The sequence below is a fragment of the Neopsephotus bourkii genome, unplaced genomic scaffold (genome assembly GCF_033783945.1).
Source record: "Neopsephotus bourkii isolate Nb327-2 ecotype Australia unplaced genomic scaffold, CSIRO-AGI_Nbou_v1 NB_33, whole genome shotgun sequence".
Lineage (NCBI taxonomy): Eukaryota > Metazoa > Chordata > Aves > Psittaciformes > Psittacidae > Neopsephotus > Neopsephotus bourkii.
In genome coordinates, this window is record NW_026900550.1 from 684,728 (window position 1) to 828,906 (window position 144,179).

General features: G+C 39.5%; 1 long non-coding RNA gene across 2 annotated transcripts; it reads left to right on the forward strand.

Annotated features, from left to right (window-relative positions):
- Positions 1-18,278: 18,278 nt before the first annotated feature.
- On the forward strand, positions 18,279-63,356 carry LOC133207714 (uncharacterized). Of its 2 annotated transcripts, none has more exons than XR_009724136.1 (3): positions 18,279-18,388; positions 56,813-57,106; positions 60,746-62,014. It is a non-coding gene; the product is annotated as an uncharacterized LOC133207714 (long non-coding RNA). The 2 variants fall into 2 exon arrangements; XR_009724135.1 differs by lacking the exon at positions 18,279-18,388 and adding an exon at positions 63,291-63,356 and having other exon boundaries at positions 56,261-57,106; positions 60,746-61,062.
- Positions 63,357-144,179: the final 80,823 nt, after the last annotated feature.

Genomic DNA, 144,179 nt, shown 5'->3' on the forward strand with positions numbered 1-144,179 from the left:
ATCTCAGTTTGACAGTGTAATTTTAATTACTCCATTCATCCTTGGAACAGTTTCAGTAGGAGGGATCAGAAGAACCTGATGACTACTTGTTTGGGAGAGTGCTACCTGGGCTAAAAAGTGCGTGAGAAAACATTCTCGGAAAGTATTTTGCATACAATCACAACATTCTGTAAAGCCTGATACAAAATTTGCTACAAGCACTGGTGACTTGTTAGTTTAGCAACTGATGATTACATCATTTATGAACTACAACAGACTGAGAAGAGTAAATTAGAGAATTCACAGTGGATTGATGAAAGGTCAGAAAGTTTTTACATCTTCCATTATGAGTGCTTTGGTCAGCACAGTTTATTACATGTTGAAACTTCAGCAGAACTGGTCTTTAAAAGAGTAAATTTGACTAGTTCTTGGTTTTGCACAGTACTGTTGAAAGACTTTGTGCTTTAATAGAGATTATATGTTATGAAGCCTGATTCATGCAGTAAGTTTTAGATACAGGTTTGAATGTATAGAATGGTGGATGACCACTCTGTTTACAGATTTTAGGGCTAGACTTACATGAAATCCAGCTCTGTGTTTATATTTCATTTCATGCATCCTCATATCTTTTATATATTCTCAGGTGTGAGCCAGGAATACACATATGCTTCTAAAAATAGTCCATGAAAATGGTGGCATTCATATCAAGCAAAGGACTCAGGAGATGTAATACCACCTTTGAGGAGTGCAAAGGAATGTGATAAATTTTAAATATCAGTGTCTTTTCCAATTTTCAATTAGAAAAAAAATAACATTGTCTGAGGTAAATTAAACCTTTAATGGTCCTGCAAATGGGGCTACAGAAATTCTCAGGACCTCTTAGGCAAGATTCTTCCTTAGCTTCTTCCAGCTGTATAAAATAAATGCCAAATGTAGCTTGCTTTCTGATTTCCCCAAATCTGTTTTGGTTTTGGTTTGTTTTATGTTTTGTTTTGTTTTGTTTTGTTTTTTTAAGACTCCATAGCATTTTTCATTTTCTCTTCTAACCCTGGAGTCCTTTAATTGCCCCAGCAGTGCAAAAATTCTCTCCCAGTTTGGCACCAATATACCATGAAATCAACAACTGCTCTTCTTTTCAACAAAGCCTGCTGCTCATTTCTAATTTTTGGTCACAAGCCACTCAATTTTTCTACTTTGCATTCCAAAAGCAATTTTGGCAATAAAAATCTAAAGAACAAGGAAAGTAAAGTTTAAGTATTTTTGGTAAGCTACTTAATAAAAAACAAATTAGATGAATACAAGTACAAAGAGTAAATATGTTTCACATGCAATGAACCATGTTACCCAGGGGTAACAGACTTACTTACTACAATAAGAAAACTACTTTGGTAGTTATTTGAAATATTTCTGTTGAGCACACTATTATATCATACTATAAAACTACATAGATAGAAAAAAAAAAAAGAAAAAAGAAAAAATACATTTGGGGATAATATTCTCCAGAAACAATTGTGGGACAATATATGATTTTTCACTTGAGTCTACAGTCTACGGAGAATATGACAAGCTGGTATTTTCATATTGGCTGTTGTAAGAATTTTTCATCTGAAAATCTTTTAGATAAGAAATATCTATAGAGGGCTCTGTGTCTGCACATCCAGATGGGACAACTGAATACTTTATTAAGTTGTGCCAGCTTCTGCTCATCTCCCGTGCTCCTATGTTCTCCATGTTTTTCTACTAAAGATGGTGTTACATCTCCTGAGTCATATTTTTTCTAGTTTTTGAAAGTCTGGCCATATACCTGGGGAATCTTTGACCTGCTTATCAGACAAGGTAGACCAATGAGAAGGCGTCAGAACCATTTTTAAGTAAGTGCTCACTCTCTTGGAAAGGGTGAGGAGTCACTGAGGGCTAGAAGCAGGGCTGACAGGATTTTCCCTATCCCACTTTTTTTTTTTTTTTTTTTTTTTTTTAGGGTTTTGTTTTCCACAGTGTCTCTGAAAGCTTCAAGTCTCAAGTCCTTTGCAAGAATAATGGTGCTCTTGGAGTGCAGGAAGATAAAAAAGATACAAAAGTCCATGATGGCTTTACCTTCCTTGTAGGAAAGGAGGTTAAAAAAATCTCTCTTAACTTGAATAAAAAAGGTGGGCATATTTTTACAAAATATCTGAAAGTGTTCAGTTACATATCTGGGGTAGGGTTCCCTGGAATATTCCAAAATCTATACACAAATAATCTAAGGACTGATATGGATGGCTGCTATATTTCTATTTGCAAGTGTGACAGATTTGTGTATTCCTAAAATACTTTTTCTTGTAAATAAAATGCTATTTGTAGAGTATCTGCAAGAAAAAAATATCAATTTCATCTATTTCAGATGAAAAAGAGAAAATAATTCAAACTGAGTTGAAAATTGCAGTTGATTTGCAGAAAGCATATCAGCTCCTATACTGATTTGAAATTTGAAATTTCAAAATGAAAGTTTTGAAATGAAGAAGAGATGAACGAAAGAATTGTCTCATTACCATAAGTAATGAAGGCTGACTGAGCTTGATAGGAAAAGTCTCATTGCCTAAGTACAGCAGCAAGCTGTACTTAGGCAGTAAGTAGCAACAGTTAGTGCCACAAACCCTGTAAGAAAAAGCACATTTCCTTCTAATGAGAATTGCTTATGTGCACTTGCATTTTATTTCCTAACATGAGGTGTAGTGTTGTGCAAGTTGCTTTGTCTTTGGCTTGTGAAAGTATTTAAGGCTAGACATTTCTACATCATGTGGCAGACTGTAGATTTTACTGTATTTGACTCCTATCATTGTATTTTGCTGTTGGCTTGAGACACTTCCTGAAATTTTATTTCTGTGCCTTTGAGACATGTTCCTGATGCACACTGATCCTTTTCTTTCTTTCTTTGCTAGAAGCCTTCCAATATGTAAAGGGGCCAAAAAGAAATCTTTAGAGCAACTTTTTATAAGGGCCTGTAGTGACAAGAAAATGGCTTTAAACTGACAGAGGGGATATTTAGATTAGATATTAGGAAAAGGTCTTTACTGTGAGGGTGAAGTGCTGGCACAGGTTGCCCAGCAAGCTGTGTCTGGCCCATCCCTGGCAGTGTTCAAGGCCAAGTTGGACAGGGCTTTGTAGCAACCTGTTCTAGTGGAAGGTGGTGTCTTTAAGGTCCCTTCCAACCCAAACCATCCTATGTTTCTATGAGATGCAGATACATAAATCTGGTGTTGATATCAAGGTTTCACAGTTTAACTGCTGCTGGAGATCTACATCCATTTACAACGGTCTTTTCTGTTCTTCAGTGGTTATTTTTACTGTGGTTTGTTTATGCTGGCTGCAGTTTGAAGGGGCTATAAATAGTGTCAAGTGTCAGTACAGTATCACTTCCCTGCTCTGTTCTTCTTGCTTGGGACTTCGCCGGAACACTCTAGACAGTTAAATATTTTTTATTGCAATAAACAGAGCAACTCATAGGGCAGCAGATATTCACATTCGCTTCCTAAAACATTCACTTTGGAAAATTATCTTTGGGGCTTTTCGCTTTTCTACTCATAGAAGTTCTTGTTGAGTAACTGCTTCGTAAGGAACCTGGCCCAAGTGTCTAGAATATTGATGTGAACTTGAGTTTAGAAGTACGCACTTAGAAAACTGCCTGCATGTGACAGTGGTGAGGGTTTTTTCTGATGACAAAAATAAGTATATTTACTAGCTTTATGAAATTTCATTGATGAGCTACATTGCTGCCAGCATGTATAAATCTCTACTATATGGTGCAAAATAACATTTATCAAGAAGACAAGCCCATGTCCTGTTTCCTTGAGTGAATGATTTGGACCTAATCGAACAAGCAGCAAAGTTTTTACCCATAAATAACATTTACTCCTAAAATGGTATATTTCATCTGTGACATTTCAGTCCTGTAAATACCTTTGTAGCAGAAGATTGTGAGAAAGGTTCCTTCAGCTGTTATTCTGATTCACTGCGGTGCTAACACTTCATGTATTTGCAATGTCAGGACTCACACTTCTTATCTGTAGTTTGCTACTACTTCAACACAGCATTTTGATCATGGCTTGCAGCAGTTTCTAAAATAGCTTTCCTATACTCCTGAAGCAGTTTTATCAGAACATCTCAGTCCTGATTTTCTACGTTCCCTGAATCTGGGTCTCTTGCACAGAAATACCCAGACATCGGTAAACTTCTATGGTGCTTTTGAAATGTTCAAAGTATGAAATAAAATTTGACCATTCTAAGGAATTTTAACAAACTTTAGTCCTGAGCTGAGATTTAAAAAGTCACTGCTTTTGCATTCTTATTGTTGTTGTCTAGTGCTACATCAACTCATTTCTTTCTCTTTGAAATATCTATCTCAATGTTGTATGGCTTTGGATGAAGAGTTAACATTTTGTTGGAGTCAGGGTAGTCAAGCTGGTATGTCAGTCTGATTGCTTTAAAGTTTTGAAATAAAATAGATGATGCTAAGTAATGTAAAAAGAAAAGCCCATGTACTCTGAATCTAGAATGTTCTCTCACACTCTGCTCTCTCCCTCCTCTCCCCCCAAGAAGATTAAATTAGTTCAGTACAGCTCTGGTTATAATGATCTGATTCCTGATGCTATTGTTATTAAACTGGGTGCATTAAAGTAAGCAAAGATAAATTAAAAGCATGGTAGATATCTTAGTGGGTGCGAACAGAACTTGGTGTGTGCTGCAGTGCCACATTAGAGAGAAGTTTAGTAAAAGTGTATGGAGTAAAGCCTTTCCTTAGATTATTAAGAATATACACAAGGTTTCAGGATGCCTCAGTAGCATTTTTTTTCATGTACAACCAGTAACCTTTCTGTTGAACATTCAGATTTTCATAATTATTTCAGAAAATACCCTGTAAGTACTTTTCTTTAATGTGGTGACACAATATATTCCCATTTACTTTACTTGCTAGTATTATCAGAATAAATAATGCAATCAGCACTGTTTGGAAATCCATACAAAATGGCAGAAATCTGAAGCTGCAAAGTAATTACTTAAAGGCCAAAGAATCTAAGAAAAATATGTGTCTTTCTGTTTAATGGTTCCACATGGTCAACATGTATGACCAGATTCTCTATACAAAGCATATGGATACAACTGGCTTTTGTGAGAACTTGTTTTTTTATTTAGAATAAGCACTTGCTATTATCTTTCTTTACTAGTGGATTGTCTCATGAAATTTCCATTGCTTCTCAGTAGGAACAGAAGAATGGGTTGTGCGGCTTGGCTTGCCTATTGATACAAAACCATATTTGAACCTATTGAGTCAAAACTTTCTGATTGCTACCAAATTTCAAGAGCCAGTTGTGAAAAACAGGTGTTTTAAGGCTCTCCTTTTTGTGATTGCTGTGTGTGAAGCTGTATAGATCCTACACTCAGAAAAGAGATCTCTTTGCAGAACCCAAGTATTTCAGGGCATCAGAGCTCTAGGAGATAGTCTAAAGTGTAATTTGCACTTCCACCACATACGATATTTTATACCTGAAATGAAGTGATAGTCTGAAAACAACCAAAATACTTCTGCCATTAATGTTCTGAACAAAAATGGGATTAGTTCCAGTGCTCATCCCTCTAACTTAAAGCTCTAAATTTAAACAAATGAGAGAATTTTGCTTTTGAAAGTAAGGTGTGTTGCATATAACCGAATGATCAGTGAAAGTAGTGATCATGTAAGTTCCACTATAATTAGACTGCAATATACCAATGAACCAACCTAGATAATTAACTGAACAAAGAATAACTGTGTCAGCTCAGAGTGCTGACAGCTGGTGCTCTGTGTTTATCAACATTCCCCGTTGTGTTAAATTTAGTTATACTGAAATAGCCTGCATGTATTACATTTGTATTAAAAGATTTTGTTTTGCCTTATAGGAGCACTGCTCTTCATGTAGTTCAGCAATATTCAGACTGAAGGTTACAGGGACAGAGAACTCACCAATCTGGAGAATATGATCCAATAACTTTGTTCTACTTTACACCTCTGACCCTCATTTTAAAAATTATTCACATGTGGTCGACTGCTATACTCTTGCTCTCTGCTTTATACAACATCTTCACTGATCCTATACTGCACAGAATCTGAGGCAGCCACCTTAAGAGCTCATATATCACATTTATAAGCATCTCTATAGACTGCTAATGCAGAGATACAGAAAAAGCAGAAAGCTGGACTGTGAATTTTGGAGGTCTTTAGTCTTGAACTGCAAGTGGAAACCAAGGTGTGTTCTTGGCTCTTGCTCATGTTTTCCTTATGCCAGACCAATTTCACTGAAGCATAATTTATTTGCTTCTTTCCTACATAGCAACAGAATAAATCTATCAATCAATCCTAATAAAGTATGTGGAAATTAGAAAGTATACTGCTTTAGAGTTACTAACACTGGAATTAGCTTTTCCAGCTGGTCCAAGGAAGCCCTCAATTCAATACATAGTATATAATATGTATATCATATCATGTATATATATCATTTCCATCTTCATGTATCAGAGGTAACATAAGGAGCAGACAAGGCTTGGGGTGGTCTTAATGCTAAGTTTGTCTTTCAGTTACATAAGTTATAGCACTGTGACCAGTATGTGCCTTTATCAATCTAAAATAACTACATATCTACTACTCTCCAAGATCAGACTAATCTACTCTTTAATATTAGATTAACATTGATTTAAACCTCAAAGTGTATTATTCTTTTCCCCTGTTGTATCTACAGATTTTGCACCTTGTTTACAAAAGAATTATACTGCTTGCATAATAAATTAATTTGCATGAGTGAATTCCTACACAATCAAATTCAAAGCTAACCATATTCAATACAGATTCAATGCATGTGCAATACTTTGGGCTAGATTTTCAGCAAAGAGGCACTCAGGTGTATTCTCTCCTAAGGAGTTTTTGGAATCCAAGGATAGATCCACTATCAGTATAATACATAAAGAGAATTAAGTGCCTTTGTATATACTGATATTAAACCTCAACTTTGAGCAAGATGCCTCATAATCCTTTGAATCTATTTAAAGGGGATGTGTCTAGGATCCTACCCACCTTTTCCTTGTTCGACAGACCTGAGAAATTTGCAATTGCAGGGAAATTGTATTCTACTTCTGATGTAGAGATAAGAACTATTTATGGACAGAAAGAAGTTAATCTTTCCAATTTCAGACGGTGGTGATATTCTCTTACCTTAGTTATTTAACTGTCATTGCAATAATTGCCAAACAAAAGGGGTCAAAATCCAGTTACTCTTTTAGTCTAAAGGCACTAAAATTTGTCTCCTAGAAGAAAATGTCATCAGATTTTGAGACTCCTGTTGAACTTCTTCTAGAAAGTGTTTCCTGGCCCTGAGTCAAGTGGCATAGTTCATCTTGTCTACATTCTTAAACTTTCTTGTTGCTCCCAAAATGATGTTTCTGAATACAAAGTACTAACTGGGAACAGGCCTTAACACATTCTCTGGGGGGTTCTTGACCTGTGCTAGCCAGGTCAAATGTTTCTCAGGCATGATCAGGGAAGAGCATTTGCTGACAGTTAAGAAGATGTGACCTTTGTAGACTTAGGTGTGAGCTCCTTAGCTTGAAGCTTTTTTCTGCATGCTCAGAAGTTGAACTTCAAGGACTGTGGACCTCTGAAACTGAGCAGAGGCAGAGGCTGCTGATCCACCCTAGGTTAAGAATGATTTTCACTGATATCGGCCTAGCAGTTTATGAAATGTCCAACCAATATAACATTTCCCTATAAGTTTACAACTTATAATGATAACAGCCAAGTCTTCTAATCTTTCATAATATTTACTAGTAGATGTGTGCTTGTGTTTCTTTGGTGCTGTGCTCTTAATAATAAGTTGACAAGGATAATATGGTATAGCAGAGATTTAACTCTGAGCATTCAGGTTTTGATTAATTCCCAGAAATATTTTTTAACATATAGCTGAGGAACTTATTCTTTATTAGATTTTTTACTTCGCTTTCTTTTTTTAATCTGTGCTGTCTTTAGTGAACATCTTCAGTCCAGTAACTTGGTATGTGGCCATCAGGCTTCCTCACTAGATTTGTCAAAGAGAACAACACAAATGAAGACAGTTCAGACGGACTGCTTTGGGGTTATAGAGCTTAAACAAATTCACATTGACCCTTTATTGACAGTAATTCTCCTTATACACCTTGCATTGCACTCTTTCGTCATGCTCACCTCAGAGCTAATTACCAACCTTTAACCCGCAGTGGCTTTAATATCAGATCTCTGATCTGCAATGAAGTGAATAGTTCACACAATCTGGGACTGCAGTTGCACTGGAATAACATAAATATTGTTATGTTTTAATGGCTTACACTGCCACCCTGTGAATTCATGACCTTACTCCTAAGTAGACACACAAATATCCATTTGGGAATGACATCCTCTGTGGTTTTGTCTCTTGGCACTGAAAATAATGAGTTGAAACTTTAGTGAGCCTTTTATTTCACATACACTGCTTTATTTCAGTTTGTGTTTCCTAGCATGAAAAAAGTAAATGTATGAAATACAGACTATTTAGCATCAGATTTTGCGTATGAAAATGATGACCCAACAAATGGCTCAGTAATTATAGCCTTCCAAGAAGGCTGACTAACATGTCTTGAAATAGATTTGATTTGATCAGCTATTGAAAATTGCATTCTTTTTGAGGAGCTAAGTTTAGAAGATTGCTCTCATATCAATATAATGTATTCGGACCACTGAATATTTTTTTCATCTCAGTATTAAAGTTTCATCAGTATTAAGGAATTATATTTATTACACATAAGGAACTTAATTTTTAAAGTAAGCCATCTAACTCCATAAGATTATTATCTATAGCTCACACTAGAAGTTTGTAGTCGCCCGTTAACATGGTCAAAGCTCTAAGATGCCCTTGGCACGTTACAGGTTTTTCATAAACACTGGAATAAGATCCATTATCATATCTGTCCAAACACAGTGTGAGTGAGAAATGTAAGCTGTTCCTCCTCCTAACTTACTGAAATAGGAGAGTTCTTAAACGGCATCTTTTGTCTGTCAATGCAGTGTGAATGTACATTTCGGCTAGTTAGATTCTTTTTATGACTCTCCAGAATTTTATGTGACATTGCTGCAGGAAAGACTGAGTCTGTATTTGTTTGGATGTTTTCTCAGTTTCTAGTGGACATTACCTCTAGTCAGAGGTAATCAGTAGCTTTGTGTACTAAGGGAGACTAATTTTGTGAAGATGTAAAAAAAGCTACTAGAAGCATATGTTTGGGTTTTGTTGGTTTTTTTTTTAATATATTCCAAAGATTGCAGATCAAATGTCTTCAATATATAAGTAGAAGAATATTTGGGGAAGAAGGGGTTGATGTTCTTCTAGTTTAGTTTTTCAGTAATTATAATTGTTTTTTTTTTTTCATGACTCTTAAGGCTATAGATGCAATTTGTTATTTGATGAATGTTGCCATACTGAAAGTTTTATCTTTCATACTCATTGGTCATGAAGATCTTGTGGCCAAATTGTGTTTCAATAATGTCTGTGCAAGTCTATTTATTACCCTGGAAGTGGAAAGAAGACACCAATGTTGTCCTGTATAGGCTACAGTAGTACTGAAAAGGAGTATTAAGAATGGCGTGTTTCAGTTACTAATGTGGTTCTTCTTGTCGATTGGAAAAAAAGTTTGTTATCTCCGAAGAGTCAAACAAATACTTTTTTCAATAATTGAATTCACATGAAAATAGGGGGGAAATAATATTCCTTTAGTAGAATGACTATCTCATACATTTGAAGTACTAATTGTAGAACCTTTAATAGTAATCTTGGATAAATCAGGCAATGTAATACTGAATGAATAGCTGGAAACCTCATTAAATTATCTTTTTCTTAATAAAATCAAAATTCACATTGAAATTTTTCTCTTCTGAGGTGCTGAAATCATTAAAAATTTCAGTGAGTTTCCACATCTATTAAACCATTTAAACGATCTAGCAATCTATTAAATGAAGACTGTAAACAGGGCCTCACATAAAAGTTTACACTAGTGTGCAGAGAACACTGTGGACCCACTTACCCAGTGTCAGTTAAGATAAAGAGGCAAACTGACCAAAAGAAAAATTCCACATTTCTGCAGTCTCCTGAAAGTAAATCTAAATCTTGTCTTAGTCATTTTGGCTTCATTTAACCTGTAACACAATGTGATACATACAGTGTTGTCCTGGGTTTAGCAGCAGCAGTCATTTTTTTCTCCTTCTTGGTAGCTGGTGCAGTGCTGTGTTTTGACTTTCGGGCTGGGAACAAAGCTGATAAAAATGATGTTTTGGTTTGGCCAAGGACTTTGTGAGTCTCATGCTCTGCCAGGGAGGAGGGGAGGCCGGGAGGAAGCAGAGACAGGACACCTGACCCAAACTGACCAAAGAGGTATTCCATACCACAGCACGTCATGCCCAGGGGGGAACTGGGAGGTACCCGGAAGGAGAGGGGGTCGGCCGGGTCGGACTGGTGGTTCGGCGCGTGGTATTGTACTCCTTTCCTTTGCTATTTTCTCTTATCATTGTTGTCGTTGGTGGTAGCGGTGGTGATTCGTATTGTACATTAGTTGCTAGACTGTTCTTATCTCAGCCCGTGGGAGTTGCATTCCTTCGATTCTCCTCCCCACCCCTCTGGGAGCGGGGAAAGGGGGCGGCAACCCCTGGGGAAGGGGGGGGGGGCGGACTAACGTGGGCCTCGATTGCTTCCAGCCTGGCACCACTCACTGGGAGTAAGTGAACAAGCTGTTTGGTTGGGTTAAACCACGACAGTTCTTTTTGGCGCCCAACGTGGGGCACGAAGGGGTTGAGATAACAACAGATCTGACCGGATTAATAGTCACTCATCACAATGCTGATTTATTGGCTCTCAAAGTTGTTCCTCTTGATCTCGCAGCTTCAGAATGTTGTAATTTACTTAGATCTGGTATTTGCTGTATTAGTGTTTTTCAAGTGTGGGGCTTGGGCTAAAGTTCTTATCTCAGTGTACTTTATGATGATGACTTGTAACACAATAGAATTATTGATCATGAAACTTATCTGGTTTATGTTCCCAGCCAAAAACCGGACCTTGGCTCTTTCTCTAGCCCCACTGGACACATATTTGATGACATGTCGTTTCAATTAAACTAAGCGTGCGGGAGTGTCTTGCTCCTCGTGTGTACCAACACACATTTCAGCTATTAGCAAAAGGCGTCCCACTGTTCGAGAAAGGAGATACAAGAGGTATACGCCACGGTCTACCCTATGGTTTTACCTGCGGGATCACGGAGAAGACATGGCAAAGTGGGATGGAAGACCTACTTCAGTTTTGGAGGAACGGGTGAGTGAATTGAAAAGAGGAGCAAAGGCCAAGACTGAGCGTCCCATGAGAGCTACGGCTTCAGTCTCTGGTGAGCAGATTCCCAGGTGGAGTGGAAGAGCTGATCTTATTCCAGCTCCTGTGATAAAGAAGAATAATCCCTTTCAACATGACTTAAGCGTCCAATCCTGTGATGACTATTAGAGGGGCCCTGCCTCCAGCCAGGTGGAGGTAGGGGACAATCGGATTTACTGGACTGTGTGGATCAGATGGCCTGGCACATCAGTCCCGCAGAAGTATAAGGCTCTAGTAGATACCGGTGCACAGTGTACCCTGATGCCATCGAGCTGTCAAGGGGTGGAACCCATCTATATTTCCGGAGTGACAGGAGGATCCCAAGAGTTGACTGTACTGGATGCTGAAATCAGCCTGACTGGGAGAGAATGGCAAAAGCACCGTATTGTCACTGGCCCAGAGGCTCCATGCATCCTTGGCATAGACTACCTCAAGAGAGGGTACTTCAAAGACCCAAAAGGGTACCGATGGGCTTTTGGTATTGCTGCTTTGGAGACTGAAGAAGTTGAGCAGCTGTCCACCTTGCCTGGTCTCTCAAGAGGATCCTTCTGTTGTGGGGCTGCTGAAAGTCGAAGAACAACAAGTGCCAATTGCAACCACAACAGTGCACCGGCGGCAATATCGCACCAACCGAGACTCCCTGATTCCTATCCATCAGCTGATCCGTAGACTGGAGAGTCAGGGAGTGATCAGCAGGACCCGCTCGGCCTTTAATAGCCCCATATGGCCAGTGCAAAAATCTAACGGAGAGTGGAGACTAACAATAGACTATCGTGGCCTGAATGAAGTCACACCACCCTTGAGTGCTGCCGTACTAGACATGCTAGAACTTCAGTATGAACTGGAGTCAAAGGCAGCCAAGTGGTATGCCACGATTGATATTGCCAATGCGTCTTTCTCAATTCCTTTGGCAACAGAGTGCAGGCCACAGTTTGCTTTTACTTGGAGGGGTGTCCAGTTCACTTGGAATCGACTGCCCCAGGGCTGGAAACATAGCTCTACCATTTGCCATGGACTGATTCAGACTGTACTGGAACAGGGGCAAGCGCCAGAACACCTGCAATACATTGATGACATTATAGTGTGGGGCGATACAGCAGAAGAAGTCTTTGAGAAAGGGAGGAACATAATCCAAATCCTGCTGAAAGCCGGTTTTGCCATAAAACGAAGTAAGGTCAAGGGACCTGCACAGGAGATTCAATTTCTGGGAATAAAATGGCAAGAGAACTGTCGTGGTTTAACCCAACCAAACAGCTTGTTCACTTACTCCCAGTGAGTGGTACCAGGCTGGAAGCAATCGAGGCCCACGTTAGTCCGCCCCCCCCCCCTTCCCCAGGGGTTGCCGCCCCCTTTTCCCGCTCCCAGAGGGGTGGGGAGGAGAATCGAAGGAATGCAACTCCCACGGGCTGAGATAAGAACAGTCTAGCAACTAATGTACAATACGAATCACCACCGCTACCACCAACGACAACAATGATAAGAGAAAATAGCAAAGGAAAGGAGTACAATACCACGCGCCGAACCACCAGTCCGACCCGGCCGACCCCCTCTCCTTCCGGGTACCTCCCAGTTCCCCCCTGGGCATGACGTGCTGTGGTATGGAATACCTCTTTGGTCAGTTTGGGTCAGGTGTCCTGTCTCTGCTTCCTCCCGGCCTCCCCTCCTCCCTGGCAGAGCATGAGACTCACAAAGTCCTTGGCCAAACCAAAACATCATTTTTATCAGCTTTGTTCCCAGCCCGAAAGTCAAAACACAGCACTGCACCAGCTACCAAGAAGGAATAAAAATGACTGCTGCTGCTAAGCCCAGGACAAGTGTACAGCCATACATTATTTACATACATACATTAGGGTACGTACAGAGTATAGCCTTTCAGATTTCTTTATTTCAAATACAGCCTAGAGTAGATGAAATAAATTAGCTAAAAAAAAATAATAAATCTAAGTATTACTGGAATATCGGGGTCAAGGCTTTTAGAGGCTTGGATGTAACAGAATTAATTCAGTACTGAAGAAGCTTGTTTTGCCTACACCATTGTTTTCTAAGTTACATTTTTAGAAAATATCAGTATTACTATATTATATTGCCTACATGATTGCAGGTGTATAGATGATAGAATATATGAAGATGTTAATTATTAAAATGTACAGAGATTTTTGATGTTTTCAGAGTACTCTCTGAATAAAGTTTCTCCAGAAGTTGTTTTGGATTCAACGAGGAGCTAAAATATTACAGGGATTTTACTGAGTCTGCCTTCTCAAAAGAAGAGTGTCCTCAGAACATGCCTATGGGGATGAAAAAGTTGATTGCCACCTTTTCATGCAATATCCATCCAAGTGGTTAGAGCAGTCATGTGGGTTATGAACAAACAAATTCCAGCTCTGTCTTTCTGTACTGAGAGAAATCTGCTTATAACATCACACTTCCCAGCAAACCATGCCAACAATTGGGTGATGATGGTTTTTTTTTCAGTGTTTTGCCTGTTGAAGATGAGCCATTTTTAGTTAATATGCATTCCCTGGTAAAAGGTTTCTAACTTAATTCAGAATATTTAGTAGTTAGAGCCACCTTGAAGGATACATTGATTTGCATATGCTTCAGAAACACAGAAAAAGTATCAATATATGCTTTGATAATAAAGTGTATATATGATATGCACACATATGCTACCTATATATTGCTATATAATACCACGATTTTCCTCATCCTTGATGACTCTGTTAAATATTAAACAAAGGAGGAATATTTGTTTCTGCCTCTCTAATCAAAGTCAGAAAGGCTAATTTTGTTTCAGCTCTTCTGAATCCCAAATAAAAATAACATCTTCTTTGAGTCCCAGATGAAGATTTTCAGTACCTTTAACAGGACAGATCTGGGCATCTCCCAGACCTAAATACTTCCTATAAAGCTGCTCAGTTTGCTAATTTAGAGGAATGAATTTTTTATCTCTTCTATTCCTAACTGCTGCTTCTTGTTGTGTTGTAATAAAGTTCAGTTTTCATACTGAGTGTCTGTTAGAATGCCTTCATTGAAATCTAAATATTTAAATAGTTACACGGATATACATTCTCAAAAGATATTTAATGTGAAAACTGACCTGTTCTCAATACGTACTGAACCATGATAAGGGTCCATTGTAATAAAAGCAAAAAGCTCTGGTTTTATATAGATAGTAGATTTGATTTTTTTTTTCAGGTGTTTGGGTAGATAGGAATAAAACTGCTTTTAATCTCCAGCTGATGTTAGAAATTATAAAAATGCATACAAAAATTTTTTAAATAGTGATAAAGTTGTAGTCACTGGATCGGTTATTGTGTGCCAACTTCTTACAATGTGAAATATGTAAATATATCAAAAGACATGACCCTACCTTTGAGGTCTGAAAGTTTAATGATGCTGTACTTTTTTGGACACAAAAGATGTAAATAGGTTGAGAGACCTGAATAAACCTTTGATGAATTTCAGTAATGGAGAACTGACTCAGAATGAATGGAGATACTTAACAAATTATAGTTCTGCAAGCAACAAGTAATTGGATTATTGTCAGATAATTTGTTTCAACAGACATTTTTAGTATCTGGCTATATGCAATATTTCATTCTTATCTTTTTTACTTAACAGAAAATTGTCTGCAAACCTTGGATTATCCCCAGTATGTTCTTGCCTATTAAGTTACTAAAAGAGAAAGATCAAAAAATATTACTTTTAATTATTGCCTGTATCTCTCATTTTAATTGTAAATAGCAGTTGTTCTTATTTCTTTACGATGGTTGTACCAGCAGGACCCTGTAAGGGCTGATATAAGGATAACCTCTATTTTTCTGACACTAAACATAATAGTAGTGATGCTTTTAAATAAAGAACTATGGTAAACTCATAAGCAAGGTCAATGAGGAAATTGTATGGAGCTTCATGGGATCAAACTGGTAGGCAAATGATAAATTTGAAATCTGAAATGATTTATTGAACCTCTGTTTGTTTGTGTTGCTGGGCTTTTGTATAAAGATAATCAGGAGAATACAATCTATACCGTCTGATACAGACCTCTATTTCCTTCCATTATAGAATCATAGAATGCTTTGGTCTGGAAAGGACCTTAAGGTCATCTAGTTCCAACTTCTTGCCATGGGCAGGGACAATTAACCCTAGACCATGTCGCCCAAGGCTCTGTCTAATGTGCCCTTGAGCAGTGCCAGTGATGAGGCATTCACCACTTCTTTGGCAACCTGCGCCAGCACCTCACCAACCTCAAGGTAAAGGACTTTTTCCTTATATCTAACCTGAACTTCCCCTGCTTAAGGTTAAACCCATTACCCCTTGCCTTATTGCTACAGTATATGATGAAGAGTCCCTCTCTGGCATACATGTAAGTCCCCTTCAGATGCTGGAGGGGCTCGTACAAGGTTTCTATGCAGCTTCTCTTCTCCAGGCTTAACAGCCCCAACTTTCTTACCCTGTCTTAATACAGGAGGTCCAGCCCCATTATCATCTTCATGGCTCTCCTCTGGACTTACTCCAACAGCTCTATGTTCTTCTTAGGTTGAGGACACCAGAACTGCAAACAGTCCTCTAAGTGACATCTCACAAGAGCAGAGTAGAGGGGCAGGATCACCTCCGTCGACCTGTTGGTCATGCTCCTTTTGATGCAGCCCAGTACATGGTTGGCTTTCTGGGCTGTGAGCACACACTGAAGCCAGCTCATGTTCAGTTTCTCGTTGACCAACATCCCCAAGTCCTTCTCTGCAAGGCTGCTCTGAATCTCTTCTCCACCTAACCTGTAGCTGTGCCTGGGATTGCCCTGATACAGGTGTAGGACCTTGCACTTCTCATTGTTGAACTTCATAGGATTGGCATTGTCCCATCTCTCAAGCATGTCAAACTCCCTCTGGATGGCATTCCTTCCCTCCAGAGAAGCACACAGCTTAGTGTCATTGGCAAACTTGCTGAGGGCACCTCAATCCCACTGTCCATGTCAACAACAAAGATGTTAAACAGAATCAGTCCCACCATTGACCCCTGAGGGACACCACTCATTACTAGTCTCCAATTGGACACTGAGCCATTGATCACAGCTCTCTGCTGTGGCCATCCAGCCAATTCTTTATCCACCTAGTGGTCCATCCATCAGATTTATGTCTCTCCAGTTTAGAGACAAGGAGCCTTGGGCAACATGGTCTAAGGTAAGGCTTCCCTGCCCATGGCAGTGGGATTGGAACTAAATGATCTTAAAGTCCTTTCTAACCCTAACTATTGTATGATTCTCTGTGGTGTGGGACGGTGTTGAAAGCTCTGCACAAGTCCAGGTAGATAATGTCAGCTACTTTGCCGTTATCCACTAGTTCTGTAGTCCCATCATAGAAGGCCACCAATTTGGTCAGGTATGATTTGCTCTTAGTGAAGCCATGCTGGCTGTCACCAACCACCTTGTGGTTTTTTATGTGCCTTAGCAAGCTTCCCAGGAGAATCTGCTCCAAGATTCTGCCAGGCACAGTCTCACAGAGATGAGATTGACTAGTCTGTAATTCCCTGGGTAATCGATTTCCCCCATTTTGAAAATGGGTGTTATATTTCCCTTTTTCCAGTTGTCAGGAACTTCACCGGACTGCCATGATTTTTCAAATGTGATGGACAGTGTCTTAGCAACATCATTCCAGCTCCTTCATATGTAGTAAAATTGTTTTCCTCTTGAGTCTTATAAATTATCTTTAACTTTTATCCCCCAGAAGTGTTGAAATTGCTGATCTTTCCTTTTTCTTTATATGCCCCACCATATGGGTAGGATTACTGTTCTATATTAGATCACTCTTTAACAGATAAAGCATGTGTTCTGCATTCCATTGTTTACACATACATTTTCTTCTCTTGTCTTCTACCTAGCTGACTTTTAAATAGGCCAAGAAGTAGCCCTAATGATTTTCAAAAATATATGTAGTCACTGCATCTGGTGATATTAATTAAATGCAGTTTTTTCCCAAGAGTAATGTTAGTGTCAATTGTATTTTTTCTCCTTAGGAATTGTTTTAATGTGGCTTGGTAATCCACGATCCTTGAAAGTAAACCAAAATACATTGCTTCTCTATGAACTAACTGAACAATCCACTCAGCTGGAACAGACAAAAAGGGGCACACAGCCTAATAACATTTACATTGATTGGATGTGAATTTCAGTTATTAGAGTCCAGCTGTCTAGAAGAACTGGGTATTTGGTACTTAGCTATGTGTGGTTTTGTTTAAGACAAAGAGCAAATGAAATGAAGAACAGTTTTTTATTGGCAATGGGTACTTATAATAAGTGCCTCTGATTTCTTCTCTAAGGGTGCTTTAAAATTCCCCTACCTTGGCAGAATAAGTACAATTCCATCTGGAATGGGACAGTATAAATTTTCTACTAATTCGATGAAGACGGACAATTCTCTATTTTCATATTATGAGCTGTAAGATATCCTGTCATCTCTGACAAGCTGTCTCATAACCTGGCTGCCATTTACTGATGGGAAGAGCTTGTTCTATTTCACTTTCTATCCTCTTCAGATAAGAGCAATTGACAGGCCTGTAAGTAAACTTTCTTCCACCATCATATGAAATGTCTTTTTACTTCCAGAAATTAAATTAAGCTCACACAGTCATGTCCTCCAACATTAAAAAAAATAGTGTAGTCAGAGATGTCACTAACTAAACTACAGACATGTTTAAACTAACCAAAATTTGAAAGAATCTTTTTGGATCAAGGCCTGATTTGTTGAAGTTTGACCACTGGTGTTATGCCTGACAGAAAGAAGAGCAGAGATTTCTGTTTGTATATTTTATGGTTCACTTATTATGGTTATTACAAATCCATGTTTCTTTTGCAGGTATAATGAGATGTACATATCTTCTCTGGCAATGACGGCTAGTAGTGTTTTTTGCTCCTGGACACCATTTTCTATTCTGATCCACGTTACTGCATTGTTAGGCTCTAATGTACATGTTGTGTAGGTCTTAATACCTATTTGGTAAGTATTTTTTCTTTACAGCTTTGGAGGCTTTTTCTATTTCTCCACAAACTCTTTCCATTTGGTAAAGAATGTTTAAGAAGCAGTGTTTTTTTTTATTTAGAGCTGACATTGATTGGAAAATTCTGATAAAGGAAAAGTTTCTGACTTAGTAATCTAGACCCCCCTTTTCCCAGCAGGTCATGATGTCAAGTCATCCCTTTTCCAGCTTACTGCTCCTGCAGTGGACAGACTATTAGAAGTGTATCACCAAAGACATTTGCAGCTGACATTTTAAATGGTGACATTTCATCAACAGTTATTCTCCATGCCTTAAGCATGACGAGATCCCTTGTATTATTAATTAGCTAAAAGGGATGATAGAATTCCAAATTGAGCAAGTACGCAGTCAGTAAAGGCTCCAGCATTATCCTGTAGAAATACTAAACATAATAGGGTGTCGAATTTGCTTTTGGCTTAATTGTAGTACAAATAACACACCGATAATTATAATATATGTAAGTGGATTGATAAAAAGGAATGGACATACTGTATCATTATTTGAGACATTATGATTAAGTTCATAAGATAGTCTACCAACGTACATAAAAAATTATTGTTGTGCCCACTTATTGTCACAGTCACCAATTTATCAAACAAATATCTGTGTTCGGGATTATTGATTTGGTCCATTGAATTCTCATTTGCTCTTGCTGAAAACTGGCATTCTGGTTTCATAAACCTTACAGCAAGTGTATATTTGGCTGGATCAACACAGAGAGATAAAAATGGGCTGCAAACAGACTGACTTGCCCTGTGGAAATGAATATATAGGCTACAGCGCAAAAAGGTCAAACTTTAAGCCTCAAAAACAAATATGAAAGCAAAGAAAGACACTTTAGGACAAAATGGACTGAAGAAAATGTGGTTTTAAGAGTCTACTTAGATACTCTTATGACAGTTTCAAATGCTTTTTAGACTTATATTATTGGGAGATTCAGGCAGCATAGGAAAAAAAAATAATTACTGCCAGTCTTGAAATGACATGTAGCTTCAATGCAACAAAGAGAAAGGGGGAGTCCTGGGCTCACAGGAAGCCCAGTGAGAAGTCTGTTATCAAGAGAAGACTGCAAAACATTGTTTAAACTGTATCAGAAAGGAATGGCATAATATTACTACCCAAGGCTGCCTTTTTAACCAACTCTAGTTTCGTATTGAAATGCTTTGTTGAGATAGAAGACATCAAAACAAAATGCAAAAAGGTTTAGTTCAAGATTTTGACAAAAAGATTATGTAACTGCAGCCATAACTCATCAGTGGAATTTTTGGGGTGACTGTAATCCAAAGCCTGAGAAGTTGCTCATTTATGAGTACATATTTGACAAATCTGACATTTATGAAGCTCCATGGTATGATTCTTGTGACTAGAATTGTAGAATGGTTAGCGTTCAGCAGGATTGGTCTATGTAAGTGGATGAAAACAAAATCAGGTGACATTTTATGAAAAAGGCCCTCTTCTGAGTGAAGCTGAAAGATGATTAGCTCCCTAAGGATATAATTGTTATGTTTAGAAAAAAAAAACAAAACAACACCAAAAACACAAAAAAAACCCCACACAACACAAAAAAAAACACTGAAAAAAAAAACCTCTAACCCGTAAAACCCCCAAAACCTCACCCACCTGATATCATAGAGGACTTCAATTTGAGAGCCTTCTTAGGAAGTTTAACAATAGTTTAATGTCACTAGAATTTCTAAAAATTTTAGATTTCATCTTCATCAGTCAAAAGAGGCTACTGAAGTCACAGCAAAATTTTAGAGTAGGTATGATTTCATTATGAAAAAAAGCACTATATGCTAAATAATACAGAGAAAAAGTACTGAAGAGGAAAATGTAAATGATTTTTGGGAATCATATTAAGACCATTTTATTATATAGAAGGAAAAATTTGACAGCAGTCATATTTTTTAAACTATGTATTGGTTAAGAGTAGAAATAGAAGGAAATTCATAACAAGCAAACAGAAAAAATGAAAATCATAGTGCCGAATGTAATGGGCAAGAACTAGATAATAAAAAATGGAGAAAGGAAGGAAAAAATAAAAAAGAGGTCTTTGTGAAACTGTTTAAAAGTAAAGAATTTTCACAGTCATACTAGTATAGTATAATACTACAGTAATACAGCACTGAGTGGAAAAAAAAGTTGGTAATAACATACAGCAAACTAAAATATTCAATAGCTGCTCTTATTTTATATTTGGGAAGGACATATGTCAGAGTCAACCCTAGCAGAAACTAGATGCCTGCTTCTGTACATAGTAACTAAAAAGTTAAAGGAGGGCAGTATATAGAATTCGCAAGGATTAACAGAAAAGAGTTTGAAAAACTTGGTTGCTATACATGATAACCCACTATGAAATGAGAAAACTAGATATCCTGTTTTATAAAATTACAGATTTTCTTAAAAAAAACAGCAGGTTTAATGTTACATTTCCATAAGATGCTATCTTTTGCCTCACAACATTTTAATTTAGAGAGAGGAATAACACACAATCGTGTACACATTAAATAGCAAGGTAATAGATCTGAAAAAAATATCACAAACTGACCTGCTGTATTTCTTGAATGGACACAAAAGTAATTACACCCTGGCCTAAGTGATATTTAATAAATGCTTGGAAGAGGCATAGCTTATCATAGCTGAGTTTTGAAAATGATACTGAAGTTTAATAAGAAAGAGAGGTCCCTGATAGGAAATCATCTGTATTCTTGGTTAGCTGGCATAACTAAATGAAATATATTATTATCAACGAATAGAAAGGAATTAATAGAGAACAAGAATGTTGTCCTGGGTTTAGCAGTAGCAGTCATTTTTCTCTTTCTTGGTAGCTGGTGCAGTGCTGTGTTTTGACTTTCAGCTGGGAACAGAGCTGAAAAACAATGATGTTTTGGTTTGGCCAAGGACTTTGTGAGCCTCATGCTCTGCCAGGGAGGAGGGGAAGCCGGGAGGAAGCAGAGACAGGACACCTGACCCAAACTGACCAAAGAAGTATTCCATACCAACACGTCATGCCCAGGAGGTAACTGGGAGTTACCCAGAAGGGCTAGGTGGACTGCAGGGTTGGAGGAGGTATCGGTCGGTGCTTGGTCGGGCTGGGGGGCGAGTTATCGGTCACCTGGTGATGGGGTGTTGTATTCTCTTCCCTTGTTATTTCCTTTATCATTACTATTACTGGTGGTAGCAGTAGTGATTTGTGTTATACCTTAGTTACTAAACTGTTCTTATCTCAACCCGTGGGAGTTGCATTCTTTTTGAGTCTCCTCTCCGTCCCTCCGAGAATAGGGGAGGGCAAGAAGGGGGGGGGGGTGAGTGGACAAGCTGTCTGGCATTGGTTAAACCACGACAAATGTGAACAGTGTTCTCCAGGCAGGAGGCACTAAACTGAGACTCCCAGGTCTTCCTCCAAAACAGTACTTGGAATAATGTAATATCAGTATGCATATATAAAGTAGGTAGTTTAAATTGGTATTTGTGTGTGTTTCTGTCATGACTGCTATTGGAATACTTTATCCAGTTCTTGTGTTCACAGCTGAGAAAAATGAAAAATATAGAAAGTTTAAATAAAACCTACATGTAACTGCTGGTTAGGAAGTAAATGTTCCTTTATGGATTTGAGGTCTTGAATTGTACTAATCCTAGTTTAGGATCTGCTATTTCTTTCTTACATAACTTAGTCTGTTTTCTCAGTCACTCCATTTCATCACCAGAGACCAAAGATGACTGCAAACAGGCATGGAAACATAGATCAAATTGTTAAAATGTGGCAGTGGAAATTGAGTTCCCAGACCAGAGCACAGTTTATCATGATAGAGAAAAACACATCTCAAGACATTGCAGCCCCCATTTATTGATTCAATACTTTTTAAAAAACCCTTTGGGCATGTGCTAATATGATCCCACTTCTGTGATTCCATCATCCACTGCCGTATCTGTGACTAAAATGTAGCATCAGTTTAGGTGTGCACATGGTAAGCAGTTATAGAAAGTTTTAAATTCTTAAAGAAGCTCTTTTCTATTTATCAGAAATAAAAGTCAAAGTGATCAGAAAGAATTGTCTCATAAATCATGGCTCTCTAACATACCAAGTAATGGTACCCTTAGCAGATGAATTCTAAAGAATATGTTAGACACTAGATGAGATCTGTATTTTCTAACTGTTGCAGTATAGAAACTTACGTTATTTGTTCAAGGCCTGATATTTCATGCTTCATGCAGGAATTGTTGAGTGAGCATCATTGGCTTTATGGTATGTGATATGTCAGAACATCTAAGACTTCTGATCGTAGAAGCAGTGAAACTAGTAACAACCACCAAACCTCACTGTCATTTAGACTACTCCTGTGTGTAAAGTTTTCGTGGTTTAAGCCCAGCCAGTAACTTGGAACCACTCAGAACTCATGCAGTTGCTCACTCACTCCCCAACTTATTCCTCCTCCTGCTCCCAGAGGGCTGGGGAGGAGAACTGAAAGAATGTAACTCCTATGGGTTGAGATAAGAACAGTTCAGTAACTAAGGTATAACACAAAACTGCCACTGTTACCACCAATAATAATGATGATAAGGGAAATAAAAGAAAAGAGAATACAACCTCTCACCACCTGCCTGCCTATACCCAGCCTGACCTGACCAGCAAGCTGGGCCTTCTGGGTAACTGCCCCCAGTTTATATAGTGGGCATGACCTGCTGTGTGATGGAATACATCTTTGGTTAGTTTGGGTCAGGTGTCTTGTCTATGCTTCCTCCTGGCTTCCGCTCCTCATTGGCAGAACATGAGACTCAGAAAGTCCTTGGTCAGAGTAAACACTACTGAGCAGCAGCTAAAAACTTCAGTGTTACCAGTGCAGTTCCCAGGCTGAAAGTCAAAAACACAGCATTGCACCAGCTACTAAGAAGGAGAAAAATTGCTGCTACTGCTTAACCCAAGACTCAAGTGTTCTGTAATTTCAAGACAGCACTGAAGAGCAGGAAGCACACTTTTCCTGAGCTGGCTACAGGGCTTGCTCAGTTTTGTGCTGGAAAACCATTGTAACAGAGAAGTGGTGAGCCAAGAGAACATGATATTGTTTCTAACTGGGGGAATAGTGTTCATACAGTGGGACAAAAAAAAAAGAAAAAAAAAAGGAAAAGAAACACACAAGTTGCAGAAAACACTTATCAAATGGCAGTAAAAAGGAAAATCTTATTTGTTTGTCAAAGCTTGCTTGTGCTTCTAGGCTGCTTCTTTTCAGATGAAGATAATCTCTCTTCAAAGATATTTTAAGACAGGAATAAACTTTCCAACATCTAAGCAATGAAAAAACTGATGAACAATGATGAAATATTTGTGTTGCTCCTCAAATCAAAGGGAAATCTGAAAGCATTAATAAAAAGGCTCCCTGAGTACCTAAACCTGTATTAATACCACAGAGATGACAGGATGCATTAAGACATGGTTCCAATTCATTTGAAAGTGTTGAAAATTATAATCTCTATAACTGGAGGTGATCCTTACTAAACTTTTACATCCATATTATTTACCTTTCCTAGGTCATAAGTATGTGATTTTCTCTCTCAAATTCCAATTGAATGAAAATACAGTACTTCTTATACAGAGGGTAAACCTAAAAGACTTGCCTACAGAGAATGTGTTGTTCATAACAATACATACATGCTTAATTACCATGAAGAAGCTGAAACAGTTGGACCATGGGGTCAGTGTAAAGTATTGAAACTGATCATTTCTTCAGCTGGACTTTATGATCCAGCATGTATTTTACTTATGTCATATATGCTGTTACATTAACTGCAGTGGAATGTACTTACTTGCTGTACTTAAACACTACTGTGAACTTAATACTGTTACTGAATAATGTGCATTTCAAGGTCACTAGTACTGAATACCTCTTCTTCAGACCTTTTGAAAACATTATTGATGATCCTCATATAGGCTTTAACCCTCTATGTGTCAGCGGATGAATTTTCATGTATTCACAATGGCTACAAATGCAGGATGGAGGTCACAAATCCTGATAAACAGACCTAAACCTCACACATACATTAAGCAACAAGAAAGTTAGCATGAATTTGCCTTCTTTTTGTGATCTCAGAAAACATCTGAAAGATCTAATCACAAGGCTTGTTTTTCTGAAATAAAAAATAAATTTGGGAAAGAGAAGACGACAGTATTCTCATTTTTATACTGGATTTGTCAGTCACAGCGAAGAAATTCAGCCTATTGGATTCCAATTAAATAATGCTAACTTCACTGCAAACAAAACCAAAACAGATAACAATATCTGTTCTCCAAAAATTACATTGGAATGATTTTCAAACTAAATTTACAAAGAGAAAATTGTTCCTGCATGCTAGCATTTACCTCATGATCCTTCTCTACAGGCCCGTGCAACTTCAAGGTCAGCTATAAACCTGTTACTAATTTTCAGTCTTAGAGCAAATACAACCACAAGTATTTTAATTTCTTCTTAGTCTTCAACTTCATTATTGAGGACTTGATTATGATAACAAGAAAATAAACTAGTTAAAGAGTAATTTTGGAACTACCTTCTATACGAAGCAATTATCTGCACTAATTCTTTAGCTTTCATGGTTTTCAGAATGGCTTGTTCTCAGTTTATATTTATGTTTGTTTGTTTCTTTTTCTTTAAGATCCTTAGAATATAAATTTTTATGCTGTTTGCCAACTTCATCTCCATCTTCTTAAAATACATTTCCATTTTGACCTAAACCACAGTCACTTGGAAGTAATAAACTTTCATTTGTAAGTGCAGCAGTACCACACAATTACTCTTCATATTTCAAAAAGCCAAAAATTTTCTTTCAGTCTTGATTCCTCGGAGGAACTCTTAACAGCTTGTAACTTTTTTCTTTGTCTGCTGAGATGATTTCTTTTAAATGTTTGCTCTTCCCAGAATATTAAATTTATGTGCATTCATAACTATAATTCCTTGTGGTTGCTAACATCATTCAACAACAGAAGATCAGAATAATTACCGTATCTTCACTGATCTGCTGATTCTTAGGAAAAAAACAAAAAAAAAAAAGGTAAAGCAGAGCTATCAGATTGGCCTTTTTGTGTAAAAAGAAAAAAAAGCTAAAAAATAAAGGAAGCCCCACTCCCCAACCTCAGAGTGGTTTCCCCCAGTCTCAAAGTGGTCATTCAGCTACGTTTTCCAGACTGTGTGTGTTTTCCATCCAGTCCCCTCCCTCTTTCCCATTCTTTTTATTGTGTATCATGATACAAAGCAATGTATTCAGAAATGCCATGTTTCAGATTTGAATATTAATGAATATCTAAAAATGCAGTTATGGGTACATATATATACTTCAAAGTTTAAATGTCAGCTGTTTACTGCTCACAAGTATGAATAGTTTAACAGGAACTTCAAGTCCATTTTTTTTCTGTCTAATCGTGTGAATCTTTCCTAACTATGAATCTTTGCACATCTTATCTACAATTGTAGAAACAGATGAAACTACACTGTATACCAACTCAAATTATTAATTGTGAGTAGAGCTGATAAGAAATAAAAAAAAATAAAAAAAAAGAAAGAATGGAAATTATTTCTTCCTAGTTGCTTTTGCTTTTCTTGGTGTTTCAGAGGTGGCAATGAAGATTCATCTTGTTAATTCATCCATGCTTAAAGTGGCCTTATGCTGTAGATTGCTCATGCATTGTAGACGATGCCAAAACATCATTTGTTTTCAATGGTATTTACTTTCCATGTTTTGTAAGGGTTTTCATAGATTTAATGTCTATCTGTATAAAACATATATAATGCTAAACCTGGAGCTTGGATTTAAGTGGATTAACCCCCTAAATTCTGTATATTATATTCTTTTGAAAATCAATGTCTCACTCTCTCGCCCTCCTCCCTTTTCTTCTAAGTTTTACTACTGACTATATAAAACTCTAATATTTCCTTGCCGCTTGAATTTTGGCCTTCATGATATCTTCTGAGAGTGACTGCTGCAAGTGGACTAGATCTTTTTATGTATTTTGTATTTACTGCTTAACGAAAGCAAATTCTTGATAGCTGCCACTATTTTACATCATATTTATTCTTCAGAAACAGAGAAACAGTTTAATTCATGACCAAGCAGCCTTTTTCAAGGACAGCACTGCTTGCTCCATATGGAGAGAGGCCTAGAAAAGGTGGCCTAACCAAAGCTCATCTCCCCCTCCACCTGGTTGGCTAGCCGCGGCCAACGGGCATCTTCTATTGCGGTCAATTAAAAACAAAGAGACAAAGGCATACACCTGCCTCCAAAGGTGTGTCCAGATTGACACTCGCATGTTGGAACATCAGAACCATGCTTGATACAGTGAACAGTGGGCGTCCTGAGCACCGTTCTGCGCTAATTGCCCATGAATTGTCACGTCTTAACATCGATATCGCTGCACTCAGTGAAGTTCGCCTTCATGAGGAAGGTAGCCTCAAAGAACATGGTGCTGGCTATACACTCTACTGGTCAGGCAAACCCAAAACTGAAAGTCATCTTTCTGGAGTCGGCTTCATGATTAAAAACTCCATAGCATCTAAACTTGAAAATTTGCCGATAGGTCATTCCGACCGTATTATCTCCTTACGTCTTCCACTACACAATAAGCAACATGTTGTTCTTTTCAGCATATATGCTCCAACTCTGCAAGCTGACCCTGCAGAAAAAGAAAAATTCTACTCCGACCTGTGTCACCTCACTCAGAAAGTTCCTATAGAAGATAAGATCATAATCCTTGGTGACTTCAACGCCCGAGTAGGAAAGAACTTTGAAGCCTGGAAAGGAGTACTAGGCAAGCACGGTGTTGGCAACTGCAATGATAACGGTCGTCTCTTACTAGAGTTCTGTGCAGAGCAACAGCTTACCATCACCAACACTATCTTCCAGCAGAAAGACAGCTGGAAGACAACCTGGATGCATCCTCGATATAAACACTGGCACCTTACTGATTATGTTTTAGTACGCCAGAGAAATATTCGTGATGTCTGCCAGACCAGAGTGATGCCTAGTGCAGAATGCCAAACAGACCACCGCCTTGTGCGTTGCAAACTTAATTTCCACTTCAAGACCAAATCTAAGAGGGGCGGCATTCCAAGGAGGAGGCTCAATGTTGATAATCTTCAAATAGCTGCAGTGAGGGACAGCTTTCAGGCTAACCTTCAAACTAGGCTTGAAGACCAACTTATAGATTCTTCTCCTGAAGCGCTTTAGCAACATATCAAAAACAGCATCCTGCAGTCCTCCGTAGAATCCATTGGGTTCTCCTCAAAGAAAAACAAAGACTGGTTTGACGATAGCAACCAGGAGGTCCAGGAACTGCTGACAAAAAAAAGAGATCTGCTCATCAAGCACACCTCGCTCAGCCACTCTGCCATGTAAGAAAAGCAGCCTTTCGTCTTGCATGTAGCAAACTCCAACAGAAACTTAGAGACATCCAGAACAAGTGGTGGGTCAACCTAGCAGAAAAGACTCAACTATGTGCAGATTTGGGTGACCACAGAGGATTCTATGAGGCTCTGAAGGCAGTGTATGGACCCATATTCCAGGTTCAAAGCCCCTTACTTGGTGCAGATGGCCAAACGCTTCTTACAGATAAAAACTCCATCCTGAATCGTTGGTCTGAACATTTTCAAACCCTCTTTAGTGCTAATCGTGTAGTCCAAGGCGAAGGAATCCAGCACATTCTGCAACATCCGGTGAAAAACGAATTGGATTTAGCCCCTACCATGGGAGAGACTCTTAAGGCCATACAGCAGGTGAAAACTGGCAAGGCAGCTGGGGTTGACGGAGTCCCACCTGAAATATAGCAGCATGGAGGCCAAGCACTTCACGCTAAATTTCATGAGCTAGTTGTGTGCTGTTGGGAACAAGGCAAAATACCGTCAGACTTTTGTGACGCAATCATCGTCACTCTGCATAAGAAAAAAGGTGCCAAGTCAGACTGCTCAAACTACCGTGGTATAACTCTGCTCTCCATTGCTGGTAAAATTCTTGCAAGAATACTATTGAACAGACTAGTACCTGCTATCGCAGAAGAACTTCTACCTGAAAGTCAGTGTGGTTTCAGGGCTAATAGAAGTACCACAGACATGGTATTTGTTCTCAGACAATTGCAAGAAAAGTGTAGAGAACAGAATAAGGGGTTATACGTAACTTTCGTTGACCTCACCAAAGCTTTTGACACTGTGATCAGGAAAGGCTTGTGGCTGATCTTAGAGCGATTAGGTTGTCCCCCCAAGTTCCTCAAAATGATTATTCTGTTACAGTAGGATCAGCAAGGCCAAGTCAGGTATGGCGATGCACTCTCTGAGCCTTTCCCAATAACCAGTGGTGTGAAACAAGGTTGCGTTCTCGCACCAACCTTATTCACAATCTTCTTCAGCATGATGCTCCAAAGGGCTACAGCAGACCTCGACGAACAAGACGGCATTTATATTCGATACCGTACCGATGGTAGCCTATTCAATCCAAGGCGACTGAAGGCCCACACTAAGACCCTAAACCATCTTGTCCGTGAACTGCTCTTTGCTGATGATGCCGCCCTTGTTGCCCACACAGAAGCAGCTCTGCAGCGTTTAACATCTTGGTTTGCGGAGGCAGCTGAGGTTTTTTGGGCTGGAAGTCTGATTGAAGAAGACAGTAGTCCTCTACCAACCTGCACCGCAAGAAGATTATCGCCATCCCCATATTACCATCGGCGAGTCAGAGCTTAAGACAGTTCAGCAATTCAGCTATCTGGGAAGCATCATTTCCTCGGATGCCTCGATCGACAAAGAGATAGACAACAGAATAGCAAAGGCATATAGAGCCTTTGGAAAACTCCATAAAAGAGTCTGGTGTAATAAACACCTGAAGAAAAGTACAAAGGTCAGTGTCTACAGAGCCATTGTATTGTCTACTCTTTTATATGGGTCTGAATCACGGGTCATCTACCGTCATCACCTGCGACTCCTGGAACGCTTTCATCAGCGCTGCCTCCGTACAATTCTAAACATCCATTGGACTGACTATGTGTCTAATGTCACTGTCCTCGAACAGGCAGGGGTCACCAGCATCGAGGCCACATTGCTGAAATTGCAGCTGCGCTGGGCAGGGCACGTCTCTAGAATGAAGGATCACCGCCTCCCCAAGATCGTGTTTTATGGTGAACTTGCCACCGGTAGCCGCAAGAGAGGTGCCCCAAAGAAGAGATATAAGGACTCCCTGAAACAATACCTTAGCCTTGGCCATATTGACTGCCATCAGTGGTCCGCCTTGGCCTCCAATCGGGAGACTTGGAGGCACACCATACATAATGCCGCTGACTCCTTGTCCTGGGTTTAGCAGCAGCAGTCATTTTTTTCTCCTTCTTGGTAGCTGGTGCAGTGCTGTGTTTTGACTTTCGGGCTGGGAACAAAGCTGATAAAAATGATGTTTTGGTTTGGCCAAGGACTTTGTGAGTCTCATGCTCTGCCAGGGAGGAGGGGAGGCCGGGAGGAAGCAGAGACAGGACACCTGACCCAAACTGACCAAAGAGGTATTCCATACCACAGCACGTCATGCCCAGGGGGGAACTGGGAGATACCCGGAAGGAGAGGGGGTCGGCCAGGTCGGACTGGTGGTTCGGCGCGTGGTATTGTACTCCTTTCCTTTGCTATTTTCTCTTATCATTGTTGTCGTTGGTGGTAGCGGTGGTGATTCGTATTGTACATTAGTTGCTAGACTGTTCTTATCTCAGCCCGTGGGAGTTGCATTCCTTCGATTCCCCTCCCCACCCTTCTGGGAGCGGGGAAAGGGGGCGGCAACCCCTGGGGAAGGGGGGGGGAGCGGACTAACGTGGGCCTCGATTGCTTCCAGCCTGGCACCACTCACTGGGAGTAAGTGAACAAGCTGTTTGGTTGGGTTAAACCACGACAGTTCTTTTCCTTTGTCTATAGTTGTCCACTTGGCCGAACGACTCATAACATCGTCCTTGTATGGAGACCTTTCTTTGACAGCTGCCAAGAGCCACCTCCAAAGACTGAGGGACTTTTTCTCTCTTGCAATTGCTTTGTCAATTCCCCCTTCTTTAGCAAGTGATCCCAACTGCTTGGCTTCTCTACCTTCTAGTTCGTGACCATCGGCCCCATTGTCCCAGCATCGGAGCAACCAGGTGATGATGTGCTCCCCTGGTTGACGGGTAAAATCTTTTCGCATATTCCGTAGCTCGGTTGAGGTCCGAAGTCGAGAAGTCACCTCTCCTTCTTCTTCTTCATCATGTGATGATGACTCCTGATCATGTTCTGGATCGAGTAGTGAACACATTGTTTCTTCATCTTGCTTTAACCTTCCTGCCTCCTTTTTGCTTTTTCTCTTGCGTACAGGGGCAACCGATATTGGTACGAATTGGTCCTCTGGTTTAGTTGCAGTGGTTATCACTGTGGTTTGAGTAGCGACTGTACTTGTTGCTGGGGGTGGTGTAGCTGCTGTACTTGGAGCTGGAGTATCTGTACTGGCTGTTGCTTTGCCCTCAGATCCAGTGACATTTTTTTCCTTTTGAAGGTGCTGGAAAGCATTGAACATGGCCCTGTAAGCGTAGGCCAAGCCCCAGCACGTTGCCATGATTTGTCCGTCTCTGGTATGGCCAGACTGACCACACACCTCATTTAAGTGTTTTACTAATTCTTCTGGATTTTGCAGTTGTTCGGTGGTGAAATTCCAAAGTACTGGAGGGGCCCACTGACCTAGATACCTGCCCATACTGTCCCACACACCCTGCCACTCATGGCTGTCCAGCCTCAGAGAAAATCTCTTGGTCCTCCTACTTCGTCGTTTAACCCCAGACAAGACCCAAACCTGACTCTGCTTAACTTTTGAAAACAGATGAAATAGTTGTGGCCAAAATACACTCTGTATACGTGCCAACATGGTGATCCCCATCACAATCAGCAAACAAGTCTCAATAGCATTAAAAGGCCATTCAAAACTCTCAAATGATGCTGTAAATGCTCTGGGGGGAGGAATGGGAGGGTAAAAGAATGCCTCCTTCACAGGTTGACCACCTGAGAAGGAGAAAGAATATGTGTAATTGCTAAGCACTTCTATTATATACCTCCCAAAGTATAAAGGTGGTGACCATACTGGGAACATAAACCAGATAGGTTTCATGATCAATAATTCTATTGTGTTACAAGTCATCATCATAAAGTACACTGAGACAAGAACTTTAGCCCAAGCCCCACACTTGAAAAACACTAATACAGCAAATACCAGATCTAAGTAAATTACAACATTCTGAAGCTGTGAGATCAAGAGGAACAACTTTGAGAGCCAATAAATCAGCATTGTGATGAGTGACTATTAATCCGGTCAGATCTGTTGTTATCTCAACCCCTTCGTGCCCCACGTTGGGCGCCAAAAAGAACTGTCGTGGTTTAACCCAACCAAACAGCTTGTTCACTTACTCCCAGTGAGTGGTGCCAGGCTGGAAGCAATCGAGGCCCACGTTAGTCCGCTCCCCCCCCCTTCCCCAGGGGTTGCCGCCCCCTTTCCCCGCTCCCAGAAGGGTGGGGAGGGGAATCGAAGGAATGCAACTCCCACGGGCTGAGATAAGAACAGTCTAGCAACTAATGTACAATACGAATCACCACCGCTACCACCAACGACAACAATGATAAGAGAAAATAGCAAAGGAAAGGAGTACAATACCACGCGCCGAACCACCAGTCCGACCCGGCCGACCCCCTCTCCTTCCGGGTATCTCCCAGTTCCCCCCTGGGCATGACGTGCTGTGGTATGGAATACCTCTTTGGTCAGTTTGGGTCAGGTGTCCTGTCTCTGCTTCCTCCCGGCCTCCCCTCCTCCCTGGCAGAGCATGAGACTCACAAAGTCCTTGGCCAAACCAAAACATCATTTTTATCAGCTTTGTTCCCAGCCCGAAAGTCAAAACACAGCACTGCACCAGCTACCAAGAAGGAGAAAAAAATGACTGCTGCTGCTAAACCCAGGACACTCCTTTGAGAGTTCATGAAGAACTAGTCTCGAGAAGAAAAGACAACACAGGAAGAATTGCTCCCCACCTGTTTCACCCAAGGAGACCTTCTGCTGTGCTTTTTGTAGCCGGATTTGCCTATCCCACATTGGCCTTCTTAGTCATCAGCGCGCTTGTAGTAAGCGTGGGTAAATGCCCTTCCCAAATCTTCGTTCGCGAAGTCAAGCCATGACCAGAAATTCATGTTTCAGAAACTATGCGTCTATTAAGAAATAACATCTGTCATAAACACACCACTGAATTAAATACATATTTTTATCAGGGCTATTTTATATTTTCTCATCAGGAATACTATTTTATATTTCTGTCATTAAATTTTTGTCCCTGTAAAACCATTATTCTTGAATGACTTCCATGTCAGAAAAAATATCAGTGACCCGAATACCTTAAATTTAATGATTCAGGAGTAATTCATTTCAGTGCCTTCAGAATACTAGTATTTGAAACCTTAAGATGTTTGTCAGGTCATGTTGGGTAAGTCTTTTGTAGAGAGCATCTCTATCTTTATCTCAGCCAGCAATAATCCCCTTTGGAACATCTTGCAGACAACATCTTCAAGCCTTATAGAATCCTAGAATTAATTATAGGATAGTTTGTCTTCGAAGGGAACTTAAAAGGTTATCTAGTCCAACTTCCCTGCAATGAGCAAGAACATCTTCAACTAGATCAGGTTGCCCAGAACCACATCCAGCCTGGCCTTGAATGTCTCCAGGGACTGTGCATCCACCACCCCTCTGAGCAGTATTTTACCATCCTCATTGTAAAGAATTTCTTTCTCACATTCAGCCTGAATCTTTCCTCTTTTAGTTTTCAACCACCACCCCTCATCCTATCTCAATAGACCCTGTTAAAAAGTCTTTCCCCATCTTTCTTATAGGCCCTGACCTTCACATGGTTTCCTTCAATTAGCTCGAGTGAAGGTGGAAAAAGACCCAAATGATAACTTTACATTTATACTGGTCTTGTGAATTAAAGGCCACTTGATGGCAGGTGCAAACACCTTCCAATACAGAGTAATTTAGGAGTTAGGATAATATGTGCATGTTGATTAACGTAGAATCAACTAGGTTGGAAAAGACCTTTAAGATTATTAAGTCCAACCTTTACCCCAGGACTGCCAAGTCCACCACTAAACCATGTCACTAAGGGCATCTACATATTTTTCTCATCATGGACAACAAAATCTTCTTCGGTCTGGATCCCAGATTGCGGCAGGCTGTCCCCAGAACCTCTCACAGGAAATCAAACAATCATAAGTTTCTTCACACAGGACAAAGAGTAGATTTTGAGGGCACTGAATTTCCAGGACTTTTTTCACTTTTATGATAAATATTGTCGTGGTTTAAACCCAGCCAGAGAGATCGTGCACTCACTCCCAGTGAGTGGTGCCCGGCTGGAAGCAGTCAAGGCCCACGTCCCACCCACCCGGGGATTCCCCCCCTTCCCCACTCCCAGAGGGATGAGGAGGAGAATCGAAAGAATTCAACTCCCATGGGCTGAGATAAGAACAGTCTAGCAACCAATGTGCAACACAAATCACCACCACTACCACCACCACCAATGATAAGGGATAATAACAAGGGAAAAGAGTACAATACCACCTGCCGAACAACACGTCTGACCCAGCAGACCCCCTGTCCTTCTGAGTAACTCCCAGTTACCTCCTGGGCATGACATGCTGTGGTATGGAATAACTCTGTGGTCAGTTTGGGTCAGGTGTCCTGTCTCTGCTTCCTCCCGGCTTCCCCTCCTCCCTGGCATAGCATGAGGCTCACAAAGTCCTTGGTTAAACCAAAACATCATTATTATCAGCTCTGTTCCCAGCCCGAAAGCCAAATCACAGCACTGCACCAGCTACCAAGAAAGAGAAAAAAATGACTGCTACTGCTAAACCCAGGACACTATCTACTCCTAATTCCATACCATTCACGTCATGCTGAGATCGCACATTTTCAATATGCCATCACTCTGACCTCAGTGCACTTCTATCTTAGTGCATGGACCTTTAAAGCTGCTGAGTCCATCTGGTCCATGATGTCAGGCTCCATCTCTTGTAACAGTCTTTCAGAACAGGAGAGGATGTGTGCAGTTGCCTGCTGATGCTGACCGTTCCCTTACTGCAGAACTCGTCTGGTTCTATCAAAGTTCATTCTCTGTTGGGATGATGGTTGGAGGGAAGTCAGGGCTAGTCACTGGTGACCTGAAGACATCTGGTTGATGGGCTATTAAAGTATTACACAGCAGGCAACAACATACAATTAAGTTCATTGGCTGTTTTCCCTTAAAATTAAATCCCCTTGAGGTATACATCGGACTTCCCCATCTTCCCACATTACCCACCAAGTGTATCCAGGTCCCTGAGCAAAAGCAATCCCATGAGTGGGTTTGCCTTTACTTGAAGCAGGAATAACCCAGACTGTCTTCCCAAGCATTTTCCTCATATGCACCATGGGAACTTTGTCCCCCTCTACAATATGTAAAAGTTCTGACTGGGCTGGGCCAGACCTGTTGGCAGATCCTCTGGTGTTGACCAACCAGGTGGTCTTTGGTAAGTGTATATCCCAATGCTTGAAAGTTCCCCCACCCATTGCTCTCAGTGTAGTTTTTAACAGCCTATTGTAACTTTCGATTTTCCGAGAGGCTGGTGCATGATAGGGGATGTGATATATCCGCTCAATGCCATGCTTTTTGGCCCAAATGTCTATAAGGTTATTCCAGAAATGAGTCCCACTGTCTGACTCAATTCTCTCTGGGGTGCTGTGTCGCCACAAAATGTGTTTCTCAAGGCCCAGGATAGTGTTCTGGGCAGTGGCATGGAGCACAGCATATGTTTCCAGGGATCCGGTGATTGCTTCCACCACGGTAAGCACATGGAGCTTACCTTGGCGGGTTGGTGGCAGTGTGATATAGTCAATTTGAAAGGCCTCCCCATATTTATACTTCAGCCATTGTCCTCCATACCAAAGAGGCTTTAACCTTTTGGCTTGTTTAATTGTATCACACTTATGAATAACCTGGGCAATAGTGTCCATTGTTAAGTCCAACCCTCGATCACAGCTCCATCGGTATGTTGCATCTCTGCCCTAATGGCCTGAAGTGTCATGGGCCCACTGGGCCAAAAATAATTCACCTTTATGTTGCCAATCTAAGTCCATCTGAGCCACTTCAATCTTAGCAGCTTTATCCACTTGTTGGTTGTTCTGGTGCTCCTCATTGGCCCGACTCTTTTGTACATCAGCATGTACATGGTGTACCTTTGCCACCAGGTTCTGCACCCAGGCAGCGATATCTTGCCACAGTGCAGCAGCCCAGATGGGTTTATCTCTGCATTGCCAGTTGCTCTGCTTCCATTGCTGCAACCACCCCCACAGGGCATTTGCCACCATCCATGAGTCAGTACAGAGATAAAGTACTGGCCACTTTTCTCATTCAGCAATGTCCAAGGCCAGCTGGATGGCTTTCACCTCAGCAAACTGACTCGATTCACCCTCTCCTTCAGCAGTTTCTGCAACTTGTCATCGAGGATTCCATACAGCTGCCTTCCATCTCCGATGTATTTCCACAATACAGCAGGACCCATCAGTAAACAAGGCATACTGCTTTTCAGTTTCTGAAAGTTGATTATATGGTGGGGCCTCTTCAGCACTCATCACCTCCTCCTCTGGTGACATTCCAAAATCTTTGCCCTTTGTCCAATGCATGATGACTTCTAGAATGCCTGGATGACTGAGATTTCCTATTCGAGCTCGCTGTGTAATTAGTGCAGCCCATTTACTCCATGTAGCATCAGTTGCATGATGTGTAGGGGAGACCCTGCCTTTGAACATCCAGCCCAGCAAGGGCAACCAGGGTGCCAGGAGCAGCTGTGCTTCAGTGCCAGTCACTTCCGAAGCAGCTTGAACCCCTTCATAGGCTGCCAGAATCTCTTTCTCAGTTGGGGTATAGCTGGCCTCAGATCCTTTGTATCCCCAACTCCAAAAGCCAAGGGGTCGAGCTCGAGTCTCCCCTGGAGCTTTCTGCCAGAGGCTCCAGGTAGGGCCATTCTCCCCAGCTGTGGTGTACAGGACATTTTTTTACATCTGGCCCGGTCTGAACTGGTCCAAGGGCCACTGCATGAACTATCTCACATTTAATTTGTTCAAAGGCTTGTTGTTGCTCAGGTCCCCATTTAAAATCATTCTTCTTACAGGTCACATAATAGAGGGGCCTTACCATGAAACTGTAATTTGGGATGTGCAGTCTCCAGAACCCCACTGCACCCAAGAAAGCTTGTGTTTCTTTCTTATTAGTTGCTGGAGACATTGCTGTTATCTTGTTGATTACATCTGTGGGGATCTGTCTACGTCCATCTTGCCATTTTATTCCCAAAAAATTGAAGCTCCTGTGCAGGTCTCTTGACCTTACTTCATTTTATGGCAAAACCAGCTTTCAGCAGGATTTGGATTATTTTCCTCCCTTTCTCAAAGCCTTCTTCCATTGTATCGCCCCACACAATAATGTCATCAATGTATTGCAGGTGTTCTGGGGCTTGCCCCTGTTCCAGTGCAGTCTGGGTCAGTCCATGGCAAATGGTAGGGCTGTTTTTCCAGCCCTGGTGCAGTCAGTTCCAAGTGAACTGGACACCCCTCCAAGAAAAAGCAAACTTTGTAAGGTACGATATACTGAAACTGTGAGATCAAGAGGAACAACTTTGAAAGCTAATAAATCAGCATTGTGACGAGTGACTATTAATCCGGTCAGATCTGTCGTTATCTCAACCCCTCGGGCCCCACGTTGGGCACCAAAAAAGAACTGTCGTGGTTTAAACCCAGCCAGAGAGTTTGTGCACTCACTCTCAGTGCATCGCGCCCGGCTGGAATCAGTCGAGGCCCACGTCACCCCCCCCCGGGGGGCTTCCCCCTTTCCCACTCCCAGAGGGATGAGGAGGAGAATCGAAAGGATTCAACTCCCATGGGCTGAGATAAGAACAGTCCAGCAACCAATGTACAACACAAATCACCACCGCTACCACCACCACCACCAATGATAAGAGACAATAACAAGGGAAAAGAGTACAGTATCACCTGCCGAACAACAAGTCTGACCCAGCAGACCCCCTCTCCTTCTGAGTAACTCCCAGTTATCTCATGGGCATGATGTGATGTGGTATGGAATACCTCTTTGATCAGTTTGGGTCAGGTGTCCTGTCTCTGCTTCCTCCCGCCTTCCCCTCCTCCCTGGCATAGCATGATGCTCACAAAGTCCTTGGCCAAACCAAAACATCATTATTACCAACTCTGTTCCCAGCCCAAAAGTCAAAACACAGCACTTCACCAGCTACCAAGAAAGAGAAAAAGTGACTGCTACTGCTAAACCCAGGACAAATATCTCTACAACATGCACAAAAGTTTCTGCTTCTTTTGGTCATTTGTTGATGGCTACATGAAATGACAAACACGAGTTGTTTTCAGTTTTTTTTTACAGACATATGAAAAGATTTGAGAAACAAAAAAGATAATAAAAGAGAAAAGGAAAATACCTAACCCCAAAACTAAAATACATGATAGGAGATTAACAGACACAAAATACAGTCTTGCATACTTTGTGCTTCAACTAGGCAAAACTGAGATCAGACTATTTTAACATCACATCACTGTAGCACTGGTCACTGCTTCTACTTTTTCCACAAAAAGATATATCTCTACCTTTAGTTTTAGTGAAGTGTTTTGGTTCTGTATCTGAAACAAGACAAAATGAAATCCTGAATGTTTTCAAGGATAAAAATTCTTATCTCATTCCAGAAGTCCTTGTAATCAATGAATTATTTGCCACTTACTTCTGTACTTGTGTACTTCTGTGTACACCACCCACAGAGTAGAGTTATAGCACTTTGGAAAAGTGGTTGTTGATGTTTGGACAAAAGAAAGAAACTCAGTCTGTAACTCTAGAAAGAGCAAAGTATAAGTCTGTACATTAATATCACTGTGATTCAGAAGTGTAACTGATTCGGAGAAAACTCCAGGAACAAACTTGCTAACAAAGTTTTCAAGCTGACAAGCAGGTATTCTTTATTGCGGCGCCAGGAGACACAAGGGATAACTCCTCCTAATGTGTGTCTCCGTATTGCTATACAAGCCATCCTTATATAGTCCCTGGACATACATACATATTCATGAGGCTATGTATGGATTACATCATTTTCCAGAGAGTTCCCCGCATGCGTACAAAACTGTGGTGGTGGTCTCTGAGGGTCGTTTACTTCTTCCAACAATCTTCATCACTTCTGGCAGCCTTTGAAGCATGCGCAGTAGATGCTCATACCAGTTTAATTGGTTCGTTAGCACCAGAGACATAATAATCCTCCCGTCCTCCTACTTATCAGTTAGTTTAACTGTAGCCCATCCTGGACACCTGCAGTTCCCAGATACCCCTTATCCCTGTGTCCTGTTTTTCTACGCTCTTTTTTTCTTAAAGCTATGTCAACTATAACGATTTATCTTGTGAGAATTGTCAGTATGTTCTCTAGCTGCACTCTCTCTATATATTTTTCTCTATGTATCCTGTACCTCAGTAATTTTCCATTGCTACTGTTACAAAGCCATCAAACTGAACATTACTTAAAGCTAATTATAAAGGTTTCTATATTCCATCTGGTGATATTGTGCCCCCTTGTCTCATAACAGGGAATAATAAGTAATGATATCTGCCTTGAAATCATTACCCTTACCTGTGAGTGGAATTCAGTTCTTTGACTGGAAGGGTGACCTTCCTTCTAGCATAACAGAAAACCTTGTGATTTTCAAGTGCAGTATGCTATGGCTGAAGTTCAGAGCAATTCATGCATAGATATTATTGAAAGAAAACATCATCTGAACATATTACATATTCAGAAAAAAAAAAAAAAGTAAGTTTTCAGGTTTGAAGCCATCTCAGCAGTCAGAAGTCCCTTCCTTGAAGTTCTGAATAGCTAGGAAATAGTTCATATCAGACATAATCATAATCTATTGTTAGTGGATACGTTTATATTAAAGATCTTCCTGAGACTGTGATCATAAGCAAATTCACCAGCATTGCAGGTTGCAAGCCTGTGGCAACAACCCTTGTTCTTTGCAAGCCATGCAGATCTTCTACAGTCTGAATCAGTCATCTGGTTATCTGGTGTTATCTTATGTGTTTTGTATTAACATCAAAGATTAGACCTACATTTCTCAGTGCTAAACCTCTTCGCAATTACTAGCTGTCCTGTAAACACCTCCTGGGAAAAGCAACATCTAGCACTCCTGAGCTAGAAAGAGACTTATTCTGATAAGACTTTTAAGAAAGAAGTTAAAAGAATCACTAGATTCAGAAAGTATAGATTTTTCTTGACTCACTGAAACAAGGTATAACCATATGTGATTAACATATTGTCGTGGTTCAAGCCCAGCCACGCAGCTCGCTCTCTCACTCTCCCGCTTCATCCCCCCTGCTCCCAGAATGCCATTTCCATGTTCTCCTTGGCTTGATGAATATTTAAATATTTTTAGAAAGTGTAAGTGTTTCAATGGAAGTGACACATCTCAGTAAGCATGAAGTCTTATTTCTGTCTTGACCTACTTAGAAAGCAGTAGTGTCACTGTCTTTATATAGACATTGCTTAAATTTCTAGCTCCCGCTAAAAGGTGAGCATGAGTACTAACTGGCAGAAGATAACCCAGTGGTTGAGAAAGCAAGGCAAAGCGCTGTTCTTCTGGTTGCCATTTTATGCTAGGAAACTGTCACTGTGACTTGCTGGTTTGTAGATATTGGAATCCTGAGGGTCCACTTCAGAAGTGTGAATACCCTGACAGGGCAGGTCAGGAGAGGGATAGGAAGTGAAAGCCCTCTACATTCTAGTTGGAAGAGCATAGTTATGTGCTAGTTTCAGCTGATGCAGTAATTTACACTTCTACAAAAGGACAACAAATTTAAGGTGTAAGTTATTTCCATAGAAAGTTGTTTCGTGTCTCTTCTACATGTCCAGAAGTATCATTAAACTCTAAGTGGACTTTCAGGTCATCTATTATCTGGATCCTAGATGTGTGACACATGTTCTTCTCTAGATATGCTGTTTAAACATTAAAGATCATGGGGTCTTTCGTGCATCTTCTCCTAGATGATTGTTATACTACAGCTGTTGACTGTACAGATAACTATTTTTTATAAAGAAGAGAATTCTTGTTACACAGATGCTTTTGCTCACCTGTGAAAGACCTGACATACTGGACAAACTTGCATCAAGATTTATGAGAATTAATGTTTTCCTGCACAAATGTATATGAATAAGACTTCATAAGAAGGAATGTGGTTGAACCAGATAGCAATTCAGTAATATTATCACAATAATTTCAAGAGAAACAGGATAGGTCTTTCATCATCACTGTGGACTAACGATTACTCTGCTTGTATCACAGTTTACCAAGCTGAAAGAATAGTAACACTGTCCAACTCATAGATACGCTGAGTACTAGCTATCTTTTGCAGAAGTGTTCTAGTACTCTTGAGTGTATTATGAATATATCATCATCATCATAAGAGAAACAAAGAAAGATGGGTAGCAATTTGACAGCAATATGAGAGCTGGGTGTGTTCAGCTTGGACAAAAGAAGGCTTCAGGAAGTCCTTAGGGCAGCTTCCATTTCATAAAGGGGTTACAAGAAACATGGATGGAAGCTTCGGACAAGGGCCTGTAGGGGCAGGACAAGGGGGAATGGCTTTAACCTGGCAGAGGGGATATTGGGATGAGATCTTAAGCAGAAGCTCTTTACTGTGAGGGTGGTGAGGTGCCAGCACAGGTTGCCCAGAGAAGCTGTGTCTGCCCCATCCCTGGCAGTGTTCAAGGTCAGATTGGATGGCACTTGGAGCGACTTGGTCTAGTGGAAGTTGTCCCTGTCTGTGGCAGGGGTTTGGAACTACATGAGCTTTAAGGTCTCTTCCAACCCAAACCACTCTATGATATATGATTCTATGACAGTTTTCTCAGTCTAGAGAAAACACATGCCAGATTTCAGAGGGTAAAGACTTCGTAAGGCTCCTCAACCACATGGTTGCAAATATTTTTGAGGTGAGCAATACTTGTTCGGTTCCCTATGGATTTGTTTTTATTTCCTTGTACTCATTTTTAGAAATGAGTTGTTTCTCTTGAGAAAACATACTGAGACACAAGAGCCTAAGAAGAGCAATATTGCATTAGAGAAAAAGTCCATATGTCCAATACTTGGTCTCCAAAGAGGCCAACCATCAATGTCTAAAAGACAGCCTCTGAGCAAGAACAGGTCTATTTCTGCCAGGATACTAGGGGTGCTCAAAGGCCTCAGTAGTTGGGTCACATCTCCACAGGGAACCTGTCGTGGTTCAAACTCAGCCAGTAACTCAGTGCCTCTCAGCTGTCAGCTCACGCTCCCCCTTCCTCCCCCGCTCCTGGAGGGATGGGAGGGAGAATCAAAATAATGTAACTCCCACAGGCAGAGATAAGAACAGTCCAGTAACTACAGTATAACACAAATCACTGCTGCTACCACCAATAATAATAATGATAACGGAAATAACAAGGGGAGAGAATACAACCTCTCACCATCCACCCACCAGTACCCAGCCAAAACCCAGCAGTGATCTAGCCCTTCCGGGTAACTGCCCCCAGTTTATACACTGGGCATGACGTGCTGTAGCATGGAATACGTCTTTGGTTAGTTTGGGTCAAGTGTCCTGTCTCTGCTTCCTCCCAGCTTCCCTTCCTCCCTGACAGAGCATGAGACTCAGAAAGTCCTTGGTCTGAGTAAACATTCTGACCAGCAACTAAAAACATCGGCATTATCAGTGCTGTTTCTGGGCTGAAAGTCAAAACCACAGCACTGCACCAGCTACTTAAGAAGGATCAAAAATGACTGCTACTGCTGAGCACAGGACAGAACCTCACCCCACTGCCTACTGCCAAGGACCCAGGGAATGTGTCTCAGCTCAGCCTGGGGCTTTCAGTCCCTGCCCAAGCCATGTTGTAGCTGAGTCTGCCCGTGTCCCCTGGATGTATCTGGGATCTGCACTGCAGAGTGCTGCTCTCCTGAGTAGACCCAGGGCACCACTTGTCATGCAGACCTGCAGGCATCACACTGCATAACCCATTACATTTCTATTCTAGTCTTGTTTAATGTAGCACGTTCCATTCCATCCATCCCATGACCCTCCATTCCATTCCATTCCATTCCATTCCATTCCATTCCATTCCATTCCATTCCATTCTTCTATTCCATTCTTTTCCATCCCATCCCATCCCATTCCATTCCATTCTATTTCCTACACTCACCCTGAGCTGAATAACAATGGCACTGTTATTCCCCTGCTTTTCAGCTCCAAGAACATTTTCAAGGACACAAATCACAACGCTTACAAGTGGAACCATAATTTAATTTTATGATTCCATTTGATTTTTTTGCTTGTTTCTTATATTTTACCTTATGCTATTTTTTTGTCTTATATTTTATGTTACAGGGTTTTGTTTGGGGTTAGTTTCAGAGCTGATGCTCACAAGCACCAACACCTTCCAAACACAGGCTGCTGTGCACAAGCCAGAACCCCTGAGTACATGGAGACAGAACTCACTCTTGCTCCAAGCTTAGAATGAGCAATGGAGCCAGAGAGCACCAGGACATAAGTGGCACCCTGGAGGTGCATGAGCAGCTGGCAAGAACCAAGCACAAACAGAAGCCCTGACAAGAAGCTGTGCTTAGTACTACAGAGGACAAGTAGCAACCCCCAGGGGCTACCCTGGGAGTCACGAAAGCTTCCTCCTCCCTGTAGGGGGTCATAAGGTGCCACCTTCATGGAGCAGGAGCAGCAGCCTTTGTGACACAACAGCCCGAAAGAACCCTTTCAAGGGTCTGGCTTACTGCAGCAGTGGAAGACAAAACCCCCCTGGGGACACTTGCAGGCCTCCCATGGGGGAAAAAAATCCTTCCCCTCCCAGCTGCAGGACATGATGGGCCACCTTCATAATGCACGAGCAGCAGGTAGCAAAACTGCCAGGATGGACCAGAAGAGCCTTGACAAGTGGTCCTGGTCAATGCTCAGAGGAAGACAAACAACCCCGAGGATCAGTGTCAATCTCTTCTGGGGTAAAGTTCCTTCCTGACTCCAGCATTTGCTATCAGCTGTCCTTGAGCATGTGAGCAAGACCTGCTCCTGGTCCACAGGCTGGTCACTCCTCCCTGGAGATGCCTAAGCCCTATTCTCCCTCAACCTGGAGCCACCTCAGGGGCTGCCCACAGGGTCCAAAGGCTTGATCAAGCCTGGGGACAAGAATCCTTCCTACATCTGGCAGGGCATCAGTGGGTGCTCCAAATCACTGGGATCCCCAGAAACATCTCTGCATCCCATTGCTTATGGCTGCTGCCCTTGGCTCTGTGGGGGATGACAATGGTGAGCTCTGCAGTGCTGCTTAAAAAGGGATTCCTATAACCTGGCTATGGTTATCCAGCTGAAAAGGGTTGCTCTGATGAGCTAAGAAACTGGGTCCCACCAGGAGCTGGCCTTGCAGGGGAGAACTCTAAGTCTTTTCTCTGCCCAACCTCTATCTGTACCTGGAAGTAGGGGCTTTCTGGCTGTGACACCTTGTCACCCCATTGATTGCTAGGGTTGTTTCAGCTGATCTGGCTGGCTAGGTGCGTGTCCCCTTCCTCCCTTACCACTCCACATGTATCCCTCCCTAAGCTGCATGCTCTGTCAAAAAGGGAAGCTTTCTCCAATACAGACGGTACCTTTTATCGGTCACGGATACACAGTAACTGCGTTCCCCTACTAGAAGCTCCAAACAAGTAACTCCTGCTAGAACCTCGAAACTCCTCAAGGACTTCTGAAAAGTCTTGGGACTGCCCTGGGCCACCTCTGCCAGTGGACACAGGATGCTGCTCACTTTCATCCTGTCCCGGGGCATTGTGACTGTTGCATTGCCGAGTGATGGCATGGAATGGAATGGAAAGGAATGGAATGGAGTGGAGTGGAGTGGGGTGGAATATGTCTGAAGATGGTTTAAAATATGGGGGGAGCTCATCACAGTTTTCCAGTACTTTCCAGCTACAAGGAGGATAAAGGATCTCTTTTCACAAGAAAACCACAACAAGGGGCAATGGGTACAGGTTGCAGTGTGAGAGGTTTTATGTTTACATTAGGAATACATTTTTTACAATGAGAACAATTGATCACTGGAACAGCCTCCCCAGGGATGTGGGAGTCCCCATCAGCAGAGGTTTTAAAAACCTAAATGGACAGAATGCTAGACAATCTCATCAAAGGTCCCTCGGCCATGAAAGACTGGACCAGACGATCTTTTGAGGTCCCTTCCAACATGAGCCATTCTACATTAAATAATTTTAGTAGTTAATAGACTGATTTTTCCTTCTGTCACTTAAGTTACATGTGAATTCATAAGAGAATATTAGACTGCTATTGAGCTACAAGGCAGTATAGGTAGTATTAGAAATTTTGTCCAACATATCTCTTTCCTTGATTTTGAGTGAACAGGTAGTCATATGCTGGATGAATATCATGGAACTCAGAACATTGACCTTCTTTTAGAGCAATTATCACTAATATGCAGAACCTACTACCTATCTAACTTGCCCAGTTTTTCACTAAAATTATCCTGGGTTTCATCCTAGCACAGTACTTCCCCATACTTCTTTTTTCACTCTGAACATCCATGCTTGCCCAGCTCTGAGATTCATTTTTAACTGTTAAGATACATAAGATTGAACTGCAATTTTAAGCCCAAAGTAAGCAAGTATACTCTAAAAGGACATGCTTCATAGAATCATGGAATCTTAAAATAGTCTGGGTTGGAAGGGATGCCCAAAATTCATCTATTCCAACCCTCCTGAAATGAGCAGGGACATCCTCAACTAGATTAGGACTGTTTCGTTTGTTTCTTATTTCAAGAAAACCAATTGTAGCAAGAATTTTTAGAAAAAAAACAAATTAGGTCCAGTCCATTATGAATATAAGTAACCTGTTCTGTTGCAGAATGGCTCCAGGAGCAACGCCATGGATCCCTGGAGGCCTTGTGCGAGCAAAGCAAAGTGTAGGCCTCACACGTACATAACTTAAGCTGAAGGGCACACTGTCTATGAGCTCTGGGGAAAGTCCCTAGGGGCTGAGTTGTGGTTGAAGATCCTTGTAAACAGGGACCGTATATGGGAGGGGAATGTAAAATGAAACCGTTCAGAACTAGCCAACGATTTTATGACTCATCATCATCATCATCATCATGGCTCGACTTCGCGAACGAAGATTTGGGAAGGGCTTTTACCCATGCTTACTACAAGCGCGCTGATGACTAAGAAGGCCAATGTGGGATAGGCAAATCTGGCTAAAAAAAGCACAGCAGAAGGTCTCCTTGGGTGAAACAGGTGGGACATGGTTCTTCCTGCGTTGTCCTTTCTCCTCGAGACCAGTTCTTCCTGAGCTCTCAAAGGACTCAGTGGCATTATGTATGTTGTGCCTCCAAGTCTCCCGATTGGAGGCCAAGGTGGACCACTGATGGCAGTCAATATGGCCAAGGCTAAGGTATTGTTTCAGTAAGTCCTTATATCTCTTCTTTGGGGCACCTCTCTTGCGGCTACCGGTGGCAAGTTCACCATAAAACACGATCTTGGGGAGGCAGTGATCCTTCATTCTAGAGACGTGCCCTGCCCAGCGCAGCAGCAATTTCAGCAATGTGGCCTCGATGCTGGTGACCCCTGCCTGTTCGAGGACAGTGACATTAGACACATAGTCAGTCCAATGGATGTTTAGAATTGTACGGAGGCAGCGCTGATGAAAGCGTTCCAGGAGTCGCAGGTGATGACGGTAGATGACCCGTGATTCAGACCCATATAAAAGAGTAGACAATACAATGGCTCTGTAGACACTGACCTTTGTACTTTTCTTCAGGTGTTTATTGCACCAGACTCTTTTATGGAGTTTTCCAAAGGCTCTATATGCCTTTGCTATTCTGTTGTCTCTCTTTGTCGATTGAGGCATCCGAGGAAATGATGCTTCCCAGATAGCTGAACTGCTGAACTGTCTTAAGCTCTGACTCGCCGATGGTAATATGGGGATGGCAATGATCTTCTTGCGGTGCAGGTTGGTAGAGGACTACTGTCTTCTTCAATCTGACTTCCAGCCCAAAAAACCTCAGCCGCCTCCGCAAAGGCAAGATGTTAAACGCTGCAGAGCTGCTTCTGTGTGGGCAACAAGGGCGGCATCATCAGCAAAAAGCAGTTCACGGACAAGATGGTTTAGGGTCTTGGTGTGGCCCTTCAGTCGTCTTAGATTGAATAAGCTACCATCGGTACGATATCAAATATAAATGCCGTCTTGTTCGTCAAGGTCTGCTGTAGCCCTTTGGAGCATCATGCTGAAGAAGATTGTGAATAAGGTCGGTGCGAGAACGCAACCTTGTTTCACACCATTGGTTATTGGGAAAGGCTCAGAGAGTGCACCGCCATACCTGACTTGGCCTTGCTGATCCTCATGTAACAGAACGATCATTTTGAGGAACTTGGGGGGACAACCTAATCGCTCTAAGATCAGCCACAAGCCTTTCCTGATCACAGTGTCAAAAGCTTTGGTGAGGTCAATGAAAGTTACGTATAACCCCTTATTCTGTTCTCTACACTTTTCTTGCAATTTTCTTGCAAGCAGCTCGAACCCCTTCATAGGCTGCCAGTATCTCTATTTCAGTTAGGGTATAGCTGGCCTCAGATCCTCTGTATCCCCAACTCCAAAACATGAGGGGTCAACCTCAAGTCTCCCCTGGAGCTTTCTGCCAGAGGCTCCAGGTAGAACCATTCTCCCCAGTTGCAGTGTAGAGTACATTCTTCACATCTGGCGCTGTCCAGACTGGTCCATGGGCTACTACATGAACTATCTCTCATGTAATTTGCTCAAAGGCTTGTTGTTGCTCAGGTCCCCATTTAAAATCATTTTTCTTCCAGGTCACATGGTAAAGAGGGCTTCCAATCAAACTGCAATTTGGGATTTGCAGTCTCCAGAACCCTACAGCACCCATGAAAGCTTGTGTTTCCTTCATATTAGTTGCTGGAGACATTGCTGTTATCTTCTTGACCACATCTGTGAGGATCTGGAGATGTCCATCTTGCCATTTTATTCCCAAAAATTGAATCTCCTGTGCAGGTCCCTTGACCTTACTTTGTTTTATGGCAAAACCGGCTTTCAGCAGGATTTGGATTATTTTTCTCCCTTTCTCAAAGACTTCTTCCGCTGTATCGCCCCACACAATAATGCCATCAATGTATTGCAGGTGTTCTGGAGCTTACCTCTGTTCCAGTGCAGACTGAATCAGTCGATAGCAAACGGTACGGCTGTGTTTCCATCCCTGGGGAGGTCAGTTCCAAGCGTGCTGGGCATCCCTCCAAGTAAAAGCAAACTGTGGCCTGCACTCTGCTGCCAAATTAATTGAGAAAAATGCACTGGCAATATCAGTTGTGGCATACCACTTGGCTACCTTTGACTCCACTTCATACTGAAGTTCTAGCCTGTCCAGTATGGCAGCACTCAATGGTGGTGTGACTTCATTCAGGCCACGATAGTCTACCGTTGTCTCCATTCTCCATTAAACTTTCACACTGGCCACATGGGGCTGTTAAAACACGAGCGGGTCCTACTGATCACTCCTTGACTCTCCAGTCTATGGATCAGGTTATGGATGGGAATCAGGGAGTCTTTGGTGCAATATTGCCACTGGTGCACTGTTGTGGTTGTGATTGCCACCTGTTCTTCAACCTTCAGCAATGTCACAACAGAAGGATCCTGTGAGCAACCAGGCAAGGTGTACAAGCTGCTCAATTTCCTCTGTCTCCAAAGCAGCAATACCAAAAGCCTATCGGTACCCTTTTGGGTCTTTGAAGTACTCTCTCCTGAGGTAGTCTATGCCAAGGATGTATGCAGCATCTGTACCAGACACAGTGGGGTGCTTTTGCCATTTCCTCCCAGTCAGGCTGATTTCAGCCTCCAGTACAGTCATCTCTTGGGATCCTCCTGTCACTCCAGCAATATAAATGGGTTCCACCCCTTGACAGCTTGATGGCATCAGGGTACACTGTGCACCAGTATCTACTAGAGCCTTATACTTCTGTGGGACTGATGTGCCAGGCCATCTGATCCCCACTCCAGTAAATCCAATTGTCCCCTACCTCCACCTGGCTGGAGGCAGGGCCTCTCTAATAGTCATCACAACGTTGGACACATAAGTCTTCTAGAAAGGGATTATTCTTTATCACAGGAGCTGGAGTAAAATCAGCTCTTCTACTCCACCTGGGAACCTGTTCACCAGAGACTGAAGCCACAGCTTTCATGGGATGATCATCCTTGACCTTTGGTCTCCAATTCACGCACTGTTCCTCCAAAGCTGAGGTAGGTTTTCCATAGCACTTCATCATGTCTTCTCCGTGATCCCGCAGGTAAAACCATAAGGTGGCCTGTGGCATATACTATCTATATCTTCTCTCTCAAGCAGTAGGACGCCTTCTGTTAATAGCTGAGATGTGGGTTGGTGCACATGAGGAGCTGGATAGTTCTGACAGATCATCTCTCAGTTGTTTGAGATCCTGGGACAGTTTTTCCACAGCTGAGATGATGGAAGGAGTGAGATTGTCTTCAAACTCTCGGAGTTTATGAATAATTTCATTCACTATTAGTGGCACTATGTCATTCCAGGTTACTGTTGTCAGTGAATGGGCATGTGATGGCAGTGTATTCCATGTAAATTTCTGCCACATGGGTTGTGTACATTCAACTTCATCTTGATCTGTGGGTGCATCCCTGGCATTCGGCTTGATGTGATAGATCAGCTCTACAATGGCTGATTCCCTCAGAGACTGGATGCCTTTCTCTTTAGAGTATTCCACTTGGCTGAATAAATCATAACATCATCCTTGTATGGAAACCTTTCTTTCACAGCTTCAAAGAGCCACCTCCAAAGGCTAAGGGACTGTTTGTCTTTTGCAATTGCTTTGTCAATTCTCCCTTCCCTATCAAGTGATCCCAGCTGCTTGACTTCCCTACCTTCTAGATCATGACCGTCAGCCCCATTGCTCCAGCATTGGAGCAACCAGGTGATAACTTGCTTCCTTGGTTAACAGGTAAAATCTTTTTGCATATTCTGTAGCTTGGTTGAGGGCTGGGGTTGAGAAGTCACCTCTTCATCTTCTTCTTCTTCCTCTGATTCATGTGATGATGACTCCGGATCAGATGCTGTCCCAGGTAGTAAGTGCATTGCCATTGCTTCTTATCTTGCTTCTTCATCTTCCTTGTTTCTTTTTTGCTTTACCCCTTGCGTACAGGGGCAACCGATATTGGCACAAATTGGTCCCCTGTTTTAGCTGCAGTGGTGGTCTGAGAGGGTGCAGTTATCTGTTGTCAGGGTTTGGGTAGCTGATCTATTTGTCGCTGGTGTTGGCAGATCTGCTGTGCTTGGAGCTGGAGTAGCTGCATTATCTGTTCTAGTCAGAGTTTGAGTAGCTGCTGTACTTGTCACTAAGGTTGGTGTAGCTGCTGTATTTGGAGTTGGTGTAGTTGCTTTATCTGGAGTTAGATTAGCTACATTGTCAGTTGTTTTGCCGTCAGATCCAGAGACACTTTTTCCCCATTGAAGGTGCTGGATGGTGTTGAACAGGGCTCTGTACGCATAGGCCAAGCCCCAGCATGTTGCCATGATTTGTCCCTCTCTGGTATGACCAGGGTGACAACACACCACATTTAAATGTTTTACTAATTTTTCTGGATTTTGCACTTGTTCAGTGGTGAAGTTCCAAAGCACTGGAGGGGCCCACCGGCCTAGATACTTGCCCATACTACCCCACACACCCTGCCACTCATGACTGTCCAGCCTCGGGGAAAAACTCTTGGTCCTTCTATATCGTTGTTTAACTCTAGACAATACCCAAACCCGACTCTTCCTAACTTCTGAGATCAGAAGAAATGGTTGTGGGTAAAAGGCACTCTGTGTGCCAACATGGTGATCCCCATCACAATCAGTATATGCCGGTCTCAAGGGGACCCAAAGGACATTCAAAACCTTCAGAACTCTCAAATGATGCTGTAAATAGTCTGGGGGGGAACAGTTCTGGGAAGGTAAGGGAATGCCTCCTTCATAGGTTGACCACCTGAAGAGCGAAAAAAGATGTATAAGTGCTAAACACTTCCATTATATGCCTCCCAAAGTATAGAGGTGCTGAGCACACTGGGAACGCAAGCCAGATCAGTTTCATGATCAATGATTCTATTGTATTACAAATCACTACCATAAATTACAATGAAACAAGAACCTTAGCCCAAGGCCTCTAGCTGATGAACACTAACACATCTAATACCGGCTCTAAGTAAGGTATGACATGCTGAAAGTGTGAGATCAAGAGCAACAACTTTGACAGCCAACAAATCAGCATTGTGACAGGTGACTATGAATCCAAAACAATGAACACTTATTGCAAATACAATTAGACACATTCCAGTCAGATCTGCCATTATCTCAACATTTCTGGCCCCATTTTGGGTGCCAAAAAGAGCTGTCGTGGTTTAAGCCCAGCTGGCAGCTCAGCCACACAGCTGCTCACTCACTCTCCCCCACCCCGCCTTGCTCCCCCACTCCTGGAGGGATGGGGAGGAGAATCAAAAGAATGTAACTCCTGCGGTTTGAGATAAGAACAGTCCAGTAACTAAGGTATAACACAAACCACTGCTGCTACCACCAATAATAATAACGATAAGGGAAATAACAAGGGAAGAGAATACAACCACTCATCACCCACCCACTGATACCCAGTCTGACCTGAGCAGCGATCAAACCCTTCCAAGCAACTACCCCAGTTTATATACTGGGCATAACATGCTGTGTTATGGAATACCTCTTTGGCTAGTTTGGGTCAGGTGTCCCGTCTCTGCTTCCTCCTGGTTTCCCCTCCTCCCTGACACAGCATGAGACTTAGAAAGTCTGTGGTTAGAGTAAACATTATTAAGCAACAACTAAAAACACAGGTGTTATCAGAGTTGTTCTCAGGCTAAGACTCAAAACCACAGCACTGCACCAGCTACTGAGAAGGAGAAAAATGAGGGCTACTGATGAATCCAAGATGGGGTACTACCTACCAGCCCTTCAGTAAAGAGGTGGTTATATTGTTATAGTAAATTAGTGGAGTGGGGTAAGATTAGGATTGTAGATGAACTGAAATTATGTTTTTACCATAAGAAGCAGACTATAGTAAGAGGATGAATAACATTCTCCTAATCCTTGGCTGGTTATCCTGAAAACAGTTTTATATAATTTTACTTATAAGCTACAACATTAAGAAAAGGATAATGCTGATAAAATGTATTGGTAGCATTATTCAGCTGAGATAAACACCATACCATAAGAGAAGCAATGAGGAAGTAAAAGAGCTAGAGTAGAATTCAGTTATACAGAAGCAAGGCGGCATATCAGCTAAATGAAATGTCTCATATTACTTAAGATCTCACCAGGTAGAAGAAAAGCTACATGGTACTTTTCAATGTATAGATGACATTCATCTGCCAGTATAATATGGTGAAAAAGATTAAAAGAAAATTGGGGTGTACTAGTGAAAGTATGTGAAGCAGAAGTTTTAATGGTATTGCAAAAATCACTGATAAGACTTCATTTTAGGCTCTGATCAGCTCTAGTACAGGAAGGTGAATTCAAAATAAAACAGGAATGGGGCATGAATACTAAAATGATCAGAAGGAATCAGAAGGTGCTACAGAAGTGGTAATTGGAAGAATTTTTTTTTTTTTTTTTTTTTGCTTATCCTGATGTCCTGGGTTCACCTGTAACAGCTGTTTTTCTCCATCTTAGTAGCCGATCCAGTGGTGTGTTTTCAACTTTAGTCTGAGAACAATGCTGATAACACACCAATGTTTTTAATTGTTGCTAAGTAATGTTTACCCTGACCAAGGACTTTTCAGTCTCATGCTCTGCCAGTGAGGAAGCACAGGAAGACTGGAGGAAGCAGAGATGGGACACCTGACCCGAACTAGCCAAAGGGATATTCCAAACCAGAGCACATCATGCCCAGTATAGAAACTGGGGGGAGTCACCCAGAAGGCTCAGATAGCTGCTTGGGTTGGGCTGAGTATCGGTCAGTGGGTGATGAGCAATTGTACTCTCTCCCCTTGTTATTTCCGTTATCATTATTATTATTGGTGGTAGCAGTAGCAGTTTTGTGTTATACCTTACTGGACTGCTCTTATCTCAATGTGTGGGAGTTGCATTCTTTTGATTCTCCTCCCCATCCAGTGGGGGAAGGAAGAAGGGAGGCAGAGTGAGCAAGCAGCTGCATGCTTCTGAGTTACTGGCTGGGCATAACCATGACAGAAAAAAGGCAATAATGGGACATTTCCATATATTTCATGTAGACACAGAAGATAAATTGTGTCAGACAGTGACACAAATCCAGACTGGAAACTGTTTGCTATCAGCAGACAGATGTCTGTCTGGTTCCTGAGAACCAGGACCAGAGCATGACTGATGGGTGTTTGGGAAAGTAAATGCCATAACCATGAATGTCCCTCACTTCTTCCTTCTTCCTCCCAGCTTTTACTGCTGTGCACAGTGTTATTATGGTATGGAACATCCCTTTGGTCAGTTGGGGTCAGCTGTCCCAGCTGTGTCCCCTCCCAGCTTCTTACTCATTCCCAGCTCACTTGCTTTTGTGGGGCAGGGCAGTGAAGAGAGAAGCAAGGCATTGCTGCTGTGCTAGCACTGCTCAGCAGCACAGTGGTGTGTTATCAGCCACGTTTTAGCTATAAATGCACAGCACAGCATCACACACGCTGCTGTGAAGAAAGTGGAGTTCATAACTTCATCCCAGCATGAGCAGTGTAGGCAAAAAGATGATGAACGTTAGTGCCTTCCAGCAGAATCAGAAAGAAAAGCAGAAAAGAGTATCTAGTAAGCAGGGCAGAATATCCAGCAGTTGTAAAGAGAAGGAGACAGGCAGAATTAAAAAGCTCTGGACAGGGCTAAAGATTACTATAATGAGCAGGCAGAGATTTAGCTAGAAGGCTTTGTGCGCGTGCTTTTTGTTTAGTTCAATTTGAACAAGCTAGACAAAATTCACTTAGGTGGAAACTGTAAAGGATGTATTTGACATCCTTTTATTGGTAGTATAATAATAGTATATTATTTTAGTGGCAAGAGGAAGAGGCAAATAGAGCCACCTATGTGTGTGGTTTTTGCTTCTAAACATGAGAAAGTCAAGGAGAGGCACAAAGATGGAGAGACACATACCAGCAAACCTTAAAACATTCAGTTAGTGTAACTGTATTTGCTAATATTCCCTACCAGCCTGAGAGAAGACTAAATGCTCTAAATGTTCAGTTCATAAGCTTATATTGGAAAAAACCTGCAAAAGAACATTTTTTTTCTTACAATGAAATGTAAGAAAATGACCTCAGATTCTCAATGTTTAATTTTCCTGTTCTGAACTACAATTTCTTTAATGTTGCCTACATGGTTCTGGGTTTTTTTTTTTTTTTTTTGTCTGATATACATTGTTACTGAGTTTAGATAAAATCTGTTTATCCACATTCTTTAACTGCTCAAAGACCTGAAGTTTGAAAGAACATGTTAATGACATGCCTTTTCACAATAACGTCCATTAGCTACTTTCTATTTAACTGTAGCAAATATAAATCAAGTTAGGAAGAGAGTTTCCTTCTGAGTATAAAAGAGAGCCTTTTATAATCAAATAGCCATCACAAGTATATTATGGACATGAAGACTACATTGGCTTCACAGAACATTGGATCAAAACCTTAATTCATTTACATTGATATGTAATTTCTGCTAAAAGTTTATATATGCACTAAACTTTAAAGCAATTTGTAATAAAAGTTTTGTGATCTATAACTACTTATTAAGGGAATACTGTCAATATGAATATAAAATACTAGAGTTTACGCCTTTACATAATAACCAATATTTTTTTTAAATATTATGTTGCTATTAATTTAGAAAGGATGAGACTGCAAACAAGTTCATGTTTTTCATGCTACATTTAGACCAGAAACCCTTATTTTTCTGAGCTCTTACATCTAAGATGCAAGTAGATCAATCCAGCAAAGGCTGGAACTACGAAAATATTTTGGGATTGAGTATGAACTGTGTAAGAATGTTGTTTCGTCTAAAGTTCTCCATATATTCATAAAGCTTATCTTAAGAGTCTAAACAAATTGTGTTTTACCCTTTTTCAATCATCTTAAAAAAGCCAGGCCAAATTCTTATTCTAGGCTACTCAAATTTACCGACTTTATAATCTAGTTGGGTAAATAAGAAGGGGGATTTGATTCCTGGCATTTATGGTGGTATAGACCACACAGGGAAAAGCTAGGTCTCTGGAATCATTAAACTAAAACTGATTTGAGCTGCTAGCAGAATCATTTTATATGCTCTTATGAGGCACAGCAGAACTGGATCCTCTTCTAATCAGGAGATACAAGTGTGGAGGTGCTTGTAGCATTACAAACTAGAACTTTCCAATGAATAGCTCTCTCTCAATAAAACCTGATGGAAATATTAATTATTCTTGAGTAAGCTAAGGTAGAATGGAGATTGAACAGTAGGGATAATAGGAAGACTATAATAAAAAATATTCCTTGGTAGATCCTCTGAACAAATGAGGACACTTAAAATATAAGTATTTCCCAAGACATAAGAATGAGTTATATTGGAAGAAAATATAAATAGCGGTCATGGTTTAAACCCAGCTGACAACTAAGTACCACACAGCTGCTCACTCACCTCCCATTTTTTCCGCCACCCTGGTGGGAAAAGGAGGAGAATTAAAAAAATGAAAAACCTGTGGGTTGAGGTAAAAATAGTTTAATGACTAAGGAACAATATACTAAAAATTGTAATACTACTAATAAAAATTAATAATGATAAAGGAAATGACAAGGGGAAAGGATATAAAACTAAAAGGGGAAAGGAAAAAAATCCCAATAAACAAGTGATACCCAGCCTGACCCCAAGCATGGGTCAGTATCTTCAGGCCAACTCCCCCAGTTTATATACTGGGCATGACCTGAACTTTGGCTAGTTCAGGTCAGGTGTCCTGTCTGCTTCCTCCTTCCTCCTCACTGACAGAGCATGAGAGACTGAAAAGTCCTCGATCGGAGTGAGTATTACTGAGCAACAAATAAAACATTGGTGTGTTATCAGCATTGTTCTCAGACTAAAGCCAAACCACAGCACTGTACCAGCTACTGGGAAGTAAATTATCTCTATCCCAGACAAAACCAGGACAACAGCAAATCAGAGTCAAATGTTTTCATTATAGAGGACTAGCATGGTGGGGATGTATGCCATAAATGATCTCCACTGGCAGAACCAACTCAGTCTTACTATCACAATGTTATACTTACTGTATAATTACAAATATGAAATTATAATGCATTAAAAAATACACTGACAACATTTTTTCATAGTGGATCAGAGTATAAAATGATGGCATGTTGATAGGAAACATTACAATCTGAGACTGGAATATATTTATATGTGAATGTAATAGTCTTTGAATGTAATTGAAATCTAGAATCTCTTTTAGTTTCCTTCTTAATGGAATTCTATTTCATATAAACTTTGTGAGATTTTAAAATATTGTAATACCTATACATGTTTTTATAAATACGTACAAATGAAGTTGCATGCAGTCTTTTTGGCACATACACAGAAAAATAATGAAATTGATTTTGTTAAAGTTAACCTTACATAGTGACTTCTGTTTGACTAGTCTAGCTTTTTTGAAGATATTCACCTTTTTTTTTGTTGAGAATAGATGCTGCATTTCCACTACATTGCTTTGAAAATCTTTTTAAATTTCATGTACATAAGCTGAATAAAATTCCAGACAGGGTTTTTAAAGATGGTTTCACATGGAGTTAAACATTTCCATTCTCTTAGATCATAGTGCAGACTCAGAAAATAATATATCCAAGTTTTTGCTATGATTTGAAGTGTATGGTGTGCTTTAATACTTGTACCATACAGAACATCAAACAGTGCAAAGAATTCAATGACAAGCACCAGGGGGTATGACAAGGGATAACCCATTAAAAGCAGAGAACTTCTTTGATAGAGAGAACTGATGATGTTGCACACTATGTTTCACGCTTCTTCATAAGCACAGGCAATGACTTCTCATATACACTGTGTAGCTCAAGGGAACCTAAAGATCTATTGGAAACACTGAGTAACACTGCAACATTTTAAAATACTAATTAGGACTTATGTGTAGGTCTTTAAGAGACAATATAGCCACTAAGTGTCTTGTATTTTCTGTCACTAACCTGATCAGTCTTACATCCTTCATAGGGAACTGCATTAGCTAAAGCAGGAGGAGAGCATCTTCCAGCATCTCCCACTCTTTGGATGAGCATCCTACACATAAGGGAACAGTTTCCAGCACATTCTTCTCCATCAGCAGTATGATGGGATGTTATTGTGCATTCTGTGAACGTGTGCTAGTATTGCACAGAGAAGCAGACTTGTGAGCTTTCAGGATGTCGTGATTTTCGCAGGTGCCTGGGAGCTCTGGAATTCGTCTCTACTTTTGTGTTTAGCTAAGATTGAGACCTTCAAATTTGAGCAACTATTTATTTCCAAAATGTAAGTAAGGACTTCTGATATATATGCAATTTTATAGAAAATCCACATGCATTGCACATTTAAGTAGATGTTTGCTCTTTACTAAGCTTCCAGAATGTAGCTTGTCAACAAGTTCATCCTACTATCTTGTGCAGTAGGTTTGTTAGCTAGTAAATATATTTTTTATCCTCTAAGTAGGAAAACTGACAGGTGAAAATGAAGTCATTGTTATCTTTATTTTTGGGGTTGTCCTGACAAGAAAAGCTATCTTAGGTTTATGTAAGAATACTGGATGCACAGCTTATGAAAGAATAAGCCTACCTGAAAATTGTCAAAAGCTTCCCACTTTCAATCATTCCTTCTTTCGCAAGTATGTAACAAATGACAGGAAAAAAAAATCCTTCCTACACAATATTAAAGGGCAATATGGTACTAAAAAATGTAAGACAAAATGTATTCAGTTTTTTTATTTTTGTCTTAACCAATATAGCTCATGTAGGACAGCATTATTATACCCATAAGACTCACAAAGAATAGCAGTACTGGAAATGTGTTGTAGTGGAATCAGATCAGTAACTCTGAGACTGCTTCAAGATCATTTTAAATTTTACTCTCTGATCTCCCTAGGTTCTGGCTATTAATTAGAAAAATTCTTTCCAAGCCTTATTTTCTGTATAATTATATCCTAAACTTGTTTTTGTTTTTTAATTTTGTGGGGTTTTTTAATAATGACACTGGAAAAAATGACATTTGGATAAATATATTATGAATAAAAAGGCTTAAGTTTGGCACTGGGCTTTCCCACTTTTCCCAGGTAATTCTTGTTTTCATAAATATGAATGTGCTTTGTAAAGTTATATATGAACTGCACACACACACACACACACATATATATATATATTTGTCATGGTTTAAGCCCAGCTGGCTAATCAGAACCACACAACCACTTGCTCACACCCCCTCCTTTCACTCCCTCCAAATCCTGAAGGAATAGGAAGGAGAATCAAAAGAATGTAACTCCCATGGATTGAGATAAGAACAGTCCGGTAACTAAGGTATAATACAAAACTACTACTGCTACCATCAGTAATAATAATGATAATGGAAATAACAAGGGGAGAGATTCTAAAATTAAAAGGGGGAAAGGAGAAGAAAACAGTAAGCACAAATGATGCACAATATAATTTTCACCACCTGCTGACCGATACCCAGCCAGACCAGAGCAGTGATCTGGGCCTTCCAGGTGACTCCCCCTAGTTACTATAATAGGCACGACGTACTACGGTAAGGAATGCCCCTTTGGCTAGTTTGGGTCAGGTGTCTTGTCTCTGCTTCCTCCTGGCTTCCTGTGCCACTCCTCACTGGCAGAGCATGAGACTGACAAGTCTGTGATCAGGATAAGCATTACTTAGCAACAACTAAAACCATAGGTGTGTTATCAGCATTGTTCTCAGACTAAAGTTGAAAACACAGCACTGCACCAGCTACTAGGAAGGAGAAAAATAACTGCTACAGCTGAACCCATAACAAATACAAGGAATTAACTGTAGTCACTTAAAATAAGAGATGTTGAGGTACAGATATCTTTGAATACCTGAAAAAAGTTAATATGCATATATGTAATAGACCACCAACTTGGTTTTTGGGGGGGTGGGTGTTAGATTTTCTTTCTTTTTAGCTAAAGAATTGCATTGAAATATAGGCTGGGAGGGAGCTGAGAGAGCTTAGCATTTCCCAGATACTTACACAGAGTGGTTAGATAAATACCTTTTTTAAGAAACATATTTGCAGAATTTTATCTTTATTAGAGATGCTCCTCAACTATAGAGAGAAAGTTTAAAGTCCTGTAAATTTAATTAAAACTACTGAAAGCATCAAAATATACATATAGGCTTACATTCTTTTCCTTCCCCCCAGATTGTCTTGGAATATGAAACAGCATCATTCTCCTCTATGATTAAACGCCCGTATTTAATAGGCATCAATAGTTCATGACGCAGTGACAGGAAATTATTTGGTTTGCCTTTATCTGGAATAAATTGAATCTACCAAATGTTAGTTGCTCAAAAATTAAGACAAGCATAAACATCATACAAATTCTCATATGAAGACATTTAGATGCTATATACTTTAACTGCAAACTACTACTGGACTAAAATATGGACAACGTGTGGCCTGTGAATGGAGGGGTGTTTTGCCCTTCTAGGGTTGTCTGACAGGGTTTGCAGCCCAACACTGTTGTTAGCGGTGGCTTTCACTGTCGCAGGATCTCACTGTTACAGTTCAAAACCTAGTGAAAGCTATGGTAAGAAATGATATTTTCAAGTTGTTTCTGTGCTTACAAGAATACAACATTAGTTTCTGTGTCTTGAAGTCCTATGTATTCACATCATGGATTCTCTGATTGAAAGAGCACATCATAGAATCAGGTTGGAAAAGACCTTGAAGGTAATTTTAAGACCTTTAAGAGCCCAACTGTAGGCCTAACACTGCCAAGTCCACCACTAAACCATGTCCCTAACTGCTATGTCTACATAACTTCTGAGTATCTCCAGGGAGGGTGACTCAACCATTTTCCTGGACAGCCTGTTCAAATGCTTGACAGCCCTTTCAAAGAAGAAACTTTTTCTAATATCCAGACTAAACCTTCCCTGGTGCAACTTGAGGCTGTTTCCTCTTGTTCTATCACTTGTTAACTGGGAGAAGAGACTGACACTCAGCTTCCTACAACCTCCAGAACATCCACTGCCTTTATCCACTAAGCATGCATCCTGCCACAGAAGGAGATCAGATTAGTTAAGTAGGATGTGCCTTAACATAAACCCATGCCTGATCAACCGGTTGCCCTGCATAGGTTGCTCTCAAGATTATCTGCTCCATAACCTTCCCCAGCACCAAAATCAAATCTACAAATCTGTAATTTCCAAGATCCTCCTTCCAGCCCTTCTTGTAGGTGGACGTGACAATTATGACCTATTTTCTATAGGCTCTTTTTAATGCTTTGAATCCTAAAGTGCTCTGCATACTTCACTGACTTACAAACTATGGACCTGATCTTTCTGTCCTTGAGAAAGAGAGAGCTTTATTTCCCACCATGATTGTGGCCTTTTTGTTTTATTTTTGATGAATGATAATATATCAAATTTTTATACTTTAAACAGTTACTGGTAATGTATATAATATTTGTAATAAAACATGGTCATTTGGAGGCTAGTGTACGGCTGCAGAGGCAAAATGCTTTAAAAAAATGGCAGACATTTGAAGTCATATGGAGCATTCATTGAAGGCAGAATATGTGAAAAAGGTACTGCATCACATGGTTGTGCAATTTGCTACACTCGTATCACCAACATGCAAGCTGTACAATTCTCTTCATATAACAAAAACTGATAAAACATCTTAGTTATTAAATTTAGTTAGACGATTGAGGTCTAGAAGCTAATGGTTTAGTGCTATGTAAGCCTAATTGGACTAAACTAGACCAAAGGGCCATATGTTTATACAACCCTGCTACTGTGCAATGCAGAAAATGAGATCAAGGTTTCAAGCAAACCTATCAGTAAACCAGAATTCCTTATCTTATGATATGCTAATAAATGCTAGACAGAATCTCTGAACTGTGAAAACCAACTAAATTTAAGCTCACTGCTTTTTTTCCAGAAAATACTTCTGCATGGCCTCTTTAGGTCCTATTCTCACCTCAGGGAAAGAATTAACTTCCAGAAGAAAGGAAACAGAGTAAGGTGGAAACTGGGAAGGACAAGAGGAGTACTATCCCCTGTGTGACAAATTGCATTCATGGTATCAGGATCAAAGACCAGGTGTCCTCACTATGCTCCAAATAGGCTGTTGCTAAAGATACCCCATGCTTATTCAAGTACTTCCCTTTATGAATAAAGGGAAGGCTGACTCCACTGAGTACATCTTTGCAGAACAATAGTATAACTGCTAAGAATTTAGCATATCTCTTCTAAAAGGTAAGCTTTGTTTTAGTGTCAAATTAAACTTGAGGAAACACAGTGTTCAAAAAAAGTTAATCTCAGAGCTTTGAAAGACAAATCTATCTTCACCTACTTGCTAAAAGAATATACTGGAGTTCAGAATTTAATACTTTAATATATATAAAAAAATGAAGCAAACAATAGAGGAAGAAAATTTCTAGTGATGATCATTAATAGCCAAAGCAATTATCACTTCCTTTAACATATGATATAATAACATTTTTAGTTGGGGGGGAAGGGGGAGAGAGACGAAAAGAAAAAGCCATTAAGGAGTGCTTTATACAATAAGTACTTTACAAACAATGATGGAAATCAGCTCCTTCTGATAGGATCTCAGTGGCTTAGCAGAAGCACCTGTAAGCATTTACCCATGGTGAGGAGTTTGCGCTGAAAAAGCATTGCAGTTGCTGAAGTCTTGGCTATACTGCACTGCTGGTCTGTCCTCAGCTGTCAGTGAGATTTCAGAGTGCAGTCTTAAAACTTGTGGTGGAGCTGGAAAAAGAGATATTTTTTATGGACTAGGTGAGAAATTTAGGAAAAAACCCCACCAAATTTTAGAAGTGTTCTTATCAAATGTGAGTTGTGTTTCCGCCAGATCTTGCCCCTGAGGCAATCGTGGCGAGCTGCAAGAAGTCAAAGTGTTTTATGAGGTGTTACATGCCTGAAGGTTGAAACTGCATTTGGTTGTAAGAATATTCTGGTATAGATTGTAGAAACAGAATTCTTTAGAAATATTGATTATTAAAAATGAGACAATTTAGAAATCTAGAAAATGTGATGGCCAATACAGAAGAAACAAAAAATTGCTATAATTTTGACAGATATCATCCATTTAGATCTTTTGATTTGTGTTCTCCAGCATCTTGGTACTACTTGGTAATACAAGAAGTCTATAAATTTCCAATGCAATATAAATCTTTCTTTCAGTGAAAAAAAAACTAAAACAAAAACAACTAACAATTAACAGCTTCCAGGGGACAGAGGGTGGTATGTGGATTTGTTTTGGTGGCTTTTTAATTGTTTTGTATTGTAAAAGGAATGTATTTGTCTGCAAGCACTCCTCCTTTATGCCATGTAAATAGAAAATGCTTTTGATAACTGCATGTTACCAGTCATGAAAGAGGAATAAGCCATTGTCTATTCATGTATTTTCAAGTCAGAAATAAAATTGCATTGAATACATGAATTACTGTCAAATAGTTTCAAAAGTGACAGTGAATCACCACATGAAGCTGTTAATAGCACTTCTAATTTTAGGCAATACCACTCACTGCATAGCAAGGAGAAAGGAAAATTAATGTTTTCACTTACCTAATTGTCCAGTTCACATGTGGTACAACAGAATAAAACACAGTACATATAATTATGACTTCACTGTTATGGCAGCATAGGTACAGTTCTCAATCATTTTTCATCTGTCAAAAAGTTATTTTACAATGTCCTAAAAATGTCTTTTAATATAACTTTAATGATGCACTTTAATCATAGAATGCATTCATTGAAGGTTATATTCCAAAAAAGAATATATGTCAAATTCTTTATTATTAAATTCTTTTTAGAAATAATAATGCTAAAAAAAGAAACATTCTTCAATGTTATATTGATTGTACGTTGAACTTTTATTTCACTGAAAAAAAAAGAAAATAAAAGGATTATTTTTTTCCAGGAACATCATGTTTTATTCAGAGACTAGATTTTGATAAAGATTGGGTAATGTGAGTCATCTGCATTACAAACTGTTTAATGAGTTAATATAATCTTAAATCTTCAGAAGTTCTGTGTGCTGTTAAAGTCCAATATTTTATAATCAAATAAAGGTTGCTTTAATTTCTCAGAAGTCATGAAATATGTTACCTTACTTTCTACCTTAAAACCATGGCAAAATTACCAAATATGTGTATTTTTTTGTATGTTATCAGATTTGGATAAGTTATAGGAAATTAGCAAGGTTTTTTTTTTTTTTTTTAGTCACCAGAATTTCACAGTAAGCTCAGTTAGGAACAAAAAAAAAAAATAATTTTTTTGATACAATACTTGAGTGGCTTGAGATGTAATAAATCATATAAAATTAAACTAAATTATTCTTGAATGTTTGAGGACACTTGATGGAAAAATCATTATATGGTGTCAAGACATGATTCTCTACAACAAACCAGAATGTAAACCATATTTTGAAATGTAAACCATATCTTGTTTTTCATTAGATTGTTCCATATCTGAATCCAAGATAGGGAGTGTTAATTCTAATGACTAAGGATTCTAATGCCCAGTTCTGTGCTCTTCAGTGCAAGAAAGGCAAGGAACTACTGTAGAGGGTCCTGCAGAGGCCACGAGGCTGATCTGGATGATCTCTCTTATGAGGAGAGATTGCAGGAGCTGGGCCTTTTTAGTCTAAAGAAGAGCAAATTGAGATAGAATCTCATTAATCCAGATCAGTATCTCAAATAATGGTGCCAGGAGGATGGTGTGAGACTCTTTCCAGTGCTGCCCAGCGACAGGATGAGGAGCAATGACCATAAACTAAAACACAAGAAGTTTCACCTCAACATGAGGAAGAACTTCTTTCCATTGAGGGGGGCAGAGCACTAGAACAGGCTGTACAGGGTGGGTTGCAGAGTCCCCTCCTCTGGAGACATTCCAAACCCACAGGGACATATTCCTCTGTAACCCTAAGGGTTCTGTGATTCTGTGTTTCTGTGAGGACAGAAGCAGGGTTAAATCTTTGGTCTAAGGTAGCACTAATGTAGGACTAGGGAAGGCCTGACTTCCTCAGGGGGAACTTTTAAAGAAATCATCTGCTTTCAGTCTTCTTAGACTCAAAATTAAGACTTTGAATTAATATATTCTGCCCATTGATTTGACTTAACTGAATTTCAAAAATACTTTTCATACTTTCTTCTACTGTATCTTCCTGGTTTATACTGGTTATGATAGCCACTGAACTGCCTAAACTGTAAAATCATACTTGTTTTGAGTAACTCTATATCAATTTCTTTTTCTTATATCCCCATCTATCAGTGTTTGTATCTCCATGTGATTGTAACATTTTTTGAGCTTTATTCTGCTGTGCTGAACTGTTTGCTCAAGATTTGGTAGATAAAGAATAATGATCTTTTTAATTTTCTTCCCAAAAAGAAGAACCTGCATGAGATTGTGAGTGTTGAACTTTTTCTTGAGAGAAAAATATATAATGTTGGCTGAAAGCTTCAAAAGCTTGAATTTGCAATTAAATAGGGCTTGATTCAAGATAAAAATAAAGACTGAATACTGTAAATACTGCAACCACCTGATTGCAAAACTGCTCTGCCTCTAGTTCTTAGAAAAGGCTACGAATCAATGTCAGTATGAGTCGATATACTTGCCAACAAGACAAGCAGATCCCATTCATATTTTAGGTTTCCTGAATTGCCACAATATTGCTAGTTGATAGGGCAGTGACAAGAAAGAGTTGCGTCACTATAACATGAGGAGTCATGTCATGTTTAGTTTGATTTTGCTTTTTACAACTCAGAACTAGAATTACTCTGACTTAACATAAAGCATAGTCTAGACAGAAGGCATATTCAGGGCATTTACTGGTGGCATCTTGAAATAAAGTGGTTGTTTTATTGACCATTTTCTGCTGCATCTCTAGGCTGTCATCTGTGCTGCTGTTCTCTAATGAAATGCCAGTGCAGCTGCAGTGAAGCACAACCAGCCCTTCTCTGCCAAAGCACCAAATTGCATTTTTGTCAGCATAAAGGGTCATGGCTGAAAAGTGTGCAGTTTTGCTGTGCGACTTTTTAATGTTATTGAAGTATTCACAGTAAACTTGCAATCACCTTCACTGCACAGAATGTTCTCAGTGCTACAGCAGTATTAATGATTTACAAACACGTGTAAAGCTTATTTGCAACTATCTGCATCTAAGGACATTGTTTTGCAATATACATCTACATTCACTCTTCAAGTAAGAATATGTCAGCAATAAGCGTTAAAATAAATGTATAATTTTGAACCACACCCTCATCATCCTTCACGTGATACATAGTGCCCAAATCTAAAACCATCCTAGTGGAAAGCACTATATAGTGGAATTTTCTAAGGATGCAGAAATCAAAGTGTCTTTTTAAGATTCCAGTCTAAACCCCAGGAAACTGAAATTCATCAAAAGAAAGGAGGAATGGGGCAAGGAAAAAAAAAGAATATGTTAAATACATGCATTTTTATCAGCAAATGAAGCAAAGGAATGTATTTTTGTAGGGCAATTGTAAAGAAAGAAAATTGCAAACAAGGAGAAAATCCTCATACAAAAAACAAATCACACAGCAGTGGTGTGAACTACTGCTATGGTTTTTTCATGTTGGGTTCTCATTTAATTTAAATATTTGATGCAGACATATTAAATTGTGTTAATTTCATTGATTTGATAACAGTAAAATGGCAATTTTCATTACAGAACTACAGTCTGAAAACCACTGAAAGTTATATGGTAAAGACTTCTCAGTGGTCCTTTTATTTGTCAAGGAAAAAAAATCTGTTGTCAGCACACCAAATTGAAAAATACTTGGAAATGTGTCTGAGTGGTTGATTTGTTCCTCTATATCCAAACCTGTGAAAATTCCATCTGTTTTCCACTAGCTACAAAGTTTTCCTGTCTTCTGTTTTGAGTCTCAGCTGAGTGAGAAAATACATATTTTCCATTAGTGAAAAGGAAATGTTCCTGCTTGAGTAGAATTGTCTTTGAGAATTAATTATCTCTGAGGGCACTTAAACACTGTGGTCAAGCTGGCAGAGATAAAACACAGGATTGTAAAACAATGTCTTTTAGGCTGCTTTCAGTGTATCCAATGAGGTTAGGTGTTAAGCTTCGTGGTGGAAAACACCATGTTGAGTAGCACATTGTCACTTCATTAACTTGCTTATTACATACTGAAAAACTATTTAATTCCTATGAAATATGATTACTAAAGAGTCCAGTCTCCAAGACAGTCATCCTAGTTCAATTACTGGCTCACCCATTGCTGGCTGAATTAAACCATTGCCAGTTTTACTGAAAGTAGAAAGGACTAGAAGAAAATCCACTGAATCTAAAACTGTAAGAAAAACCTAGCCTTATGAAAATATGACTAATACACAGCTGCAATTCTGGTAATTTGCAAAGCGTTTTTTGAGGCTTGGTTTTGTACATGTAAGTATCCACGCAGTCACATACTCTTGTTTCTTAAAGGATTAGTTTAGCTGATTCCATTGCATCTTTTGAAACAAGGCCTATAAAGCTCATGTAAATCACAGAGAGAAGGCAGTGCTTTTTCTGGACTCCCAGGAGTGTCTGCCTGTTTAGATGTCTGTATGACTTAGATTAGTGGAGAAGAACTGTATGTCAGGATTTAGCAGTGGAGTTCAAGACTGGATTATCAGGAATATCGCAGAGTGTCCTGGATGGCCATCACGTCTATACTGTACTATGCTATACTACACTGTGCTACACTATGCTATTCTATGTTATTCTATGATATACTCTATACCCAGAGAATGCTCGGTCTCATCTGATCTCGGAAGCTAAGCAGGGTCGGGCTTGGGTCTTGTCTGAGGTTATTATCAAAGAATACCACCAAGTGATCTTCCCCAAGGCTGGACAGTCACAAGTCATGAGTGGTGGGGTGTATGGGATCGTATGGGCAAGCACCTGGAGCAGTGGGCCCCTCCAGTGCTTTGGAATTTCACCCCTGAACAAGTGCAAAATCCAGAAAAATTAGCAGAACACTTAGATAAGGTGTCGTGGCAATACCGGAAGGGGACAAATCACTGCAATGTGGTGGGGTTTGGCCTACACCTACAAAGGAGGCTGGGTGACAGAACACTGGAACAGGGTGACAGAACACTGGAACAGGCTGCCCAGGGAGGTTGTGGAGTCTCCCTCTCTGGAGACATTCAAAACCCGCCTGGACACGTTCCTGTGTAACCTTATCAGGTGTTCCTGCTCCGGCAGGGGGATTGGACTAGATGATCTTTTGAGGTCCCTTCCAATCTCTAACATACTGTGATACTGTGATACTGTGGTATTGGCTGGTGGGTGGTAAGCAACTGTATTGGGCATCATTTGTGTTTGTTATTTTTTCCCTTCCCTTTTTAGTTTTATATTCTCTTCCCTTGTTATTCCATTTATTATTATTATTACTAGTAGTAGTTTTGTGTTATACTTTAGTTATTGAACTGCTCTTAGCCTGTGGGGTTTACATTCTTTCAATTCCCCTCTCCATCCCACCAGCAGCAGGGGAGAGGAAAGAGCGGAGCAAAAGAGTGACTGTGTGCCTCTGAGTTACCAGCAGTTATTAAAGCACAGCACAGGGCATCAGGGAGTTTTCATTGTCAAAGAGTATGGTATGGAAAATTGTTAGTCTTCTCATATTCAACCCAATCAAGATAGTCTTACCAACCACTCCTAGTTAACACTGTATTTATTTATGCAGATAGGTTATACAGACCCTGAACAAAGAGACTAAAACATTGATGTTCTAAGCAGTGCCTTAGCTGATGTGATGGATAATGCTTTGACCAGCTCAAGACTTACTTTGCATTGTTATTATGATCTTTTTTTAATCCTGAAAGGTCAGCCATCAGGAAGAGCCAAAGTTTATCATCTTTTTTAGCCTCCCTTAGGTTTTTTGTTAGTAAGAAATGAAGATGAATTTCAATAACAGGTACTATTTCAAATCTCTCACAAGAATGGAAACGTGCCTTAGGTACATCTACAGTGATCTTGCCAAAAGTAAGAAACAGGTTTAAATGAGGAATTCCTAACTCAAGCCTAGTCTAATATGTAATCTTGCAGAGGAATTGTTGGACCAAATGAATCAGACTAAAATTTTCACTTCTCACAGAATTGTAGTATAGACACTCTGTTTGAATTGGTATTTAAATATGTAATTATTTCCTCTGTAATTCAGGAGTTTCTATATTCATATTCCAAAACACAAGGATTTAATAAAAGTCAATTATCATATAGTATTCAAATTACTGGCAAGAGCAAACAGCAGAAATTCATCCCAATTCTGTTGAAGTCAATGGCAATCTCATTGAATGTAATGACTCTTGATCAAAATCATGATTTGCTGTGACCACAGGTTGCTGTGCTGACTTTTTTAGCTGGTGAGCTCCTCTAGCTGTTTGCTTCTCATCTGTTGTTTCTTGTCTCTATGATAAAATGAGAGATACAGTGAGAAGCTAAGGCATTGAATGAAACTAATGAAGTTTAATGCAGTGACACATGAAAAGTCCATTTACTCCCTGGTAAAAAAGAACAAACTTTTTCTGATTATTTTATGTTTCCTGGGAAGTCGTTTCAGTTAAACTTGAGTAGTCGTTTGCATTCTAAGAATAAGGTAGTTGGTAAAGGGGTATAAGAATGTAAGTTATGAACTTTTCCATGGTGATGAGGAACTAGATGGGAAGCCTTCAGACCAAGAGAGGCCATATTTTTGTTATGCATGTACAGCTGTCACAAACATGTCTCATCTGAGAGACATCTTTGCTGCTACAGTGCTATATGTAATAAATATCATAGTGGTTGCATTTGCCAATGTGTCAGTGACGAGCACAGAAAGCAATTCTGTTCTGCTGTCTTCTATTTTTGCTAGTAGAGCAGCTAGGAAAAATAAATGCCTGTCATCATCATCATCATGGCTTGACTTCGCGAACGAAGATTTGGGAAGGGCATTTACCCACGCTTACTACAAGCGCGCTGATGACTAAGAAGGCCAATGTGGGATAGGCAAATCCGGCTACAAAAAGCACAGCAGAAGGTCTCCTTGGGTGGAACAGGTGGGACACGATTCTTCCTGCATTGTCTTTTCTCCTCGAGACTAGTTCTTCGTGAACTCTCAAAGGAGTCAGCGGCATTATGTATGGTGTGCCTCCAAGTCTCCCGATTGGAGGCCAAGGTGGACCACTGATGGTAGTCAATATGGCCAAGGCTAAGGTATTGTTTCAGGGAGTCCTTGTATCTCTTCTTTGGGGCACCTCTCTTGCGGCTACCAGTGGCAAGTTCACCGTAAAACACGATCTTGGGGAGGCGGTGATCCTTCATTCTAGAGATGTGCCCTGCCCAGCGCAGCTGCAGTTTCAGCAATGTGGCCTCGATGCTGGTGACCCCTGCCTGTTCGAGGACAGTGACATTAGACACATAGTCAGTCCAATGGATGTTTAGAATTGTACGGAGGCAGCGCTGATGAAAGCGTTCCAGGAGTCACAGGTGATGACGGTAGATGACCCATGATTCAGACCCATATAGAAGAGTAGACAATACAATGGCTCTGTAGACACTGACCTTTGTACTTTTCTTCAGGTGTTTATTACACCAGACTCTTTTATGGAGTTTTCCAAAGGCTCTATATGCCTTTGCTATTCTGTTGTCTATCTCTCTGTCGATCGTGGCATCCGAGGAAATGATGCTTCCCAGATAGCTGAACTGCTGAACTGTCTTAAGCTCTGACTCGCCGATGGTAATATGGGGATGGCGATAATCTTCTTGGGGTGCAGGTTGGTAGAGGACTACTGTCTTCTTCAAGCTGACTTCCAGCCCAAAAACATCAGCCGCCTCCGCAAAGCAAGATATTAAACGCTGCAGAGCTGCTTCTGTGTGGGCAACAAGGGCGGCATCACCAGCAAAGAGTAGTTCACGGACAAGATGGTTTAGGGTCTTAGTGTGGCCCTTCAGTCGCCTTAGATTGAATAGGCTACCATCGGTACGATATCAAATATAAATGCCGTCTTGTTCGTCGAGGTCTGCTGTAGCCCTTTGGAGCATCATGCTGAAGAAGATTGTGAATAAGGTCGGTGCGAGAACGCAACCTTGTTTCACACCATTGGTTATTGGGAAAGGCTCTGAGAGTGCATCACCATACCTGACTTGGCCTTGCTGATCCTCATGTAACAGAATAATCATTTTCAGGAACTTGGGGGGACAACCTAATCGTTCTAAGATCAGCCACAAAAATGCCTGTACAATTCAATTTATAAAACCAATTTCTTTATCTGCAGTGAAATACAGAAAATATCATGAAAAATATTCATCCTTAGCTCATCACATAACCTAGTCATTGTTACATGGTCTTTTTTTTTTTAATACACAGTGCTTATTCTGTGAACCTGAGCTTCCAGTCCTAACAATTTCTACTGGTTTTACTTCAGTGTAAGCAAATGTTAAACTTTCTGAACAATCAGTATTTTTTACAGGTAGAAATGTGAAATGTACAGTTCCGTACAAGCTGCAAGGAAAAAAAGAAATCAGAGCTTACATATCTATTTTGAGCCCTCTTTTTGTGTCCCTTAAACATGAGTCACTTTTGGCAAGAATAACCAGACCTCCAAGTGCACACAAACAGTATTCTGCTTTGACTGGCTGTGCTTCAGTAAATAATTTATATATTAGCAAAGAGTCAATGACAGCCTGATTTAGGATCTGGAGCCCTGGAGTGAATCCACTGCAGGCTCTGGCACTGATGGGTCTTGATTGCTAGTGTTCACAATGGCAGCATTGGCAGGGTAATAAACAAAACTTATTTCTGTCTTCTGAACTGCTGTCTTGAACAGTTCAGGTTTTCTTTTTCTGTTGATCCCTAAATGTAGTAGATGAGAAGACAGAAATAGGAACAATCTAAGCCTAACAAATCTTTCTGTGAGTTTACTAAATGGTTGAAAGTGAGAGAATTGCTGTTGCTCTTGGAACCAGCAGAAAACCTATACACTGTTTATGTTCCAATTAAATTTTAATTTAGAGGTGTAAGTGAGCTATAATAAGTAGCTCATCAGCCATATGTTGCTTATCTACACAGATGTGAGTTTCACTTTGAGATATATGATACTGGGACCACTTCAAAATAGCTATTCTATTCACAAAAATAGTTTATCTAAAATCAGGTCTAAAATAATTCTGCATCAGCCTAGAATGTCAACTAAGGAATTTTAATGTTGGAAATGAAGGAATGCCTAAACTGTGCAAAGGAATACTGTACAGATAGCCTAATGCTAGTGAAGATTTAAGTCACTAAATTCACGTAACCAGACACAGCTTGGATATGGAGGAAATACAACCTTCTTGTAACTTAATAACCATTATATCTCCAAGAGGTATAAATGAAGAGATCAGCAGTTTGAGTCTCTTGACTACTGGGGAAGAAAGAGATGCTACCTAGCTTGCTTTGTTAAATAACTATCTTCTGACATCACTGAACAGTAAATATGGTAGATCTGTTATTCACTTGTCCTACAATATGAGATTAGATTGCAGAAATACATAGGCTGTCTCTGTATTTTCTGTTTCACTAACAGTCATATGAAAGCTCAGTGTCATGCACTTTTGCTTTTGAAATAGATTTTTGTATTTCCCATATTAATTGATTATCATATTTTCAGGAACACTGAATTGCCCCTTGGCACCAAACCAAAAGACTTGTGTCCAAAATTGTACAGTTGTATCAAGATATAACTACACATCTTTTTCTCCAAACATGGACTAAAGATCTTAGCTGAGTGTCCTCAGAAAATGCATATTTCAGTTAGAGCAGTATAAGCTGAAATGAACATATTTTTGCATAACACAATTGAATCAGCTCACCTGACATTGCAGCTCCAAAGTTGATTTCAGAAATTTAGCAGGCTCCCAGTTTTCTCAGATATAAATCTGCCATGCATGCCTGGCCCAAGGCTGGCCATTCTGGTCTTTCCATTTGGCCTGGGTACTAGGACAACTCAACTAGGTATTAAAGCAGGATAACTTCAAAGGATTTGGCAAAAAAAAAAAAAAAAGATATTTACTTTGGAGTACTATTTTGGCATTTCAAGCCTGTTCCTAGAGCAGTATTCATATCTATTTTAAAGGAAGAAACCATGCAACAGAGACAAGTTGTTTGGCAAATGTCTGTCAGCCAGTGGCAGAGGCATTAGTAGCATGCTAGTAAAGCAGTGTTTTGTTTTGTAAGGTGGGTAGCTTAGAAGCTAAGATGCAGCTACTTCTACTCTTCACTAAGCATAAGTACTGCAAAATTTAGTCATCAAGTTCTAGATTAAACTATCAAGTGAAAATAACCAATATCTCAAAAACTGTAAAATCATTCTTCTTATTATTCATACCTTCTTCTCTCAGAGGCAATGGAACCTTTAGGAAGTGTAGGTACCTGTAGCTACTGTAAAAACCTATGTTTTGAGCCTGCAGTTCGGACAGCTGCGGGCTTTAATACATGCTATAACTATGTTAATTGGTATACGTTAACTTTTAAGATGACATCATCGATGTGTTGCATAATTTAAAACAGGTTAAGTATAGTCCTTACTTGTTTCTGGTTTGGAAAATAGAGCATTAAACCTATTTTTTTTTCTTATATTATTTGTGATAACCCTATTGGAGAAAAGGTTTTTCTTTGCCACTGTTAGCTTTATCAGTTAATCCTGTTAATATGTCTGGATTCACAAATTGTTTTAACACTAGGTCAGAAGACCTAAAAACTGGAGCAAAATTTGAATAAGTCTGATGAATGTAGGAGAAAAGAATGAAAGAGATGGCATTGCCTGGAACAGAAGTATTTAATAGTAAATCATTTTTATACCTATTTATTACAGTCAGCTCAATATTACAGCTGAGCTACCATTGGACAAAAGCTGAATCACAAATTAGCAAAAGAAGTTCAACATTATCAAGGTGAAAACTGTTGCAGTGTATAACAGTCTTGGTCTGAGAATGAAAAAAGAAACAAGTCTAAGGGTAAATAACAAGATTTCCCAAGGTCTTAAATATATTTTTTTTGTTTCCTCTAACAAGGATCATAGAGAATCTACTGAATTATCCAATTTTCACTCTTAGCAAAAAATTGAAAATTTAAACCACATAAAACAGTAGAATAATTAGTCAATTTACACAATTTAGTATTAATTCAGAACCTCAAAGGCTGGATTTTGTTGGTGTTTGACTGCAAGACTAAGAAATTAAAATCAAGGTACTGCAGGAAGCAATGACAACGATTTAGTCTGTGGGTTTGTCGAATTACTGGTCTTACATAAAACTAAAAATCTTAAGACTTTGCATTCTATTTTAAATACTGCCATGGTAAAAAGAGTCCCAGTGTTATACATAGCTAAATTCTGTAGCTTTGCTTAGTTATCATTAGTTTCTAGAAGTTTTTTTTCCTAAAATGTGCTTTAAAGCAATTAAAGCAGTTACTGGTTTCCACCTTACATCAGTCTTTATTTCAGTTGAGAGCAAACTGAATCTTGAGTCTGTAGGAATCTTTCAGGGTGAAATATATTTTGTTGATGTAAAACAGAATTAGTCTCCAAAATTTCTTCGTAAGGTCATGTCATGGTTTAACCAATGCCAGACAGCTTGTCCACTCACTCCCCCCCCCCCCCCCTTCTTGCCCTCCCCTATTCTTGGAGGGACGGAGAGGAGAATCAAAAAGAATGCAACTCCCATGGGTTGAGATAAGAACAGTTTAGTAACTAAGGTATAACACAAATCACTACTGCTACCACCAATAATAGTAATGATAAAGGAAATAACAAGGGAAGAGAATACAACAACCCATCACCAGGCGACCGATAACTCGCCCCCCCAGCCCGACCAAGGACCGACCGATACCTCCTCCAGCCCTGCAGTCCACCTAGCCCTTCCGGCTAACTCCCAGTTACCTCCTGGGCATGACGTGCTGTGGTATGGAATACCTCTTTGGTCAGTTTGGGTCAGGTGTCCTGTCTCTGCTTCCTCCCAGCTTCCCTCCTCCCTGGCAGAGCATGAGGCTCACAAAGTCCTTGGCCAAACCAAAACATCATTGTTTTTCAGCTCTGTTCCCAGCTGAAAGTCAAAACACAGCACTGCACCAGCTACCAAGAAGGAGAAAAATGACTGCCACTGCTAAACCCAGGACATTATCCACCCCTTATTCCATACCATTCATGTCATGCTCAGATCCCACATTTTCAATATACCATCACTCTTATCTAAGTGCACTCTCATCGTAGTGCATGGGTCAGTCCCTATAAAGCTGTTGAGTCCATCTGGTCCATGATGTTAGGCTTCATCTCTTCTAACAGTCTTTCAGAACAGGAGAGGCTATGTACAGTGTTCACACTTGTGAATAACCTGGGCAGTAGTGTCCATTGCTAAGTCCACCCCTCGATCATGAGTCCATCTCGATGTTGCATCTCTGCTCTGTTGGCCTTAAGGGTCATGAGCCCACCAGGCTCAAATTAATTCACTGTCCTTCCATCTCCAATGTTTCCAAAGCACTGGAGGGGTCCAGTGGACTAGATACTTGCCCATACTGTCCCACATGCCCTGCCATTCATGACTCTCCAGTCTTGGAGAAAACCTCTTGGTCCCCCCATATTGTTGTCTAACCCCAGACAAGACCCAAACCCGACTCTGCTTAACTTTTGAGATCAGACAAAATGGTGGTGGGTAAAACACACTCTGTGTGTGTGCCAACATAGTGAACATCATCGCAATCAGCAGGCAGGTCCCAAGGGTACCCAAAGGCCATTCAAAACCTTCAGAACTCTCAAACGATGCTGCTGTACTTGTCACTGGGGCTGGTGTAGCTGCTGTGCTTGCCGGCTCTCCCACCACCAGCTTCTCTTTTCCTGAGTCCAGATCTTCCTCCTCTGCCTTGCTGGGAAATGCTGCGGGGCCTCCTGCGTCCTCCTGGGGCTCGGCGGGCGGCTTCCGGGGAATGCTCTCGGCCATCCCGGGGCTGAGCTCGACCGCGAGGCTCGGCTCCTCCGCTGCCTTCTCCCGCTGCTCGGCAGCCGCCTCCTCCCGCTCCTCGACCGCCCCGACCTCCTCCACCGGCAGCCGCTCCCTGCCGGCCTCCGGCCCTGCTCCCGCTTGGTGCCCGGGGCCGCTCTCCCGGGCCGCTTAAGCAGCCGCCGGCTCCCGGGGCCGCCCCCCCTCGGCTCCCCAGAGCCTCACGCAGACGGAGGCGAGGGCGAGGGCCAGGACGGTGAGGAGCAGCCGGATGGCCAGAGACCAGTCCACGGCCACGTCCGTCCCGCCCTGCTGCTGGAGCCCGCCCGTATTACAAGTCATTGCCATAAAGTACAGTGAGACAGGAACCTTAGCCCAAGCCCCACACTTGATAAACACTAACACAGCAAATACTGGCTCTAAGTAAGTTACAACATTCTGAAGCTGTGAGATCAAGAGGAACAACTCTGAGAGCCAATAAATCAGCATTCTGACAATCGACTTATTAATCCGGTCAGATCTGTTGTTATCTCAACCCCTTTGTGCCCCATGTTGGGTGCCAAAAAGAACTGTCATGGTTTAACCAATGCCAGACAGCTTGTCCACTCACTCCCCACCCCGCCTTCTTGCCCTCCCCTATTCTCGGAGGGACGGAGAGGAGAATCAAAAAGAATGCAACTCCCACGGGTTGAGATAAGAACAGTTTAGTAACTAAGGTATAACACAAATCACTACTGCTACCACCAATAATAGTAATGATAAAGGAAATAACAAGGGAAGAGAATACAACACCCCATCACCAGGTGACCGATAACTCGCCCCCCCAGCCCGACCAAGCACCAACCGATACCTCCTCCAACCCTGCAGTCCACCTAGCCCTTCCGGCTAACTCCCAGTTACCTCCTGGGCATGATGTGCTGTGGTATGGAATACCTCTTTGGTCAGTTTGGGTCAGGTGTCCTGTCTCTGCTTCCTCCCAGCTTCCCTCCTCCCTGGCAGAGCATGAGGCCCACAAAGTCCTTGGCCAAACCAAAACATCATTGTTTTTCAGCTCTGTTCCCAGCTGAAAGTCAAAACACAGCACTGCACCAGCTACCAAGAAGGAGAAAAATGACTGCCACTGCTAAACCCAGGACAGGTCAAAATCCAATGATTTATAAATTGAGCAGCAACAGAAGTCTTCAGGATTTTTTAGTGAGCATACGAAATTCATGACATGAAATAAAGAACAGTTAATAAAATCAAGTACAGTAATTCTGTATTGGTTTTTACCTTCCCTCCATCCCAAAGGCTACCAATTCAATGTATCTATCTCATGCAGTTCATTGGAAACACGTTCACTGAGCTGACCTGAATCATCTTGCTTTTTTCTTTTTTTTTTTTTTTTCCCTCTTTTAATTTTAGACGTAAACAAAGGAGGACCAAAATGAGTACCACTGAGGTGTCTTCATGTTATGGAAAAAAAGATGGATTCTCTGTTAAGAGGGGTAAAGGTAATATGATTACCTTTAGCAATGATATCAGCCAAAACAAAGTACACAGCATTTCTTTTATCTCTTCAATAAAACATCTAGTCTTTCAATGAGTTATGAGTAGTTTAACAGCTTCCTTCTACAGACTCTTACTCACATATTTTTAACAAGAAGACTTCAGGTATTTACTACTGGAAAACTTTTTTTTGCAACATATATATGTAGATAGTTGGAAGATCAAATCTGACTTGCTCTGGTGACTGAAAGCTGTGTAAGCCTGAAGAAAATTATTTAATTTCCATGGATTTAGAATCATTCAATTGAATCATAGAATAGTTTAGGTTGGAAGGGACCTTCAGAGGTCATCCAGCATCTAGTCCAATGTCCCTGCAATGAGCAGGGTGCCCAGAACCACATCCAACCCGGACTCAAACATCTACATGGAAGGTGCATTCAGGACCTCTTTCTCTTGCCATTCTTTTTCAATTATGACATAAGTTAATGAAACTTTGACAAGCACCTTCATTTGGGAGGGAGAGAGGGAGAACAATAAGTTGTAAAAGATGAGTGGGGTTTTGTGTTTTTGAGTTCAAGGCTGGCTGAACATTAGATGCAGACTACTTGACTCATCTTGCTCTTCATCTAAATTAAGAACTCAACTCATGAAAAGACACTAAATTGTTTGCCCTTGTGCTCTTGCATAGTTGGAAGAAAATTGTGTAAAAATGAATCAAATCCAGAGGCAGCACTAGGCAAAACTTAAAATCTCAAAGAAAAAGCCGTATGGGAAAATAAACAGAATAGTTCATATTCAACAAATTAAAAAATGATCGCCTAATAGCTCTCAAAATGTACTTGTTAATGGGGAATCATTCTTGATGGGTGTGTTTCTGCTTAAAAATCCTTGGAATCTCTTCTCAGCTTAATACTACTTAAATTTGTTGTTTATGATTCAATTGAAAGAAAAAATGAATTTACTCTTCAAAGAGGCTTATGCATTTGGGTCAAATCCTGAGAGATTCCAAGCACCATCTTTACAAGCTAAATCTTCATTTATTGTCTTTTTATTAAGACTAGAATCTTGCTGAAAAATGCTTCTATTTCTACACACATAAGGCCTAGTTTGATCCTAGCAGTTTCGTGACAGGAGAATGTGAGTAGAGGGGAAAAGGACTACAGATATACTGGAGCCTGATAATTCTTAAAGTCTTAGCTTTTCTTCAAACCTTACACAGTAAAATCCTAGTAAAATCAATACTCAATACAGGGATTTATCCAGTTTTAGAAAGGGACGCAGCAAACCATGAAAGTGCTTGAACAAACATACCCACACATAGGGCTGTTACATGTTTTATTTTTTCTTTAATTATTAGTAGACTTCAGCATTTTTTGATTACCATATCTGGATTGTATGGATGCTTGGAGCTCTGAACCCCTTTGAGTTCCAGAGAACACATAGGTTTGTTTCAGTAAGGTACTGTTCTCCAATTCATTAAAAACATTGAGGTTGAACAGTTTAGAGTGTGTTCAGGACATGGCATCTAGCTAATTGACTATGTCACTGAAGACTCAAAAGATTTTTTTGTTATTCTTCCTTCCTGAATACCTCATGAATTATTAAACAGACAAATAAAAATGCACATTTTTACCTCTATTGTCTCAGAAACAAAAGTAATGTTTCATATTCAGGTTTCAAATAATTTTATTTTACCCGGTTTTTAAATATCTGTACAGAGGTTGTGCTGGAATACTTGCATTTTTCAAATTGACACTTCTATCCAATCAAAATCAATGGTGAAGTGCTAGCACAAAACTGTGAGAAGTAGGGACCAGCTGAGGAATTCATTTTGCATGGAGACAATTTCAAAAGAGTTACTGCAGAATTCTCTGGGCAAATACATGTTGCAACACTGAGGTCAACAAAAATCATTGCCTTTTATGCTGTAGAAAGTAAAGATAAGGAATGACATAAGGAGCCAGATTTTTTTGTGAGGTCATGGCCTTTTTTGCAACTTCAGGCTTCATCTTATTTGAATAAAAGATTGTCATTTCAGTCCTATTGGTGCATAGGTATAAAATCTGTTTTGTGCATACCTGTAGACTTGTCATTTATTTCTTCCTGCACTAGTCAAAATACCATGGGTTTGATCAGGAACAGATATCTCTTTACAGAAAAGAAATGAATGTTGAAGGATTATCTGGGATGCTTTTGGTCATGTCAAAACTATGAAGCAACTCGTTAATATAGTGTTGTCTGCTACAAAAGAAATACAAAAACTTAAAATTTTTTATTCTTTCCTTAAAAACAATAGGTATTTATTTGGGATAACTTTGAAAAACCCAGGGAAAAGAAGCTGTATTTCTCTGCCTGAGTGAACAGAAACAAGTGTCTCTCTTCGATAACTTCTCAGACATTCGGCTCTGGATGTTGGCAGCTACAGAATAAACTGGAGCATTTGTCATTTCTGGACAAACTGTGTCATTCCCACTTGAAAGTCAGCTAGCATATGATCCAGCATTCAGTCTGCTGTTTGTCTTCCTTGGCAAAACAGAAAATGAAGAATAAATGAACTGAACAGGGAATTCTTTAAACTATTTATTTTCAAGAAATGAGTTTCCAATTTAGCTTTAAATGTGCTATTATTTAGCGGAATACCAGTGGTCAGAGGGAGTCTGATTTGTCAGTGGTTTGCTGTACACACAATAAAATACTGGATAAATCACAGATAGCAGACAAAAAAAGCTTGCTTTGGTCATACAAAGCCAACTGCTCCAACAGTTCCATGTCCTTCTTATGCTGAGGACACCAGAATTGCACACAGTACTCCAAGTGAGGTATCATGAGAGCAGAGTAGAGGGGGAGGGTCACCTGTCCTGTGTTGCACTGCATACCATGTTTTGTCCTGACAAAAGTGCCAAGAAACAAGACAATTTCAAGAATCATATTCCTACTATATAATTAGTAAAAATCTCAGATCACTTACAGATATCATTGTTCTTCTGCCTATTCACAGGAACACACTCCTTTGGAGAATAAGCAGAATCAGTCAGACTCAAGAGCATTGTTCACTTTTCTGTTTTCTTCTTGCTACATGTCACGGTTTAAGTCCTGCTGGTAACTCAGAATTACGCAGCTGCTCGCTCACTCACCCCACTTCTTCATGCCCTGCCTCCTGGGGGGATGGGGAGGAGAATTGAAAGGATGTAACTCCCACAGGTTGAGATAAGAACAGTCCATTGACTAAAGTATAAAATAAAACCACTGCTGCTACCACCAATAATAATAATGATAAGGGAAATAACAAGGGAACATAATTCAACCATTCACCACCCATCCACCAATACTCAGCCTGACCTGAGCAGTGATCTAACCCTTCTGGGTAACTGCCTCCAGTTTATATACTGGGCATGACGTGCTGTGGTATGGAATACCCCTTTGGCTAGTTTAGGTCAGGTGTCCTGTCTCTGCTTCCTTCCAACTTCCCCTCCTCCCTGGCAGAGCACGAGACTCAGAAAGTCCTTGGTCAGAGTAAATATTACTTAGCAACAACTGAAAACATTGGTGTTATCAGCGTTCTTCCCAGGCTGAAAGTAAAAAACACAGCACTGACTGCACCAGCTACTAAGAAGGAGAAAAATTACTGTTACTGCTGAACCCAGGACACTAGATAACATTTTTTCCTACTAATTAATGCTTTTAATTAATTTTAGGCAAAGAATGTGGGAATCACTGATTTCCATAGGCTAAATGAAGGTTCAGGGAGATTTAATGATTTTACTTGCTAAACCTGTACATTTTTTTTATATTTTTAACTAATTCATATGTGTTAACACAGTTCAGTGGCATTGTGCAATATGCTGACATACTATTGCAGAAGCAACATACATTAGTACATAAATGGCTTGATTTAGCCTGTATGTATATAAGCCGTATGCAATATATGTCGCGTATACATGTATACATGAAAAAAATTAAGGTAGCAGTCAAAAGAAAACAAAAAATCACTTTGAGCTTTTTTTTTTTTTTTTCGGGGTTTTGGTTTGAAATTGATCTGATCAGATAAAGTTGACATCGGTGCTAAATGCTGAGGAAGCAGACAATACACATTAATTAGTTCCAGAGCTATTTCCTAAGTCCTGGATAGGAAGCTCCATTCTGCAGGGTCCTGAGGGTCTATGGAAAGATGCTGGAGACTGTCACCTCTCCACTGGAAGGTGCACACAATCCATGCTTCAGAGCAGCACTCAGCATCTTCCAGGATGAAGCCCATCAAGATCAGTAAGTACACTGATCTGAGAGCAGTCTGATCCAAGGTTTTAATTTCATTTCTGCTTCCCAGAATCAGGAAGTTAATCAGTAAGGTCCACTGTCATTTGGCACAATAGGATTAAAGGGTCAGCAATTAGATGCTGTCATGAAGCCCATATGCTTATCTCTGGTGTTTCTTATCTCTTTCTCATTTAAAAATTACCACCAGCATTTAGTTGATTGTGAGAGAACTGAAATCAGAAGGCACTTTCAATCTTTGTCTAAAAGATTGGTTTGAGAAGCTGAGATGGGATTGCACCATCCATTGTCTCAAAGATTGGTATGAGAAGCTGAGTTGAGATTCCACCAATCATTGTCTCAGAGATGGGTGGGAAGAGTTGAGATAAGACGCCAAGGTCCATTGCTAGAGAGATAGGTGGAAGGAGCTGAAATGAGAATTTTCTGTCCATTATCTCAAGGATTGTTGTGAGGAATTGCTGCCCATTATCCCAAGAATTGCTGCAGATGTGCACTTGAAGATCTGACTGCAAGACCAGCAAAACTGGTCCACCAGGAACATGTAATACATGACATTAAGAACAGAGGCACTCCCCCCAACTCATAAAAAAGGGAAGAAAAGGTAATCCCAGAGAGAACAACTCCAGGAGGACACCTCCACAAGGACACTCTCTACAAGGACACCCACCCACCTCCGATGACTACTGTGGACTCTTGATGATACTCTTCTCTGATACTGACTATGGGCACTGGAGGTCTCCCAACACCTCTGAAAATGACTACGGATCCCTGCAACACCACATAGTGGAGGCTATCTCTCTCTGCACCCTGAATTCTTGCTTCTTTTCTATCTTTCTTCTGATCTGTCCTATCATTAGCTCTTTTTATTACTATAACTTCTTTTTTATAATAATTGTCTTTTTGTAATAAACCAGCTGACAGGTTACAGTACTTGACTTTGTTTGTGTCTTAATTTCACCCTGGGGATCATGAATAAAATGGGTCCGGCAGTGGGGTTTTCTCCAGTCGGACCCTGACACAGGCCAAACTTACACAAACTCACACAAGAAATGTGTTATTGTGATAAGTAGCCTGTGTCTGTAGCTCTGTTTGTTAGGTGTTTAGTTTGTTTGTTTCCTGAGTATTATAGTCAAGTAATGCAAGATGTACACAAGTAAGTTGTGCCTGTGCTGAGTGATTTAATCAATTCTTTTAAACTCACAGAGTTTTTCAGTTAGTCATCATTAAGTTGCCTCTGTTACTCTTTCTTGGGGGTTTGTCACTCTTCACTGTCTTGTGCTAACAAAACCAAGGTAATATTCAAAAACAGCTCAGCAGTGGCAGGCTGCTGTCTAAGGCATGCAAATGTCTCCTTTCTTGCCAAAGCAGTATAACCGTTGGGAAAACAATTCAACAAAGAGTATGAATGAAATAAAGTTGTTAGACGCCTATGGTTGGCAAATTTGTCTAGAAATGGGGAAGACTACTTCTAATAACTACTCTGCAAGGTTTTGCAAAGAATCAGTTTTATATAGAATCATAGAATGCCTTGGGTGCGGGGCGACCAAAGGTTATCCAGTTCCAAGCACACCTTTCACTAGACCAGGTGGCTCCAAGCCCCATTCAACCTGGCCTTGAACACTCCTAGAAGCCTGGACAACCTGTGCAGTGCCTCACCACCCTCACAGGGAAGAACTTCTTCCTTATATCTAACCTGAACTTCCCCTGTTTAAGTTTTAACCCATCACCCCTTGTCCTATCACTATAGTCCCTGATGAAGAGTCCCTCTCCAGCATCCTTATAAACCCTCTTCAGATACTGGAAGGGTGCTCTGATGTCTTCACACAGCTTCTCTTCCCCAGGCTAAACAGCCCCAATTTTCTTAGCCTGTCTTCTCATGGGAGGTGCTCCAGCATTTTGATCATCCTTGTGGCCTCCTCTGGACCTGTTCCAACCACTCCATGTCCTTCTTATGTTGAGAACACCAGCACTGTACACAGTAATCCAAGCGGGGACTCACAAGAGCAGAGTACAGGGGCAGGATCACCTCCTTCGGCCTACATGGATGTGAAATACGGAATCAAGCCTAGGAATTTTGCCTAATAAAAATCAGTACTTGACTGTCTGTCTTTTGCTTTTCTTTCAGTCTATGCTGTATGATCCAAAGATCAAGAAACATTCTCATGTATTTTTGCATGGTTTTAGCTTTAGGGGAGGAATGTCAGATGGTTTCTGTTTTCCAAGGTGGCCATTGCTCAGTCTTTACTCATCTAGCTCTAAACGTGCCTTCTTTCAGTATTCAATTGGTTTTGATTTTCTTTTGAGATGTCTTGCATAATGCAGAGAGAAGTACATGCCTAACATAGCTTTCTGTGCTCCACTTCATTAAAACAGGAGAGTAATCTTGGCAGGAGTGAGAAGCTCTCAAAAGCTACCAGGATCTACCTTTACCTTTCTAAGTTCTTTATAACTTGCTTAAAGAGAAAGAAAGATAATTGGTTATGCAGAGAACAGAATTCTTTTTGGGGTCTTTTTTTTTTTTTTTTTTTCTAAAGCACATGTCTATTCTTCCTAACAAAGTACTGACCTAGGATAATTTATGAAATCTGATGAGACTTCTTCATGAAATAAGATCAGGCTAACTTACTTTCTTTCAATTTCAAATTTTGCCCTGAAACATGTAAGAGTACCTTCTAGCAAAGGTGTTTCATACAGAAGAGCGAAACTTTTGATGGGTTGTCTGTATGTTAGAAAAGGGTGAAGTTTTTATGATAAAATAATCGTATAAAATAGTAGAAATGATTATATTTGAGAAATTTAGAAATCAGTAGTGAGGTTTTGTATATTAGGGAATGTTGCAACTTTGCAGTTTTGTATCACGGTTACTCTATAACAAATGTTGCAATGGTAGTCTTGGTAGCAAGAGCTAACATAACCATATATGGTGAAGGGTATATAGGTGAATTTAGAGAAGTATATTGTGATACTCTACCCAAGCAGAACCTAGGCATACCAGAGGCAGTCAAGGGAAGATAAGAGAATGCTGGCATCCACATAATGGTTGGGACATGTCCAAAGAACGGAAAGATGAAAAGGACAAGCCGAGGGAGACTTCCTATTTCATCCAAGGAAGACTCCTTACTTCATCAGGACGACCACCAGAGGGGGCTGCGCAAGCGCAGAAGAGGCTGATGTCGTAATAGACTGATGTGGTAATCCTTGATGCATATGTATTAGTCAATGATGTAATCTGTGCTGAATATGTATTAGTTATGAAATTTTTAGTGTATAAATTGCGAATGCGATGTGATGAGGACGATGCCAGATTTAGGTGCGTGCCCCTGGTTTCCCAGGGCTTCAATAACGCACTTCATATAAACATTCCGGTGGTTATGTGTCAGTTCTCACGCTAACATGTATGTCTGGGACGTGTAGGCTTCACTGGACTTTCTTAGCAACACCAGAATTTTAGCAGGACTAACCTGTGCCCATTCTACATGTACAGCTTTGGAAACATCTTTGATTTTCCAGCTACTGAATACATTGTCATTTATGAAAAAGTTGCACCCCTGCAGTTTTCAAAGTTTGCAGAACTGTCAGCGATCACACAGCAGTCAAGAATCTGCTTGCATAGAAATTGGAATGTGAAAACGATGTGCCAAAGTCTACATACAGATAATTTTTTCCAGTAAACATGCCTAGTACCATCCAAAAGTATTATTGATGCAAAAGACATATCCTAGCATTTGGTTATTAGTACATAGAAAGGAGATGTATACTTTAGAGGGTGTTGTTGTTTTGGGTTTTTTTATAAAACATTGCAACTACTGTGTTTATGAGCATTTAAAGATTCTTGGGTGTTCAATGTTTTATACTTTCTGTGCTCTAGAAACAAGAGAGTTCCAGACCAATGAAGAACAGCAAAATGTTTGATTAAAAATAAACCACTTAAAATGAAAATAATTTTTGGCTTTTCTTCTTCTGTAGTTTCCATGGAATACTTATGGTAGTTTACTAGAGTGTGATTTGGTCTTATGACTTTCTTTAAATAGTAATTTAAAGTTTAAAATAATTCAATTTAATACTGGGACTACTTTTATATTTGCAAGGGCAAAATATGTTTGGGATATTTTATGGTCTTTAGCTGAAAGGGAAACCTTACTCCCAAATTCTGTTTGTAAACATGCAGAAAAGCAGAGAAATACCAGTCTGTTGTATTATGGTTTTGAATTATGCATTACAAATACATTACCTTTAGAAAAGAAAGGATACTCACCATTAAAAGGCCTTGGACAAAATGTTACATTCTCCAAACTGTTCTAAGACTAATGGTATGAACAGCTTGAGTTCATAGATGTGAGTCCCTAACACATGATCTTGAAAATATTTGTTAGCCTACCTGTTATCCTGAAGGCTCATCATAAATGAAAAATCAAACTGAATATACACCTGAATTACCACCTGTGAATACTGCATAATGTCTGGTTCTTCTCCTCTGTCTTCTCTCTTCTCACTGTTTCTTCCCTTTTATCTCACATGTATTTAACAATTTTGCACATCCAGTTTCTATTTAAATGTTGAAATTATATTCGAAAATTTATTTTTTCTTCAATTCCAGCCAATATAGTCTTAATATCTTTTTTGACGTGTTGTTTTGACAGAGGAGTAAAAAAGTATGTCAAAGAAACATAAAACAATTTCAAACATTAACTTTCTTTCCTGTTTCATCCATCTTTTCATGTCTACTCCTTCATGTAGCACCTTGTAAACAAAAAAACTGTCTTTGCATTCATGCTTCCTTAGATAATGCTTATACCATTGCTGTTACCTGAAAAAAGAGACAAAATTTAAGGTAGTGACTTGGACACTTGGCACTAAATTGAATTAATTGCATATTTAAACAGTGTAGATGAGAGAAGAATCAAATCTAGAGAAAATATAAGAATTAGGAGACTGATGAGCTATTGATGTGAATCCTGTCTGACTGTTATCTGATTAGCTGTTTTCAGATTTTATTAGTGTTGTGTGCTGGCACATGCTCAAGAAGGGCAGGAGGAAACACAATCCAGCAGCAGGGAGGATCACAGACTATTTAGCGTCTCCCTTTTCAAGTATGCTGTAGTTCTCCCCATGTTTGGATACAATAAAAAGCTCTAGTTCTTGTGTTGGTCCTTGTACTAGTGGTAGTTCTAATGTAAGTGGATACACTAAACCTCTAGGAGGTACTGGGAGTATTCAGTAAACCTCTAAATTTGATCTCATAATAGTGGAAGCTATAGAGCCTTTACAAATTTTTCTGTGAACTGGAAATTGAGGTGGACAAAAGACAGAACTTGTACGCAGAAGGACACATATAGTTGGCATTTTTTTATGTTTATTCTTCCTGCTTTGTTATGTAACATTCCTAAATTAGGCTATCAATCCCAGAAATATGAATTCCCGAAACAAGTTCTCGCATAGAACAAAAGATGATTCTTTAACATTTCTTGCTAAATTACTTGTCTGCCCCCAGAAACCATTTTAGAGTGGCTATCTGTCACTATAACCATGTATTTACTTCTTCCTAACTTCTTCCTGGTTTGGTGAGCAGAAGATGGGACAAAAAGAAAAAATTCCAATGGAGATGTGAATTTTGGCTTAAAGCTTTGTAAGCTTCAGGATGCAGCCATGCTATTGTGTAGCCTTACCCTTTTTGTGTTTTGAATGATCAGGTAGAGAAACACTAAAGGAATGTGATTTGAGAAAAGTACTGGTCATCAAATCTTTAGAAGTCCATCAATTGTAAGATTCTCACCCAAACACTGAGGAAGACAAGCCATAACTAGTTTTTATTGTTGCAGCTGTTGTTCTCTGCTCCTGTTAGTATCTTGATCATTTACATATTATACATCAGTGTGCTTTATGCAATTACTGGCAAACGTTAACATAAATATGTGAAAAATTGTAAATTGCCCAATTTTTTTATAGTTACCTGCTTGGCAAAGCAACCTAAACTGCAAAAAGTTGCACTAATAATAGGTAAATAATAGTTACTTTGATTCTATGTAGTTACATATAAAACCAAGAAAAGAAAATAAATGTTTTCATGTATGGTATGTTAAACCAAACTCAGCAGAGTACCAAAACGTGTGTTGTGAAAAAAAAGTATGCTGAAAAGAAAGCATGCTGAAAGCATGTGAAAAGGCATGCTCAAAGTAAATTCCTAATCTTTTCTAACAAAAAAATCTTTGGATCTAAAACAATGCTTCTTCTCATTTTTTTTTTTTTTTTTTTTAGCTCCAAAACCCAAGATTTGTGTTTGTATGCTGATCCTGTGTATAAATAATCATTCATCTCAAAAGAGGGAATAGGATAAAATCCAAACATGTAAACAATTGAGGGACAATAGCATATAGAAGGAAAAATCCCATTTGAGCTTTGAAAAGAAGATCTAGATATGATTCTTGGATTAATTTGTTCAGTCCTGTTCTAGTTAAGAAGCAACAATGGAATTAAAAAGCATGCAAGGTTCCTTTTTATTCCTGCTTTGCTCTGAAAGTGTTGATTTTTTTTTAAGAGGAAGATTTGCTGATTCATATGGCATAGAGAGCAGAAATGTCCTCAATTCCTGCGGATTGAAAACATCAGCAATTTTTCAGCATGAAAAGATGGAAAGCTTCACTAAAAATACATAAAAGCACATTTGGAAGAGGAAAAAACAACCTAAAAATATTACTTGGATAACCATAACCTATTTAGGTGTTGTAAAACTGCTGCTAGATTATGTGGTCCCATATTTTCAGGGCTCTTACAAGGTCATCCATTAATCCTACTTTCTTTTAAAATGTCTCATTTCACCTGTATTTAGCAGAGTTGTTTTTTTAGATGCACACATCTGCTTCTAGTTCTTCAGTTCAATTCATCCCTCTATTGGAATCCTCCTACCAAGGAAGTGAAGCACTGACTGTGATTGAAATTACCAGTCTGGGAATAGAGTCAAGTTCTGGGTAAGCATTTGAGCTAACTTGAGACAGATCATGCTGAATGGCATGGCTAGTTTTTTTAATCCTTTCCTTACATGGTAAGGAAAGTGTATACTTAACATGTGTGAGAGCACTGAGAGACTGGGATCAGTACTGATGTCAGTATTACATGAACACATGAATAGATTTCCTCATATACTTCTTTCATCCATCTCTAATACCAATAGGCACCTATGTTTACAATTATAGCTAATGTAGGGTTGTAGAGGAAAGCAACCATATTACTTGTGTTTGAATTTTTCAATATGAAGTAAGTCAATTGCCAAGCACCATCAGAGCTGGTTTCACTTCTAATCTCCCACTACTTTATAGTGAGCTACATAAACCTCCTGGGCTACACAGATCTTCAGAATACTTCTAGAATATCCATAATCTTGAGGGACAAGATAAGGTAAGGATTATGGAAATCCAGATCAGGAAGTCCCAGAAAGCCACTTGAATTTCTGTGAGGGAGAGGAATTCTGGAAGTCCTGACAGTGTCTTTCTGAGCTGGAAGAGCAGGAGCACTAGTAGTCTTGAAAACCTGGTCAGACACATGCAGAAAGATGCATGTACTGGAAGCTCCCATAATTACCAATATTCCTTGGCTGTTACCCTAAAGTATGCTCAAGCATCTATTTCAGGTCATCTAGTCCCTGGCACCCCTCTTGATGTTACTGTCCCAGAAGATGGCAGAGTACCATGCTTCCAAGAAGTCCATCATATGAGCAGACCTGAAAGAATGAAGGTTTGAAATGGTTTTCAGAGGCAGATCATCACATATAAAACATTTGTTACCAAAAGGTGGTTGTGTATTTAAGTAATTTCTGATTTAAAAAACTGCAACAGTTACCCACTTGTTAGCCAATGCTTCCACTGATTTGTGTACACCCATTCTAGGAAGTAGGAGTGCTAATAAATTGGGATACACAGAGGCAGAACTAGATCATTTGGGGTAGATCTACTAGTTTTTTCCTTAATTAGTCTTTATTTGGATGATACAGGATTTTGTTTGGAAAGAGAAAAAAGAAAAGGAGCAAAGCAGATTATCTTGTGCCCAAGAGAAGAGGTGAATTCTAGAAAGACCTTTTATCATTAAGTATAGTGAAACTATATAGCTTATTAACCCCACATTGTTGTAGTCTGGCACCAAACTGAGAGAAAACTAATGAAGCATACAAAAAAAAAAATAAAATAAAAGAAGGAGAGCTACTTTTTCTCTCAGTGCATTTCTTTTTTTCCACGTATCCAATGCAGAATTTTCTTACCTAGGAAGGCAAAATGAGGAAAGATGTCAGAATCATGATAGATACATGCATTTCATCCCTTTTAGCACTTAATAGTTCGTGTCTTACAATGATAGGACCAATCACAGAGACATGCTTTCAAACTCCACACAGTGCCAAGTAACAAAGAGCTTGAGTTTTTTTCTGGGAGGCTGCCAGCTCTTAAGGGGAAAGATTAGCTTGCAGAATAGATGGGGCAAGCCACCTTCTTGGCAGTGAGGTGACATATTCAGAAAAAAAGAGTAACTTTGAAAACATGCAGAAGTTTGTAAATGATATTGTGGAGCTTTTTTGTATTCTTTTTTTCCCCAAATATTCTAGCCAGAAGATACTGTACAAGTTTCACAGAGAAAATTTCACTGAGCCTCCCAAACGCCGACCCTCCATCCTCCTCCACCTTGGGAGTATGGGAAATAGAGTCCCTTCATAAAAACTAAGGTCTTTATTCAATCTCAGGGCAATACGTATTCCCACTAAAAAGTCAGAATGGATCCCACTGTGTGTAGAATATGGTCTAGAGAAAAAGGTCCTTCAAAGATCCTGAACTATGTCAATCCAAAGCACTAATACTTTTCTTTGCTTTATTGTGGAAGTAGCAGTATCTTAAAAAATGCAAAGACCAGTCTCCTTTCTTTATTAGGGTTAGGGTTAGTAACTTTGGTGGTTTTTAAATAATTATTTTAACGATGGGCAAAACTCAGGGTTAGTAAATACTTCCATGAAGCCAATCGGACATTAAAACAGCCTGTCCTTCCCTCTAGCACCCTGACAGGAGGCTGTGCTTTCTATGCTTCTTTAGCATATTTAATATTTTTCTTTCTAAGCTGACAAGCTTTAAATTTATCACGGTATACAATTGTCCTGGGTTTATCAGTAGCAGGCATTTTTTCTCCTTATTTGTAGCTGGTGCAGTTCTGTGTTTTGACTTTTGGCCTGGGAACAGAGATGATAACACTGACATTTTAATCTGGCAAAGGAGTTTCTGAGCCTCATGCTCTGCGAGGGGGGAGAGGAAGCCGGGAGGAAGCAGAGAGAGGACACCTGACCCAAACTGACCAAAGAGGTATTCCATACCACAGCACGTCATGCCCAGGATGTAATGGAGAGTTACCCGGAAGCAGCTAGGGGTTGGACTAGGTATCAGTCGGTGCTTGGTCAGTCCAGGGAGGTGAGTTACTGGTTGGCATGTGATGAGGTGTTTTATTCTCTTCCCTTGTTATTTCCTTTATCATTATTATTGTTGATGGTAGCAGTAGTGATTTGTGTTTACCTTAGTTACTAAACTGTTCTTATCTCAACCTGTGGGAGTTGCGTTCTTTTTAATTCTCCTCTCTGTCCCTCTGGGAGTAAGGGGAGGGAAAAGAAGGGGGGGGGGGGGGAGTGAGAGAGCGACTGCGTGATTTATGGCTGACTTTGTTTAAACCACAACAACAATATATTCAAATAACTTCTTTGGGATGAAAAGGATATTACATTAAAAAGGGCAGATTCTATCTATTTTGTTAGTAAATAACACAATGGAAAGTGGATGTGTCTGTCAATCCCCTTGGGGTTCAAGTAAAGTTGGAATCCTGAAGACAAAAACTAAAAGTAGGCTAAAATATGCAAAGTTTTCTTTAGCAGGCAGATTCAACTGCTAGTGAACATGCTTGAGTTGGGCTTGCTCAGCCCAGAGAAGAGAAGGCTCTGGGGAGATCTTGTAACAGTCTTCCTGTACCTAAAGGAGGCTTAAAAGATACCTGGAGAAGGACTTTATGCAAGAGCCTATAGGGACAGGACAAGGTGGAATGGCTTTAACCTGACAGAGGGGAGTTTGAGATGAGATCTTAGGCAGAAGCTCTTGCCTGTGAGGGTGGTGAAGCCCTGGCACAAGTTGCCCAGAGCAGCTGTGACTGCCCCATCCCTGGCCAAGTAGGTCTAGAGGCAGGTGTCCCTGACTCTGGCACTGGGTTGGAACTGGATGAGCTTTAAGGTCCCTTCCAACCCAAACTATTCTGTCATTCTACGCTTTTGTGTATTTTAGGTAACCTGATCCATGGTAAGAGTTGTGAAGCCACAGGCTCTGTAGGCCTGTGTAATGAAAGGCTAAATCAGATCTGTCCTTACTATGTTGCACTACTCTTCTGAGTAGGATGGACATATTCACTGAGTTACTCTTGGACAGACTACAGTTTTTGAATGTTACTTTTTTTGAATGTTACTTGCTGAGCTATGCCACAAAATCTTATATGGAGTTATCCTAGAAATTGAGTTATAGATAAACTACATTACAGCTATATCTTTGGCTTTTTACTTCTATGCTTTCCTTCAGTTCTCGTATAGGTATTGGTATTCATCTTCTGTCTTTGAACTTATGCTTTAATTCTAAACACCATGAAGCAGGAACAACATTTATTATGTATTTGTATGAATGAAATTGAATCAGGTCTTACGATTTTATCTTGTAGCCACCACCACATTTAAGAAACATTATAATATCAGTCCATTCCAGAAAGTCTGCATTTTGGTTTCTCTGCTGTAGGCAGATAGATGTGCATAGGACATCTGTCAAAAGGGTGTTGCAATGCTTAAAGAATTAATGTTTTTGTAGTACATAGAAGAGTTATACTTTCTAATAATCTTATGAGGAAATCAAGTGCTGTAGTTATTTTTAATGCTTTGATCTCAGAGAGATAAACCAACAGTTTCCAAATGAGAACTTTGTGAAAGAAAGTCTTGTATTTGTTCTGTAACTATTACATTTGTAGCTTAAGAACTAGAGAATGAAATATCCACCATGTCTCCTTTTGTAGCTGTTGAGGAGATTTAGTCAGTATTGTTTGTTCCAGTACACTATAACTACTTACTCTGATACTGAAACACGAACAATGGATGCTAGATATACTTCTCAAAAGGCAGCTGCATGCATTATTTCTAATTTGGTAAGTCAATATGTAATCATATTGTCTTCTGGCTTTTTTACGTGGAAGATCATACAGACAGATGTTTAAACATTTATTCTTGGTTTTACTGATAGGAGACATCAAAAGCTTCATCTCCCTGGTTGTAGCCAAACTGTTCTTTGAAATGAAAAATTATACTGGTTGGCTTTAAGCTTCTTCCAGTAGTCTCAACCTGAAGTTTTATTGGTTCCCATCTAACCTAAATTTATTTTCCACGTGGTTTCCAGGATGTCTTCAACTTTGCACAATTTTGGTAGAGTGTAAGTTTTTATATTTCCAAGGGACTTAAGGATCATCAGTGTGCAGGATCTTCCTGTTTGTTTGTACCTTGTTTTATCTGACAGCTGCCTATAATGACATCCTGAAGGAGATGCCATCACACCCACAATTATGCTATCACACACACTATTATGATCCCATGATATGTATTGATTCCCTGTTGTCAGTTAAGGTAACCTTGAAATATCTTTGAGTACTATAGCTTTGCAACCCTGCATTATGCAACTAAGAATCTCACCTTCAAGTTACAGGCCAGGTTGGGATCACAGCCATTGAATTTATAAATCAAGAAAAGAAGTTCCAATACCATTTATGTTCTTATAATTGTAAAACAGCATAATTAAGATCAGAAGTATACTTTTGGCTGATTTCTACTAACTGCTTTAATGGTTTGAGATCTGTCTCCATTTTATATTCAAACATTGTGCTATCATCTAGTTGCAGGTCCATTAATTTGTTTTAGAGACATAGCAGTTATTAACCAAATCTAACAACTGATCAATTTTTTGCATGAAAAGGATTTGGTAAAGATGACAAATGATATTTGTTTGTATTTCTACTGAGGAAATATTTAATAGCAAAAATTTGTAGCTATAAGCACAAATGTACAACTGTGATGAAAAATACTATCATAAAGATATTTGGTAGTTTGAATGCAGCTCTCTAGAGGAGCCATCTGGCACTTTGTGCAAATTCATATATGTCCTCCTTAAATTTCTTCAGAATAGTAATATTTTAAAAGGTTTTTATGGGAAATAGTTCATTTCAAATAATTACTGTGTTTCTCCAAAAGTGCACCTATGTAGTCTAAAAAGATGCACATACATACATATATATGATTTAAGCAAGGATAAGGCAGAGTACTAGCAAGCTATTCTCCTCACTGTTTACCAGTGTCTTCCTTGTTTACCTGTGCTGTGTGTGAAATGGTGCTCTTCAAGGCAATACCTTTGTATGGCGGAGAGGACAAAGCATTCTGAACACTTTGTTACTAATTTCCTTACATTCTTATTCAATATTCAATTTTTTCTCCAGCTAATATGGGAAGCCATCATATTACAGCAGCAACAAGCAGTGCTTATGATTAGGTTCATGCTATTAAAAAACAGAATGTACAGCAACTGTGTCCTTATATTGTTATACCTATTAGACTAGAAGAGTAAAATAGGACTAACAATAATAGCCACTCAGACCCAGGGGCAACATCTGTCAAGAACAGACACAGTCTGTGCCACTTGGACTTAGAGCCAAGAAACAGTACCTGGCCCTGTTTTATTTGTCATTGTAGATATATTCTCAGGTATAACGTACCACACTGTTAATCTCATAATTAAAAACAGTCACTTGTGGACTAAAGTTTTGCTGCTTCTCATAGCAGAGAAATAGGAAACAAACTCTTCAAATGAATCTACAGCTATTGTTTCAGGAAAAAGTTATGCATGCTCCATTTGGTTTCTGGTATAATCTTTAAAAAAAAATAATTTGCTTTCTGATGAATACCATTAAAAACTGTGGTCTGTTAAGGCAAATAAATACATTCAATCAACTGTAAATATCAGCCAAATAGGCTACTTTCATAGTAACCTTGAAGTATGTGCTGCTGGAGTCATTATGAAAACTACTTAGATTTTTATTTTAATTTCTGTATACATTTTAATAACAAGAGAAAAATCATATAAATCCATGTGTTTATGTAAAATTTTGTCTTTTATTTTTTGAATTAATGCTCCGTCATTTTAAAAATAGAAAAACCATAATTTATGTCCAAATATTCTACTGAAAGTAAGTGCTGTTTTCCAAGGAGAAATGTAGTAGCTGAAGAAAAACTGCAGCGTCTTAAATAACCATTTTAGCATTTGGGTTGTCATTCCACCGAGGTGGTGACCTAGTTCAACCCTACTTAATTTTTAATATCTCATGAAAACACTGCCAACGGCAGTACAGATGAATACACAGCGAACAGCTGAGATGGACCATGATTTGTGATTAAAATTGCACTTAATTGAAGCAAGCAAGTAGAGATGAACTAGATTGGAAAAAGAATGAATGAATGAATCAGACTTTAGTCAGTCTGAAGTGACAGAATGCTTCCAGCTGCTCTTCATGCTCCCTGGGCTTATAATTGAGTTACATCAGCTATTAATTTCACCAGAAGGTATTATTCCAAAATCCATATTTATTGCCTTACTCTGAAATAGTCCTATTGATTTCCATGAGACTGTACCTATGGTAGGAAAACATGTATCAAAGACTTTTTTATCTACTATTGTACATGTATGAGAAAGGGTGCCTAAAGAAATCTGGAGAGGCACTTTTTACAAGAGCATGTAGTGACAGGACAAGGGGAATGGCTTTAAACTGACAGAGGAGAGACTGAGATGAGATCTTAGGCAGAAGTTCTTCCCTGTGAGGGTGCTGAGGCACTGGCACAGGTTGCCCAGAGAAGCTGTGGCTGCCCCATCCCTGGCAGTGTTCAAGGCCAGGCTGGAGGAGCCTTGGAGCAACTTGGTCTAGTGGAAGGTGTCTCTGCCTGTGGCAGGGGGTTGGCACTGGATGAACTTTAAGGTTTTTTCCCTCCCAAACCAATCTGATTCTTCAATAATTTTTGAGATAGCATTCCTACTGTTAAGTTGTCAGAAATTTTACTATAAGCAAGTTCCTTTTGCTCCCTTTTCACAGAAATATTTTTAATGTAATTCTTAAAGCTAGTACCATTGTCAGAGTTAACATAACGTGTCACTAGGTAGAATTGCCTGTATTTAAGACTTAGGTACTGTGTAGAACAGAGAACTACTATTTAGTCTATAGCAACATCATGAGGTAAGCAGTGTTTTTTTGGAACAGGGCTTAAGTAGGCTTTGGGGAGGAGGTTGCATGGAAATTCAGGGTTGGTTTACACAGCTGTTTTCATGGTCCAGTGTGTATCTCTGTCCTGAGTTCAGCAATAGCAGTCATTTTTCTCCTCAGTAGCTGGTGCAGTCAGTGCTGTGTTTTTTACTTTCAGCCTGGGAGCAACGCTGATAACACAGATGATTTCAGCTGTTGCTAAGTAATGTTTACTCTGACCAAGGACTTTCTGAGTCTCATGCTCTGCCAGGGAGGAGGGGAAGTTGGAAGGAAGCAGAGACAGGACACCTGACCTAAACAAGCCAAAAGGGTATTCCATACCACAGCACATCATGCCCAGTATATAAACTGGAGGCAACTACCCAGAAGGGTTAGATCGCTGCTAAGGTCAGGCAGGGTATCGGTGGTTGGTTGAATTATGTTCCCTTGTTATTTCCCTTGTCATTATTATTATTGGTGGTAGCAGTAGTGGTTTTGTTTTATACCTTAGTTACTGAACTGTTCTTATCTTAACCCGTGGGAGCTACAGTCTTTTGATTCTCCTCCTCATCTCTCCGGGAGTGGAGGGAGTAAGGGAGGGGGGGAGTGAGCAAGTGGCTGTGGGGTTCTTAGTTATCAGCTGGCTTAAACCACAACAATACACTACGTAAGTGTAGGCAACGACACCTTTTCCCAATTAGTTAAAACAGCTATTTGTCTGAGAGACTTTCAAAGCAGAAAAGAGGAAAGCAAATAAATAATAACAAAGCATACAAACAATAACAACAAAAAGAGACCTTAGTTCTCACAGATAAATGGATGGCAAAGTTGAATCTTATCAATATTTAACTAATCCTGACTTTACGTGGCTCATCAAGGTCTTCCTTCTCATTACCTTCCTTTCACAGTATTGGTAGAGAGAAAGGATGAAAGAAAAGCAAACAAGCAAAAAGCCTTCACTGTAGCCTGAGGTTAATGCAAATATATTTTAAAACTGTGCCCAACCACTGTGAGGAAAGTAGAGTTCTATAGAGAGGTTGGCAACATCCTGCTGGACAAATTTTGTTTATATGGCAAACAATAAGTTTTTGCTGTGTTGATGAAATTGATTAATGCAGATCTGACTGTCGGACATCTGTAACCAAAAAAGGCATATTTAGACAGTGTCTTTTGTCTCCAAAGAATATGTCCTGACTGCAAAGAAGTATAACTGCAGAACACGGTGAAATAGTTCTTCAGTTTTGTCATAGAACTGATTCCTGCAAGCTCTGTGATACTATAGAGTGCTAAAACTGGGTGTGCTTTTGGTGCCCAGAGACAAGACAAGGAGCAAGGCCATAAACTAAATCACAAGAAGTTTCACTTCAACATAAGGCAGAGTTTCTTTCCATTGAGGGTGGCAGAGCACTGAACAGGCTGCCCAGGAGTATTGTGGAGTCTCCCTCTCTGAAGACATTCCAAACTCACCTGGACATGTTCCTGTGTAGCCTTCTGTAGGTGGTCCTGCCTTGGCAGGGGGTTGGACAGGGTGATCTCCAGAGCTACCTTCCAACAGTAGCAGTTCTGTTATATTGTCTTTCACTGCAGAAAGTACTCTGATAAGGGTTCTGATTTCACGTCATTATATCCCAAGTATTTCCTTGGCAATCATGGAACTACATTAGAAAATGAAATTATTTCTACAACCCTTAATATGTTACTTGATTTCTGTTGTTGTGTGAATCTCAGATAATTCTAACAAAAATGCTCACTTTTGCATCATAAACCCTGAAGGTGGAAAGAAAAAAGTTCCTTAGGCTACATCAAAAGGAGCATGACCAGCAGGTCAAAGGAGGTGATCCTGCCACTCTACTCTGATTTTGTGAAATATCACTTGTAGCAATCTATGCAGTTCTGGTGTTCTCAGCATAAGAAGGACATGGAGCTGTTGGAGCAAGTCCAGAGGAGACCACGAGGGTGATCAGGTGCTGGAGTACCTATGGTATGAGGACAGGCTGAGAAAGTTTAGGCCATTCAGCCTGGAGAAGAGAAGGCTGTGTGGTGACCTCAGAGCAGCTTTCCAGTTATTCTGGGTTCAGCAGTGGCAGTCATTTTTCTCCTTCTTGGTAGCTAGTGCAGTGCTGTGTTTTGACTTTTGGCCTGGGAACAGAGCTGATAACAATGATGTTTTGGTCTGGCCAAGGACTTTGTGAGCTTCATGCTCTGCCAGGGAGGAGGGAAGCTGGGAGGAAGCAGAGACAGGACACCTGACCCAAACTGACAAAAGAGGTATTCCATACCAGGGCACGTCATGCCTTGGATGTAAAGGAGGGTTACCTGGAAGGGCTAGGGAGACTGAGGGGTTGGAGGAGGTATTGGTTGGTGCTTGGTCGGGCTGGGGGGGGTGAGTTATTGGTCGGCTGGTAGTGAGGTGTTGTATTCTCTTCCCTTGTTATTTCCTTTATCATTATTATTATTGGTGGTAGCAGTAGTGATTTGTGTTATACCTTAGTTACTAAACTGTTCTTATCTCAACCTGTGGGATTTGCATTCTTTCGGTTCTCCTCTCCATCCTTCTGGGAGTAGGGGGAGGGCAAGAAGGGGGGGAATGAGTGAACAAGCTGTCTGGCTGGGTTTAAACCATGACACCAGTATCTTAAGGGGGCCTACAAGGATGCTGGAGAGGGACTGGAACAGGCTGCCTAGGGACTGTAGCGATAAGACGAGGAGTGATGGCTTCAAACTTAAACAGGGGAAGATCAGGTTAGATATAATAAATAAGTCTTTGACTGTGAGGCTGGTGAGGCACTGGAAGAGGTTGCCCAAAGAAGTTGTGAATGCTCCATCCCTGACAGTTCTCAAGGCCAGGTTGGACAGAGCCTTGGGCAATGTGATATAGTGGAAGGTGTCCCTGCCCTTGGCCGGGATTTGGAACTGGAAGATCTTAAGGTCCTTTTCAGCCTGATCCAGTCTGTGATTCTATGATTCTATGACTTTCCTAATCCAGCATAATTGCAAAATATTCTAAACACTGAGGGGATGCAGAAAGGTGTCAAAATACCCCAAAATAGCTGTGAAGTATTTGGCTAGCCAAGTTTCTCATATTTTTAGCACAATGCTACTGGGCTACTGGCACTTAACTTTGAAATAGGTGCCTTTGATTTTCTTCTGTTTGGGCTGTAGGAGTTTGGGAAAGCAATCTTGGTGAGTTGGTTATCTTTTATTATATAAATAAATAATTTAATTAAATGAAGCTCATAAGACCTAGGAGCAGCTGATTTAGAATCAGTGGAGAAATTAGAAGTTATTTAAAATTAATCCAATGTGAACCATAAGGAAGACACTAAGGAAGACAACAACAAACATCTTTACAATAATCCAAATTTTAGAGTGACTGTAGCCAATCAGAACATGCAAATGGTAAGATCACATTTAAACTCCCCCTGTGCCTGAATTTTGGAGCTCACAATGGTGATGTGGCCACACTATGCAACAGTGAGCTATATTACTGCTGAGTTCTGGGACACATTTTTAAATATAAATATGGATTTTTCTTTCTTGATATATTCCTTGGAAGTGAAAATACCATGACAAAGATTTATTACAGACTTTATTTAGTACAGAGATTTTAGCTTCAATTTTTTCCTAAATTCAGAACTAGATCCTCAAGGTAGAAAGTAGAGCTCCATTGTCCATACTGATACAAAACCCTTCAGAAAAAAAAAAATTGCAGTATTTCTTTTCAGATGTATTATTTAGTTAAGCAGGAAAGTGGAACCTGGGACTCCAGAGTTTCACTGATAAATCTCCCAGTGGGATGCCAGCTTACTTTTTGTGAGTGTTAGTTCTTATGGAATTTAATTACTTGTTTTTAAAAAGTGCTTTGGGAACCAAAGTTCTTATGCTTTGTTGATTATTTCTAGTGCTTAAGTACAATTTGCAGTCTATATGGTTGTGTCAGCATCACTTTTTGTGGGATTGTGTTGTAAAACAGATTTACAAAATTATCTAGGTTTAAAAATATTTGTAGTATTTTTAGTGTGTTTATTTCTGATCATGATTTCAATCATCTGGTTTATACAAGGCCTGCAAACCATTGTATCAAAACAGCTGAAGGGGTAATGAATTGCTATTAGGGTAGGGGTGAACAGTTTGGGGTAAGATTACTGGGGGTTTAGAAAGTTGACTTTGCTACCAAAAATGGCTCTTTCAAAGTCACTGCAAAGGGTTTCACTGTCTTCCACTCTTGTTCATCAGGTGTCAGGCTACTACTTGTAATGGTAAATTTTGTGCATTCTCACTGAAAAGAATGTACCACTTTCGGGGGGGGGGGAAGGCGTCGACACGGGAGTCACAGACAACACAGGAACGATCAATGTGATCAGCAAATGCCAATTTCTTAGAAAGCTTTAACTCCTTATATACCATTTCTTACAGGCACTTACAGTGATTTGGCATATTATGATTGGATACATGTCTTGAAGACCCTTAGCGACTAACACATAATTGGTTAAACACAGGTGTGAGAACTTGACCTCGAAAGCTTGCCAACAGTCCACAGTTCTCATTAACTCAGTGAATTACAGCTTGCTTAAGCTTCCCCGGGCTTCTCACAGCCTTGTTGTATCTTTCAGGATTATTCAGTTTATGTACCAATTATGTGTTCTCCTGTGACAACACTGTCTCCACAGGAAGGAAAACCAAAACAACTCCATAAAGTTTCATTTTACCTACCTGCAGAAACATTTTGAGTTGATTAATGTAATTTTAAAAAAAATCAAAGAGTTGATTTGATTAGAGCATTCATCATCTCTGAAATGCAAACAGTTCTGTGTTTGCTCTCTTAAATGAATAAATAAACTGATAAGTAAATTGCTACTCTTGAACATATACTTTTGTAGCAATGTTTTTCCTTGGAAAACCACAGGGAAATAGAAATGCCAAGTTGTTACATTTCATTAGAATATCATCATGTTTGCAAGTAAAATTACAAAATAATTCTTTTTCAGGAGTCATGAAAATCCCTTAAGCTTTGTGATGAGGTTTGTGTTCATTTTTCTTAAAATGGGATTCCTGATGTTACTAGGGATTAGGCAGCAGGGGGATTAGAAGAGAACATCACTAGGTAGAGCTTTGTTTCTTCTGGGAGAGGGGAGTGGAAAAAGCAGAATAAAGAAAGGAAACACAGGCTAGACATGGAATGGAGGGACAGCAGGCACACTGTTGAAGCTGGCAGAGAGCAAACAATAAAAATGTCATCTTTTGGCACCGATGTCCCAAAGGGATATTTTATCATTGCCCTGGACGACCAAATTGCTGAGCTATGATTCAGTATTTGTTCAATTAAAACTAATAATAAGATGTATCTGTGATGATATAGAAGAACAGTGAGATCTGATGACATTGGTGCCAAAAAAGACATATGGATACTAATGGTAAAGGTTCCCTTTTCCCAGGTTAGTGTTTTATATGGCCATCAAGAGATTTTTAAGCATCTTTCCCATTATGCAACATGAAGACACTCCAGATAATACTCTTGGTAGAAATGAGTTAGGCAAGGAAAAGAATTCAAGGAAGTAGGGTTTTTTTTCGTTCTGTCTCAGTTAGTTACTTCCTTGTATAGTAAACCTGAATTTCAAGTCTGAATTAAAGCATATAGAAAGATAACTTTTAATAACATGCTGCTTACTGTACAGTCTCCTCAGAACTTTGCTTCATGAGACTTGAAAGATAAGAAGTGGCTGATAATGAATCTCACATTTCTTTATCTCTGTTGATAACCAGCAAAACAATGCTATCAACGTAATATCTTTGGACTTTAAATCTACTCAGCCACTATATAAATGGGTTTGACATGTACAAAATCTGCTTCTGAGATTTATAGTGGACATTTATTAAAGGATTTGGGAGCAATGAAGCTGTTCATGGCTCTGCTACCACATATTTTACTGCTTATGTATGAAAAAGGAATGCATCAACATAGGAAGGATTTCAGCAATTTAAATTTAAAATACTTTTTTCCCTAATTCTTGCTTTGCTTTGGAAATTCTTACAAGACCAGATTTTGCAGGGGAAGGGGAGGGGGCAGGGAGCGGAACATTCTACTGTGGTAGAACTTAAATTAGAACATAAGTGGATTAAAATAGTTTATTCAATATGGGTATCTTCCATACTCATGGAACCTTATGCCTTATAATAATCTGTGAACTCAATATACTGAGCTATGCTCGCAAAAATATTTAGGCACCTAAACCTAAGATAGTGATCAGTTCTCAGTTTAGCTGCTATGTGGCCCTTGGAAGTGCCTATAATCCAACATCTCATTTTCCAGTTAGTAAAATTCCATGACCACCTAAAAATCTGCTTCTGAAAACTCCCACAAGCATCTCAATCTGTACCATACTAAGCATCTAAGAATGAATTCATGCTTACACATTTTCTGGAGCAAGAAGAACATTCATTCTTGTGCCTTATTTAGAGGTTAATCACTCTGTCTTCAACTGTGACTGCTCATGGGTGCCTGGGACAGCCTGTAAGCATTAGAGAATTGTATGTTACCATCTATTTTCTGGCTATACTCACCAATTCCTCAGCAATTTAAGGTTCACAGACTTCCTAAATTTAAGAATGTCTTTAATTCGATAGGTTCCCATGAAGATTTAAAAAAAAAAAAAAAAAAGAAACTCTCAAAATGGTCATTGTTAAAATATTTCACAGATTAAATAGGTTACAGATCAAGGAGCATTTCCATTCATTCATTTTGAACCTTATGTTAGTTTTATTTGATATTCTCTACTTTTTCTTTTGGAGAAGACTCCTATTTGTTTTTTCCATGCCACATCCAATTCTACAGATCTTCATCGTATTCCTTGCTCTTTCTCTTTTCCAGGTTGAAAAAGATTAAATTAGCTTTTTTCATTATACAAAAGCCATACCGCATCTTTGAAGATCATTTGCAGTGTTCTTTGCATATTTTCAATTTTATCATATTCTTTTTCACAAAGAAAGGCCAGAAATGAACAAGTGTTCAAGATTCAGATGTTCCATGGATTCAACTATGGCATAACAGGGCTTCTTCTTTTGATTTCTGTTTCTTTTGAGATAGTTCCTGGCCTTCTATTTGCTTTCTTGATATCTACTGATATTAATTTGACACTTCCTGGACTTCATTATTACAAATCCAAGTTTCAGTCATGAATAGCAATAATCAGTTTAGATCCTTTTTCTGGATAAGTACATCAGAATACCTTTTTCTCTATATGCATCACTTAACATTTATTCATACTTAATTTTGTCTTTCCTTTTATTGCCATGTTTTGTGAACTCCTCTTTTGCTGCATCTCTCTTACCTGTAAGAATTTCTTTGCTACAATGAATAACTTGGCTACTTCCCTTATTTCACCTTCTTTCTGATTTGTGTGTGATTAGGTTAAACAACATGTATGCCAATGTACAGCCAAATGTGAGACATCCCTTCACTTATTTTCATCAAGTGAATACATGAATAAGGCTGGCTGTATGCTTTTCCCATATTTCCATTATGTTACAGATTTCTTTACCCATGTGAAAATGCTCCTTCTTATTCTATGACAGCTTCTTTTTTTTAAGAGGTTTTGGTGAAAAGTTTGTGAAATGCTTTTGAAAATCAAAGCAGATTACACCAGCTGATGTGTCTTGCCAGTATGCCTATCAACTCCTTCAGTGAATGTCACTGCATTTAAGTGACGTGATTGCCCTTTAAGAAAACATGCTGATTCATTGCCAATAGTTTTTAAGTCATGTGGCTCCTAAATTTCATTTTTTAGAAAGCATTTTACCAATTTATATGGTAAAGATATCAGGATTACCCATCTGTAGGTTAGTTAAGAAGCCTAGGAGGCCATGGAGTGACAGAGCTTAAAACCATGTTGTCGTAATGCTAAAGCCTTTTGTGACATTAAGCTATATTTACAGGGGGAAAAGGAAATACAGATATTTCAAACCTGAAACCAAAGTCTGGATGCTGATCTCTTCAAATAGTTCATGATTCAAACTTTTCACACCAGGGTCTTAGCTGGTTATTAATATTCTAACTGCCTAAATTTTCTTTCTCTTTCATGCCATGTATGAAAGTTACATATTATCTTGTCTTCTTGGCTGTTAATCAACTGTAATAATGCCTATCACAAGCAGCCTAACAGATGTCTGTGACTGCTGTTTACTTTGTCTAGCGGTGGTAATAGTATATGAGTATAAATCTGAGATGGCAGGCAGCAGTAATAACAGAAAAAATGTCACTGAAACGTTTGAGAAATGCCCAGTTAAAGCTCAGGCTACACGGGTGGAGGTATGCAGCAGAGGTCTAAAACTGAAGGAAAAGAAGCAGTCGCTGTTGTGGGAGTGAGCTGGTAATGCATTAATTGTAAATTAATTTCTTTAATTAACAGCTTTTGAGCAGTGTTATTCATATTAATGTCTGAGTTCTTATGACCAGCAATGGATTTATCGTCAGATCACCTGAGTTAAATTAAAATATTATTTCCTTTGATTTACTGGGGCACAAAAGAGACAAACAGGACTTGCTTAATTAAGCATTTTTCTTAAACTTTATTAGTGAAGAATTAAGATCTTAATGTAATGCACCCCCACACAATAAATGATTTCAGGAATATATTTCCACTGACCTCAGCTAATCAACCTTCAACCTCATGACATTATGATTTTGAAGTATAATTCTAAAACAATCGTTGCATTGTTTATTATTGAGAATTTCCTTATTTTAATGAGGTAGGCTTTCACAGTATCACAGTATGTTAGAGATTGGAAGGGACCTCAAAAGATCATCCAGTCCAATCCCCCTGCTGGAGCAGGAACTCCATCTTAAGATGGCACAAAGAATAAGGTGTTCCATCACTTTCCCAGCCATGGAGGTGAGGCTGACTGGTCTATAGTTACCCGGGTCCTCCTTCTTGCCCTTGTTGAAGACGGGAGTGATAAGGTTACACAGGAACGTGTCCAGGTGGGTTTTGAATGTCTCCAGAGAAGGAGACTCCACAACCTCCCTGGGCAGCCTGTTCCAGTGTTCTGTCACCCTCACTGAGAAGAAGTTTCTTCTCAAGTTTAAGTGGAACCTCTTGTGTTCCAGTTTGTACCCATTGCCCCTTGTCCTATCATTGTTTGCCACTGAGAAGAGCCTGGCTTCATCCTCGTGACACTCCCCCTTTATATATTTATATACACTAATAAGGTCACCCCTCAATCTCCTCTTCTCCAAACTATAGAGACCCAGCTCCCTCAGTCTTTCCTCATAAGGGAGATGCTTCACTCCCTTAATCATCTTAGTTGCCCTGTGCTGGACTCTCTCCAGCAGGTCCCTGTCCTTCTTAAACTGAGGGGCCCAGAACTGGACACAGTATTCCAGATGGGGTCTCACCAGGGCAGAGTAGAGGGGAAGGAGGACCTCTCTCGACCTACTAACCACCCCCCTTCTAATACACCCCAGGATGTCATTGGCCTTCTTGGCCACAAGGGCACAGTGTCGGCTCATGGTCACCCTGTCGTCCACTAGAACCCTCAGGTCCCTCTCCCCTACACTGCTCTCTAACAGGTCGTTCCCCAATTTATACTGGAACCTGGGGTTGTTCCTGCCCAGATGCAGGACTCTACACTTTCCCTTGTTATATTTCATCAAGTTACTCCCTGCCCAACTCTCCAGCCTGTCCAGGTCTCGCTGAATGGCAGCACAGCCTTCTGGTGTGTCGGCCACCCCTTCCAGCTTAGTGTCACCAGCAAACTTGCTGATAGTACACTCAATTTCCTCATCTAAATCATTGATGAATATATTAAATAATACTGGTCCCAGTACCGACCCTTGAGGCACTCCACTAGATACAGGCCTCCAACTAGACTCCGCCCCATAGACTACAACTCTCTGGCTTCTCTCCTTCAGGCAGTTCACAGTCCACCTCACTACCCGATCATCCAGACCACACTTCCTCAATTTAGCTGCAAGGATGCTGTGGGAGACTGTGTCAAACGCTTTGCTGAAGTCAAGGTAGACCACATCCACCGCTCTGCCATCATCCATCCACCACGTTATTACCTCATAAAAGGCTATGAGATTGGTCAAGCATGACTTCCCCTTGGTGGAGCCATGTTGACTGCCCCTCATAACCCTCTTATCATTGATATGCCTTCAGATGGCACCAAGGATAAGGTGTTCCATCACTTTCCCAGGAATGGAGGTGACGCTGACTGGTCTATAGTTACCCGAGTCCTCCTTCTTGCCCTTTTTTAAGACGGGAGTGACATTTGCTTTCCTCCAGTCCTCAGGCACCTCTCCCATTTCCCAAGACTTGGTAAAGATGATGGAGAGTGGTCTAGCAATGACCTCCGCCAGTTCCCTCAGCACCCGTGGGTGCATCCCATCTGGACCCATGGATTTATGGATGTCCAGATTGCTCAATGGTCTCTAACCCATTCCTCATTGACTAAGGCAGACCGCTCCATTGACCTGTCTTCATCTGAGGTCTCAGCGGTACAGGGCTCTTCAGGACTGCCTCCGGCAGAGTAGACAGAGACAAAGAATTCATTCAGTAACTCTGCCATCTCTGTATCTTCTGTCACCAGGGCACCTGCCCCATTCATCAGTGGGCCTACATTGCCTCTGGTGTTAGTTTTATCTGCCATGTATTTGAAAAAGCTCTTTCTGCTGTCCTTGACCCCTCTCACCAGCTTTAGTTCCAAGGAGGCCTTAGTCATCCTAGCTGCTTTCCTACATCCTCTAGCAGCAGCCTTATATTCCTCCCAAGTGGCCAGCCCTTCCTTCCATGACCTGTACACTCTCCTCTTCCACTTGAGCATACCCAGCAATTCCCTATTTAGCCATGCAGGTCTCCTGACCCTCTTCCTTGACTTCCTACGTGTCGGGATGCTCTGATCTTGAGCTCGGAAAAAGCAGTCCTTGAACGTCAACCAACTATCTTGGGCCCCTTTACCTTCAAGCAGCCTAGCCCATGGAATTTCCCCTAGAAATTGCTTGAAGAGGCCAAAGTTTGCCCTGCTAAAGTCCAGGGTTGCAATTCTACTTGCTATTCTACTGGCCCTACCACACAAGATCCTGAATTCCACCATCTCGTGGTCGCTGCAACCAAGGCAGCCCTCAACCTTCACTGCTTCGATCAGACCCTCCTTGTTAGTGAGGATGAGATCGAGCAGCGCACCTCTCCTGGTTGGCTCATCCACCATTTGCATGAGGAAGTTATCATCCATACACTGGAGGAACCTCCTGGACTGCGGCTGGCTTGCCGAGTAGTCCTTCCAGCAAACATCAGGGAAGTTAAAATCCCCCACAACGACCATGGCCTGTGACTGTGAGGCCGCTGTCAGCTGCCTGTAGAAGGCCTCGTCAACTTCCTCACCCTGATCCAGTGGCCTGTAACATACCCCCACAACAGTATCGCCCCTGCCAGCCTGCCCCTTAATTCTTACCCACAGACTCTCAACTTGCTCATCATCTGTCCCCAGACAGAACTCAATGCATGGTAGCTGCTCTCGCACATAAAGAGTGACCCCACCACCCCGCCTGGCTGGCCTGTCTTTCCTGAAAAGGACATAGCCCTCCATGACTATATTCCAGTCATGTGAGCTGTCCCACCACGTCTCTGTAATTGACACCAGGTCATAATCTCCTGACTTAACACAGGTTTCCAGCTCCTCCTGCTTATTTCCCATGCTGTGCTCATTGTTGCACAGACATTTCAGGGAGCGAGCTGAGCACACTGATTTCACCCTAGGATTACAGGAGGCCTCCCAGTCTTCATCAGTTCCGGAGCGCTGTCCCACTGAGGCAAGCCCAGCTACAACCCCATCCCCCTTCGAATCTAGTTTAAAGCTCTCCAAATGAGCCCTGCTAATTCGTGCCCCACCATCCTTTTGCCTCTGTGTGATAAACCTTTACCACATGCCATTGTCCAGACTGGTGCCCTATAAAACCAGCTGTTATCAAAGAATCCAAAGCCCTTCCTGCAGCACCAGCCTCAAAGCCAATCGTTTATGGACTGAATTTTCCCATTCAGTCCCACATCATCAATGGAAGATGGAAGGAGTGAGGAGAAGATCACTTGAGCCCCAGAGCCTTTCACTATCCGCCCCAAGGCCCTGTAGTCTTTCTTCATCCCCCTCAGACTGCGGGAAGCAGCTTCCCCCTCACCTGTCTGGAAGACCAGCAGCGAGTAGTAGTCTGTCGGGTGCACCAGGTTGGGGAGTGCCCTGGTGATATCCCTGATTCGGGCTCCAGGCAGACTACATACTTCCCTATGATGAGGGTCAACTCTGCATATCGGGCCCTCTGTTCCTTTCAGAATGGAATCACCTACTACAATGACCCTTCTTTCTTTCTTATCAGAGGCAGTCTTGAGGTGTGAAGTCGACCGCTTTTTCCTATGTGGCCTTGTAGGTGGGCCTTGCACCACATCCTCACCTACCTCTCCTTCAAGATCCAGGGCCTCAGACCTATTACGGAGGGTCACCTGGGGAAGCAGGGCAGGAAGGGAGGAGGGCTGCCCATGATGCTGAACCAGAACTTGCTTCAATATGAGGTCGACAAAACCTCAGCATTACATTCAGCTTTTCTAAAACACAAACCCCCATACTTATACAAAAATCCCAGTAAATTCCATTCCTGTATAAATTATTAAGATCTTAAAACCATAAACTATGGTCTTTGAAAGAATAGTTCCCCTTCTAAAAGGAAAGTGGTGTGTCCGCACTGAAGCTGTGCAAGTCACCTGCAGTCTGCATCAGAAGATTAACACCAAGAGCAAGGCATACGTTCAGGCGCATGATGTTTGCTCAGCCACTGCCACTGGTATCAGGACTGAAAATTACTAATAGTTCTTGTTATATGACCCATTCCTTTCCACTGAAATTAAGCCACCCATTTATAAACAACTGAAAAACTGTATGGTAATAACAAATTTTGTCTAATGATATAGTACTTGACAGTTACACATAACACTTTTTCTGAGTTCTTTACCAGTACTAACTTTACCAGAAGAAGCTAGAATTGAACCAAGGAGCTGTAGATCAAATACTCTTTTCAGTAAAAATAAATTCTCAAAAGGAAATCAATGAGCACTAAAATAAACTAAGAAAGTCAAGGTGCTAATGTACTAAAGGTAAAATTTATTTATACAGAATATAAACTAAACACAGCAAAAGGATCAAAATCAGTAACTGCCTAATGGTGTCAACACACTACTGAAATGCGCCATATGTGTGTCTCATTTGCTACCTTATTCTCTGATTTTCAAAAAAACTTTTCTTATATTTGTGTCTTGTACTTCTACCTACCTTGTGACAGGAAGATAGAACAGTCTTGGTTGGAAGGAATCTTAAAGCTCATCTAGTTCCACCCTGTGCCACAGGCAGGGACAACTCCCATTAGACTAAGTTGTTATCTTCACAGCTGTAGAAGAAACATGGTTTGCCTCTTTTTTTGCATTTACAGTGGAGAAAGGCCTGTCTTTTGATACAGGTCATGTTAAAATAAAATTTTATGTCACAGATCCAAAGCAGAATAACAGAATAGCAAAAGTTTTTATGTTTCAAAAAGTTATTTCTGACCATTAGTGATGAAATACCAATAATGCTTTTTAGAATAAGTGTTCTTATATACAGTAATTACCTAATACAGATACACAGAAACATGAATAAATTAATCACAATGCTAGTGTATTCTATTAAACTTCGGGGCTTTGAACTAAAGATGCAATATAATTTTCAGTAAAAATCACTGGCAGGCCATTTTGTTGTTTTCTTCACATGTCATAATATGTGACATGTTATTTTGTGTGGTTTGGAAAGTGAGAATTTCTAGAGGTAGCTTAGTGAAGACAATTTAATCTTTGGAAGTAATTAAGAAGTCCATGCAACATGATCATTTCCCATGTGTGAGAGTTGATAGAAGCATATAAAATCTTTTTAAATGGTACTGCTAATGTTCAGCAGAGTTGTTAAGGAAATCCATTAGAGAACTCCTCTTTAAAGGAATGACTGGGAATACAAAAGGAGGGAAATTTGGAGCATTTTTCATATACAATGTTGTTTTCAGCAATGAAGGCTGGGGTAGTTAGTAATTTCATGGAAACCTATGGGAAACTAAGTATATGTAAGTGAATGAGCTTTTAATAAGACAGATTCTTGTAATCCCATACAAATAATGGGCCTCTCATTACATAAATGACATTGTAAAAATTAGAGGGCATTCCAGCAAAGCCAACTACATTAAGCTGATAATTGAAGAATATAGCTAATGCAGAAAATGCTAAGGAGCTTACTTTAAACACTAAGAAGGACACAAAACTGTTTTTTTCTACAGGGTGCTCAATTGGTCTGGGGCAATACTGAATACAGTAAAATCGATCTGAAGTGCTGAGAAGCTGGAGAGATAAAATCTATCTAGCTTCATCTGACAGCATTTGAGAGGCAGCGTTATGTTGGATGGTGTATAGCCTGACTTATTACAATCACAAATTAAAAATAAAATGTAAATAAGATACTAGGTGTTTCAACATTGGTCCTTATTACTGTTACAAGTTTCAATCTATTTTCCATCCACGAAAAGGATGAAGTGTTTGCTGGATTTTTTTGTACCCTAGGCTATTTAGGTATATATCTAAGACTCAGTACTTAATGCAAAAACACACTGGATACAGCTCACTGGAATTTTGTCTTCAGAATATTTTTTCTAGGAAAAGAATAGGTTCAGCAAAGGAACCAAAGTTTTTATGGGAAAAGCTGGAAATAGGATCTAATCCAGAATGGATTTGCCATTATAGCACTCAGTTGAATTCAAAGCTTCCCTTTGCCTCATTCCACCTCTTTCTGGCTCAGCTAATAGTCACAGGTTGTGTTAATTTCTCTGGCAGATGCCATAAACCCTCCTTTGCTTTGGCCTGGGTTGGCAGTAATTCTGAGATGCTTATTTTTTTTCTGAGGTAATCAGTTTCTGAAATCTAAGGTTTTGCACAAATCAAATTTCTGCCTTAAATTTTGCTGGCTAATGACTAGATCCAATTGAAAAAATGTGCTTCAGGGTTTATGACTATAGATTTCACCAGAAGTATGTGTGACCCTGAGCACTCATCTGCAACATTTTCTTCTGTTGCTATGTGGTAGAAAACTTCAGAACTCATTTAGGGGTGTTTATTTTTAGAGAGCTATACCCACACAAAATAGCAGACTTCATACAAAATGGTGCAAAATAACAATTGGCACACATAAATGACACAACAAAAAGCCAAAACACACACTGTAGGAAAAAAAATGAAAACCAGATATGGTTTATTTCATCTATTTTTTTTTTCTTAAACAGAGCTGATGTAATGAATCATGGTCCAGTGCACTTTGCTCAGTGCCAGAACTACAAAAAATGAAAATGGATTCATATTAATTTTAAGCCTCCAGCTTCTCACTCCTGGGATACTACACTCACCCATGATTAATTCAGAAACTTGGCAGACAGTAGTGCTTTACATGCAGCTGTGCCAATGGGAATTACTCAAGCATAGAGACTAATCTCAGATGACGAATCTGGAGGAAAAGTCACAGACAGAAGGCAGTGTTCAATATTTGCCTTTTAGGGACAGACAAGCAAACTCTTAGTTCTTGTCACTTAGATAACACATCACAACATGAGTAAAAACCATATATATCCACATCATGATAATGACATTGGAGTTTTTTATGGATTAAAAAAAGGAGTAAGTTATATTTCTGTGCAACATGCTCTGTATTGCAGGAGTAATGGAATCCCCAGTAATGGAAATTGGCACTTCCTAGGAAGCTATGATGATAACTTTTGTTCACAGCCTGGCCTCTTACTTTCAAGTTTATATTCAAAGAACCAAAACAACGTGTGCATTACATGAGGAGTACCCCAGCAGAGAGTAAACGAAGTTCAAGCTGATTGTGGTGTATTCCTTCCATTTGGAAAACGTTTCCTCTAGCTGTTCCTACAAGAAAGAGATTGGCAGAGTCAGAACTCAGCATGAGAAGGAAGTTTTTGAATTTGTTGAATTCTGGAGAGCAAGTAGGTTAATCACTGTCTTAAGATGCTGGGCAGGTAGCACAGCCAGACTGTGAAGCAGGAAGATCAAAGGTGACTTCACCCGATGTGAGCTGAAAATAAAAGAAAGCAGCAATAACATCTGAAAAATTTAGGTTAAAGTGCTCAGTTATAGTATGAATTGCTTCAATGATAAGAAGGAAGAGAAAAGAGAGAGATAGAGAAAGCTGATACCTGTTTGTCTCACCTGTCGGATGAGGCCTTGGGTGATATGGTTTAGTGTGAGGTGTTCTGCCCATGGCAGGGGGGTTGGAACTTGATGATATTAAGGTCCTTTCCAACCCTAACTATTCTATAATTCTATGATTCTATAACATGCTCTTTTGCAGTTAAAAAACAACTTCCTAACCACATTGCTCTCAAGGTGACTTTGATTCTAGTTGCTTCAATCCTCTGTAGCTGCTTCCTGCAGAGCTCTAAACAGATTGGGGTGTTTGCCTTTGTTTATTAGAAAAACTGCTGTGTTTTTGGATGGTTTTTACCTGCTTTAGATCTTTGGGAAGATAGCTCAAAGCTGTCAATCCCTTTAAGGGGAGAACTTAGAAAGGTAAAAATTAAAAAGCAACATACAGTGTGAAAGGAAGAAGATTTCAGGGCTCTTTCTTGAGCCGTACAAGGCACAAATTCAGTACACCTGCTATTTACTGCATTATAAGATGAGTAATTGGGTACTTATCCATGTATAATTTTGAAATGCTGGAAATTCACTCACTACTTTGTGAGTTCTAGAAAAATCATGAAACACCTTTGTGCTTGTTGACAGTACTCCTTTCCCTAGTTCAGAGGCTGTTGCACTATCTGTGTCTATAGATTGTGGCATTCAATCAATAAGAAAACCATTGCATGTGAAAATGGATGAAAGTCTTAATAACTCTGGGGCCTGTTCAGCAGAGGTTCAGTGCTTAGTGGAATATCCTATTCCCATAGTTCTCTGTGCTCACTTAGTTTATTTTACATGTTTTCCATTAACTTTTAACAAATCTCTTCTACTAGGCATAATGGAACAGTGTATTTTCACAAAGATCAGAAGAATAAAGTCAGATATATTGAGAAAACAATCAATAAATATGTCTTTTTTCTGCAGTAATATTTAATACTTCAGGGAATGGATGGAATGCTTTAGCATAGAAATGGAAATTATTTTTCCAAGCATGATATTTTAATTTTGCTTACTATCCAATTGCTTCTCACTGAAAAGTGCCAGTGACCTCAGAATGCTACTTCATAATTTTTAAGACTTTCATAAAACATTTAATGATTAAAAATAATTTTTGAAGAATGGCTTTATAAATTCTATTTAATAAAATGAAGGAGGAATAACATTCCTTGATTCTACCTCAAATAACTAGACTACAAACTAATTTTCAGCATTTATAATGTTCATAATTCAATACATACAGACTATTTTTGGATTAATACAATTTTAAAGTGCTAATAGAAGATAATTGTGGATTTGCCAGAGATTATTTTGTTAAAGACACTCAAGTTCCATTTCTCCATAGCACGTTGAGAACCAATTAGCACACTTTGCTCTTTTGCATAAGCAGAAAGCCTAGCCTACATCACTTTAGTTTCTTTTTACCATTGCCACAAGAAGGTAGCTATAAATATTAACTCTCGCAGTGTACATTTGTTGCAGAAACATGACTGGAAAACTTTCCTGGATTCTCGTGTTAAATTATTACTTGTATTCTACACCACATGTAGTTACAGCCAGTAAGACTATTCTTATTTAGGGAGACATCTGGGACCAGAAGGAGTCTGACATAAATGTCATCATAGATACTATGATGATGCTACTGTGGTGAATGCAGGGATGAGGAATTGTAAAATCATAAAATGATTTGGGTTGGAAAGGACCTTAAAGCTCATCCTGTTTCAAATCCCTGCCTTAGGCAGAGACATTATCCACTAGGCCAGTTTGCTCAAAGCCCCATCCAACCTGTCCTTGAATGTGAAATTACAGAGATTAGCTACTAATTATCTTTTAAATATCACTAAGTTTATGTAAATCTTTTCAAAAGTTTCAAAAGAACATATGTATATGATATGCAATTGTCTTGCTTATTCTTTGCTCCCTGCTGAACAAAGTGCCTGGTTAAGTGTATTTAAGGCAATAGTGACAAGTTAAATATCATTTAATTTGGCACAGCTGTGTTGTGATATCATCAAGGGCTGAATGACCATAGTGTTTCTGGTTAAGACTAAGGTGTATCACCAGAGTAATGTAAGAGGCCAGGCTCATAACAGCAAAGACAGCAGTATTTTGGCACCACTTTCTGTGGGAAACCAGCTGGGTCCTTGCCAGCTTGTGCATGCAAAAATTATGTTCCTGTAGCATCTTAGGAATAGCACAGTGTGTCATAGAATAGAAAGGGAAGGGAAGACACAAGAGTTCCTCAGCCTAAAGCTTGGGTAAGAGCAAGCCCTTCAGCCCCATCTCCCAGACCTGGCTCAGCAGCTGACCAAGACAGCTCCTCAAAAAAATGAGGGAGTGCCTAGCAACCAAGTATTGAGAGGTTTTCAGCAGGCAAGATTTATATGGAGACTTTCTGACTTTCTGTCAGGAATTTGGTAACGTAGAAAACTCTGGTAAATATTTAATACTAAGGAATTTACATCTCCAACAGAAGATTTTTCAGCTGAAGAACTTGTGTCAAACTTTTCTATATTTGGCATATTTGACCTTTCAGCATCTCTCCTACACGTTCTGACACATATGGCTCAACTCAGTGCCAAAAAGCACTTTATTTTTACTTATATGAAATTTGTTCCTTTCCCATGAGAAATGGTGGCATGGCATTTACAGTCAAGGTCTTCTCTAATTCACAGTGTACTTCTGTTCAGTTTAAGTGTAGATCATTACATTTTCACCATTACCCACCAGGAGTGGACTGGGACATCAATCACAGTGATTTCATTTTCTCAGATGACAAAAACGAGGCAGACATATTTTCTTGCAAAATATAAATATTATCCACATTCATATTGTTTGTTAATGTGGTTTGCAAAAAATAGTGATGACAACCTGGTATTAAAATAAATTTAATTTTGTTTCTAATTAAACAGAAATGAGTACTGAAATTCAATAAAACCAGGCAGTTAACTGGGGGATTGAGTGAGTTACCTTTTTCTACTGTACTATAATCATGTTATATAGAGAGGCTTTCATGACCTTTAGAGCTACTTGAGAATCTAATAAACAGCATCAGGCCCAACTCTTGTCATCAGCAAAGATTTTTGTCAAGGTAGTACAGTTACTGCCACTCTACTGGGCCTTTGTGCTTTTATATGTCAGTTTTGTCTAATCTAGAAGGCTAAAATGTTCTAACATTTATTTTTATATGATACATTAAGCTGTTGCTTAGTGAAGTAACTGCAACATTCAATATACACATGTATATGTATATAGTGCATGGACTTGTGCCACTAACCTCATCTTGTTTCCATGGTTTTCTGTTTTCTCCACATAGTCTGTTTTTCAGATCATGTTTTATACATATCATTAGGAGGAGGAATTATCAGGCAATCACAAACAGACACTGAGAGAGCTGGGATTTTAAGATTATATCACTAGCTGTTTAACTGGGAACAGGCAGTTAAAACAAGACTGAGAATCTGGATGCTGTGAGTTTATTTATTTCTGTCACAAAAGATTTTTATGAACTTAGAAAACCTCTTTACCTCATTATAAAATGGCATGGAGAAATTTATCTCAAAAAGGATTCTGAAGAGGCCTAGACAAAACCCTGTATTTCATGCTTATTTTTTCTGATGAAGATTTTTATTGGCTTTTTAGAAACTGTTCTTTGGAAATAGCTGGTTTTCATTTGTTCAGTTAAAAAAAAAGTTAAAAAAAATCAAATGGCTTTTAATGTCAAAAGTTTTGTTTTTTTTCTCAATAAAATGTACACTCTTAGAAAAAAAAATAATTAATGAACCAAGGGCTGTTAAAAAATGGTCTCTATATCTCAGATACACAGTTCTGGTACTGGATATCTGAGATATCCTTCTAAAATAAGATGTGGGCAGGTGGAAGATAAGATAAGCCATCCTTCTGAATGATGCCAGAGGAGAATTTGGCTGCTATTTTTACCTTAGCTCACTGCTTAGGGAAAGATAAATGTTAATGCTGCAGCTGCTCTCTAAGTTTCTCTCTACTCACTGTCAAAATTCTTATAATATTTCTGTCCAGCTTGCACAAGCGTGAAGACAATCAACAAAACATTCGTAGATACTGTGTAACAAGATTTCAGATGCTTAATTTACCATTTGCAAATATTAGAAAAATGGGAGTCCACAAATAAATGTCTCTTAAATAAGGCTCTTGTTGAGAACACAAGAAAACTGCTAAAATAAACAAGTGCTCAGGAGATGTCATATTTCTCATATTTTTTATTTAGGTTTACCAAGTACACTTGTGCATTTCTGTTTCATTACTTTTGCCTGATATTTCTGGATATCTTGCATTCCATCAGTGATTGATATCTGTAATGTCACTGACAGAGCATTTCCTTTTCCAGAATTGAAATACTGTGACCACTGACACTTTAAATGACAAGAAAAAGTGAAAAAGGCTTAAATGGAAGAATTTTTGTACATTTCTATATCTGAGACTGTAATCCTGGCCTACGCCACTGAGACAGATATCGGTGCATGACATCTAGTGGTAGATGAAAGAGATCCATCGATTTGTGTTACCAAGGAAAGATTCTTAAACTATTGCATCCACATGTACCCATCACAAGAGAAAACTATTCTTATCTAAACCCAGGTAATCACATAAAACAAAATTATTTTTTATGCATCCCTGAACAATACATCCAGGCAGACTCACTGTCTGTTTTCTTTATTTCCGTAATTCTGTTTCCACTGAAGAAATTCTGAGAGGCATTTGTTTAAATGCATTAGAGGTTTTTCAAGAATAACCAAAGAAAAGATTCATCTAGAATAACATACATAAAATAGGGGTTATACAATAATTGGAAAGCCCTTTATTTTTCTGTAAGCAGTAAAACGTTCTGAGGTGTTAAAAGTAACACAGAAGTCCTGTACTTTCCATAGTGGTAGCCTGGACTTTCTTGACCTCCTAAACACCTGCGTGGTATTCTTCATTGCAAATTACAGTAGGAATTTCAACTGGACTGAGGAAGAATAATAACCAACTAATATTAAACTATTCTTCCAACTTTAGGCTGAAACTTATTAGGAAAGATGGAGCAGTTGTGTACGAAGTATTTATTCTGGGGATACATAAAGCTTTTCATGTACCCAGTTGATCAAACTGTGGATTTAAAATGTGGATAGCTCTATCACAGTCTAGAGCATGTTCAGGCACTGTACTGTGTCATACCTGTTCAATCACACTAGAATATCAATTTTAAATTGTTGGTCGATGTTCTCAGCAGAGTGAAATATTTCAGCTTTCCAAACCTCTTTGACTAATTTTTTTGTTTCTCCTTCTCCTTCATCTTCCTTTTCCCTCATGGCTAATATTGTTTCTAAAAATGCTGTGAAGTTTCATTTTAGAGTTACTTTTCCCAACAAATCAACACTTTGCTAGAAACTTTTTTTTTCAGACGTATTTGTAATTTTTCTAAACATAAGAATCCTTCCCTGTTAAAAACCAAAACCAAACCAGAACCAAACCCAAACTGAAACTTCTTTCTTAAGCCTACAACAAGACACTACAAGTTTGAAGTGGGTAAGGTGGAATAATATTTTATCTGGACAAAGAAAGAAACACTCTCATAAGTCACAGGACTGTCTTATTTGAAATGAGTTTCCAGATGAGTTCACCCAATAACATAATATTTAATAGAAATTCTCATCCCAAATTAATAAAATCAAAAGAATCAGTAACTGAAAAGAGGATTCTTGCAAAAGAAATTAGTAAACAACTATGTCTGCATAGTGCATAAATATCTTGCACTGCCAGCCATTCCATGCTAAGTCAGAAAGTGTACCTCTTTTCCATGTATTTCTCTAAGATGCTTTTAAATTCTTTCAAAGTTAGCATATTTGGAAAATAGTATACGAGCACCTGGGGTGGGAATGATATTTTATTCCTTTGGACATTTGCTAATCCTCATTCTATCTGACATATTAAACAACCATAAGATAGAAAATATTTGCAAGACAGTGCCCAGCCCTGGAGAAACAATGGCTGCTTTCCATCAAGGACAAGGAAACCGGAGCAAGGGAGGCTTAGCAGGTACAGGAAGCACGTGGTATTGTGGCCCTGTGTATGAATAAGAGTGGGAAATCAGGGTTAAGCTGAGTTGATAGAGGGAAGCAGTTGAGACTCAGCTGATATTCAGACAGATGTCCACATAGATAAGTATGGGCATGAATCTGAATTATCATTCTGGACATTATCTCCTGTACAATACAGCAGTAACAACCATTAACCTTTTCTAAGGTCTGAATATAAAGATCGCCCATCTAATGTAATGGCAAAGACATCACAGGGACAGAATACAGCACATAAAGAGCAGAAATGATCCCTGAAAGGACAGTGCAGAAAGGAATTTCTACTGAGCCTCCTTCAGTAATGGTGACCTTTTCAGAGCTCTTAGTTTCACTAGGAATTCATACAGTTGCTAAAGAAAAGTTATAAAAAAGTATAGTTATAGATTTTTTATAAGATCATAGAATCATAGAATGGTTTGGATTAGAAGGGACCTTAAAAATCATCTGGTTCCAAATCTAGCTTACTTTTTGTTTGTGGTTGTATAGGAAATAACGTTACTGCACTGTAGCAAACTTGTAGCAAAGCTATAAGGAAATAATGTTTAATTTTAAACCCTTTAATTTTATATATTAAATTATATATTTTAAATAACATATATAATTATATATTTTAAATACTTTCATTTTAAAAAATTTCACTCCCATGCTTACTGATCATGCCTGCATACTCACAAGAACTACAAAATATCATAGAATCATGGAATGGTTTGTGTTGGAAGGGACCTTAAAGCTCATCCAGTTCTAATCCCTTGTCATGGGCAGGGATACCTTCCATTAGACCAGGATGCTCCAAGCCTTGTCTAACCTGGCCTTGAGCACTGCCAGGGATGGGGCAGTCACAATTTCTCTGGGCAACCTGTGCCAGTGCCTCACCTCTCTCACAGGGAAGAACTTCTTTGTAATGTCTAATCCATGAGTTCCTTTGGGTAACCAGCAATTTCTAATTCAGCTGCAATCAGTCTGGTTTTTGATAGCTGCTTTCCTGGTGTCTCTGCAAGACAAGGCACTAAAAAATACAATACCAAAAAACTACATTAAACATAGTCAAAATATGTCTGACCTTTTGTACAGAGCTACAATTGGAACTATTGCTATTGCCCGTTTGGGAATATGATGGGAAATTGCCGCAAGACTCAGATTGTGTTCAGACCTGAGGAGGACTTGGGGGTGTTGGGTGATGAAAAGCTCCCCATGACCCAGCTTCTGTGTGTGTTGAGTCCAGAACTCACCGTGTGCTGGGCTGCATCCCCAGAGTGGAAGCAGCAGGTGAAGAGGAGGGATTCTTCCCCTCTACAGTGCTCTGGGGAAATCCCCGCAGCAGTCTTCTGTCCAGCCCTGGAGCAACAACCCAAGAGGGACGTGGAGCTGTTAGAAGGAGTCCAGAGGAGGCTATGGAGATGCTGCAAGTGCTGGAGCAGCTGTGCTCTAGAGACAAGCTGAGAGCTGGGCTTGTTCATCGTGGAGAAGAGAAGGCTCCAGGGAGACCTTAGAGCAGATTCCAGTGCCTAAAGGGGCTATAAGAAAGCTGAAGAGGGGCTTTGGACAAGGGCCTGTAGGGACAGGACAAGGGGGGATGGCTTTACTCTGACAGAGGGGAGATTGAGATGAGATCTTAGGCAGAAGCTCTTGCCTGTGAGGGTGGTGAGGCACTGGCACAGTTTGTCCAGAGAAGCTGTGGCTACCCTACTCCTGGTAGTGTTCAACGGCAGGTTGAATGGGGCTTGGAGCAACCTGGTCTAGTGGAAGGTGTCCCTGGTAGGGGGTTGGAACTGGATGAGCTTTAGGGTCCCTTCCAACTGAAAACATTCTCTGTGTGTGTGGTTCTCTGTTTGAAGACTTTGTGGAGGAGAACAAAGTGGTCACCCTGCATGTCAGATCAGAAAACACTTGTTCCTGAAGGTCCCTCAAAGTTCCTTCCTTGATTCACTCCCTCATATACACATAGAAGTGTGCACAGTCTCTCTGGCTGTCTCCATGGTAACAGCAGCACCAGATTCTGCTGCAGTTACATTATTTTGCTCAGGGCAAACAGCACTGCCAGTGCTCTGATGCTGCAGCACTCACTGGAGACTCTGTGTTCAAAGGGCCACTTGCTGTTAAACACACTTGCCTGCAGTACCCCACATGTGCTTCTCTTTTTTTTGGCTGTGGGTGGTTTATACTGACAAGTTGTGAAGGCTTTCTATGGTTTGTACATTCAGCAGAGGGATTAAGTGCATGCAGGTTTGTTGGTGCAGGGAGCTACCAGCTCACGACAAAAACTGCATGATATGATGAGTTCCTAAACCAGGAATGCCCTGTTTTCCAAATTTGAAAAAGGGAAAAATTCCTACTGAAGATGGTAGATTTTTCAGTGTTTCCAATCAGAAGTCATACTACTTACTGCACAAGCACAAATCCACAAAGATACCAAAGATCTCTGGGGCACCATGAAAATCAAGCATATAGAGGATAAGCCAGAATTTTGGCCACTTTTAGGCTTCAGGCAGAAGAGGAAGGAGCTAAATACATATGGTAGAGGTGAAAGTCCTCTGTTCCACCAACCCTTATGGAAGCTGATCAAACTCTTCTTGACTGATAAGTGCCACATTTATAAAGAGATCATCTTTAAGTTCTTCATGGAAGATATGCAAAAAAGTAATCCGTACCTTTTCATAACACTGAGCACAAATGTGTACTCATGCAGGTAAGTAATTTTTGTGCTGGATATTCTTCTTATACTGTGACTTTTTGCTTAGTGATGGTGTGCTGGTTTTGGCTGGCCTGTAGCTGAATTTCTTCATAGCAACTGGTATGTGTCTATGTTTTGGATCTGTGCTGGAAACTGTTGATAATGCAGACATGTTTTAGTTACTGCTGAGCAGTGCTTGCACATGGTCAAGGCCTTTTTTGTTCCTCACCCCACCCCACCAGTGAGTAGGCTGAAGATGCACAAGGAGTTAGGAGGGGACACAGTCAGGACAGCTGACCCCGGGTGACCCAAGGGATGGTCTCTACCATAAGACGTCACATTCAGCATATAAAGCTGGATAAGAAGAAGGAAGGGGGACATTCAGAGTAATGCCATTTGCCTTCCCAAGTCACTCTTATGTGTGATGGAGCCCTGCTTTCCTGGGGATGGCTGAACACCAGCCTGACAATGGGAAATGGTGAATGAATTCCTTGTTTTGCTTGACTTGCATGCCCAGCTTTTGCTTTAGTTAAACTGTCTTTACCTCAACCCATGAATTCTCTCAGTTTTACTCTTCTGATTCTCTTATCAATGCCATTGAAAGGGAGTGAGCAAGTACTGCAAGGGGCTTAGTTGCCGGCTGGAGTTAAACCACAACCGGTGGTATATCACATATTATGCTATGTTAGCTAAACATAGTTACATTGTTACCACTATATCAGTGTTGTTCTATTACCTTTGTTTGTTTGATTTTAATGTTATACCTCCCAAAGAGGAAAAAATCAGAGCTGTTGCATGATAGAAAGCTGACCGTGCAGCTAGAAACAGGAAAGGTTTGAATATGTTTCCCATAGGGTGGTTTGGGTTTGTAACTTTACAAAGCAGAACAAGAACACTGAATCACAAATGCTGTACCTTAGAACCTGAGTGGTGCTAGCTGTAATTCCAAGTTCTGTGTTTATGACATAATAATAGTAATAATAATAAAAAATTTTCATTCGTATCTTCTGTATAACATTTTGTCTTATTGTTGTGTATCCGCAGACATCACTGAAATAAATTTACCTCTGCAATAGATGTTGGCAAACAGAATGGGAAAAATCAGCATGCAGCATGGCAAGAGAAAGGGAGACAGATTTTGGTCAAGGACTCAGGGACAAATCCTGCTGACAGTGAAATTGCGTTGGCTTTTAAATGTCCACAAAGCACAGAAAGACTGATGCATAGCAAATGTCACGGCCTTACATTTATTTGCTCTTTATATACTATATAAATTATAGAATCATAGAATACCTAGGGTTGGAAAAGACCTTAAGATCATCAATTTTCAACCCCCCTGCCATGGGCAGGGACACCTCACACTAAACCATGCTACGTAAGGCTTCGTCCAACCTGGCCTTGAACACTGACGGGGATGAAGCATTCACAGCCTCCCTGGGCAACCCATTCCAGTGCCTCACCACCCTAACAGGAAAGAATTTCCTCCTTATATCCAATCTAAACTTCCCCTGTTTAAGTTTTAACCCATTACCCCTTGTCCTATTGCTACAGTCCCTAATGAAGAGTGCCTCCCCAGCATCCCTATAGGCCCTCTTCAGATACTGGAAGGCTGCTATGAGGTCTCCATGCAGCCTTTTCTTCTCCAGACTTTACAGCCCTAACTTTCTCAGCCGATCTTCATACAGGAGGTGCTCCAGTTCCCTGATCATCCTCGTGGCCCTCCTCTGGACTTGTTCCAACAGTTTCATGTCCTTTTCATGTTGAGGACATCAGAACTGCACACAATACTCCAGGTGAGGTCTCACAAGAGCAGAGTAAAGGGGCAGGATCACCTCCTTCGACCTGCTGGTCACATTCCTTTTGATGCAGCCAGGATACGGTTGGCTTTCTGGGCTGCAAACAGACACTGCCAGCTCATGTTCATTTTCTCATCAACCAGCACCCCGAAATCCTTCTCTACAGGGCTGCTCTAAATCTCTTCTCTGCCCAGCCTGTAGCTGTGCCTGGGATTGCTTCGACCCAGGTGTACGACGTTGCACTTGGCATGGTTAAACTTCATGAGGTTGGCATCAGCCCACCTCACAGGCGTGTCAAGGTCCCTCTGGATGGCATTCCTTCCCTCCAGCATATCAACCAAACCACACAGCTTGGTGTCATCGGCAAACTTGCTGAGGGCACACTCCATCCCACTGTCCATGTCAGTGACAAAGATGTTAAACAAGATCGGTCCCAACACCGATCCCTGAGAGACACCACTCATTACTGGTCTCCATCTGGACATTGAGCCATTGACCACAACTCTTTCTGTGTGGCCATGCAGCCAGTTCTTTACCCACTGAGTGGTCCATCCATCAAATTGATGTCTCTCCAATTTAGAGACAAGGATGTTATGTGGGACAGTGTTGAACGCTTTGCAGAAGTCCAGGTAGATGATGTCAACTGCTCTACCGCTGTCCATCAGTTCTGCAGCCCCATCATAGAAGGCCACCAAATTGGTCAGGCAGGATTTCCCCTTAGTGAAGCCATGCTGGCTGTCACCAAGCAACTTTTTGTTTTTCATGTGCTCTAGCATGCCTTCCAGGAGAATTTGTTCCAAGATTTTGCCAGGCACAGAGGTGAGACTGACTGGTCTGTAGTTCCCCGGGTCATCCATTTTCCTCTTCTTGAAAATGGGGGTTATATTTCCCTTTTTCCAGTCATCGGGAACTTCACCTAACTGCCATGATTTTTCAAATATGATGACAGTGGCTTAGCAACTTCATTCACCTGCTCCTTCAGGACCTGTGGATGGATTTCTTCAGGTCTCATGGACTTGTGCACATTCAGGTTTTTAAGATGGTCTCGTACCAGCTCCTCACCTACAGTGGGCCCAAGGTCTTCATTCTTCTGCTTCCCATAAAACACAGTCTTTCCAATAGACCTTTCTTCATTTGGCATTCTGGTGCAGAGATTTTATTTCTTGTCTGCATATTAACTGTCCACATCAGTCTTCTGCTTATTTCCTCCACATATACTTTTATTTTTTTTTAACTGTTTTCTTATAAAAGATGCTCATGTCCAGCCAGTCAACAAAGGCCACTAACTAGCCCGTTCCTCTGTTCCTCTTTCTCCTCCCACCCTATTTCTGAAAGCTTATTTGAAAGCAAATTAAAAAAACATTTGTCTGGTGCTTAAAGAGCTAGGTCAGTATTTCATATTCATATGTTGAAAATAAATTTTTTCTCAAAATCTTCAAATCATAGCTGTTCTTTATTCATATATTTCTATTAGTGTTAAATCTCTCATGAATGTTTTGTCTACTTATTCACAATTACACTCTCCAGTTGCATGCTGTCATTAGAACCATGTGATCTTCCAGAGTCAATCCTTTAATAGGATTATAATTCTATTGAGCTCAAATCCCAAGGAAAGCATTAGGGTGAAAATACATTTAAAGAATTACTGTTAAGTCCTGTATACAGGAATGCCGTGAGCCTGGGTTGTAGCATGAAATATAGAAGTAAAATCTAATAGGAAAAATAAAAAAGAAAGAAAGAAAAAAACAAGAACTCCTGTAGCCATTGCATTTGACTTTCTAATAATACCAGTCTCAGAGGAGAGCAGAAATGGAAATGAGAAAGGGTGCACCTGTGATGCAATCATGCTTGCTGTCATTATCTTTATGAATTTCAGCAGGCCAAAAAAGTCCAATCCACTAGAATATGAATGAGAAACAGCTGTGGCCCACCAAGTAAGTAGTAGCCATGAGACCTCCCTGTTTGGGTCCTAATAGCTTTTTCCAGGTCAGTAATGTCTCGCTGTACCCTGTCTCTGCCCTAAGCCCCTTTGGTGACTGTTCTGAAGGGCTTTAGAGACCTGGAAGATTTAATAGCTGACTGGGTTTTGGTGAAGTAAACCCCTCTTGGAGTTAGTTTTATTCCTATCAACCAGATATCTGGATTAAATATGCCGCATTGTTATTCAATTATGTTTAGAAAGATCCGACTGATAGGCATTTGGAAAAAAAAAGGGGTTAAGGGGACAGAGAATTTAAACAACAGATGTTTTCTCCAGTAATTATGGATCTGAATTTCCTTAGAAGAAAGGTGAGGTGCACTGGGTATATGTATTCTAGTTGATGCCACCAGTGCATAGAAATTATATCTACTCTCCCTTTCTTACCAGTTATAACAAAGATACTTTTCACTGATTTCAACTGTGATTGAGAGACATTTCCAGCCCCATCTTTAAGATTCTGGTACATTCTGCCTTTCTCAGGAACTGCATGGGTTTCAGCAACAGTGAAGCATAACAACAGGAAATTTCAGGTGATAGAGGAGAGCTTTGTGTTAGCAGAGCACAGTGCAGGGTACCTCAGGCTGACTCACCCTGCTGTAGCCACCAGCAGAAATATTCTTACTTGTGAAGATCATGCTATTTTAGTTACTTTAGAGAACATTCTTCCTGTTTAAATGTAAATTGTACCATAAAAATTTGCCTGTTCAGTTTAAAGTAGTTCAGGGATGGGTATGCATGGTCATTCTCCATGGTCTGGTGTGGTATGTAGGTATACAGTGTTGACTCTGTAGACAACTGAGTATCCTCTGCTGTCAGTACTATCTCAGGAAGCATGGAAGCAAGCTGTGATCCAGCTCACATGCTCCTGTTGACACGAAGATAAATGTATAGTAATTGCAACATTAGGTAATTAATTCTGTCAGGTAAGCAGCCAAATATTAGTACTCCCATTAAGGTTGAGAGAAAATTTAGACAACAAGGTTAGGTGATTGGACTGAGTGTCAGAGTAACATAATACAAAATAATGGATGATGTTATCTTTTCATCTCTATTGTTGACAGGCTTCTGAACTAATTAGAAGTAGAAATAGCATGGCTGCCAACTAGACTGGATTAAGTGTGTACCAAAAAACAGCTCTTCATTGAGTGTTTGAGATACATAGATTAAAACATTTCATATATTTCAATGATATATATTTAACTGCACAGAAACTTTGTGCCTCTGAAATACAGAAATGTTCCTTGACATATGACTTCAGATGATGCTACTGACAGAAAATTTAAGATTTTTTTTTTTAATAGGGTTTATTTTGCACCTTTAAGTTACTTGAAATAAGAAACTTGAATAAAACATTTGGGGGGATTTGCTTTACTTGATTAATCAAGAAGACAGTGGTGTTAAAAAAAGAACCTTTGTCAGTGTACACTACTCTTGGTGTTTTGGACACTATATATGGGTTGGACAAGGAAAATTAAGTTGTTTGACAAAATACTTTCCTTGCACAATGTGAATATTGATAAAAGTTATTCCTGTGCAATGGGAGTCCAATGAGTTTAACCTAGTTCTAGGGAAAATACACTAAGGAGATTAATTTATATCACAATAAAAAGCGTACTGTGATGCTGTTGCTTATGCTTATTGGCATAATATGCTTTCTTTCTTTCTTTGCTCCCTCAAATCAAATTCTTCACCCATGAAGGTTAGACCATTTGTACAGGTATGTACAGAGTACTTCAGAGTGAGGATCACAAAAAGTAAGAAGAAATATTAAAATAAATCAAATTTTAACAGAAGAAACCTTCAGTATTGAAATCAGTTACTTTGGAGCAGAGTAATCTTGATTTATAACATGTTCACATAGTTCACATGTAGAAGTAGTAATGTATGAGCACATCATTCCAGTACACTTTATGATGTGGTGGAGAAAAATATTTAAGAGCCTGGGGATAAGCTCCAAAATAGCAAAATTCAAGTCTTCAGTCGGATAGAAATACCAAGTATGGACCCACATTTTATACTTAATCAGTTTTAACATTAGAGGTACAAATGCTGAGTTGCAGTGTAGGGAAAGAACTGCTGAGTGAATACTTCTGAGTAAAACTACTAAATTAAGAGATATTCTCTTTCATTTTATGGTAACAGTTGTTACTGACAAGTGTTTGGATAAGGTCTAGAAACATATTTACAATGAAACTGTAAGCTTTGATTTTTTTTTGGTGACTCCTTTCACATGAGAATTTCTCCCTGAAATTTAATACTTGAGAATCATCATTATTTACCCATTCCAATTGTCCAAAATAAAGACACAAAACACAAGTAACAAAACACATATGAAATGGTGAATGCTACATTTCCTAATCTGTATTCAACAAATCATTTCAGAGTTTTTGAGTAGCATACAGATGTCTAATACATAGTGGTGAAACAAGGCTGGTGTTCAAACAATTTATCAGAACAGGGGTGGTAAATTCATAGCGTTTTTCATTGAGTACTTTGATTAATTTGACCTGAAATGCATTATTTAGAAAGAATAAATATTTAAAACCAATATATATATTCAAAGATTTAATCACTGCTTGTCACCAAATAATCCATTGTCAATTGTCCTTTCCTTTTGAATGAATGAATATAATGAGTGACTACTGAAGTGAAAGGAGCCATCACTTATCACTAGAACAATATACTGTTGGTGTGAGAATGATAACTTGATCTTAGAGCCATCTCAGTTTTACAACTAGGGTATCAAAGAAAATGGAAAAAATAATTGTAGTAATAGAACAATCATTAAATATTATAAAACCAATGATTAATCACTGAAAAAAAAGCTATATCAACAAGTCTCTACTCGCATCAAGCGTTTTTTACCTCCTGTTCCTTTTAGGCAATTGACTACAGTGCAGAATCTAGAGAAATAAAACAGGGAAGATGGAAATTTTTTGAAAAATTAGTAAGTAGCAAAAGAATACAAAATTAAGATTTAAGTCTGTCTTTTGGTGCATTTCAGTCTTCGGCCAGTTTTGTATGCTCTAAGAAAGATGAAACAAATATCCAAATGCCACAAATGTATAGCTTTTGGCTTAAAATATTAGGAGTGCCTTCAAGTTTGGAGCATTAAAAAAGAAAAAAAGAATATTCTGAAAATTATTTTAGCAATTTCCATTCAATAACCCATATAGACGTACATGGATATGTACAGAGATACCATTGGAGCTATGTATATTCACTAAGGACGTGTGTGTGTGAAGGAGAAAGTAAACTACAATAAGAAGCAGGTTTTTTTCTGAAATAAGTGGGAAAATGGTTAAAGCAATAATAATGGTGTGCACCAGCCTGTGTTAGTCATTTCAAGAAAAGATTGTGGTTAGGATTCAGGTTTTATCTTTCTGTTTGTCTCCTTGACTACATTTCCCCCTTGTCTTTTCTGACATGGCTGGCAAACTTGCAGCTGAAAGCCCTGCCCTGTGTTCAGTCTGTTACATTTCTACAGTTTTATGTTGTTTTGGAAAGTAAACGTGTCTACTCTGTGACAAGTGTAGCAGACGTATACAGAAATTATGTCAGACAAAGAGCCATAATAACTAATCAGATATTTGGAAGGTTATTTCAATATCACTCGGATAGTTATGTATACTTGTCTTTCAGTAGATTTTATTGTATATTTGTATTTCTTATTCTTACTTTTTTCCTTTTTAGTGTGTGTGTAAGGATTGGAAAATGGTAAAAGCATACAATTTATTGATGAAAAGTATTCAGAAATAAAATATTATGGTAGACATTTTTGGATGCATATGAAAATCTCTCTGGAGTGTCTGGTTGATTTCCTTTTATTACATACTTTGGATTGTATTGCTTACTTAATTTAGTCAGTCAGAAAATTTTGTCCTTCTTTAGACTTATAAAGTTCTGCTGCTGGTTTTACTTTCAGTTTCTAACCTTTTTCTAAAATATGGAATATAGTAAAATTCTTGTGATCATATGTATATCGTCTCTAGGAACACCCAGGCTTTTTGTCTGCTGATTTTTCTCTCAAAATCTATTAAGAATACAAAAGCACAAACCTCTGAGTCATTAAAAACACAGCCAACATTGTGTTTAATGAAAAAAATAATGTGCTGGCACATCTTTTTGCTGATAGCTATGTATGTTCCTTAACATAACACCAGACAAACAGGGATTGTGAGGAGATAATGTCACAGCTGTTCCAGGTGCTTACTTCAAGTTTTTTTTCTAATGAGAATCTAACTTAATTAAAAATTTTACACTTAATAAAATGTATAACATACACTAAGCGACCACATAACATAATGGTTCCTCCTGGCTTTAAGAACATCTGCATATAAGATTTAAAATGCTGTTTGAATGAGGGAAGAACAGCTCATTTCTCTTTCCACTTAGCTGCAGGATATAGCTGATAAAGAAATGTCAGATCTGAGATTTATTCTTTAAGCATCTAAGGTCTTCATTTCTCTACCATCTAAATCCAGAATACCTTGTCTAGCTGATCATCAAGACATTTATATCATAATTTGTCAAATTTTCAGCTATGTTTTCCTTTTCTTCAATCCTTATTCCACTAAAATTATGCCTCGTTTCATACAGACAAACTTGAAAACCTGTACTAAAGAGAATGCTTTTCTTCTATATGAACTGAGACAGAATTATCTGATTCTGGTACATTTTATTATTACTAAGCTGCCTTGCAGGTTCATCAGGGAGAAATATTCACCAAAACCAGCTTTACACACTTACTCAGTGGGCTACAGTGATTGCCCAAAGTTCGTGTGAAATGAACACTTGCTTCTGTTCCTCCTAGCAGAACCTGATATTTGATGAGTTCAGCCAGTGGTAGATATTTCATTGTTGCAAAGGAGATGTATGTGATGGAGAAGAACAAAAGTACATGAATACTTGAAAGAAGAAAGGAATCTGTTTGTTGTTAATAATTTATATGTTCAAATCTTCTCTTCTGAATTTCCTGGCAGAAATCAGCTCATTCCACAATAAATAACCTCTTTAATCCCACTCTAAATTGTAAGCGTACAAATGTCATTTTTTAAAAAAACAAACTTGTGCTTCAATTATGCCTTCATGCATTAACATGTTAAATAGGCATCAAACCAGCTGTGATTGTTTTGTCCTTGGCAATTATCAGAGTTCTTCTGCAAATTTTTATTATTTTCATTATTTCTGTGTAAGTTAGGCTATACACCTGCATTCTCTGAGGGTGAGACCTCCTTATAGCATGCATGAAAGTCACTGATCTACAATGAGCAATGGGGTACTATGACAATATAGTAAACACAAACAAAGCTTAGAAGCCACCCTAGAGTATCATGAAGGGATCTCTGTAAAAAGTACTACAGATGCTTTTTACCCTGTTATGTACTTTTGTTCATTAAGCTAGGACTCAAAAAGCTCTAAAACTGGACATTACAGGTGCGGCTAAAGCAGGATGGTTCCCATAACATAACGATAAAACATTTAGAGTCCTTTTCTCTCTCTGATCTTTAACCTCTGCACACTGATGTCCCTTTCAGCAATTCAGCTGTATGTAAAAGAAGGCCCCATGATCTATTTTGTCTGTTTTAAAAAGGGGTAAGAGATGATTTAATGCTGCCATACATGAATTAAATAATCCATTTTCTTTACACGAAAGTAACATTTCTGAAATATATAGGCACTAGATAATTTACTCCGCAGAACATTGTATAATTGTATAAATTACAAACCTTAATTACAGGAAAATAGCTCCATCTAGTTCCTTCTGACTTTTTATCACTCTGTCAACATTCTGAAATATCATTTCAGTACAAATTTGACTCTCTGTTTTTGATTTAGAGATTAGTTAGAGACCCTGCCCTCCCTTAAACCTAACTTGCTGTATTTCTAGTCTTATTTCTAATATGTTTATTATCAACTAAAATGAATGACAACTGACCTGTTAAAAGTAGTATTCACAGTTCTGCCTCTTTCTATCATTTTTAAGTATTAGAAATATATTATTTATGAAAAATAGTTTTCCTTGATTACCAGTCTATAGAATCTTGCTGGTATTCGATTTCAGGTCAAACCATTATGGAAAAACAATTTTAATCCATATCTATAAAATTCCACTTAATTTTTTATTTATGATGTTTCTAGTTCATTGTGAGGATTCTGCTGTTGTGGTGGGTAGATGATCTTGGAGTAGTCTTAGAACAACCTCATCAATACAACATTTTTTATTAGAAAGGATTAAAAATAAGAATAAATTTCCTGAGAAAAGAACATTGATAATTCAGGATCTTAGATGCTTTTTCATATGCCCTTTTTTAAACTGAATAATTAGAGAGTCTCGAAAGAAACTGAATGTTCTTGATGACATTCTTCTTCAGAGATAAGCCACAAAGTAATGGAGTAAATTGTTTTTATCCTTTTTGTATGGAGAACGCAGGGACTTGTAAAATACCATGAGAATATGTATGCTTTTTTGAAGTCATTACGTGGAACTTTCCATCTCTAGTTGAAAGAACAGTGTTTATCTTCATATAGCCTTTGGGAAAAAAAAATTCAGCTAGAATATACCTCGTCATAAGTCTTTGTGTCATACAATCATAGAATCACAGAAGAGTTAGGATCAGAAGTGATCTTAATGGCCATTAAAGTTCTTCCCGCTTGTCCTGTCACCACATGTCCTTGTATACAGTCACTCCCCAGATTTCTTGTATAGTCAGTATCTTCTAAATTAACATTCTAAATTAACTTCCATTTACACAAATGCTTTATCTATATATAAATCAAATAAAAACAAATAAAAACTTTTTATAAACTGACATTTATAAATTTTGTTTTTAAACAATTTACAAAGCATGTGAAAGAAAATCTCTCATGAGTGTGTTTATTTTCCAGGCAAATAACAATGAAATTGCTTATTTTTATTTATTTGAAAGAGAAATTTTAAAACATGATTTAGGAGTCTGTTAAATTTTGTCTTTTCTATTATAAATTGTTCTATATTGGTTTGATGTATTGAGAAGTACCTCAAGAGGACCAAATTTTAGTGATGCAGAAGTATTTCACATGACTCACTGTCCTGATTTAATGGGCTAATAAATTTAGACAGCAAACCTGTGAAGAAACAATTCACCTTTTATAGCTAGATGATTACATGCAGTTAGTCTTAATATACACAGAATGAATTCTTACAGTGGATTTTTTTAAACATAAAAGAATTTACTAAATCAATCTCAGCTCCATTGTGGAGAAAAAACGTATTGGTCCTTGCAGAGGTGTCAGATCTTCCCTGACAGAAATGTCTGTCCACCGATGCTACTTTGTGCTGCAGTGAGCACTAAGATGAAAGATTTTGAAAGATTTTGTCTGGAATGGAATATTGGTATGCCTGAGAATCCCTTCTTTTTTTAATAAATAAATAAATAAATATAGGCATGCAGGTTTTCAAATATGACTTTTTTCCTCTTCAGAATTGAAAACTTTAATTCATTACCATGGAAACTCTTTGCATCAGAATGCTACTTTTCTCTCCAGCTATTCCACTATCATTAAATCCTTGCTAATACTTTATTATTCACTGTCTTTTAAGCCCATATGCATCTCATTATCTAATTTACTTAACAAATTGTGACTGATAAAAGAGAAAAACTTACAGTACAATAAACAACACTATTAATTACTCTGTAGAACAGGGAGCAACTGTGTTTGTCAGGAACATTATACCTTTAAAACCATGGCACCCAGTAATTAAGTATCAACATATTCTATTATTAAGGCATATATCCTTTTTCTTACTTTTATTTATAAGACAGAAAAATGAAGTTACATTTATTACAGCTGTGGCCTTTGTTCTGAGAAAACAAAGTAAGAGAAAAAGAAAAAGCCATTCAGTCTGGGAACACATAAGAGAACACAAGTAACTATGGCAACCTAAATGTAATTTGTTATACTTTATTCATTACAGAGTTGGAGATTACTTTATTAAAAGATAGAAAAAAATCTCTAAATTTAGGAGGGTCATCAGTTACAAAATATTTATTTCTGGAAGGCCAGTTTGTATGGCTACGGCTTGGGAATTTTATCATAAACTGTTTATTTACATGATCAAGTCCTTATTTATATAGAAATTTTCAGTCATTTTAGGAAGTTTTACTGCTTAAACAATTACTACACAGAAGCCATTAGGATCAAATTCTGATTCCGGAAATACCAATTTAAAGAAAATATAATTTAAAATGTAGTTTTCTTCAACATCACATCAAAGTAACCAAGATAGGATGTTGACCTCCACTGAAAGAAAGCTGAAATTGGCTTTAAGCTCACTGTATAGTGAATATTACATATAAGAGGAAGAGTCTCAGTTCCTTAACAAGTTTTCTGCAGGCTATGAAATCAACTTGTCTGAAAATGCAACATTTACTTTGGAAACAAGTTGAATTGTGTGTTTTGAAATCTGGCTGTGCAGCTAAAGAAGTTGGAAGGAGAAATCTTTGGCAAGAAATTTGTTTTATAGAGTCTTCATAAAAACCTTGTAAGTTTAATGTGCCAGCTTTACTCTGCTCTAGCATGTACCTGAGCTATAATAAGAGTCAAAATGCAATAACACTGGACAGGCTTACATGATTCTTAGCCATGTGATTCAGGACTCTGACTTTCCTTTAAACTACTGCCCATGGCTCCCATACAGGTCAGCAGTGTATGCTTAGGCTTGTCCTTTCAAACTACACAGGGAGATTTAAAAATGTCCTTGTGGGCTTAAATTATAGCTCTTAGGGCATCCCTACATCAGCAGTCTTGCAGAAGACTTTGTATTTGAGGAGTTAGTGATACTGAGCAAGCCATGTCTGGTCTACTGGGTCATGTAATTAAAGCCTGAAAAACCCTTGTGCTGAAAGTATGTCCATGCTGGCGATCTGCACATAAATCTCTTTGGTCCAATTACTGTAATAGGTAGAAATGGACTTTGAAATAAAATTGCAGTGCTTTGATAGCTCAAAGTGCCTATAGATAGCACCACTACTTTTCTCCAGATGCTTTGGAAGGCATATAAGCTGTCTCTCCTCCCTGGTCAATAGTGTTAGATGACAGATGTAAATAAGAACCCTTGCTGTTTAGCACCCTATAAATTAGGCAATTAAAGTGGGATTCATTGCATTTAAATTTTGTAGAATAAATAATACTGTTTAGATAAACAATTTTATCTGTTCTATCTGCATCTATAAGAACACTTCTTTTTATCTCTAGCCCTGAAGCTGCTGAAAAGGAAACAAAAGTGACTTATCTCTAAATATTTTTCATCTTTATATAGGTGTTGATAAAAGCTGGATGAGTCACTTCTTAATAGACCTGTTTCCACTAATTATAGATAGAGCACATTTTGCTCAGTTTAAGCATTTGACTTTCCAGGTTAAACAAGAAGCATAAAGCCCCAGGTTGCACTGTTTAACCTGAAACCTCTCCAACACCCTTTCTCTTTGTTTAGCTTGTTCAGCCAGCAAGCCAGAAAAAAAAAAAAAAAAAAGAGCTTTTCAAATGTTAACTATGCTAATATTCCCATTGAAGTAATACAATGTCATAATTCTGGGTCTGTTGTACAGGGCTATGTAAAATTGGTTTGAGAACAATAGTCCATTCCCCAAACTGTTTATTTACTGTTTGCTAGGACATAACTCGTGGATAAAATAAAACAAGGAATAGGAAGGAGTCAACTTCAGTGATAACAATTGAGTCTTTTAGTATCAGCAGTAACAGTAATCACAAAAGAAATAAAAGCTAATCAACTGATGAGATCTTTGTTCAACCAAATGCAGGGGGAAAGAAAGGAAAAAAACAAAACAAATAATGTAACGCCAATGAAAAATGAATGATGGCACCACTTATAAAATATGAGATACTCATACTGCAGACTTGTAAAGTTTTTACAACATAAACCCAACCTGAATTCAGACAATCTATTGTTCCACCTAGTCTAATTTAATTTCTCACCAACACTTGTGCTTGTAGTAGGCTAACCTTCCTGAAATCCAGAGTTTTGACTTTAAAAATTACTAGCTTTCTCCAGAGTATTAAAGCATTAGAAGTATACTTCGGATGAACCTGAAACTAAACTTTTGATAACATGAAGACTGAGAAACTGGAAGAAAACATCCCTTAAAGAGCCCTGTAAATCAAAACTTAACTAAACATAGGCATAGGAGGACAACGCAGGTAATGTCATAAGTTGATTCTACCAATGGTTGTATGGCAGAAGTTATAAAAAAAAACATTTAACAGTAAAACAAACAGAAAAATTCTCAACCACTTATCATAAAAGTAATGAATTTTCTTCTTCTGGCAGTGTTAATGGATTATTCTGTCATCCGATTTCACCTCGGGGAATTATAAAAAACACCACAACAATAGATGCCATCTGCGAGGAAAACATGAAAGATACCATGTGAGATTTCCCTTGGGATATTAAGGATACACTAGAATCCTCTGGTGATATGATTTTCCCTGGCAAACTTGAAACAGTGCAACATGTAATGAATGAAGCAGTCAAAATATGATTTTAACACAAAAGTTTGTGTTCAAAGACACTTTTTTTTCACACCACAGTAATTTTCTGTGCAGAGGATACTTCATTGAGGTCATTTTTCTTTCATTGCATTCCATACCCAAGGGAATGTTATGTACAACCACAAAAAAAGCCAAACCAAACCAAAACAAAACAAAACCACCACAATATCTTTGCACAAAGTATCTTAATCTTTAGCAAAATAGGCTTATCAACCATATTTGTCTCATCACACGACCGGCATAATTCCTAGAAGCAACTCCTCTATTTTTCCCTCAAAGCAAATAAAACTCTGAGAACAAGTCTGTATGGACACAAACCTTGCCTCTTGCAACCATGTGCATGGCTAAATACAGACACAAAGTCTGGACTTTCCTTTCTTTGTTGATTCCCAGGACTGAAGGAATATTGTGAGAGGTGAGATGCACTGAAAATGGTCTCCTCATGAAACAGAAAACTAAATCCGTTCATAAGAAAAGCAGAGAAAACTGAAACTGATTCTTTTCAAAGTTTTGGTTTAGTTTGGTTTGGTATTTTTCAGGAGTAACTCCAGGGACTGTCCATGAAGAGTATTTACAAGTTCTGAACAGGGTTTGTGCCTAGCAGTCCAGATGATTTTCAGCAATCTGCCAAAAAAAGACTCTATCATGTAGACATAATCCTCATAACTTTCTCCTATGCCTGTGCCTTCCACTTTCTATTGGACTTACAGAAGTAGTAATCAGCAGGCTGCAGCACTGTCATAAAATCACAGAATCAGACTGGTTTGTGATGGAAAGGACCTTAAATCTCATTCAGTTCCAATTCTCTGCACAGGCAGAGACGACGTCCACTACACCAGGTTGCTCCAAGCCCCGTCCAACCTGGCCTTGAACACTGCCAGGAATAGGGCAGCCACAGCTTCTCTGGACAAGTTGTGCCACTGCCTCAGCACCCTCACAGGGAAGAGCTTCCTAGTGAACTAGGAAGTTCCAGTGAACTAGAACTTCTCCCTAGAATTTCTAATCTAAGTCTCACCTCTGTAAGTTTAAAGCCATTCACCCTTGTCCTATCACACAGGCCTTTGTCAAAAGTCCCTCTCCAGATTTCTAGTGGTCCCCTTTAGGTATTTAGGTCCTTCTTTCACTTCTGATAGTCTAATGCTTTCTAGTTTGTTGCTAGCCTGGTCAGGTATAAACTGGAGTCTAATATACCAATAACTTGTCAAAGCATGTGAACATCTACAAGCTTCCCAAAGTATGTAAAATTCCACAGGGGCAGTTTAAATTACTTCTAATAACTAAAAGGAGAGAATGCAGAATACATACAAAACTTGAGTGTGATCTTGATTTCATTGTTAGTAATGACGTAATTTGTATTTGCCTGAGTGGTGTAAATACTGTTACAGATCACTTAACTCACTTCATGTTACTGGGTTAGTGCTACAAAACAAAAAAACACCTGGTGATTCAGATGATGGATTTGATGGATTCAAGGATGCTGGAGAAGGACTCTTCATCAGGCAGTAAGCGATAGGACAAGGAGAGATGGGTTTAAACTTAAACAGGGGAAGTTTAGATTAGATATAAGGAAGAATTTCTTTACTGTGAGGGTGATGAGGCACTGGAACAGGTTGTCCAGAGAGTGGTAAACCCTCTGTCCCTGGCAGTGTTCAAAGCCAGGTTGGACAGAGCCATGGGTGACATCATCTAGTGTGAGGCATCCTTGCCCATGGCAGGGGGCTGAAGTTAAGTGGTCTTAAGATCCTTTCAAACCAAAACATTCTATGATTCTATGGTTAGTGCTTGAGATCTTCTGATGAGGAGTAAGAAAGTACTTAGCATTTGTTTCATTATTTATTGGCATTTTGAATTGTTATGCATATTATCAAACACCAATTATGGGGAAGTATACATTGTTATCTTAGCAAGAGGAGAAGGAGAGTTCTTGTTCAACCACTTTTGAATTTTGGCCAGCTAAACAACCAAATAAAATGGTCAAATTTATTCAGTTTATAAACAGACACTACTGCTAAAGCAAAAAGAATCCCTTCTGTTGAGTACTAACCCAATTTCATCCATACTTTTTCACTCCCCTATAATCCTGAAATATTCATGAGGGACAGTTGCACCAACTTTATACAAGCTACTGCTCACAGTCTAGACTACCAATATAGCCTTCCCGACACACTGTTATCAGACTGAATATCCCTTATATTCAGGGGGATCTGGCTCTAAGGAAATATGAAAATAAAATAGCTATTAACTTTATTAATTAAAATAGTCATCCTTCTGGAAAATAGAAGGCTCTGATTTTAAGATATTAATTTATCCTGCCCAAGCCTACATGATCATTCTGACTTAAATACCTACATCTATTACAATGGATACTGTTTAGAACTGAAGGCAATAAAAAATACTGGTGCAAAAGGGTCAGCATGAAAACATCATCAGCCCCAAGTCTCAGTGACTGAAAACTGCTGGTCACATGATTCCAGATAGAGGTTATCAAAAATATTCTGCTTTGAAACAGAGAAAAAATACAATTTGCAAACATTGATGAAGTTGTCAAACTCTGAGAGGCAGAGACTACCCTGGGGAAAAGTCCTGAGTAGGACAAGCCCTCTTCAGTAAAGATTCATTCTCTGAGAGGTGTAGGCAGAGGATAAAAAGATATTTTCTGATGGAGTTACGTCTGGCTTTTAAAATGTACACAGAACAAGGACATCGTCAATATGATAATTTCATAATGAACTTTTCAACTGTATCTTGTTCTCAGCTGAAGAAGGGCAAAATTCTGTTGTTTAACTTAAGCTAAAATACAGTTAAACTTGAATGGGAGGCAATTTTACTTTTTGTTTGAATAGGCTGATTTTTCTCCTTTGGAGTGTCCAAGGGAATGAAAAAGAAGATGTGTAGAAGGAAAAAAAACTGTAAAACAATTACAGAGAGGTGTTAGATACACAAATCAGAAAGATTTTTGTTTTTTGTTTTTGTTTTTTTTTTTAAGTAGGTCAGTCATAGAAAAGAAGTTTAGAAGAAATTTTGGAGCAAGTCCAGAGGAGGCCACAGAGAAGCTGCGAGTGCTGGGATCAGCTCTGCTCTGGATACTGGTGGAAAGAACTGGACTGGTTCAGTCTGGAGCAGAGCAACTTCCAGTGCCTAAATGGGCCACAAGAAACCTGGAGAGGGGCTTTTGACAAGGGCCTGTAGGGATACAAGGAGAAATGGCTTTAAGCTGACAGAGGGGAGACTGAAATGAGATCTTAGACAGAAGCTCTTCCCTGTGAGGGTGGTGAGGCACTGGCACAGGTTGCCCAGAGGAACTGTGGCTGCCCCATCCATGGTAGTGTTCAGCACCAGGGTGGATGGGGCTTAGAGCAACCTGGTCTAGTGGAAGGTGTCCCTGCCCATGGTAGGGGGGTGGAACTGGATGATCTTTAAAGTCCCTTCCAACCCAAGCCACTCTGTGATTCTAGATTCTATGGTTCCTTTTCCTCTTCCTCAAAAGCACAATCTATCATGTACCCAAATCTTAAACTGTCATTCCTGTCATTTCATGAATATTTCTAATCTTGACATTTAACTGTACGTATCTGAAGTTCATCTGTATTGTAACTATTTGTTGTAAGAAATAAACAAAAATCAGAATAGACTTCTCATTTACCCAAACAACAGTGACTTAGAGAAACGAAGGCAACATAAAAAATTTTCCTAGATGGAATATATCTATTAGTTAGTGTTCCTCAGTCTAATAGGACAGATACTTGCTATGATACAAACACTGAAGATCAGGATCTGGCAAATTTCTTGCCAAAAGTATTTTTAAAAGCAAATGAAGATTCAAGCTTACTAAAATACACTTTTTAATGGCTGGACTATATTTTATTCTTAAAAAAAAAAAAAAAAAGGAAAACTCAAAATCCCTGTTCTTGTGTTTAACAGGTGGCATTCTCTGATATCCCGTTTGTATGCCAGAAGATATCTGAGACTATGAAAACTAGACTTTTATTAAATATATTTGTTGATTATATTAAAAATTGGTAACAGGATTATACCTAGTGTCATGATTTACAGATGAAAACCAAAAAACAGTATCACAAACAAACCTCAGCATTTTTCAAAATACAGTAACGGTTTTCTTGAAGTAGGCTACAAAAGATGTTAAGAGAAAGCTAGCATTCATTTCTAAACAGACAGCGGTACTCACATTTTATTGTTCTACACCCAACTTACCCAAAACCTGGAGGCAGAGCACACAGTCTGTGTCTACATGTCATATATATATGCTTATCACTGGGGCAGAGCCTGTAATCCTTTCATTTTTTAACAAATTTTCACAGGGGAAACCTCATTTCCCTCTGACGTTCAAGCAGCCTGGTATGTTGTGAATTATGCAGCTCCACAATTTAAACCATCATGAGAAATAAAATTTTACCTAAATTCCGTAGAGAGACTTAGACTTAAGGTCATATGTAGACCAAGTTCATAAAGATTATAGACAACAGAATAGCAAAGGCATATAGAGCCTTTGGAAAACTCCATAAAAGAGTCTGGTGTAATAAACACCTGAAGAAAAGTACAAAGGTCAGTGTCTACAGAGCCATTGTATTGTCTACTCTTTTATATGGGTCTGAATCATGGGTCATCTACCGTCATCACCTGCGACTCCTGGAACGCTTTCATCAGCGCTGCCTCCGTACAATTCTAAACATCCATTGGACTGACTATGTGTCTAATGTCACTGTCCTCGAACAGGCAGGGATCACCAGCATCGAGGCCACATTGCTGAAACTGCAGCTGCGCTGGGCAGGGCACGTCTCTAGAATGAAGGATCACCGCCTCCCCAAGATCGTGTTTTACGGTGAACTTGCCACTGGTAGCCGCAAGAGAGGTGCCCCAAAGAAGAGATACAAGGACTCCCTGAAACAATACCTTAGCCTTGGCCATATTGACTACCATCAGTGGTCCACCTTGGCCTCCAATCGGGAGACTTGGAGGCACACCATACATAATGCCGCTGACTCCTTTGAGAGTTCACGAAGAACTAGTCTCGAGGAGAAAAGACAACGCAGGAAGAATCGTGTCCCACCTGTTCCACCCAAGGAGACCTTCTGCTGTGCTTTTTGTAGCCGGATTTGCCTGTCCCACATTGGCCTTCTTAGTCATCAGCGCGCTTGTAGTAAGCGTGGGTAAATGCCCTTCCCAAATCTTCGTTCGCGAAGTCAAGCCATGATGATCATAAAGATTGTTATGTACTAAAGAGACACCAGTATGTTAAATAGAATTATAGAATGGTTAGGGCTGGAAAGGACCTTAAGATACAATGAATCTGAAATATAGTATGTGTCAGTGGTTTAGGGCTTGAATGAGTCTTAAATTTCCAACACCTGTGAAGTAGCATGGCAATTCTTTGTTGTGACAAGGTAGTTTGTTTTCCTTTTTTAAATTTGCATAGTATGCAAATACTCAATGTATGCTAATGGAAAAATCTCAGTTTATTAATCTTGATGTTATACTGGAGAGAGAATAATCTCTTTATATTAGAATTGATATGTAAAGAGCCTTTGCTAGGATTAAAAATTATAATTTTTTAAAGATTCTACAATAGAGTCCTGTGGTTTGAACAACTTTTGTTGCCATGGTAAACGTACATAATATTTTCATGAATTTTTTTTTATTTATTTTCATTGTGGGGGGGTTTTTACATGAAAAAATGAAATTAGTAAAAACATTTAATTAATGGCTAAACAGCAGAGAACTTTCTATTTTATGTTTTGATCTCTTCAGATGTCAAAATTTAAATGTAAGCTGAAAGTCCTTACTTTGATTCAATATGTCATGCAAATAAATTAACAGAAAGCCTAATTGATTCCTTCAATCTGGCTGCTAATTAAGCAATTTGGTAACTACCTTCACAGTTAAAGTAAACTGAACTAGTGATACTGTGATTGTAAAGCGCTAGTTTTACCACTATTACATTAATTTGTTGCATTCCAATAGTATTGGACTTCGTATATTAGCAGAATTATGTAGGTACCAAAGAAATATTTGTAAACCAATAGAGCTGCTTCTTGTATGAGTGAAGACTAATGGTCCTTTCAATGATTAAATCACAACAAAAGAACAGGATTAAGAGAGTATGAAACCAAAAAAAGGCTGTGACTCATGTTCTCTCTGAAAGGTGACATAACTCTTCCAGTTGAGTCTCTTAAAATCTGTTTAAGAACATGAGCTGTGTTTTAATTGGTCCAATATACACATACACATTTGATAATATATACTAGCTAAGAAAAGATTATGGGTTCTTGTCAGTTCAAGAAACAAGAGATGGTTAGCTCCCATCAGCTTTAACCAGAACTGTGAAGTTGATATATTTATGAAGTTGATATAACTAGATAGAGCATAACAGACTCCTTGTCTGAAACATCTGGAGAAAAGGTGGAGAGCTACCAAATGGATCACACTCTGGCCAGAAACAACCTGCTTTTTGTCTTTTTCACCTGTTATGAGATCTGAATATAAAAATCAGCTTAAAGACTTGATCAATACCTAGTTACCTTCTTTTATCATCTGAATTTGTCCATATTTTCACCCTATTGCTTGTAGACCAATCACTTCTCAATCCCAACCACGCCATCCTTTTTCAGGAAATATCTTCTTAGGAGCTTAGAAACTCTGCATTACACAACCTGAGCTTTAAGGAAGAAAATAACTTCTGTTACAATGTCCACTAGGTATTCTCAGCACCTAACAGGTAAGCTGGTGGCAGGGAGAGGTATCTGATCAGTTTAATTCAGACTCCTCTAGCTGCATACTTAGTTGGTAACACTCTTTCAGTGCCTTCCAGTTGTTTGTCAAAGAGACAAATTTATTTGAGCCTGATTAAGGCAGGTACCTGGATTGGAATCAGCAGTTGCCCAGCAGTAGGTGCATAACCTAATATGAAAGTAAACTACTTGACTTTCAATGTATTGTCCACTTTGCCACATAATATCATTTTTTCTCAACACTGGACACTGCATTTGTTTACTAAATAGAATGAATATTCATGTGACTGACAAGCAGGCCATTAGTAATCTGGCATTTGACACTTCAACCACTGAATTTAAATGAAACAGGATTTATACACTTCAACCTAGCACATTCATTTCACCATACACTTTTGCCCTGAACAAAAAGACAGGGTTGAATTTGCACTTATCACCTCTGTCTGCACAGAGTTCCTGTTGCTTTTTTTTTTTTTTTTCAGTGAAGATAAATCCATGTCTTTGATAGCATGCACTGCAATGACGATAAGAAATTGTGGAAAACTCTGATGAAACATTTTAAACTGCTTTTCAACTTGGTCACATATTTTAACTATAGAATTTGAATCAGTCCTTGTAATTATACCAGGCATATGACTCAGGCATTATTAATTTCTGAAAAGTCACAGTCAAGTTATTTAATAACTCTGATAAGAAATAGTAAGCTTTAATTGATATTTAAATATGAATTATTTTTATTTATCTGGAATTCATGTCAGCCTTATCTGGCTTTGAACAATCCATACAGAACCAAAAATTAAAATGTGACCTGAAGAAAAAGAATAAAGAAAACCAAAATCTTCATGAGACTTTCAGAGAGAAGACTTAGGTGAACAAAATATGCCTAGAAGAACAGGGATGAAAGGAAGTAGAGACTGCTTCTTGTTTTTCAGCTTCCCTCCTAGTTTTTATATCTGGGTATCCTGAGTATCTGCCTTGCTGTGCTGTGCCCCTAATATCCTGCTGGCGTGGGTGCCATCAAAGCCTTCTGGCGTTCCTCCTTGTGCTTTTAATCCCTGCTATTCCAATTTGTTCTCTCTTCATATTGGCCTGAATGTTTATAGTACAAATTTCTATGCCAATATGATCTAAAAGTTTAAAATTCATATCAAAGACCTAAAGATGGTCTTATCACCCTGGAAGACAGGGAAGAGTCACTACACTTACTTGTCAAATACTTGCTAAATTCTGTAAAATTCACAAAGTGGATTCACTGGAGACTCTCATGCACTGAGAATTTGTCATCAGAAGAAGCAAAACAGAACAACAACTCCAGCATGTCTAACTGTTGCAAAGAAATGAAGAATTCTGTCCAATTTGACATGACAAGTAGTGTAATAGGAAATGGCAGTTTATAATACTTTCCTAAAGTAGTACCTAAAACTCCCTCACTTGCTCTCACCCGAGAAAGCATTCATGTTACAACCTGAAAGGCCTGTACTCAGACAGAAAAAAATAAAATTCTTAACATTAGAAGATACTCACTTTTCCTTCTGTTAAACTATGCTGATAGCTAGATTCAATATGTAATGTGCTATATTCTAGAATTTTTTCGGGGCTTGTAATACAGTAGCTGAACTACAGAACTGCGCTATAGGATAATAGAACCTACAAGTTTTTTCTTATTCAAGCTTTAAGAGACAGCAATTGCATAAAAAACCTGATGCATCCCAAGTCATCAGTCTTAGGCTGTATTGGATACTAAATAATAGTAACAGCAGTACTGGCAAGACAACAAACACATCAAACTTAATTAAAGTTTTTCAGTCTCTGCATCAGTGTGAAATTTCAGTCATTTTGATGGTAATTCCCTCTTTACCTCAAACTAGTTGCCTGTACCTTCTGTAACTGTAAATTATGGATCCATTTTATATGCCCTAAAAAACAGTATTGTTCATCTCATTCTTGAAATAGCATAGCATGTGATTTATTCAGTGAAAAAGATAAAAATGGAGCATTAGCACACATCAAATTATAATAATGATATAGCACATAGGCCAATATTATGTGTGCTTTGTTTTGCTCTGGAAAAGGTACAAAACCTTATAAATCCCCTTTTATGGATGGTTCTGTCCTTTTTTATGAAATTTAGATTTTTTATCAGTTGAAGTGGTAGTTACTCATAATGAAACCCACCTACCTGGATATCTCTTTTAGGAAGAGGTGTGTCTCTTTCTGTTGACTGTGAACATAAGGGAGTAGTGGTCTAAAAATAAGACATCTAATCTAAGTTAGGCCAGAGGAATCCTAGGATAACTAGCTGAATAGTGGTATAATTTAGTGCTTAAAAAATATTAGAAAATCTGATCACATTAAACATGTTTTTGAAATATGTATATTAGCAGCTACTAGACATCTAGTTACATTTTGAAATGAAAAAGAGTCAGGAATTCATTCAAAGCTAAGACTCATGAAACCTATAAATTTTAATTGTATTAGGTAGGATGCAATAGGTAGCACTAAGCCTTGAACCGAAACACAAGTGCCCCTTGCTAATAACTCTATATAGGTATTTTACAACAGTGTGATGGCATAGCCACCCACAATCTACAAGCATTTTACATAACTATAAGAGATGTGATCACCAAAACAAGGCAAGGAAAGACAGGTGTATTTGCACATAGAAGACATACAAGTGACAAACAGCATTTACTGTATCACAGAATCCCAAGGTTTGGAAGGGACCTCAGGAGATCATCTAGTCCAACCCCCCTGCAAGAGCAGGGTAACCTAGAATACATCACACAGGAATTTGTCCAGGCGGGCCTTGAATATCTCCAGTGTGGGAGACTCCACAACCCCCCTGGGCAACCTGTTCCAGTGCTCTGTCACTCTCACAGTAAAGAAGTTCTTCCTGATGTTAACGTGGAAACTTCTATGCTCCAGTTTACACCCATTGCCCCTTGTCCTATCACTGGATATCACTGAAAAAAGCCTAGCTCCATCATCCTGACACCCATCCATTACATATTTGTAAACACTGATGAGGTCACCCCTCAGTCTCCTCCAAGCTGAAGAGACCCAGCTCCTTCAGCCTCTCCTCATAAGGGAGGTGTTCCACTCCCTTAATCATCTCTGTGGCTCTGCGCTGGACTCTTTCAAGGAATTCCCTGTCCTTCTTGAACTGAGGGGCCCAGAACTGAATGCAATATTCCAGACGCGGCCTAACCAAGGCAGAAT